The sequence below is a fragment of the Gymnoscopelus braueri genome (genome assembly GCF_963280865.1).
Source record: "Gymnoscopelus braueri genome assembly, chromosome: 12".
Classification (NCBI taxonomy): Eukaryota; Metazoa; Chordata; class Actinopteri; order Myctophiformes; family Myctophidae; genus Gymnoscopelus; species Gymnoscopelus braueri.
The window spans coordinates 31,969,081-32,113,259 of record NC_137614.1 but is presented as its reverse complement, the minus strand read 5'-3'; the positions used below and the strand labels follow the sequence as shown (position 1 = coordinate 32,113,259).

At 41.9% G+C, this 144,179-nt stretch overlaps 1 protein-coding gene across 1 annotated transcript; it reads right to left on the bottom strand.

The window, feature by feature from the left end:
* Nucleotides 1–32,272: 32,272 nt before the first annotated feature.
* ajap1 (adherens junctions associated protein 1) lies at nucleotides 32,273–98,564 on the bottom strand. Its single transcript, XM_080443704.1, has 6 exons — nucleotides 98,477–98,564; nucleotides 56,050–56,813; nucleotides 35,130–35,217; nucleotides 34,446–34,688; nucleotides 33,822–33,955; nucleotides 32,273–32,342 (listed from the first exon to the last, which is right to left on the bottom strand). Exons 1-5 carry the CDS (start codon nucleotides 98,503–98,505, stop codon nucleotides 33,883–33,885), a joined length of 1,197 nt encoding a protein of 398 aa, XP_080299830.1. The 5' UTR covers nucleotides 98,506–98,564; the 3' UTR covers nucleotides 32,273–32,342; nucleotides 33,822–33,882.
* Between the last annotated feature and the right edge of the window lie 45,615 nt (nucleotides 98,565–144,179).

Here is a 144,179-nt window from a genome sequence, read left to right as displayed (position 1 = left end):
GCAGATGTCCTGGAGACGAGCCCAGGTGATGCCAGGATCAGTTAATGGCTCAACCAGTGGAACAGCCTTGGCAGCCAGTCACTCCAATGAATGGAGAGAGACATCATCCCAAATTAATGCCTCGCTACCAGCCTTGGTCCACCTGGAATACTCTGAACCGCCTTCAGGCTTGGCGAAGGATACAGTGAAGTTTGGAAAATACTGAAAAGACATGATAAAGAGGATGGCCAGACACAAGGAAGATAAAAGTGTTAATTTTACTAATGTGTTAATATGTACAAATCTTAAGATTTAAATGAACACCAGGGACTTTCACTGCAATATGTTGCTGTAGCTCTCAGAGGATGGATGGATGCCAATGCCATAGTGAGGATGGATAGTTATTCTGTGGTACCTAAAGGAGAGACATATGGTGTGCCACAGTGACAATGGAGGCCTTAGGATGGATGGAACCAGTGTGTCCCTTCTCTCTCCTTATGCTTTAGGACAGACAGAAAGTAAACACAATAGACAGCATCCAAAATAGTGGTTGCAGTTGCCTTTACATGTGGAGTGACAGGTTGCAAAAGCTGTTTATGCAGAGATTCCTAATTTCCAGGGGTCACAACGTGTCTCGCACCATACTGGCAGGGCAGCCCCTTGTGTTTTTAGTAGAGCTCGGATCAGTGGGTGTCAATTAGTGGTGATGTCATAATTAAATTGGTGAGTACTCTCATTGCTGGTCTGGAAATAGTGACAACACAGCTGTCATTACTAACAGCACAATAGCCAAACCTGTTCTGTAGATGCTAATTTGACAAAACAGTGTTAAAGAAAGCAGCAACCAGAGAGGGAGACGGGGGGGGAAACAAAAGAATGAAGGCGAAACAATCAGCGAGATAAAGACAGAAAGGAGAGAGAGAGAGAGGGAGCGAGAGAGAAGGGGTTTGCAAAAAGAGAGCAACAGTGAAAAGCGGAACAAAGAAATGGCAAGCTCAACTCTCAAACTCTGTGTGCAGAGAGACATGGTGCAAAGTTTGTGAGTTGGCATACCCAGGAACAATAGGAATGTCTAGACTCACCGAAAAAGTTTTTCACGCTTTTAATATAAAGGGGCGGTCAGGGTGAATGAATGTCAGTGGTATAAGAACTCCTTTCAGTGACTGCCGACATTCCTTTTCATTCCGGAGTTAGAGTGTGTGTGTGTGTGTGTGTGTGTGTGTGTGTGTGTGTGTGTGTGTGTGTGTGTGTGTGTGTGTGTGTGTGTGTGTGTGTGTGTGTGTGTGTGTGTGTGTGTGTGTGTGTGTGTGTGTGTGTGTGTGTGTGTGTGTGAGAGAGAATGATTTATGGTTGAGTCGCTGGCCTCTGGGCATTTGCGTTGGGTGAGTGGGCAGAGGTGACGTAGGGAGGTGGTGGGTGGTGGTGCTGGTGTGGGGGGACTGATGTATGGCCTTTCCAGGTTATTAGACGGCAGGCCTGATAGGCAGTAAAAATGAGCCTTTAGTGAGATGAAAGCTGCCTTTAGCTACCGTGCGGATTGGGAGCACAACTCTCTCCCACAGCATTGACTTACTCTCCACTGGCTTTCAGACGCCTTTAATAATCCACAGCTTTCAATTTTCCACTTAAGCTGGCGGAAAAGCGTTTGGGGAGAGGAGGGGGGGGGGGGGGGTCAGGAGAATAAAATGAAGAATAAACTAATAAATACATAAATAAATAAAAAATGGATGCATCTGTTGTCAATTGGGCTACAACTATTGATTTTCTTAGCGATTTATTCTATTGATTACTTTTTCGATTAGTCGAATTATCGAGAAGCGTATTTGAAAAGATATGTATTCATATTTTTTAAATACTGTATTAACGAATCGTGAAATAGTGAAAAACGCAGATCAACAGCACACAACACGTTTCGTATATCGATTATATATATAATCGATAAAATTGATATTTTGATTATCTGCTGTCAGCACAGCGGGTCACGGTGGCATCCTTGACAGTCATTTGTTCGATGATCCATAAAGCCTCCAACGGGCGTATTCAATCTGGTGATATGGCACCTCTGGGGGAATCATGGCCTAGTGCAGGTACATGTACAAGGCTTCACAGCATTACGAGCTCTGTCGACTGAGAGGAAGCTGAAGCAAATAAACAGCTTACAAGTGTTTCTTAAGCTCATTACAGACAGACACATTGCTCTGAATCAATATTGGTCAGTTTGTCTACGAGTTTGGGGGTTGCAGGTGTGGCTTCGATCCTGTTATGAGCTCAGGCGGGGCTGTACAGAGACCACTGGAGGGGCAGGTGGTCAAAGTTCACAGAGGGCACATCGAACAATATATTAAAAAAAACATACATCATAACCTGTTTTTTTTATAGTTTATATATATTATAGTTATAGTGCGTCTGTGGGTTTAATCTAAACACAACCTAAACCTACGTAATCATAGAAAACGTCAAAGAACTAATAATAATATAGTGAACTGTTGATGGCACAAAAATCTAGCTTAAGTAGCTTTGATTTCGGATTCTAGCTTCAGCAAAAACTACGATATTCCATGCTTTTAGATTTCTGTCAAATATAAGGCTGGCCTTTATAAAGACGCCAATTTTAACATTAAAAGGGAACAGATAGAGCAATGCCATTGAATCTCAGAATAAACAAAATAATTGAAAACTAGAAAAAGTGCTCCTCGGAGCACAGGTCTCCGCCAGGTCAGGTACGTTATTCTGGCCTCCTAGTGGCGCTATAATAGGCCAATGTGAAAAGGATGCCATTTATTCTTGGGTCTTTCACGGCAATCAGACACTGCATTCATGATTTGAGGCATTTTGTTCCAAAAATTTGTTTTGCTAAATTAGACCTGCTGGTGGCGCTATAACAGGCCAATGTGAAAACGGTGGCATTTCTTCCTCGGCCTAGTGGGAATGTGCGTGTGAAAATTCACGGAAATCGCAAGCTGCGTGCATAGTTTGAGGCTTTTTGTTCAAAACGGACCAATCCTGCAAACTTTGGAAGCCAATGAGGATGGAATATGGGAAATCGGACAGATTCTTGTTGATCACATGACTATAGAGATACTGTGTACCGATTTGCATGACGTTTGGATGAAATCTGTAGGAGTAATGTTAAAAAATGGGTTTTGCACAAATCGGCCTCCTGGTGGCGCTATAACAGGCCCATGTGAAAAAATGGTTTGAAGAGGTTCTGAATTGGCATCCAGGGAGTGTGTGTGCAAAGTTTCGGAGCGACCGGGCCAACGGTGCCGGAGATTAGCTGCTAACACACAGACAGGACGGACGGACACACAGACGGACGGACGGACGGACGGAGGGTAAAACATATTCTCTCGCCATGCCTTTCGGCCTGGCGGAGACAATAAATGTAAGTAACAAAGCAGAGATATTGCATACCTTCAAAATGTAGTAAGTGCAACCAGGCCCAGTATACTTAAAGCTATACAATTTTATAGAGGAATTTTCGGACCTACTATCTTTTATGGCTTCCCGCTCTGATAGACTGTTGATTTTAGGTGACACAAATATCCATGTCTGCTGCCCCGAAAAACCCATGGTTAAAGAGTTTCTCCAGATTGTGGATTCTTTTAATCTCACACAGTCAGTTTCAGGTCCAACACACAAGTACGGCCACACTCTAGACCTTGTGCTCTCGGCTGGCCTTTCCATATCCGTCACTGATATAAACAGCACTGGCGTCTCTGATCACTTACTCATACATTTTGAAGCTATGCTGTCCTGCACTACCTCTGCTCCCCCTCAAGCCCTTTCCCTCACTCGTTGTATTAACTCATCGACAGCTACTAATTTCTCAAATTCATTCACGCTCACCCACTCACCTCTCATATCTGATGCCATCACCTCTTGCACGGATGCTGAAACCTTAGTTACACTCTTCAACTCCACCTGCACTGACACTCTGGACTGTGTAGCTCCTCAAAAACTCACTAGAAAAAAGTCTGACACTGCTGGCACCCCCTGGCTAAACGACACCAACCGCACTCTCAGAAAAGCCTGTAGGAGTGCGGAAAGAAGATGGAAGAAGGACAAATTACAGGTCTCCTATGACATTCTCAGAAATTGCCTTAAGGCCTACCAAGCATCCGTAAAGTCAGCTAAATCTCAATATTATGCAGATCTAATAAATAAAAATGCCCACAGACCACAAATATTATTCAATACAATCAACTCCATCTTAAACCCTGTTTCATCTGCCACCACTACCCCAGCCCCAAGCGCAGCGTCCTGTGAGTCCTTTCTGAAGTTTTTCCTGGACAAAATAAACAACATCAGATCATCCATATCACCCCCAGTCTCAACTCTCTCAACAATAAGCCACTCAGTCAACCATCTCCACCATTTTCAGCCAGTGTCATCCGCCCTTCTGTCTGAAGTGGTCTCCCACCTGAAATCCACTTTCAGTCCTTCTGACATCATCCCCTCCCGCCTCTTTAAGGAGGTTTTTGACACCATCTGCCCCCTCACCCTGGCAATCATAAATAGCTGTCTTGGAACTGGAGTTGTCCCCTCCAGTTTTAAACATGCTACCGTTCAACCTCTCCTAAAAAAACCAAGTCTAGACCCTAGTGACCACAATAATTTCAGACCCATCTCCAAGCTGCCTTTTATTTCCAAGGTTTTAGAAAAAGTAGTTTTTATCCAAGTCTCCTCATTTTTAAATTCATTTAACATTATTGACAAATTTCAATCCGGTTTTAGAACTTTGCATAGCACAGAATCCGCACTGCTCAAAGTACAAAATGACATCCTTTTAACCGTCGACTCTGGCTCTTGCGCCATTTTAATTCTGCTTGACCTCACCGCAGCCTTTGACACGATCGACCACAAGATTCTTTTAAAACGCCTGGAAAATGAGGTTGGTTTTAAGAGCACTGTTTTAAACTGGTTTACTTCCTATCTACAAAACAGAACTTTTAATGTTACACTTGGTACCTACACATCTTCCTCAGCCCCTATCACTTGCGGTGTCCCCCAAGGGTCAATACTAGGGCCCCTTCTTTTCTCCTTATACATGCTCCCACTTGGCTCCATTTTTAAGAAACATGACATCCCCTACCACTGCTACGCCGACGATACACAATTTTATCTCCCAGTCACACCAAACGACACGTCCTCCTTAAATAGAATTCATAATTGCCTTGATGACATCAAAGACTGGATGGCTACAAATTTTCTCCAGCTGAACCAAAGCAAAACTGAGATCATTATCTTTGGCCCGAAACAGTCCATCACTGGCCTAAAATGCGCTCTTGGCCCCCTCTCTGCGAATTTGCACAACACTATAAAAAACTTGGGTGTTTATTTGGACTCCTCCTTGAATTTTAACAAACAAATTTCAAGTGTAGTGAGCAGCAGTTTTTATCAGTTACGAACCATAGCCAAATTGAAGCCCATTTTAACTCACAGGGACCTGGAAACAGTCATCCACGCTTTTATTACCTCTCGATTGGACTATTGTAACTCGCTATACCATGGGCTGGCTCAGTCTACTCTCTCCCGTCTGCAGATGGTCCAAAATTCTGCTGCTAGACTCCTGACTGGAACCAGGATGCGAGAGCACATTACCCCGGTTCTGGCCCAATTGCACTGGTTACCAGTGAAATATCGCATTGATTTTAAAATTTTACTTTTTGTTTTTAAAGCCTTAAATGGCCTTGCGCCACAGTACATTTCTGACTTACTTTCTGCACCTCCTACCCTCAGAGTTCTTAGGTCATCTTCCCAAATGCCCCTCGACATTCCCCCAACAAACCTTAGAACAAAAGGTGACCGGGCTTTCTCCGCTATTGCGCCCACACTCTGGAACAATTTACCACTGCACATTAAATCCAGCTCCACCATTGAAAGTTTTAAATCCACCCTAAAAACCCACCTCTTCTCCATTGCCTTCAGCTCAGTCTGAGGGCATTCTTAATTTATGGCCACTGAATGTACTTTTCCTCTTTTTTTGTATTTCTTTTATGTTCTCCTATCTTTGGTGTTTTTGTTTAGGTATTGCTTTATGTTTCTTTAACTATGCTGTATTTTTATTAGGTTATACTATTGTGATTGTAAAGCACTTTGGGTCAACTTCTGTTGTTTTTAAATGTGCTATATAAATAAAGGTGACTTGACTTGACTTGACTATACTAGGTAACTTTTTCAAAAAAACTAAAGTTAAATTGTACATCTTTTGTGAATGACAAATGTTTCACAACACCCACTCCATGAATTTCACCCCCGAAAGCCTTTTATAAACTATTTTCTATTGAAACGGTGGCGGGCCGTCCTTCCCGCGAAAATGACGTCATCCAACCGGGAAACGGAAACGGAAATGCACCGGTTTCCTGTTTGGCCATGAACTACCGCGCTAATAACAAAAAGGAATCTCACGCTGTTTTTAAGACATTATAGGATTTGAAGATGGAAAAGCAACAGCAAAAGAAAACACAGCTCACGGTAATAAAGCTAAACTGGCTAAGAGAAACGATCCACAGATAATATAAAACAATTAAAAGAACGCTTTTTGAAAAGCTTCCGTCTTCCGGTGAAAACAAATGGAATTCTGGGTAATGCAGGACTGCGCTAAATAATTTCAATGACGGTAGTGACCAGCAGAGGTTGCTAAAAATCGTTATTTTTGGACCTGCCTTGTATTGCTTTAATTATCACATGATTGGAAATCAATTAGCTTGACATATGTCTGATTTGTGTAATCTGCGTAAAAGCAACACTGTATAGATGGGGGAGGGAGTGTCAATCAGTGAGTCCCAAGAGGTGGGAGGGCACATGACATCACTACATCATGTGAAAACTGAAACTGTTTGATACCAGCTTTATAATGATAAATAATTATTATCATAGCAACATCATTATTATTTGCCAAATTTCCTTGATGTGGGCACATTGGACACAAGGAGCAAAGGGACAGGTGCTTTAGCTCCCAAACCTTTCAGGCCGTGACCCCCAAAATATTAACATTTGAACTTGGGACCCCCCACCCTGACAAGCACTTGAAATTGTAGGAGTTGAGGCAATATATTTAGTTTGACTCATGCATGTTCCAAAGAAAGAACAGCCGAACTACAAGCTCACAACGCCTATTTGACGATTTTGGCCAATGTTTTCTTTTATATATTTGTGGTTACCTTTGATGTAGTAATGGTCTTATCATTAGTTTAAGTAAGGCTATCATTTTAGGGGTATTACAAAGGTCAGATACACATATACTGTATGTTGGTTTGTTTACTTTTGAAGGAGAAAACAATGTTGCACATTAAGCCAATCTTCTGGGGACCCCCCCCCCCCAAATTATTTGGGGACTCCCCTGGGGGTCCCGACCCCCAGTTTGGGAACCATTGTTCTAGCTCTAACTCAGCACATGCCTGAGTTCAGGAATGTAGGAACCGGATTTATCAAGCTGCCTGTGGCCGTTTGTGTGACGGATCACTGAATTCTATAACTATTAGAGGGGAAAGTGCCAAATCATTAAGTTATTTAATAGTTCATTGAGTCTCTACAGTTGGCTGCTAATTAAACAACATTGGATCGATGGAAGGAGGGAGCAGGCAGGCTCACATAAAGAAAATGAGATGGTCCCTGTAAACTGCTACGATCAATTGATTGGCAATTAATGATTTCACTGGATGTGATGAAATCTACAAGAATCACTATCAAAGCACTAACTTTCCAGCAATGCTAAGCACTTTTAGTATGTTTTAAGGTGATACACTATGCATTGCAAGGCACTGCAGGGCTTCAGGATTCTGGGCTCCCCTGGCTATAAGGTAATACTGTAGCTAATTGACTGAAAGTGTCTGATTTGTAAGTTTTATGTGTCTGCACCGGTTTTGCTATAGGCATGCTATACTCATGTCATGGAGACCAAATGTCTCTGCAAGCATTGTGGAATTTGGCAAATTGAGATCCCCACAAGATAAAAGTATCATTACAAATGTATATATATATATTTACGAAGACATTATTTAGGTTGGGGTTTGGGTAAATATTTGACATTTTAGGAGTTGATTTAGGCTTAGGTTTTAGGTTTATGTTTCAGGATTCTTACAGTAGATTGAGGTTAGAGTTGAGGCTGAGTTAGGTTGCTGTGGTTAGGTTTAGGTAAATTAGGCCAGTAGGTTAAACCTACCATCTGTAGACATGTTGTGCATGGCTCAGAGACAAACAAACAAACAAACTAGAAAAAGTGCTCCTTGGAGCACAGGTCTCCGCCAGGTCAGGTAGGCTATTGTGGCCTCCTGGTGGCGCTATAATAGACCAATGTGAAAAGGGTGCCATTTCTTCTTAGGCCTTGCACGACAATCGGACACTGATTGCATTCATGATTTGAGGCATTTTGTTCAAAACACAACGCTATAACAGGCCAATGTTAAAAGGGTGGCATTTGTTCCTGCGTGCAAAGTTTGACCGCAATCGGACGGTGCGTTCATGATTTGCGGAATTTTGTTCAAAACAAGCCAATAATGCAAACCTTTGATGTCAATCTTAGCCAATCAGGATGGAATATAAAAAATCAAACACATCCGTCTTGATCACATGACTATAGAGATCATGTGTACCGATTTGCGTGAAATTTTGATAAAATTGGAAGTAGTAGTATAAAATAATGTGTTTTACATAAGTCGGCCTCCTGGTGGCGCTATAAAAGGCAGATGTGAAAAATGCAGGGCAAAGGTTTTTTCTTGGCCTCTAGGGAGTGCGCTTACAAAGTTTTACACAGATCGGTGCAGTTATAGGTAAAAACACGAATCGGCCTGTTATAGCGCCACCATGAGGCTGATTTGAGAAATTTCAAATGGCATTTCTTCCTCTGCCTAATGGGAATGTGCATGCAAAATTTAATGCAGTGTTCATGATTTGAGGCATTTTGTTCAAAACGGAGCACTCCTGCAAACTTTGGAAGACATTTTTAGCCAATCACGGTGGAATATGAAAAATCTGAAAGACTTGTTTCGTTTAATGACTATAGAGATACTGTGTACCGATTTGCGTGATTTTTGGACAAAATCTGTAGGAGTACTGTCAAAAAATGAGTTTTACACAAATCGGCCTCCTGGTGGCGCTATAATAGGCCCATGAGAAAAATTTGGGGCAGAGGTTCTGAATTGGTATCCAGGGAGTGTGTGTGCACAGTTTCAAGCCAACGGTGCCGGAGATTAGCTGGTCACAGACGGACAGACGGACAGACACACGGACACACGGACACACGGACGGACGGACGGACAGACAGACAGGGGAAAAAACATACTCTCTCGCCATGCCGAGACAATAAACATCTTTTGGTGAAGCCTCAACACTCCAAAATATGTGTGTGTGATGATGAGAGGTTGGCAGAGCTGGGAGTTGAATTGCCACGATGGCTGTAAAGTTTTGTTCAGACTGCAGGCAAATACGATTGATCAAATACGATCATTACGTACTGTAGGCTTGGGTAATGCTTTAACTTATACAGCAGTCTCGCACACCGAGAATAGCCGATCTAGAAGAACACATTGTAAGATTGTAGATAAGTTATTTCCGTGCACTGTCGTATGATAAAGTTTAAACCAGGCTTCAATGCGAGTGTCCAACTGAGACACATCTTTCAGAAATCACATTTCAACCCACCAAGGAATGTGGTTCAAATCTGATTCGTAAAAATCATTTTTTTTTATCTAATCTGGACAGGTCAAAAAGCGGATTTGGGATGGCAGTCTGAACATAGCCTATACAGATTATCCACGTAGGCACACAATCCAGAGCAGGTTCCATCGTCGTATTGATCATAAACGGCAGGAAAACAGCAGAAAGGTCACCGTGGCGGGCTGCTGTCTTTAAAACGTGAAAAGCTCCTTTCTGTGATTACAATCACAATGTGGCACTCTTCATCTTGTCACCTGCAGGCAATTAGCCTCTGGATGTGGAATGTGTCAGCAGGGTGAGCAAATGGAGGAACGGCGGGTGGAACTGTCGATTATTAGAGACAGATCGCATTTGCATCTTTATTTGTGAGCCTCAAATGGATAGGATTTCAGGCAGAACGATGCAGCTCATTTGACCTGTTTAAATCTTGTTGTGAATGTCCTGTCTTTGATGAGCCGTGTGCAGATGTCAATCTTGTAGTAGGCCCGACACTGATACAGTTCCCATGTTGAAATGTGATGTACAGTATTGGCCACGTTATGAGCCTGTACATCATCTATTTTCGTCAACTGACACCGTTGTGCAACAAAATATAGGCTATCACATTCTCTCTCTCTCTTTGTCTCTCTTGTACGCTGTCAGGGATTTGTGTTCTGCTGGTCAAACGACATTTAAAGGTCCGACAAATCCTCCCACAAAATGCCTCGACACTACCATTGTTATGCTTTCTGTACATGAAAGTACACAAAAAGCATGTCTACTGTAATTCTCAGAACTCCTGTCAGCTCTACTGTTTCTAAGGAGCACACATTTAATGATAACAAACCAGATAGAATAGTCTTTGACCCGTAGTAGTTAAGTGTTTCTTCACCCTGCCGATCTTCCTAAGATATTTACAATTGAACTTTTATCTAATTTCAGCTCCAGGTTGAAACTGGGGTCATTATTATATGATCTAACCTAGTTACCCCGCCCGCTAATGGTGAGCTGGTCAGGGATATTTGATACCCATAAAAGCCAATTCGCACCGCCCAACCACAAAAACATGCGTTAACCACTTAAAGGAGTAGTTCACCCAAAACAATTACTTATTTTCTATCAATTACACAACCCATGAAGCATTGAATTCATGGAGATTTTTTTAGTTTTTGTTGCATTCCTAAGCCACTAATTTGATGATTGGCGGTCTTCTCTCCGGTAGTCTCCTACAGGATACATTAGCATCTCTCAGCCGGTTATCCAATTATTGGCTTACTAAACAAAAAAATCTAATGCTTCATGGGGTGTGAAATTGATAGAAAACTAGAAAAAGTGCTCCTCGGAGCACAGGTCTCCGCCAGGTCAGGTAGGTTATTGTGGGCCAGCAATGTTCGGAATTCGCCAATCAGGATGGAATATGAAAAATCGGACGGAACAATCTTGATAACTTGACTATAGAGATAATATGTACCGATTTGCATGATGTTTGGACAATTTGTAGGAGTAATATAAAAAAGAAAAGTGTTGCAAAAATCTGCCTCCTGGTGGCGCTATAATAGGGCAATGTTAAAAGGGTGTCATTTTTTCGTCAACGTAGTGCGAATGTGTGTGCAAAGTTTCACCGCAATCGGACGCTGTGTTCATGATTTGCGGCATTTTGTTCAAAACGGGCCACTCCTGCGAACTATAATGTCAATCTTAGCCAATCAGGATGGAATATGAAAAATCTAACAGATCCGTCTTGATCACATGACTATAGAGATCATGTGCACCGATTTGCGTGAAATTTGGATAAAATCTGAAGGTTTAATATTTAAAAAAATGTTTTGCATAAGTTGTCCTCCTGGTGGAGCTATAAAAGGCAGATGTGAAAAAAAAAGATTTTCCTTGGCCTCTAGAGAGTGTGCATAAGAGAGTGTGCATAAAAAGTTTTACACAGATCGGTGTAAAAACACGAATCGGCCTGTTATAGCGCTACCATGAGGCTGATTTGAAAAATGTCAAGTGGCATTTCTTCCTCGCCCTAGTGGAAATGTGCGTGCGAGATTTCACGGAAATTGCACACTGTGTTCATGATTTGAGGCATTTTGTTCAAAACGGAGTACTCCTGCAAACTTTGGAAGCCAATTTTAGCCAATCAGAATGGAATCAGAAAAATCTGAAAGAGGCGTTTCGTTTAATGAGTATAGAAATACTTTGTACATATTTGCGGGATTTTTGGACAAAATCTGTAGGAGTACTGTCAAAAATTGTACTGGTTCTTTAGCCTGTGCAGGCTCTTTAGATTATGCAGGCTGTGCAGGCTCTGCAGGCTCTTTAGTTGTCTTTGTTTCAGACATCTTTAAAATAGCCCACACATTTAACCATTAAACCATATTCAAGCACTCAAATGAGGTTTCAGAATTAAGCCAATATATTTCAATGAATCCCATAAAGATCAAATACAAATTTGAGCAGCATTTCAAAGAGGTCACAAAAATATTAAACCATGATAACAAGGCGTCGTTAGTTCCATGTCAAAGAAATCCTCTTCGGTGAATTAATACAAGTCCAATAGTTAATTGGTGAAATGCACCTTTAAGGTTGCATCAACAATGTTCTTTGATACACACAATAGTCCCATGTAGCATTCACTCGCTCTTTGCGTCATTTCAAACTCATTTCGAGACTAACCTTTTAGACGTCTTCAGAATGATGCTGTGAACCTGTCTGTGTGTCCTTAAACAAACAAACGGTGGCTGGCTTCAGTGGCTTGTGTTCGTTGGGCACGTTATAGTTGTCGGTCAAGAAGGGGTTAAAAGCAACGCAGCTCCGCTCCGTGTTGAACAGCGGGTGGTGAGTCGATCCAGTCCGTCGGGCCCGGCGGAGGTTCGGCTCCTTCCCCGCAGTTCCGAAGTGGCTGCTGTTTCATAGACTCCACGCAGGTTGAGATGATTGCAGTGGATTGCAGGTTAAGTTCGACTATTACTCCCTTCAGCCAAAAACGAGTCAGTTTAGTTCTTTCGCACTGGTGGATTTATTGAGCACTCTTACGGCACAAAGTCATCCAACGTTGAACTGGGAACATAATGAAATTAAGCTAAATAAACGTTCAGCATAAACATAACAAAACCATAGCGTAAATATTAAACAATAAATAAAAAGTCACAAAGAAAATAAATTAAACACAACTTACTTGCTGCTGCACGTAACCAAAGGGAATAAGTTCCTTGAATGCGCATGAACTTGACCAGAAGCACAGCGACGCACAGACTATGAAATACAATTCATTCAAATCAATAAGATGTTCAAACCGTCCAATATTGTCTTAGAAGTTAGATTATAAAACACACAAACCTGTTGATCTCGCGGCATGCTGCCAACAAACACCAAACCACCGGATGTGTAACCACATAATGCGTTGATTTCAGGAACCATATATAGCGTTCCGGCATACGTGAACCAATTGACACTTCCGGCACAAAGTGATCTCAAAACAACCAAGTTCCATTGGGCAAATAAACAGAAATAAAGAAACCAAAATAAAATATAATAAACAAAATAATTACAGAAAATAATGTTATAGCTGCAGTTACAAAGCCCTAAATACTTTGTTGTACGACAAATGGTGAAACTAGCTGACCATCATATTTGTCTGTTACACTGTTACCTGCTACTGCAAGTGCCTATCCGGAAGTATCGGAAGTACATCCCAAGGAAGCTACGTTGACACTTTGATGAGCTATTTATATTCCCACAGGCCAAGGTCACAATGGGCCGCAGAACAAGATATTTTAGTGTGGTACTGTATGGTTTTCATCCCAATGTGCATACATTTGTTTAATTATGGAGTGAGCTAGTGTGGAATATACTGTAACTGGTTTGTGTGCATGCATGTACAACACTGCAAAATGATGAGTGTAATGTTTCATACAAAATAAAAGATTTTCAAATAAATGTGTTCAGGCCAACCTATCACAATGGATCAATCAAGCAGTTTACTTAATGAACTATTCTTATTGTTAGGGAAAACTGACGTTTAATGTATTAATAATGTTAATATGTGTTTGACCATTTAGGCCTGCATACAGGCTAAGTGATGTGATTTCAACATTTGAGTGTTGTGCAATAAAGATTGCCTCAGTGGATAAATAGCCAGACTTATCTTTAGTCGTTTGGGATCATGTTTAGAGAACAGAATGCTACAGGTCGGAGTGGCCCATTCTTGTGACATGTCAGAAAGGGCAGTGGTGGAAAGTAATTAAGTACATTTACTGTTTAAGTGCTGTACAAGTACAAATTTGAGGTATTTTTACTTTACTGGAGTATTTCCAATTTTCAATAATTTTTCATCTACTCCACTACATCTTAAAGGCAAATAGTGTACTTTTACTCCACTATAATTATTTGAAAACTTTAGTTAATAGTTACTTTGTAGATTGTTATTATTATTATTACGAAACCACTTCAGACCTTTTTGATAATAGTCGATCTACTGTACATACAAGCTCACAACGTGTCGCTTTGCGTTGTGCTTGAAGGTCCGCTTCCTGTTTGAAGGAATCCAAGCAGAAGAAGTTGTCACTACCTATGTCACTGAACGCAGGAAATTCACAGGCAGAGGATGGGGGAGTCTATCGGTGTCCTTCTCAGTTTGCCTTATCCATCCCTGGTCTTAAGTGCTAATACTGGAACTCCGGACCCGCTGATCTGGCTATTCAGAGCCAGTGGGGTGAAAGAAGGTAATCAAACAGTCTCTGTGTCGATGGGGGGAAAAGGGTATATAAGGGAAGGACTCGTAAAGCAGGCCATGCCCCGCCGATAAGCACAAACAGGCGAATCTCAGCAGCTCCAAAGTCAATCTGGGTTCGCTCAAGGGGAGAGACGAAGGGGGCTGGGAGGGGAGAAGGCGAGAGAGAGACTTCACAGTACGAGTGGAGCGCACAGGCCCAGGGCATTCCACCTCTGCTGCAGCTTTCTGATAACTGTTTTAATAAACATTTAACAGGCACGGCCCATGGGGGGCCAGAAAAGAGAAAGAAATCAATACCCACCGGAGGTGACTTCCCTCACTAGAATGCACTGTGTTTAACGGTGAAAGGAAAGGTAGACAAAAGTTTGACTGCGTGAAAAGAGAGCTGGAGGGTTGGGGGAGCTGTGCAATTTTCTTCCAGCGACAAAATCACCTCCGAATGGCACACAAACCCCCATGTGACCTTGTGTCTTTGTGAACAGCAGCCTCATGTTGCTGAATGAGAACACACCAGCGACTGAGTTTATAGTGTATACATACCTTCAATCAACCACCAATTAACTGCAAAGAATCAAACAGAAAACACAAGGGTTCCCTTAATTGTGCCCATCACTGCCCCATGGGATGGGGTTTCCGCTGGAGATTTCTCTAGTGTATTTTTGTTGTTGTTTCTGTTTCCCTTGCACCGTCCTTCTCTCGGCCTTGTAAACTAACTAATTAAGAGAAGATACACAAGACAGGGTCACCTGTTCTGTAAAATCCTTAAACTCAGACTACAGGACCTTTAAAATCTTATATGATTTGGAAATCTGGTAGCATCACACACTGACACTACAGTATAATCTTATAAGATTCTCTTAAATATGCACACAATATTTTGTTATAATAGTGCATCACATACTACAGGATTTTATTAAGATTATTGGGCTTGCAGGAGCAATCCAAACACAGCAGCTCCTCATGTGATCACATGGCATGTAGAAGCAGCAGCAGCAGATTAGCAGATGTACAGAAAATAATAAACTTGCAGTGGGGATGGACAAACGGTTGTGATATGTCTGTGAAGACACGTTGTAGACAGTCGTGTTCTTGCGACATATCAACAAGTCTCATCTGTCTGTCTCAGGTTTGTTTGGATGGGTTGTCGTGCCAAAGGTCCACTCATTCACTGTGTCGGGGAGGTTGGATTTACACACATTGGTCATGCCATTAAGAGCTCTCCATGCGAGCGCCTTCCTCACTTTAAGGTCCTTCTCTGTGAAGTTGACCCATGACCCATGCGCCATCCAGATAAATTATCAGGAAAGCCCTGATCGTCTCTAAACAAATCGAAACGTTTAAGATTACATCATTGAACCCCTGACACCGGTAATCACTTCCGATCTAGGGTAGGGAACGCTAGCCTGGTAAAGCCCCTCCCTCCGGAAAATCTCATATCCATTTGATTTCAGGAAGGAGTCTGGCATGAAGGCTTGTATGGGCGTTTCTAGCGCATTACCAAAAAACCGAGCCTATCAGTATTGTCGCTCATCGTTCTGTGATTGACAGCGAAAGTTGGCCAATCAGGTGGCGAGTTCGAGTGAGCCCGAATGGAGCCGAGTGCAGCCTGAGTGCAGGCGCCAAAAAAAGAACGGCAGCCATTGTTGTTTGTGCGTTGTCTTTACTTCTTACTTTTGGTTTTAAAACGTTCTCAAACTTCTTTTTTGAGGCACGGAATTTACTTTTAAGATATGGTTTGGATAGAATTTAGTTGTTTAACTTCATATATGTGGTCAATTAATCATGACAGAGCCTATTTAAAAATAAAAATTCAGAGAACCGGCAGGGGCAGGCAGTGACACGCATGTATCCGAATGAGGCAACCTATTTTGGGCATGGCCGTCTCAAAAGTCCCGTTGCGTCACATTAGTCTGGAGGTGGTAAAAATGCACTGCTGATTGGCTGAAGGGGAACACTGCTGATTGGCTGAAGGGGTTGTCAGTCAACGGTATTACTCCCGCCCAACTCCAGCCCACAGCCAAAATTGCAGAATGGGCGATCATGCCAGACTCACTCCTGAAATAAATGACAAATGAGATTTCCGGAGGGAGGGTTTACCAGGCTAAGGGAACGCCCCCGATTGTCGGGAGGAACTTTTCCAACCCCAAATATCCCTAATTATCTTGTAGTGTGAGTGGGGATTCATCATTTAACGTTTGTCATTTTTACACCCACGTTGTCCTAAATACCAAATGAACTTGCTCCTATTTAGCGCTCATGGGCATGTTGGTTTTAAAGCAGGGCACACTGCTATGTTACATACAGTTTGTGTTTTACGCTAAGACCAGCTCCAAGGTGGTCTTATCAGCCGGCGCAGTGACAACACAGATATTTCCGGACTACGTAAACAGCTCAACGCATTAACAGGTCACCATCAAATACAGGGCTCCTGACGCACGGAGCGTGCAGCCATCCATCATGCTTTAGTAAGTGGTTTAAAAACAACCCAACCGAGAGTGAGCACATTAAGTTAATATGTGAAGATAACACAGATGTTGGACACACTTGGACATGAGGAGACGTGCAGCATGGCATCTGGACCGTTTCAATCTAAATCCATCTGAATTCTACACAACACTCACGTTCAACATGGTAGATGATGACATTTCTGAGGGACTCCGCATGGAGGTTAAAACAATAATTAAAGATCTTGGCCAGATTATCAATATATTGCATTGGGTAAGTGCCTGTTTTCTTTGCTCAGAAATGAGCGTGAGGAGAGGGGAAGGAAGAGGGAAGGGATAAAAATGGATTTCAATTAGACGCACATCTTTACCATGCTTTAATTTGTGATTTAAATAAAGAAGAACAAGCAAGTGATTATTACGTTGATATGTGAAGATATCATGGATGTGTCTCTGATGCTAAGGCCCCACTTCCACTTTTCCACAGCAGAAAATTGTGTCAACTCCAAGCCGTCATCTAAATAGCAATGTGCCTATGGCTTAAGCACACCATTTCTTAAAGGGAATGGGAGAAGACACTCTGAACGGTTTACTTAATGTAATGACCAAAACACACCCATTACTAATTCAGAGGCTTATACAACCCCTTAGCTCCATGCGCCGACCTCAACGCCCAGATAACGCACATTCTAACAAGATTGTCGTGGGTACACCCCCAACGCATTTTGCGCCCTGTGTTTTAGACCATGCACCGCCACCTAGATTATCTAAATAGGGCCTTGAGAGTGTACAAATGAAACCAAACGGACCCTTACAAATGTAACCATGACATTTGTACATGACATTTTTACACTCTCAGAGACAGTGCATGTGAGTGACTGTTGTATACATTATTTTCTCTGACCGTGATGTATTGTTCACAGTCAGAGAAATGATTTGCTATTTTTGACTACACTTTTTTTTGTCACCCTTACAAAAGACAATAAATACAGTATTGCGTTTTAAAACAACAAAAATACTGTCAATTCATGGCTGAGTGAGCCGTGAAGGCATATTAGTGCTATATGTTTTTCACCCATGTTTATTTTTCTCGATTGTTTTTAAATAAGTCAGAAATAATTTAATTAGTCAGAAATCACATTACTGTGCAGTTTGAAATCTTCAGGAATCATTGAGCTAGTGGTTTTTGGAGTTTGGGGAATTATTATATTCTATGTAGAACAACGTACATACGTACGTAACGCTCTATTGCCATATCAATTGCCAAATTTCTCTCTGTATTAATTCCTCCTTATGTCAGATACTGATCATCACCATTCTTTTACTCTGGGGACCTCAAATTGTTGTTGGTTTTTTCTTGGTTTCTCAACTGGAGATACCACAAAAAAAATTATCCACATGCAAACCCTGTCCACACCAACATTTCTTGTTCAACGTCTTTCTATTCCGAAGTTATGACAGATTATGTCATTTTGACTACGATTTTGATTGTGACCTTGACCTTTGACCTTTCTCACAAAATATAATCATCTCTTTGGGGCAGCCGACTGATCATTCCAACCAAGTTTCACAAAAATCCGCCCTGTTCTTAAGTTATTTTATTCACAGACATAAGGACATAGACACTGACTATTAAATAAGAACTAATTATAAAATTATGAAATAAATGTCCTTCCATTGTCAGTCTTGCACTCTCTCAGAGCTAAATTAACACTACACCATCTCTGGGCACAACGTTTTGTTTTGGCTAGCGCTATGGCTGATGACGGCTGACAATTTAATTTACCAGCAGCTGCTCAGGTGCATATCTACTACTTGATATGACGGTAGCTAATACTTCCAGACGTGGGGTACTGTACTGTTGATATGATGGTAATACCGCCAGATGTGGAGTACTTGGGTACTGTTGATATGATGGTAGCTAATACTGCCAGATGTGGAGAACTTATAATTCTGTTGATATGGCAGAACTGTAGCTAAATAATGCCAGACATGGAGTACTTACTGTAGGCAAAGGCACTTTCTTTATCATTGAGCACTATTGGCATGGTGTCGCAAAAATAGATAGCACATTCATTCTAAATATCTCTTTTTATTTTTGGGTGCTCTGCCAACAAGGAGTGCATAAAATCGAGGAGGAACAAGGAGATCGATGGACCAGGAAACTTCTAAGGACAACGTTTGAAGCCAGTACCACATTCACACCCCCAGTCAGTGCTTTCACCGGTTTTGTTTGTGGCAGACAGTGTGGGGATTGGGCTCCACAGCCAAAAGAAGACTTGCATAGCAGAGACAGGATTGTTATTGGATATGATGGGCAACCCTAACCACTTATAACCACATGAACCCTAGTGTCCCGATTCTGGGCCTGTCATAATAGGCAAATATTCTGCAAAAATGTGCGAGCATTCAGTGAAAATACCCAATCTACAGCCTTACAACGCGTTGTGATGCATTGTGAGCTTGTAAATCAGGTGTATTTTTCTCTTTTTGCGAAGAGATTAGGGACACAAGGAGGGGAATAAGTATAGACCCTTGGTGGGAGCCAGGTCGATAAAAGGTATAAAGGACGACTTAACCCATTTTCAACCTATCTTCATGTAATTGGTCCTCACTAATGCTCATGACCTACTCGGGCCTGTGTCTCAGGAGGACTGTGGACACTTCAGAAACCCGCCTTCCAGTGACATCATCGTTAGGCAGGTTTTTGTTTTTATTAACGGAAGAAAGCCTGCAGTTTCTTTTAGCTTGGATTCCCCATTGATGATGTCACTAGTAGGCGGGTTTCTGAACTGTCCACAGCCTTCCTCTGAGACACAAACGGATTAGACAAAAATGCTACCATAATATGGTAGCATTTTATTATAATGAGCATTGTGAGGACCAATTATATGAAGATAAGGTTGAAAATGGGTGAAGTCTTCCTTTAAGCAAAGTGTGTGTGTGTGTGTGTGTGTGTGTGTGTGTGTGTGTGTGTGTGTGTGTGTGTGTGTGTGTGTGTGTGTGTGTGTGTGTGTGTGTGTGTGTGTGTGTGTGTGTGTGTGTGTGTGTCGCTTGCAGTAGAAGAATGCTGGCGTGATGGAATCCTGTAGTTCTAACAGTGCATTTCCTGCAAGTACTGTGTGATAAAGCTATCCTATCAGCCAGCAGGTCAGGGGTTTATTGCATCCGTTCCACATCAGTGAACCCCTCAAAACCCCCCCTCCGTTAAATTCGGCGAAGACACTCTTGGAGAACCCCATTTGCAAGAGATTGAATCAGTCTTTGGAACACAGAGTGGCTTAGCACTCATAGATAAAAGAGAAAAATTTGAAGTTGTTCAACTTCAGATGGGAAGTTGGGCATGCACTGCTTTGCGTTGCTGTGTCACGTGCAGGTAGTGATTGCTCGGCTGCCACAGAGACAGAGAGGCGGTGAAGCACGGGAGTGCTCATGCAAGTTTAATCAGCAATTTTAATGCGCAGTCACAACAACAATTTATATTCCTCGAGCTGATATCCATATGCTGATATGGGGCCTGATCTAAGTTTAGCCATGTAAATGTGGGGATTAAAACTTTAATCTGCACTGGAGTGCTGGAGCTGCCAAAAGGCACGAGTAGTACTAGTCGCACAGTTGCGCACGCACACACATAGACACACAAACGTGCACGTAGGTTTTTGTTTTTGTTTTTTTGCTGATCTCAGGATGTGATGTAATAGGCCTAAGAGAGACTTCTCCTGATTCAGAACGGCCCCACCACATCTCACTGACAAATGAGCAAACATATGGTGAAGCAAGGCCCTCCTGACTTGATGAGCTTCCACTGTCCCAGAAAGACCCATGCCAGCTTCTAAATCAATCAGCCTGCGGAGCAAAATACACTGTCTAGAATAGTCCATTTAGCCCTCCATTGATGTGGTTCCGTCAAAAATGAGTCATTTCTTCCCCCATCCAGACGTTTTCTAATTGGGTTGTTAATGTTCAACCATGAATCATATGACTCCCTTCAAAGGTGCTAATAAGGAGCTATTTTCACTCTGTGTCGTCACCACAGTTCACTCTAGGCAAATATCAGCTCTGAGTTTTATTCCATCCTTTTGTCTTGCACTATTTTTTTCCACTTTGTTAGGTGAATGTAAATAATAAAGCTGCAATCCGTCAGTTTGAAGTCCTCTCTCCCAGCATAGAGAGGTAATTGTCTCCGCCAGGCCGAAAGGCATGGCGAGAGAGTATGTTTTACCCCCTGTCCGTCCGTGTGTGTGTGTGTCCGTGTGTGTGTCATTCTGTCATTTTGTGGACAGCTAATCTCTGACACCGTTGGCTTGATCGCAGCGAAACTGTGCACACACACTCCCTGGATGCCAGAGCAGAACCTCTGCTCCAATTTTTTCACATGGGCCTTTTATAGTGCCACCAGGAGGCCGATTTGTGCAAAACACATTTTTGAACAGTACTCCTACAGATTTTGGCCAAAAATCCCCCAAATCGGTACACAATATCTCTATAGTCATTAAAAGAAACGGCTCATTTCAGATTTTTCATATTCCATCCTGATTGGCAAAAATTGTCTCTCAAAGTTTGCAGGAGTACTCCGTTTCGAACAAAATGCCTCAAATCATGAACACAGCATGCAATTTCCATGAAATTTTGCACACACATTCCCATTAGGCCGGGGAAGAAATGCCATTTGAAAATGTTCAAATCAGCCTCATGGTGGCGCTGTAACAGGCAGATTCGTGTTTTTACCTATAACTGCACCGATCAGTGTAAAACTTTGCATGCACACACTCTAGAGGCCAAGGAAAAACCTTTGCCCTGCATTTTCCACATTTGCCTTTTATAGCGCCACCAGGAGGCAGACTTATGTAAAACACATTTTTTGATATTAAGCCTTCAGATTTGATAAATATTTCACGCAAATCGGTACACATGATCTCTATAGTCATGTGATCAAGACGGATCTGTTTGAATTTTCATATTCCATCCTGATTGGCTAACATTGACATGTAATGTTTGCAGGAGTGGCCCGTTTTGAACAAAATGCAGCAAATCATGAACGCAGCGTCCGATTGCGGTGAAACTTTGAATGCACATTTGCACTACGTTGAGGAACAAATGCCACCCTTTTAACATTGGCCTGTTATAGCGCCACCAGCAGGTCAAATTTAGCAAAACCCATTTTTAGAACAAAATGCCTCAAATCATGCATGCAGTGTCCGATTGCCGTGCACGGCCTAGGAATAAATGGCACCCTTTTCACATTGGCCTATTATAGCGCCACCAGGAGGCCATAATAACCTACCTGACCTGGCGGAGACTTGTGCTCCGAGGAGCACTTTTTCTAGTTGAAAACTGTAATACCTGGGATTCAAACCTAGGTCTCCCATGTTAAATATAATGTTTTAATCGTGAAAACAAGTTTACAGCTTTAACCGTCATTCTTTTTTAAAATGATGCTGCTCAGAAATTAGAATGCAATTAGAAATTGAATTTGAAACATCTTGGTGCTCGCACCACCCTGAAGAGCATGTGCATAACTGCCTGTGGGGTGAAGTTATGGAATGGTTTACCGGAGGATGTCCAACAGTGTAAAAATATAATACAATTTAAAAAACAGTTCAAACAGATTATTTTGGATACATATAGAAATGATAATTGAGGGATTTATGGAAAACACAGATATTGTACAGTATAGAATTTTACAAATTGTATGGGGTGAAACAGATTCTAATTATATGGGTGTGTATGTATGTACGTATATATATATATATATATATATATATATATATATATATATATATATATATATATATATATATATGTATATATATATATATATATGTATATATAAATTATATAGTGTATAATATATTAGGATTAGGGAGTGTCGCTTGCTCGGTTTGACATGTTAATATGCATGTATGTGTATATAAATATATGTAATAACTAGTTAATTGATGGCTTGAGGATGTGGCAGTATTGACGTCTGTATATACGGAATGTATATTTGAATGTGCGTATATGGGTATATGCGCGCATTCGGGTGTATATCTTACACACACGTTCACATATATGTGATGGTGTGGTAGGAAGTCATGAATGTAAATATTGAAATATTTTTTGTGTTTGATTAATACAAACTAATTGAGTAGTTTTGAATGTAATTGCGGATCATTTTTGAGTGTTCATACAATATGAACTTTGTAACTACGAATAACTTAAAACAATATGTATGAAGGATAGGCATAAATAAGCTTTGAGCTTCAGCCTATGCCTTTTCGATCTAACAGTATGAAATATTGAATTAGAGTGTGTTATGTTTTGTGATAACGTTGATGCGGATCGAAATAAACTAAACTAAACTAAACTAAAACTAAACTGCTCAAAGAACGCTTTAAACTTATGTCTAAAGAGAGGGAAAAGTATTCACTTGTGCACAATGGCTGTCTCAGCGTCTCACAGACACCCTCAGTGCCAGACATATAGATATGTCTATCGCCTCAATGTGTTTTGTCACTTGGAGGGTGAGCGGCACACGAAGGCACAAAGGTTTTTCACAGCAGGTTGGCAGCATCTCTCGTCATACTGCTGGTGTTCCTCATCTTGTTGTCAGGTCTGCGTGAAATCCGTTCTCATCGGTGTGTGGTGGCATGGCTGAACCACATTAACCCCGGCGTGCCTATTTTCGGCATGTGTAGGCAAAGAAAATTCCCAAAACATTGAAAAGATTCCCCCCAAATTTCCCAAATCTTAAAAAATTACGAAAATAGCACAATCACAGTGAATGTCCTCATTTCAATACCTAGCCCTGACTGGAGCAAACGGAACATGAACAGAGTTTTATCCCTGAGGTAGCCATTGTGAGGTATTGGGGTGTCTCTGCCAAGAAGACGGGATTGTTTCCAGGCCCCTGCGCTACTGAATTTGGACAGGGTACTGCAATACCCACTTCCATACTAATCCAGGACAGCTCAAGCTGTCTTAGGCATTCTGTTACCACTCCCTTGGTATCTGTCTGCATGCGTGTGCGTGTGTGTGTGCGTGTGCGTGTGCGTGTGCGTGTGCGTGTGCGTGTGCGTGTGCGTGTGTGTGTGTGTGTGTGTGTGTGTGTGTGTGTGTGTGTGTGTACATGTGAGAGAGAAGCTTAGGTAAGTTCTCTATGCGCACTTCCAAGTTAATTCCCCCATCCCCTTGGAACCCCCCGTCCCGTCTGACAGTCACAAGTGGGACGGGTGTTCCCCCTCACCACGGCAGCCAGCGAGCTAATCAACTTCGACTGTGCTGTCCTGCCTTGGCAGTGGCATTGCATTTGATGGGCGCGGGTTGCAGCGGTTACTTTATCTCGATCGCCACTCTAAAGCGTCTCCCTGGCAGCTGTTGGCATGGACCGTCCGCCCCCATTGATCGGGCCTGTCTGTGCGGGGCTGCATAATTCTGTTTAATGTATGAGGAGCGAGGGGGCTCATGGGTCCTGTCAGAGGCGGTGAGGTCTGATCTGTCCTGGGCGCATGCTAATGCTGCCTGGCAGCCCTCCCCGCGGACAGGCCCCATGCTACGGGGAGCAGACGAGCGGAGGACTCGCCCTGCCTGCACCGATCCGTCAAAAACAGGGGAACCGTATCTCCAGGTGATCTCCAAAATGTGAGACAGAGAAAGAGAGAGAGAGAAAGGCGCAGAGAGACACAAAAAGGAAAGGTCAAGACCTATGACAGAGACAGGGCAAACAAGAGAAGGAGGCCTTGTCAATAGACAGGGGGTGTTAAATATCAGATGAGAAGTTTTAAATTGCAATGGGATATGTAGCTTACTCCATGGAGGAATTAACCTTTTTTCCCGTGAAATATTCATCCTCCAAAGCCCAGAACTGCTTAAGAGGCCAGAAGCACGGCAGTGCTCTCGCCAACAAGACCAGTAATTAGAAGTAAGTGCTACTGATTTCTGTTGCAACCCCACCCAGCGTGATTTGAGAGGCGTGCCTTTAATCTGGTTACAACTGTTAAAATGCATAAATCACTCAACCTGAGAATTCTAAAACAAGCGTTGGCTGAGCCCACAAAGCTTTAATCAATGCCATTATTAATGCTTGACTGCTTTGGATGGCGAGTAATAGAGTGTAATACATTTCACATAATTAAGTAAATTGCCCATACCATCCAGCTCTGCAAATGACCGTGCAACTGTACATTTGGGCATTTTATCCATAGGCAGTATAGTCTGTGTACTGGAGCTACAAAATGGTCTAATGGTGTCTATGATTTGCTGCAGCCATTTGCCCTAATGATGTTCACTGGATTATAGTATGATGTATCATATATAGGTACAGTAAGCCGTGTTTGTAAGCCTGTTACAACATTTTTTCTGCTCTTCCTGAACAATAGAGAGAGGGAGAGGCGATGATGATGATGCAGCACAGGTCCTGAGGCCTTTTGGACTCAGGATGCTGTGATTACATGGTCAGTAGACTGATGATGGGTCAGAGGTAATTCAGGCATTCTCTATTCTTTCTACGGTATTGTTGTATTGTTTCAGTGTGTACGAACTGCAGTAAGAACCATGCAGAAGACATTCTCACAGACACTGTATAGCGTCTGTGACAATGTGAGAATGGATGTGTGTGTGTGAGTGAGTGGGTGAGGATCTGTGTAGGTGGAATGTGGAAATGGGAGAGTTTAGGAAGGTAAAGGAGATGTAATGTACAGAGCATACATGAACCCCATAAAAGATTGTACAATTCTCCAGGGTGTTTTGTTAATTATAGCAAAAATAACTAACCTACAATAACCAACATAATGTGTTGTGATGAAAAAATGTTGACCCCCCCCATATATGTATAAATAATACATGAATAATTCTTTACATTTAAAAAAAAAATGCAAAAATAGGTACACCATGGTAAATGTCGTTAATCCTCTACTATAGCTTTAATAAAAGGAGCATTTGCTATTTGATTTGACTCAACCTGATAAAAATGCATAAGGAGGCAAGCTTAAATTCATATTCAAAGAGTTTATTTTTGTGCTCAACCACAGTCATTATAACAAACTCCCCAGGACAAGCCTGTGTTGTTTTACATTTTATTAATAGCAACATCAGAGTACTAAATTTACAGAGGACGAATCCAATGAGAATCGCATTTACAGTGCTTGCAAATACAGAGCTTAGTACAAGAGTAACCAAATCAAAATCACCTGGAAATTGAAACGTTTACCAATACCTACAAAAGGAAGAGAGATGTGGTTCATAAGACACAAAATAAAAATTGTACAACATTTAGCCGTCACTGAGACTGACCGGGAGTCCCTTTGTGTACGTGTGTGTGTGTGTGTGTGTGCGTGTCTGTGCGCGTGTTTGTGTGTGCACTATATGCATGTGATATATAAAAGTAACAGAGGTACTCATTGATATATTAAACACAAATATAAAAAGTTAAAGAGTCACAAAGTACAAATTCTTCATTTATATGGCAACGACACTCAATTCACTTTTCTGTGGAATAGGACTGTGATTGTTTAAAGTCAATTTTGATGAAAGAACCCATTGTGTGCCCCCCTGTGTGTGATGTGACAACAAGAGTATTAATAAAAAACAAACATCCCATTTGATATTGATATTGAACAGCCTTCAAAATGACCCTAAAGGAATTTCTTACTTCTTGTACAACTTGCACACGTGACATGCCTCTTATGTCAGTCACTGACTCACCATGCATTCCTTTCCATTTTGACAACCTGTCAGGGATGGGATGGGGGGGGGGGGCTTGGGGATCATTGCTGTCCAGCGATCTGAAACATCAATATGGTGTCACTCATTCTAGGGCTGCACTCCCATCTGAGGTCCCCTGTGCAGTGGCCAATGACATGCCACATAGGCAGATTTGGGTCACACAGCTGCTCCCCTGTTACCAAAATGTGATCGTGGGGGAATTGTGATACACCGGACCAAAGAATCAACGCTTCGAGTCAATGGAACCTTATTGATAAGCACTGTCAGCGATTTAGCTCTCGTGAATTGAAAAGTAAAAACATGACCCAAAGGGAGAGGCCAAACGCTCCATTGTTTAAGCGCACAGTACTGCACATGAATTATTCTGAGACGATGTTTAGAAACAGTTTTATAACAAATGGATGGATATAGCGACATGTTATCAGTCTATACGTCCTTAAAGATGAAGAACCTCATTTCGAATCGTGTTTTTCACTGACAAATTAAATTCATGGTTCTCTCAGGTTGATCTCACTGCTGGATATTCCACAAGCACACTCGCTTCTTAGGTTTTTCAACAAACGGGGTACAATTTAAATTCCTTTTCAACTGAATCTCCTTTAGCTGTGGGTTAAGGCTACTTCCAAACTTCATTATGATAATGAAGCCGGTTGTTGGTAATGATTTGCGTCACTTTTTCCAGCGAGATGCTCAGAGGCCATGATTAACCAGAGCGCCCAGACACATTGATCCCTTGCTTCTGTTTTTGTTCTGGTTTCATTGAATGGTATGGGGGGGAGGGAAAAGGAAAAAGGTATGATGCCCTGAAACATGTATGTTTCGATCAATATTTAGACAGGCAAACAAGAACAAAAGCCCTTATTTTGATGTTGGTAGAAAAACACAAACTGGGGAGGATGAAAAAGGCATGTCACATTGTCACAGTCTTTGGTGTCTGTCTCAGATGTCTTTCTTCTCTACAGGTACCAGCCAAGATAGAAGCAGCCTTATCGCCGATTTTTACTTTATCGCATGACCGGCGTGCCGTTGCTTGACAAGAATTCATCAAAGTCAGTTATTTTCGGTGAGCAACTCATTCGTATGACGCAATATAGAAATGAGGCTTAGAGTCTTGATCTGGGGTTGTGCTCTAGAAAAAAGCCTAAAAACTGTCTGTTTGCCTTGGCATAAACTATATGGCACCATTGTGTCACAGCAATGTGCATCTTGGGGTGTGTTGTTATTAGAGGTGGAAAGAAGAGCTATTTGAAGTACAGTGCTCAATTGGGTTGAGTACAAATAGAGAGCTGATGGCATGGGGTCACCACTAATTTCCTGTACTTTATATAAAGAGGCCATGCCATTCAAAAGACCCCTTCCATCAAGACTGCTTCGACCACATTAACCCTGGCTTTGGGCAAACTTTTTTCAAAAATTGTAGCTTGAGCTTGTAGATCAGCTATTTTCCCTATTTGCTGTACACCAAAGTACTGGATATAGGGCTTAAGTGGTTAATTTAGGATGAGGGTGGCCATCACTTAGAATGCTTTCGTATTTGCCAGCAGGTCAAACCATGCCAGGAAAAATGCTCATCACACTTTGAAAAAATGGCAAGAAATCTACTGTCTTTTCCCAACACCAACCGTTCACCATGGTGTTTACCACTTCTATTTCGGCAGTTACCTGTAGTCCCCCTTTTTAAAATGTTCTTTAGGAATCCCAAATGAGCTAGCTTGCCAGTAGCTGTGTCCCTTCAAAAGGCAAGCCGTTTTTAGAGAAACTGAAGGATAATCCATCAGAATTTATTTTCAAAAGGAAAGCCATTTGACAGAAACTGATTACAAATACTCTTTTTTTCCCTGCACATTGTCTACAGTGTGTGGTGAAGAGAAATAACTGGCTAAAACTCAAATATCAATGTATTCTATGCTTCAACAATCCCATCAGAATCCTTTTGGAACCACTTATGGGCAACGAGTGTTCAGACTGTTTAAGAGTTCAGGAGTTCTGTAAGATTAAGATATCAGTCTCATTATATCTTTTTTGTCTTGGTATAAAATCTGAAAGGATTTGGAGTAGGGTCACAGTTATATTACACAGTCGTAAAGTAGACCATGAGCTGTCAAGTACCGAAAATTGGCAACTGACCCAATACTTCCTCTGGTAAAACAGTGCGTATCATGAAATCAAGTCGGTTATTATGTGTGGAACTATGGACCATGTCTCACATGTCTTGCACAAGCCGACAATGTCACATTTTGGAAACGTTTGTGTTGAAAAGAAGTACTTGATGACATACTGTATCATTACATTGACTCATTAATAAGCACATATGAATAACAATTTACTTCCACAGACATTCTTTCCTTTTTTAATTGGACAAAATCTAAATATTTGTCCATTTCTTTCCAAATTCTCGTGTGTAACTTTGATACTGGTGTGTTGCCAAGCATTTTGATTTGATTGACGTGTGTGTAATAGATGCATCAACTGATGCCATCAAAAGGGGGTATAGGAGTTACTCTTCTTCAACAAGTTTAGCTCCCGGTACGCCTTACCTGACCTTTTAGATGTTGTTAAGTCTCCCTGTCATTAAAGAAGAAAATGACGTGATACATGATGACGAAAGCAAATCAGTCATGTAAATCAGACTTATTTTGTCAGCAGCTACTTTTGTATTTACTTTTTTATATATTAATGTGACAAATTAAGGGGATAATTTGTGTGAAAATCCTGTTAATCTTTTAGAACAGCATGTCATCATCCCCCTACAACCCTGAACTCAGCAGCACTCAAATGTCAACCTTGGATACGACGGAAATGTCATATCCCACCGTTATGCTTAATTTACAGTCCGTTGTACGACGGTGTTGCTCACCGAAAATAGCAGATCTACAAGCTCTACGTGCTTGTGGATTGGTTATTTTCGGGGAGCGACACGGTCATGCGACAAAGTATAAATCAGGCTTCACCTGCATTACATTCCAACAAGAAATCACCCAGTGTGTGAGCTATTGCAGCGTCTACTAAAGTATTGTAATGATTTTGCTAAAAATATAATACACAAGTACTGCTTCAAAGTGCAGGTAGGAAGCTTGGAACAATAAGGTTTAGTTTTGTGTTATGAAGGAAATATCATAGTTACACATGTAAACAGAGACACTATCCCCGACCTAGCCAAAACCTTTCCCAAAAACGGGGGAAGGCCTTGAAAAATAGAACACACCTGTACACAAATAGAAGTAAATATATAGAAAATACATTTACACGTGTATCATTTACAGTTGTTTTCATAACCCTCTATTAAGATAACACTATTCATTCAAAAAATATATGTTATGTTGAATAAGTAGATTCCAATACCCAAAACGCGCTTTAGGCTGAATTGGCATTGTCATTCATGAGAGTTGCACAGTGAAATCCTGAGTGTTAATTTAACAATAAAAGTGACCTGTAAGGGTCCATTCTTCACACTTTCAGGGTTAAATTAATACTCAGGATGTTGCTGTGTTCTTGTTGTGTGTGAGGGGGCAAAAGCCGTCATTTTGCACCACAGTGTTGACGCCAGGCCAGCTTATCTACTCATGAATGGCTAACAAACAGTATACTGTTCTCAGAACTGCACAAACTGGACAATTTCTTATCCACCTTTTGTAAACCCAACGGCACAGAGGAGCACAAGCCTGAAACCACTTAAGTGAATTATTGGAGTCCTGTCCGCCCACAAAAGGCTATAAAACCCATCATTCATTTGATCTGTACATATTGCTGTCTGCACCCAGAAAATAAAAACATTTACAACGAGAGTCGCGTTTGTGCTTTGAAACAAACTCGGCACAACCAGAAGGTAGATTTATAACTGGCTCTCCCAAAAGCGTCACACTGTAGCACAAAGGGAATCTTTCTTTCCTGCGCTTTCAGCAAGGATGATCTTAAAAATGACTTTTGGCGCTAGAGCGCTCTCAGGAGTCGTCTTCTGCGCTTGGCGAGGTTAATTCCTTCACCTGGAGGTCAGAGATACTGTCGTTTTTGCCCAATTTGTCTGCTGCATTATTGGCTTGCTCTTAATCCCCTTCCCTCAGTGTTGCACTGATTACATTTCTTGGCTTTTTTTATGGGAGAGAGAAAATGGAGAGAAAAAAACGATGTCTCATACTGTAGTAGAAGGTCTGTCGGGAAAAAGGCATGCCAACATCTCACAATGTGCCTCTCTCCACATAAAGGACAGAACCTAATTTGTATCCAACCTCTAACAGCTCGGCGTTACTGTAGCTGCATTTGCTTGATACACTATAAATCTGGTGACTGCAGTGTCTCATGGAACTGAACATTGAAATGTCCTTTGAGTTGGCCACAGATCTGATGAGAGAAGGTGTAAATGATTGCAATTCTTGCCTGTATTCATAGAACTTGGTGCAGATAGCTTTGGACCTGAGCGACACCTTTTAGACTCTTCCATCACAGGTTTTTGTTCATTACCATTTAATAAGTGAGAGGGTGTCTATTTCCTGTCTGTGACTAATAGCCTCACTTTCTTCCAGCCTGTTAAATATACTTTCTTTTGTAACTATAATTCTAAGTTAGAAAACTAATTTACCGGGAGTACAGCGATCTATGAGCTGGGTGGAGATAGACATTTGCAGTCTGTGAATTGGGTGGAGAAATTAATTTCTCACCCTCTTTCCCATTTACGCAAAGCATGAATAATTTGAATCCAAACTTCTAATTTGAATCTATTCATACCCTTGTAGCGATGCAGCTAAATCATAACTAATCACTGTAACTTATAACAAAGTGTTGCTGAATCTTAATAAAAAATAAAGTGAGAGACCTTGATCGACCTGAAATATCGGTGCCATCCTCGCACAACAAAGCGAGGAATTTACTGCCAACATGTATAGCCTAATGAGACTAACATTGTTTTTTTCTCTACTGAGGCAAATCAATCACACCTCAGATCAATCATGATAGGTACTCTCCTTGGAATTGGGGCGGTAACTGTTTCCAAATAGTTTTCGTAAGTCAAACACTGCAAAAATGTTGCAGTTTTTTTAAAGATTGGCTTAGACAGGAGAAGTTAATTAACAGTTCTGAAAGGCAGCTACTCGGGATCCACACTGTTTGAGCTGTGATCAACTTTTAAACATATTTTCTGTATAAAAAAAATAGACAGTATACTCTGCTCTTTTAAAACCGGGGTGGGGTAAGAGGAAAAGATTTCTTCAAATGAACATGTTCAATAAAGCATATACCGTTCCTTCCCTTCACTTCTCCCCTCTTGTATAATAGTGCTCTGTATAGAATAAATACATTTTTGGGATTTTTTTTTGCAACACAATTCTTAAAACTATGTTAAAACATTGTCAAATACTTTTGTAGCAGTTTTTTTTCCCGTTTTCATTTGTTTGTTCACTTTTCATTTAAAAACACAATGGAGTTGATACAGGGTTAATATAGCACTCTGTCTTTTGTCCAGGGGCTGTTTCTCAAAAGTCCCTTCTGTACATGTTGTGGCACATAGCGGCATTATTGGCACATTGTTCTGGAAATACAGTTCCTCCCCGACAGACAGTAGCTCCTCGGATCTCTTCCATCAAATGTCAAATGTCCCAATGTTTTCCTCTTGAGGACATCAGTGGCATCCACAGTCTTGCCCCAACACACCCCGTAAATATAAGTATATAGTATACTCTATATCTAAATAACTACATGTCCCTGGAAACATGGAGTGGCAACGCTGTGGCTGCTCTGCTTTGTGAACATTTCTAAAAAAATAAATATCTTCACCGATGTCCAAAGAGTGATCCCGCTATTTTACAAAATTGGCTGTTTTTTGTTGTTGTTTCTTGCTATCTGACGGGATCCTGTGGAGAACAGAAATCACCATTAGTCCTCATTATGATGGGCTGATTGAAATAAATCAATTGATCACTGTTGCAAAGGATGCATGAAGCTGGCTCACATAATTTAACCACTTAACCCCTCTAGTCTTAGTGAAACAGACCTGAGTTGCAACTGTACTTGGGCCGCTGTTTTCCGTCGACACCAAATCTATTCGCTAAAAATAGCCCATCTACAAGCTCTCAATGCATCCCGTTGTAACTCATTGTGAACTAGATCTGCTATTGTCAGTGAATGTGCTCCCCAGAATAGGGATGCAGTGGCTCAAGTGGTTAACCACTTAAAGAATCTTCAAGCTCTCAACGCATCCCACCACGATGCGTTGTGAGCTTGATAATCTGAAAAGATTCTTCTGTAGTGTGATGCAATCAGATTTCAAAATTGTAAAAACCCCTGTAGTGTGAGTCTAGCTTTAGGAACATTTATTGGGGGAGAAACATTTACATGTACATTTATTGAACAGAGCAATTAATTAAACCACACCATGGGACATGTGAACAGGGGTTTTAAATTACACCTATAATAACATGGCCGATATAGGGATGCCAGGGGTAAAAGTGGTTAAATGGTACATATCAACGAGAACAATGCTTTACCAAAAGCCATATTGTCATGCAATGTGCAATGCTTTCCGCCACCCTAACTAACATACAGTGTATTACACAGCAAAATCCTGTAACTCAGAGTGTAAGAATGGACCCGCAAGGATCCATTTTCACAAACTGAGTTAAAGTAACCTTCAGGGTTTTACTGTGCAGGTATGCCGTTCATAATAATTGTGTCTCTTTGTCTATTAAGAGCACAGCAGACTGTGGAGTGCTGGGCTGACTTGAGACTAATGTGTGTCCAGACGATGGTTTGGCGCTGTCCTCTCAGCATGCTACCTCGCAGCCATTCTATTCCTTTAAAAATCTGGGTCAATAGCAGACTTTGCTTCCCTCTGGGCTTCCAGCCACACTGTGGGGCCGGAGCATGTGTTTAACTTTCACGCTTTGAATTTCAAATGGGGCCCTCTCTAGCATAGTATATCAACCGTGCATAAAAATACAGTGAAAGTCAAGTGAAAGTGTCCCTTTACCTATCGAAATGCTCAGAGCGATATTACATTGCTGCGCGAATGGTGGTGGCAATTTAAGTATCCATGATATTATTTCCTATAACGTGCACTGCCTGTAGACATCTTAGACACAGGAATTCAGAATTGCCTTATCACTTGGGTAATGAACCTTAGTGGTATTGCACGGAATTGGGCCTAAATGCTCTCCATCATATTGCAACACAGCACGGAAGATGCAATAATACATAATCATGGCAGAAATAACAAACATATGCCAAGCTCCCTTCTATTCCCAAACTGGGGCAGCATCACTGCAGGGATTTAGGTGGCTATGGCTCACACACACATGATGATTTGCAGAGGGAGAAAGTGGCACACTACCCACCAGAGCATGAATTCAGGAAGTCTTTTCCGCCCACAGCATAGTGAGCGAAGCCTTCAGCCGGTCAGCAGGAGATCTCGAACCATTTCTCCGACACAAAGGCCACAGGGATCAGTTGCCTTTCAGTGGGAGAAGGTCTGTGGAATAAAGAGCAGTGTGTTAGACATGCTAAAAGCCTAGATCATAATCGAGGATATCGACACTGTCAGGCACACATCTTGTATCTCCATATTTCTTTTTTTTTAAAGATTTTTTTTTTTAATATATGCCCTGTACTTTCATGACAATGTTATGCGAAAGTAGTGAAAATAGATAATCCACAAGCTCGCAAGCATTGCATTGCTTGTAGATATGCTATTTTAACTACAGACCGTCTATAATGACATGCCCCCCCAAAAAAGTCTGCATGTGGTTATCAAACCAATGAAAAGTATTAACATTGCTTGTGACTAATAGGTACATTTGATCCATTGGGCTCTTTTTTCCATTTCCTGACAAATGCAATGCATTTTTTTTGCTGAATTTTCGCCCCAAAATAGGGACGCTAGGGTTCATGTGGATAAAAGTCTTGGGGCAGTGTGCATCCCCATATTAACCCTCATGCATATTAACCCTCATGCAGTTTACCTATTTCCGTTATAAGCTGATTTGTAGACAGGTGTCTGCTGGATCATCTCATCCGTGTAGATGGGGACGGCGGTCCGCACGCACTCGTGCGAGCACTGCAGGCTGTCATTGTAGGCAGTGAAGATGTCCACCTTGCTGGGAACCCGAGCCGGCGTGAAGTCTGTCAGGTTCTGGCAGCTCTCCTCCTGCTGGTGGATCTTGCGCTGATGGCTATTGTGACGGCCACTCGCCGACTGTGCACAGCTACAAAAGCACGCACCAAAGACAAGAAACAAACATAAAATCATACCTGGCACCTCAGGGCATGTCGCCCTGGCACCATGTAAGCACAAGGTTTAAAGGGGGTCTAAACCCTAGGCCACCTTTGTGCCCATTGTGTGAGTTTGCTGTCATTAAAACATAATAAAAAATGTATTGACAATATCAATCCGTTTTATTTATATAGTGCCAAATCATCATCGTCACACAAGTTATCTCAAGACACTTAGAGCAGGTCGACGTTGACAAATTGGCATGCTGGCATTTGACATAATCACATTGGCACACACATCTATCACACCTAATTGTTTTCTGGGTATTTTTCTTTTTCTTTTTTGCTTCCTGCAATCTACAAAACGTAACTAGGGTTTCGTTACCCTTTAATTACTGTACATAATTGATAGTAAGGTAAGGAATCTTTCCTACCAGTTTTTAAGGACTAGAGTTGTGATCAAGGCTGCGATAACCATGATGAGAGACACAGTGATTGTGATTATCTGGTGAATTGCCAAACCTGCAAAGAGAGAGAAAGGGAGAGAGAAAGAGCAAATGAAGGATGTGACATCATGTCATAGAATTGTGCAAGGATCACGGGCAGCTGGGTTGAACTGTGCCCACATAGAGGAAGACAAGAACATTCTCGAAGATCACACCCACTGCTATTCATAATTTAAAACGCAACATGAATTATTCTATTACAGCATAGCCAAGTGTCGGCATAATGGATTTCCATGGTCCAAGTTTCCTCTTAACTACTTTAACTCCATCTAAAACTTACTTTCACCCGTTGAAAAGGGGAAATAAACCCCAAATCGGATTTGAATTCATAGTTGTGCAGATGTAAATTATGACCATACTGTCCAATATGTACTACTGCAGTAATTATTTTGCACCATTTGTTGATTTTATTAGTAGGAAAGGATATTGTAAAGAGACCGGAGAGCTAAAGCACGGAGGAGGTATGGATAGTGATTATGTGATTAATGCTCTGGCTGAGTCATGCAGTGCACCTCAATGTACTGTAGGATCTTTTTAGCTTTTATACAATTCAAAAAGAGATCGACACCGGCAAAGCTATTTGACTGTGAAAGTGAAATGAGGTCATTCACAGGATTTGAAAGCCTATTTTATCTGACTTGGCATTCCAAAATGAAAGGTATCTGAATTAGATGAATCTTTCAACCGTGCCACATTTTAGTCACAGACGTTTTTTGATGTAGCTGGCCGGTTAAAAGCAAAGTAGTTGAGTAATGTTATAGCTCTGGAGTGACAGGAGTGTGAGCAGCCAGTCACCACTTACGTGCTGTCACTCTCTACCTGGGGACATTTCTACTGCAACGCACTGCTCTCCCTTTGTTCTGAGGAGACAGCCAGCGACTGCATGGCCTTCTGCTATTAGCCAGCGTCAATACAGGAACAGCTGAGGGTTCAAAAACTTGCTCAATGGCACCTTGTGGGGGGAAGAGTGTCACGTAGTAAATTTTTTCGGCCAGGACATTCCCCATCAGTATAATGTTTTGAATAGAAATATTTAGGATGCAAGCAAAACACAAATTAATTGCAAATAATATTTAGTGCTAAATGTTTTATGTATATGAATCCTTAAAATACACCTGTATTTGGCGTTATCAGATCAGATCTCACCTCGCAGGTGGGAGTTTGGTAGCCTGGAATTCACACTGATTCACTGCGTTCAGCAGACCTTTTTTTCCCCCACTTCGCTTGTCAAGTCCGCTGAACGGAGCGAATCAGTCTGGATTCCAGTCTGGGAGTTTGGTCCTAGACTGATCAAAAATATAATTTATGCATAGCAATAGAACAAGCCAATACCCAAAAGTTATACTGATTTTACAGTCAAAGCAAGGCCAAGTAGAGCCATGCAAGCACTTGTTTATAGATTTTATTGGAGTAGTTGATGGTCCCAAATAGCAGTTGCACTTACGCCTTCATGATAATACAAATTCTTCAAGTGAGCTTCCACTTGAGGGATCTTGCTTTTGCAACAGATGTGGACAAGCAGATGTTTATGCACTTGCTTGCATTATTCCGTCTGACTAATCTACAGTGCAAAACACGGCATTGTTTTTTAGTTTAAACCCCCATGAGAGCTGATCCCTCACTTTTGCCGGAGGAGTGTAATCCTCAAACAGCCGTTCAGTACAGCACACGTCTGTCGCACAGGATTACTTCAACATTGTAAGGGTATGTGTGTGGGTGAGAGAAGTGATACATGCGCTGGGGGATGAAGGTACGCACTGCAGCAGCAGGTGACATGTGGCGGGAAGGAAAAACCGTCACGATGAAAGGGCTCTCGCGGGCCCCATACATCTCACTTCTCCATCAGCCAGCTGCCTAGCCGCTGATCCGGGCCAATTTATCTTTGGGATGACACAAAATGAGCTGTGGCGGCTGTTATAAAAAAATAAATAAAAAGGACACAGACAAACCCTGACTGACTCCCTGCGCATGCACTGGGATAATGAACCCAAGTCAGGCAGGGGTTTCACCAGAGGTGAGCCAGGTCAGCGTTGGATTAATGATATCTTTGGTGGGCCACGCCTCTTCCTCCCAATTTAAGTCCCTTGCCGCCGCAAAAGCAAATTAACTTATCAGGAGAGTCATTTGACATCCCCACCCTTCCTCTAGCTCGCACATAAAGGCTGCAAGTTGAAAGCGTGGATTTATAAATTAACATCTCTCCAAGTTCAGGGATGATACAGCCCGCCCTTGACCTTGATCAATAGCTGACGTCTCCGCTGAGAATACGTTTCATTTCATGTCTATGTCAGTGTGAAAGGCGGGCAATTCTCGGGGCAAGGATTTTACATTTTTTTGGGGGTGGGAGGAGGGGGGCTGTGGAATAAATGAAGCTCACAAAGAGAGGTGTAGTCGTGCAAACCTCCAACTTTTTGTCCATTATAACCTCATTTCTTGGGGCAGTGCATCGGAGGGGTGGGAGAGATAATATGTCAGTTAATGACATGGGCTGACACATCTGCGAGAGGAGGCGAGGCAGGGCCCGTTTCACATCTACAAGTGCCAGGTGGATGGAGCAACATTTGGCCCGGTCGCCTCAGACTCATTGTGCTCTGGCAGCCGGGCTGAAAAATCACCTCTGGCAGTCACCTTGCTTTAGAGGAGCTTGGGTAGGTTCTGTTTGGTTGGGTCAGTGGCATACCACAGGAGGGACCGGAAATATAGTAAAGCTTTTAATGTACACTTTGCTGTGAAACCGCATTGCTCTGAAAAAATACAGAATAAAATGGTTTATTTTCGTAAGTTTAACAACTAAATTAGCCATAAGGATGTGAGAGTGCGAGAGGGATGAAGAAGAAACTGACAGAGAGGGGAGGAGAAGGACAGAGAGCTTCTGGCCACTGTGCCAGCATGAATTTTAGCCCCAGCAAAACTCCCAGAGAGAAATAAATGAGTTTTTCCACCTCCATGGCTATGACACTGATGAATATGTCACAGGAAACATGGCGGACTAATGAAATCTCTTTGCGCTATCTACTTTTCATAAGACCTCCATAGAGCTGCCCTGCATTTGACACAAAAAGTCAAAAGGGGTCAATAAACTTAGCTTATATGAAAATGGTCATTTGACCCGATCACACCTTAGTGACCAAATGTTAATGGTGGTAGATTTCTGAACTAAGCCAGGTAAAATATTAAGCCAGGGCACATGCACTGAAGCTCGATGCTATACCAATTAAGGCCATACATAATGCATCCTGGAGCTGTATGAAAATTAGCGTAGCGTGAGTAAATGTCCTTTCATATCACAGCTCCTGTTGCTCGCTTCTAAATTGCCTTCCACCATTATTAATACCATTAGAGCCTGAACTGCAATTAAGTTGTTTTTCCTCCTGCCAAAATGAGCTTTGTAACAGAAGCCAGCTCAAGGCAGTGGTGAACAAATGAGGAATGTGTAAAAAAGCATTGCGGGGAATGGAGACTATAGCTCTGGTTTGTGTACGTACAAGCGACTTGGCTATTAGACGTTTGTTGGAAATACTTAGTTGTGAATATGCCATTTTTTATAATGGCTACTTCTTGCACCGAAAATAGCTGATCTATAAGCACACAACATCTCACAGGGTAAAGTGCATTGAACCTGTCCATTTGTAATGCATTACACATCTCTGGGAAGTGTGAGGACTGCCTGCCAAGCAGTAAGACCATCCCGGCTCTCTCACACTCACACACACACACGCACACACACGCACACAGAGAGAGAGAGACAGACATGAGACAGACATGACTGTGTGTGTGTGTGTGTGTGTGTGAGAGAGAGAGAGAGAGAGAGAAAAGGCAGCACTTCTGTCAAAGGTGGCCCGCTGATGGCTAGTGATTGCCAATTAACGTTAGTGTCAAAGTGTCAATCTAGGCTGATTTCCACTGAGTCCCTGGGCAATCTGAACACTTCCAGAAGAAGTGGGTGCTGAGAGAGAGAGGCAGAGAGACCGAGTGAAGGGGAATGTAAGAGAGAGAGAGAGAGAGAGAGATCACAGCCAAATATTCTACAGTATATGACTTTTTAACTGGTGTCAAAAAGTCATCGCTAGCTGCATAATCCAGTCAGTCAAGGTGGCAAACTCATGACAGTGCAGTAGAGGTTAGACTATTGGTTCCATGATATCATCTCTTACCAGAGGATACACTTGTACTCTTGTAGCCCGTCTCTATTGGTGGCCAAGACTCTCAGGCAAAAAAAAAAGAAAGAAAAAAAGTGAAAATGAGCAACTAAATTCAAATCATGTTGATGACGGTGGCTATTTTTATATACGTACTGTCACAAATTTGCACTATTGAGGATTTGAGACAGGCCCACAATGTATTCTCCAAGTCATTGATTCTCTCTTTCTTTCTCTACCGGCATTACTGTCACTCACCACTGCTAATTGAATAATAAAAAAAGGCTCCAAAAAAGCCTCAAACTTCACTTAAAAAAGTGATGAAAGCAAAACAGTGGGCTACGTAGTCCTTTGATCGACAAATAATAGATATTCTCAGCCAGCATCTGCACAGTTCTTCCTCTAGGCGGATGTGTCAAGCCATGACGAAAGAGAGCTGAGAGCAGAGAATAAAGTGAGGCAGCATCTGCTCTTCTCTGCCAGGCCCCTCCGTCTCTACTTGGCTGAGTTTCCTGTAAATCAGGCAAACTGATTGACTTGACTCTGCATGGCTGTCACCAGGCATCAGCATTTAAGTCCAGATTTAACGGTGGAGGAAAGGAGATTCATTTTTTTTCACCCACTTTATTGAGAGTCAATATAGAGAGGAACGGCGAGATTATTGGATTGCCATGGTAACCGCTGGGAAAAGTGGTTCTCTCTGTCTCTCTTTCTCGCTCTCCATCTCTCCCTCTCCACTGAGAATGCTCCATTCTACGCCCTCTACAAGTACATCTCCCACGTACAGCAGGTCACAATGTATAGCATTTGGGTGTTCGCTGAAATTTTATTCACTTGCTTGTTTAAAAATAGATCCCATACACACTTGAGCACTTAGCATACATTTTACATGTGCTCGTTTTGCTCTGGAGTGGTTGTCGGTCTTACTTATTTACTCAGCTGTTCGTTTAACCCCTTGTGATGATGCTTCCTTTGCCTCTGCATCGTGCCAATTATCACTGCCGCCGTAACCTTTGGCCAGAGATTATCACCTTTCACTACCCCCCCCCCCCCCCTTTGGATATTAATTTACCCCTCTTGACTTTGAGGAGGACATCTGATGGGTTTTTCAAGTCTGCATTATATATTCACTATTGGTCGGCATGGCCGTGGGGGCTACTTTCTACTTATTACTCCTGACCACGGCTGGTGTTTAACCCTGTGACTCGCAGATCATCTAACCAGTGCTGAGTTATGAGCGGCAGCTCTTCCCATCATGGGTTTAGTCATCTTCATCTAATATCCATAATGGGGATGACAGCTCCATCTGCCCTGGTGACGAGACAGGTGGAGGGGGCTACTAGCACTACAATCACCAGGAACAATCGGTAAGCATCTGGAGGACATGCACATGCACACACACACACACACACACGCACACACACACACACACACACACACACACACACACACACACACACACACACACACACACACACACACACACACACACACACACACACACACACACACACACACACACACACACCACACGATGGTGAAAGGAACACCTAGAGACCATGTTCAACAGGATCTACAATCAATGAATCCCACTTGATGGTGAAAGGAGCACTGCAAGATCATGTTCAACAGGAGCTATGTTCAGAAAACAAACAAATAACGCACATCCTCCGTTCTTTGGTGCTGAGCTTTAACTGTAAGAACAGTGATAATGAGACAAAGATAGGGCTCGCAACTCACTTTTGTGCTCCAGGTTTTATTTAAACAAAACAGCTGATGATACGTTTCGACCCTTTCGGTCTTTTTCAAGTATAAACAAGAAAGCAGGAAATGACCTTTTTATACAGAAATGAATGATTTTGGTTATCAGCCTCACCTGGTGATCAGGGGCGGTACCAAGACTTAATAAACATTTTCAACAGGAGCTATGTACCATCACAAACAAATCCCACTTTACAGTATAGCCTATGGACATCAATACCTCATAAAGACACTGAAATGGAATATATGCACACACACACGCACACACACATTATAATGATGTACAATCATTCATGACAGCTTGCTACAGCGTGCGTGTGTGAAATGTGAATCACAGTGAGTTACAGCCATGAGGTGCGTTTAGTGCGGTCCAGAATGTCCACAACTTTGGAACCACCTGAGACCCTGGACTCTAATGAGACTTAACACATATGTGGAGCTGCACGGTCACAGCGTCCATGGGAGGTATTCACCTCCACAACAGTGTCTGCTGTGTTCAGTGGTGGAAGAAGTACTCAGATTTGTTGCTTAAGTAAAAGTAACAATACCACAGCGTAGAAATACTCTTCTGTATTCAAAATTGTACTCGAGTAAAAGTACAAAAGTATTGGCATCAAAATGTATTTCAATATTGCAAAATGTGTCAATTTGTTATCGCGTTGTGAGCTTATGTACTGTAGTTCGGATATTTTTTAATATCTTAAGTATAGAATGGGGGTTTATAATACTGCAAAGTAACTAATAAAGTTTTCAAATAATTGTAGTGGATTAAAAATATAAGTAGAAGTATAAAGTATCGAAGAATGGAAATACTCAAGTGATTGATTGATTGAATACTTTATTAGCAGTTTGCAAAGAAAAGTACAGGAAAGTACAGTTCAATATAATGTCTACTAAGAGGATTATACCCAAGAAAGCGCTATGGCTTCACCCTGTGACTTCCACTTCTCAAGTAAAAGTACCTCAACGTTGTACTTAAGTACAGTACTTGGGTAAATGTACACCACTGGCTGTGTTCCTGCGCTGAGAAGGTACATTTTACTTCCCCAAGAAACTTTCCCAACAATAGCAGCCACATAGAAAAATTGGATTAACACCTTCAACTGAAAACCAAGACCCTGAATAAAGCCTGTTTCAGTGGCAGCACACATGAAACTATCTGTTTCCAGGAGTAAAAAAAGCTGCCCAGTGCCCACTGTTTTGTAATGCACACACTGAGCTCTCCTCTTAAGAATGCTCTGGCTGCCATAAAGCACCATTTTGGCTGTCATCACTAGGAGAAAAAAATAAACTGGTATTAGCAAAAACACGTGCTTGCCAACAAGGACATTTTTGGGCATGACGTTAGGCTATGTCTATTTTTGAAATACTGGGCAAAGTTCAGCGAGCAAGCAGGTAAGCATTCAACATCTTGCTCAAGGACACTTGACACTGAAGTTGTCTTAAGCACCAGGCCATCCCACGACTGCAATTTTCTCAATGCCTATTCGGGTTGCCAACTCCCAGAGATTAAAATAAGGGACACCTATTCCGTCCGCGCGGCAAAGCCAAAACCCCCAAAATGCATAGAAAACTATGCATTTTGGCACAGTTATACCTATAACACAGTACAAACACAACAGGTCTTACACCTGCATTAGGCTACTACATCACACTTACTGTAACATGGTTGTAACTTAGGCCTTAAATGTGAAATGTTCTACAATCATAAATCGGATACAGGATAGGTGGGCACCAGGGACATCTGGGCACCTCGATGTACAATTGGCTATTTTGTCCAAAATGTTACAAAATAAAATATTTGAAAAATGGTATTAAGTATTGTTAAAGTATACATGAGGTGAACATGCACGGTACATCATTATCAGACTTAATTTTATCCCTCAACTTCTTGTTTATGACCCAAAATGACTGGATATACAGGTTTTGTAGCAAATTGTAGCAATTGTAGAAATATTAGACCTTAATTGTCGAATGTTTAAGCATGTTCTAATCATGTATACTTTACTTTTGTATGTTCTTTTTTTAACATTTTGGAAAAAAATGCCAATTTAACACCGCCCACTCTTTCTTGGTGCCCACCTATCCTGTTACTGTACCTTCATTGATTGATTGAAATTGTTATTAGGCAAAAGAATGTAAAACAACGCAGTTACATTTATAATACTTTTGTCTAAAAGGTCCGACCAAAAAAGTCCTTGCGAACTTGTTTCCGTTGGGGTCCTTGAATTAATTTCATAGACATATATAGTAGCAACCAAACAGTTCAGAAATCTACATAAAAATACAGAGAAAAAATACCACTATATACAAAAAAAAGGGGAGGGGGGTCGTCTGTCTACCGGGAAACTGGTACTACCTCCTCTTATGGCCTCCAGAAAGATGAGTTTTTAGGGCTGTTTTAAATGAGCCCAGCGAACTGCATTTTTTGAGGGATGGGGTTAGACTATTCCATACCTTGGTGGCCATTAGAATCATGTATATTTTACCTTATTTCTCACCATTTTCCAAAGTTTGCCTACTCTTCCGTCACCCAGTACTAGTTTAGTCATATTGGCATACTACTACCAACAATCATTAGGTTTTAAAAACAAAATCAACATGCTTATTTCACATACCATGTTAGCCAGTCTGTGGTCACTTGGCAGACAAGGAACTGTGTCAGTACTCCCTGGCTTCTATGCAGCTTGCCTGCTTTTCCCTTTATGTTATTTAGGGTACATCATGGATTCTACAATGGCTAACTGAAAACAATTGCCTGGTTTGTACATAATCTTTTGTCACTTTATAGCCACCCTCATTTTTTCCCCCTCTCAGTTCTATACTTCTGACATCTCAGTCTTTAGTTTTTTCTTTAGACATTCAACTTATGTTCTGAGCCGGGAAGTACTGTCGCATAGACGGATTTCTTGTTTACAGACATTGAGACTGCACATGCAGGTGTCTGCTTCATGTAATCAATTCCCAAAAGATCCCCAAACCTTTTGTTTTGGGGAGCGTTGGTTTCAGTTAATTCAACCTCCTCTTGTGTGTTGGCTGGTGAGACGCTCCTAGCGAGACATACAGTATATACTTCACCCCGCAACGGTATTGCGCACCGAGAACAGCTGACATACAATCTCACATTGCGTCGCGGATGTGACTGTTTTGAGCTTGGAGGTCTGCAGTTCTCGGCCGTTCTCTGCGCGCAACACCTTCGCACGGCAGAGCATAAATTAGGTTTGAGGGAATACAGCTGCGCGATCAAGCAAGATGGAGGGAGGGTGTGTGGGGCAGAGACCGTATCTTAGAAACACTGAAAGTGCTAACTCTCATTGGTTGTGTAAATGTAAATGAGCCAACGAGCTGAGGGCATTTCCAGACACCAGATTCCCGACACCCAGACTCTCACAGCTCACTGACAATTACACACAACGAGAGGGGGAGAGCAGAGTGGGAGCAGGACAGCAGAATTACCGTAATTTCTCAAATAAATCGCCCTGTCATTCATATTGATTCCCCGACCTCAAAATACGGAACAAAGTGCGTTCCGTATCAGCTCAATACAGGACGTATCTTTTAGTTTCCAAATATGGAACGATTCCATATTTTACGGGATGGTTGGTAACCCTAATGCCTATACTGTACCATACCATAATATCCCAACCCAAACTCGACATACTGTACATAAATTGTCGGTGTTGAGTGTGTTAAAGGTAGCATAATTGATTTTATTTGGTTAAAAATAAGTGTTAAATAGCTCTATTTTCTGATAGCACTCATTGCAATAGAATGTTTGTTCAGTAACAGGAGTCTCCATGTCTCTCCAGCTCTTTATTAAGCAGAAAATGCATTTTCAGGATACCAATTTGATCCAATCAGGATAGAGAGCTCAGACAGGGTACAGATTAAACAACTGAAATTGGAAGTGACGACACAAAGACATGAGCAGACAAAATTGGAACTGGAACACTATTAAAATGAAACTGATACTGTAAATGGGTACTCTCTCCTGATTGGCTGAAAGTTTGTCACCTACCTGAATTTTTGTTTCTGTTTATAAAAGAGCTGGAGAGACAGGGAGACTCCTGTTACTGAACAAAAACTCTATAGCAATGATTACTATCAGAATATAGTGCTTTAACCCTTTAACAAAAAAACATTTTGTTTTAACCAAAGAATATCCCTCAACCCCCTGTGTAGGGGTTGAGGGACGTGTTGAAATGGATCAACAGGTGTCTGGGGTCAGATCCTGTGTGGCTCACACAGTACAACATGATATAGACATGTCGGCATTTCCATAATGGCTGCCTTTTAGATTACAGCTGGCTGCTGCAGGCGTCTGGGGATGTTCAGGGTGGCTGGCTCTTCTTTCCCAGGGGGATATACTGTACACTGACCCCATGTGCCTCATGTTGCAGGGGGGCCGATTACAGAAAGAGGGCGACACATACACATACAGGCAGACACACAGAGAGAGAGAGAGAAACAGAGAGAGAGAGGCCGAGAGCAATGAGGCAGACTGTCGGAGAGAGAAAGTAAGACAAAGGGAAGGACAGAGCACACAGAGCATCGTCTCCCCCGGCAGAGATTTTATTTCATTAACAATACAGTCTTTGTGTATGGTAATTATAGTCTACCTAGGGGCTAATGTGAAAGAGACATGGGTTAATGTGTTGTGAAGGCAAAAGCAAAGTTCACTGCCAACCGCTGAACGCCTGAACGGAGCTCTACACACTATCGTATGCCGTCAGCGTACAATAGTGTTGCACGGGGAAAATGGCAGATCTACAAGCTCACAACAGGTCGTTGATGGTGGGGTCTTAAATTCATCTCTGTCAGCGTGCTCGTACAGTATCATAACACACACAAAGTCTAAGTCATATTCCTTTTCTCAACGGCATTAGTATAGCATGACCATCTAAATTATACAATTTCCTATAGTATGCAATAACAAAACAATCATTTTTGCAGATGGCATCACAGTCAACTCCTGGTCAAATAAAAATGATAACCGTAGCAAGACTATTAAATCACAGTCAACTCCTGGTCAAATACAAATGATAACCGTAGCAAGACTATTAAATCACAGTCAACTCCTGGTCAAATACAAATGATAACCGTAGCAAGACTATTAAAGATGCAGCCATTCCACAACCAGTATCTACTATATAAAGAAAAAAATATTTTAAAATAAATATATTCAAGTTGTCTGTGGTTTGGTCTGGTTGTATGTGGTGTCAGACCAGAGCTCACAGAGAGAGAGAGAGAGAGAGAGAGACTATTCCACCTACGCAAGAACCCAGCCAATGCTGGGTACCGAAACCTGAACATGCATTGTCAGCGCAATTCTGCTTGTAGTTTATATTTTCTTGACTCACAGACGGTTGACATGTTTCTAGACACTGGCTTCAAGACAGAATGAAAACATTTAATGTTCTCATTGCTTAGACAATTTCCAGCAGTATTTCTAATTTGGATTAATAGTTGTATGATATATTTAATCTGATATTTTGATATATGATTTAATTTTTTTGGGCTGGGAAATTATAATAATAAATATAGCTGCAAGCAGCGATACAGGGGCCAAGGAAAACAAGCCATATAAACAGAATGGATTGAACTTGAGAGAAAAGAGCCTGTACATTTAACAAATGATTATTCTAAACAGCTGAGCAGAGTGCTGAGGGATTGTGGATATTGTATCTCTGTATTGTGTTGCTTATAATGTAATTATAATTTGGAATGACCCTCTACCATTCTGCAAAGTTTAATAAAAATGTGACTCTGCATTTATGTAGTTAGGGAAAGAAGAAGAATTTTCGTAAAACTGCAATATTCATATGGCTCATAAAAGCATAAAAAAATGTCAGTACGATTTTTTGTCGGTATAGGTTCAAAGTTCATGTGTAGAAAGTTTCGTGCACATTGATCAAAAATCCCAGGAGATTTGAACTGTTGTTCCTATAATTCAAAATGGTCGGAGATCTAAAGGTCAGAGGTCATCGGTCAAAGTGACACATTTGTTCCACATGAGGAGCCCACATATGTGTATTGATGTTTCATTGCTGTCCGTCAAATGGTTCATGAGCTATGCCTGTTCAAAGTTTGCATTTTCAATTGATTGCTATAGCGCCACCCTTTTGGCCAATGGTTGTGCGTTTTGTGTCTTTGCCGTACGGCATAGCCCTCTACCATATTGCAGTTTTGTAAAAAAAAAAACGACTGCACGGTTAAGCCAGAACTGCAAGAAGTGGCGGAAGAATAAAAGGTATGAGAATCAAGAAGGGACCATTAGCAGTACGTGCTTGGCCCCTTAATACGATCATATATCTTTATACCAGTGGTTCTCAAACTTTTTTAATTTCAAGGACCCCCATAACTGAGAGTTACAGACCTGTAAGGGTCCATTTAGAATCCCCTCAAGGAAACCTGAGAGTCCCTGGACTGCACTATGAGAACGCTTTGAGCAATCTCCTCCAGTACCAGGAACAGGTTGTTGATGGATGGAACTGAATAGTGGGAAAACTAGAACTGATGGTCCGTATTCTGATATTAGGCGGATATTCTGATAATGCAGTGTCTTGAGGTGTTGGGCACTGTAAAGTTTGACTCAAAGTAACCCTCTGGGCCTCTGATGTGCCCTCTGTGCTCGATGGCAAAACAGTGACATTTATGGTAATGCTCCCAGCGGTAGAGGGTCAATTAGCATAGTGCTTGCTCACATATCGTTAAACATGGCTATCGTTTTATGGCCACCTACATGGTCCATTAAGAAGCGTTGACTCATTGACTTAATGAAATGATAAATCACACGTGACTGTTTGGTAGCCTTGTGTGCCCATAAAAATGACACATGCTATAACAATGTATTTCACAGAACATGCCACTGGCGGAGATAGCACTGCCTATGGTCAAGGACATAGTGTTGCTTAAATCAGAGCATTAAGTTCAAAACAGTCTGGCAGTGGCACTGAAATGCACTCTTTTAAAATAATGTAGACGTTAACATACCCAGTTGAGCTACATTGTGTAAATGTGAAATTTATCTGCACTCGACCTATTGACACACACATGAAATTACCAAACTGGTAATTAGTTGGACATGACTGCCTTTATTTTACTGCAAATGCAACCCATTATTTTCATGGAAATAATATTTAATACACAACAGACATATGACTGGAGCTGTAAAGTAAAGTGATGTTGAACTTTGGTAGAACCTTGGGTTGAATGGCTACAGTACCTGGTTATGATATAAATCCAAGATCCAGATTATGCTGAAACCTTGCCCAAATATGGACATGACTCCATAGTTCTGATGTCGTAGTACTACTGACATCAGATGACTGACTCCAGGATGGTCATATCCAGGGGTGCACATAAGTGGTGCGCAGGTGCGCATGCGCACCCAAAATAAATAATGCGTGGCACATCAGACGACGCAAGGCGCTTTTGCGTACCAACAGCTGGGACAGGAATTTCCAAGCTTTTATTTTTTAGCAAAACTAAAAAATAAAAGCCTGGAGATCGAGGCTAGGAATTTACTTCCTGAAGCCACTCGCATCTCAGCCACTCGTGTCTCGCATCGCCTCGCATTGCCTCGCTGCGTGCACGCAGCCAGCAGCGGCTGTTAGAGGCACTCGTCACCGATGATGAACGCACCGTAATGGTGCCAATCTGACGGATAAAAACAGCGCAGCACAGGGCACCAACCTTGGGGGCTTCACCAAACGGCGTGAGGAAAAAAGAAACGGCGAAAATCGGCGGAATTTGGAAGCAGAGCGTCCTTTGCTCTCGTGCATCACAACCCCCCCCCCCCCCCCGTTGACAAAACTGTCCGGTGGGCACCGTGCTGAATTCCCCCCCACCCCCGACAAAATGGCACGGGACCATTTATTGCGCACCAAGTCACATCTCCAGGTGCTCTTCTGAGTACTAGACCTAAAAAGTTATGTGCACCCCTGGTCATATCCTAGGCCTAGAACCAACATTTGGACCGAGTCTTATTTTTGCCTACTGGCAGCGTCAGAGTCACTTGCTATTGGTGCACTGTTATTGGTAACTTTAATGATTGATATTGGTCTAGAGAATTTCCTTCCAAGATAATATAACATGAATATAGTCATTTCATTTTCCTTAGAATACTGGTGAAATTGAGGTGAAGCTAAACAAATGATTGCAAAGTGACTTTCTAATGACTTTTCTAGTGAGTGCACCTGCTTTTGATTCAAATGATATAGGTCAGCGCATTGTCATTGTCATTAGACAACATAAACATTCTAAATGGGTCCACATTTATTTCCTGTGGCAGTGTGTGTGAATACCAATAGCTGACAGGAAATACACTTGGACCTAAGCTGTTCCCTAGCAACGCAACTCCACTGACAAGGTCTGAAGTGAAATCACGAGATGAAGGAATTCTATTGTGATTGTTGAATAAAACGGATATCAAAGTTGTTTTAAGTCTTCGTGTGACCCACTGTGCTGGAATGAATGTTCTAGAATCTAATAATAACCCACCGGTGGATCATGTGCATAAAGTATGTCAACCTCCTGTATTGATATTATTCTGTCCTTATCACACAACTCACACAGCCGTCCGTGCACACCCCACATTTCAATTTGTACTACATGGCCCAGGAAGATTTGGTGCACTTTATGTTGTGGGGAGGATTGAATCATATCCTTTATGCCCAGGGTGACCTCTTATGCTGTACTCTGCATGTATATTATATCTGGTTACACAGATTGAAGAGTCTGACCTACATTTGGAAAATAAACCGTAAATCAGCGTACCGGTGTGATTTACTGTATTTCACCGTTGACAAAATATTAAAGTGGCACAAGGGCAGATGGTTCATCGTGAATATGGTCACAGCTAGAGGATGTTGCTAGCATTGTGCCTAACAACATACCCTAGCCTTGACAACATTTGTGATTTGTAGCAGTTTGGGTGGTTGTATTCAAGATTAAGGGTGATTTATTTGTATAGAAACCCTGAATACATAGCAAGGCTATACGTTTTATCATTAATTAAAAAATTACTGAAATGATTAGGCTTATATATATTATAACATGCCAATCACATAATGTTTTCATTAGAGATATGTCTCTAATATCACTGCCGCTGCTCTCCTGCACTCCTGCAGCCTGAAGTCGTAACTGTGTCAAACTGTACTGATTTGATTGGTGTGTAATGCAGAGCATGCACATAATAGAATGAATATGAGTAATGCACAGTTTATGTTTTTGCAGACCTCTCAAGAGTCCCGGAACTTCTGTGAGAGATGATTAACTAATTATCATTAAACCCATCACTATTTTATTCACGGTTTAATGACACACACACGCATGCACACACGCACGCACACACACGCACACTTTGATTGGATAAGGCTTGATTTAGTTTTATTATTGCACATTTTGCGGCCAATTTCATATAGATTGAAAGAAAAAAAAAAAAAAAGCAAGTCCTATCGTAGCAGCAGGACCACGCACGCACGCACGCATGCACACGCACACACACACTATATCTGTAGTGTGTTGTGCAGATAGCTGCCAGGACATCGATTTTGATCTGTCAATATTTACCAATCCAATAATGGTGTTGGTGCTATCATTAACGTAGCATGTGCATACAGAGATAAATATAGGGGGGAAAAATCACTACATTCAAAATAAACAGCCTTTACACCTGATTATTCAGAAAGATATCTGTGTTTTAAAAGAGTTCAAGAAAAGTGGTTTCATTGAACAGTGTTGGGCTGCCACCAGCTTCAAAATGCTAATACCTTTTTGTTGTAGGCCTACTGTTAGTTTGTCTACTCTAGGCAACTCTCCTACCGGATCAATACCGTCAGGAGAAGGCCTGCTCTACTCAAGGGGAGTCTTGAGGAATAGTCTCTTAGTTTAACTGGGTGCAGATTCTTGAGAATATGTACAATGAAAGGATTATCCGCACTCTCTTCAGTTGTTTCTTATGTTCAGTTTTAATAGGTTCCCATTCACAGCAGCAGCAATCTACCTAGAGAAACGGAAGCGTTTCGGCACGTCGGCCTTCCTCAGTGTTTCAAACTCAGTTTGTCTACTCTACCAGCACTTAGCGGTAGGCTATTTCCTAGCTGTAAATAGCGAGTGTAAATTCTTGCTGGTCCACAGGTGGGGCTGAGAGCAGGGAGAGCTGTCAGGGCTCACATTATTTGAAAGGATGTCAATCCTTTGACACTGGCAACGTACACATGCAAGATAAAGAAATGGAAGGATGCTGTACAAAAGACAAGACGAAGACTAGACAGAGATGGTATGAATATGTCAAAAGATTTAAAGACAGGGGGAGCGGATGGCCTAGTGGTTAAGGCACGTGCAGCCTGACAGCCTGACAGCGAGGTGCAGGTTCGATTCCTGACCCTGACGACCTTTGCTGTGTGTCACTCCTCGTCTCTCTCTCCCTGTTTCCTGTCAGTCTAAAACTCTACTATCCAATAAAGGCAGAAAAGCCCCCAAAAAATTAATCTTTAAAAAAATGAAAGAAAAATATTTAAAGACAGGATGCAACGATGAGCACCATAATGCAGATAGAGTGTAGGTCTACGTGAAGAAGAGTGAGGGAGAAGAAATGGAAACAGAAGACTAGATTTCTTTGAAGTTGACTATTATTTGTTGGGGGTATTTGTATAGCCTATTCATTCTAATGGCTAAATCAAATTGAAGCTACCGACAAAACAGATTTTAGTGTCAGATTGATATCAGCATGGACAAATTACTTAAGAAAATTGTATCAGCTTCAGTTTTATAGTGTTCCAGTTCCAATTTTATCTGCCCTTCTTTTGTATCATCACTTCCAATTTCAATGAAATTGTTATCACAACCTGAACATGTATTCTCTGTTTACTAAAGAGCTGGAGAGACAGGGAGACCCATGTTACTAAACAAACACTTTATAGCAATGATTACTATCAGAATATAGACATTTACAGTATTTCAACAAAACACAAATCTATGTGAACGGTATACCCTTAAAGGAGAAAACATTTGAGAATCACTGATTTAGAAGGCATTTGTAGAATCGGCCTCAGGCCTAAATGGGTTAAGGGGATGGCAGGTAAGAGATAGATCCGTGGACCACCGGTGGTCCTTGAAGGGGTTCCAGGTGGTCCCCAGCTAAATGATGGAGAGTTGGTAACCAAATGGACCCTTAGATCTTTAACTCTTGAGAGAGGTTTTGAAACCAAATGGACCCGCTACGCTCTGGAGAGTTCAATTATTGTTAAACATCTGCATTACTTAATTAAAGAATTGTTATTTTGATCAACGTTTGCCTGTTATCTCTCCTATGGTACCAACATTAATACAGCATGGAATTGCGGACAAAATCGTATCCAACTATAACAAAATATTCTACGTTTTTTGGTCCGAGAGTCTAAATCTCATCACATGGTGGTCCGTAGCGCAAATGCCGAATAAATAATGGACCTTGGTATGAAAAGGGTTGAAAACCACTGGTCTAGCGAGCTCCTTGGGCTATCGTTTGTTCTCTTTTCCTCATGCCGCGGTGATGGAATTGCTCTCTCTGTTGGTTGTCTTGTGGCTGCTTATCGGGGACACAGCTTTTGTGGTCTGATGCTGTTGTAGCAGCGTAACATAAACCTAGTACACAACTTTGCCTTTGCAGTTCTCTGCTCTAAGGGCTTCGGTCCGCAACAAAGAGGTGCGTTCGACACTGGCCATCAGCGTGTGTCCTTTGCAACCGGTGGGCCCCCCTCCTACCGTTTAAGCTACAGTCTCATTCATTCTAGTACCTAGGGGACGACTGCCAAAGTGACTAGGCCCTTGGCTTGAGGTCATGTTAAGTCATAAAGGACACTGTTGCCTGCTGTTGCTGTTGCAGTGCAGCGTAACGTTAGTAATAACACAATACTACACACATTTATACAGGTAAGAGCTTTCAAACATATGCAGGAACATGGCACGCTCACACAAACACACACACACCCTTTCACAGTTATGATTAGGATTTTATTTATTTGTTTGTTTGTTTTACTTTCATAGAATTGAAATAATATTTTTTTGTTCTCTTTCCAAGGAAATGGGGAATCAGAAAATAATTTCTATATGATGGACGATTGTTCGAAGGAAAATGTACTTTTTATATCATTGTCCTGTAATGTTTTTATGTAATGTGTGGACCCCAGGAAGATTAGCTGTTGTTATACACCAGCTAATGGGGATCCTAATAAACTCAAACTCAATAAACTGCTGTTTTTCCTACTCGTGTTATTTATTCAAACGGTATATAATAATTTTATTGAACACTAAAGTCTGGTCAAAGTGCTTTACTGGGTAGACCTAAACTGAGCTTAGAGGGTGAGCATTCAATGTCTTGGGATTTGTTGTTTTAGTTTTTCTTGTATCCATTTTAGATTGGTTTCATAATTTTTGTTGCCAGTTTGCTTATTTATGTACGTATGTCCCTAACCTGAAGCTCTTAGAGTGTTTGTCTATCCCTGTATCTAGCCAACTGACTAGAAAGGCTCTAATAATCTGAGATATTGTGCTCCAGCCTTGTGTCCATCTATCTATAAATCCAGAAATCTCTATGTGTCAGGGGTCTTCTAGCCTTCAAAATGGAGTGGCATAACTATTGCTCCCAGTGCTGGACAAAGTGTCTACTCAAGTAAATAGTATCATAGTCTAGTATTCAACTTAAATTTAAATTTAGAACATAAAAAGGTCAAAAAGAAAGTCAGAAATGTTCAGACATTAAAAAGAAATAGTCAATCTACAAGCTTTAAGCTTTCAGATCGGCTATTTTCACTATATTTGAAATAGGGCTAAAGTGGTTAATTCATAATACATTTTTGTAAGTTTGGGTCCTTAGAGTCCCTTTGTAGAAATGTAGTGGAATTAAAATTATAAATTTAAATGTAGTGGAGTGAAAGTAATGAACTTGACTTGAAACAAATACTCAACAAAATGCATTTAAGTACTTAAATAAATGTACTTAGTTACTGCTCCTTCATGCCACATGTCAGTCGGCAGGATCCGTTTGAAACTTTTGAGGCTGGATTACAAAATCGTATTTTAAAGCACCCTAGTCTAGTTGGAAAAACAGCGGTTACTGAATGCATTTTAACATGTGGCCTCCCCAGACTCCATGACAGCAACAGCAAGGATCTGTGAGACGTCATCCACTCCCAGTGGTATAGGCTACTCACCTGATTATCTGAGTTATTTTGGACTGATAGATATCCCACATGGAGGAACAGCTTTGGGCATCGACTGAACTGGTGCAAAAGCTACAAGCTGATAACAGGCAGGTACAGGGAAGAGGACAATGGTGGGTCTGTCAATACTATGACCCACCTGCAGCTGGTTCTTCTGTGCCATCTGTCAATAGTCCTGCTACTGAATGCTATGTTTGTGTACCAATAGAACGGAAATGTTCCAGGTGAAATGTCACAAGACTTAAGAGTTTTTCTGTCAAAGATTGGGTGGGTAAAAAAATGAAAAAAGTATGGGACATATTCAGGGCCGGATTAGCACTATGTGGTCGCCCCAGGGCGACCTCAAGTTGAAGTGCCCCCCGCGCGCGAAGCCCTAACCCGAAATCGTGCACTCGCGCGAAAGATTGGCGGATTTTCTTTTCTGTTTTTGGTTACTTTATTTCGGTTTTAGGGTTAGGGTTGTGTTAAGGTTATGTTATGTTTTTTTTTTTTTTTTTTTTTTTTTTGTGCCCCCATTGGCTGGTGCCCCAGGGCACTCGCCCCCTACGGCCTATGGGTAATCCGGCCCTGGACATATTTGAAAGTACTGACAGCCTGAGGTGGATCCAGAGCACAGTAACATGCCTCTCTACCCTTCACATTGGAGTGGTGTACTCTTTTATACATAGCCTATGGCTCCTTCATGCCATAATTATTACTAAAAATCTAATTTTCATTTTCTCTAAAACGTTAAACCACAGGGGCAGAGAGCTGATAACTCGACACATGAAGAAGTTTCTTATGCCTAATAATCAAGACTAGAATAATAGTTATAGTCTTAATTAAAGATGAGAGTGGTGGTGGCTTATGGTATCTGCTTACGGTTTCAACAGTGCACATCCCCCTGAATCGTCAATCAAAACTCCCTGAAATCAACTTGAGATGTCTGTTCTTGTACCTTATATACAGTACATTGTTATTACATCTGTGTGTGTTGTTATAAGGCTTTCACTGACTCTATTTCCTGTATCAATGGAAACCGTTTATTTTGAAAAGAAACCTTTGTTGAAAGTTCTTGTGAGGTAAGTGGTAATGTGGGAAATTGAAAAATTGTATAAATGTATTGACCACAGCACACTATTGAACAGAGCGGAGAGGCAAAGAACATTGGGCAACTGCGAGTTCCATCGCCAATAACCGTGCCACAATTTCATACTGACTGTCGCGCTCTCAGTAAAATGTTACACACAGTACAGTAGATTGCTATGCAGCTATAAGGAGCAGATTTACAGTTTCACTTCACACACAAACACACAAGATCATCAACACGAAAAGTAATGCACTATGCGGGAGAAAACCATTGAGGGGTAATTAGCCTGGGTATCATGCATTATTTCTTGATAACTGCATGGCTCACTGTTGATTATCCTGTAAATAATGTGGTTACTTGCAGCCAGATTCACACACAATTTAACCAGACGTTACATGGCTAACCAATACTTAGCATACAATAGCAGTGGGTTTTATATAATGGAAAACGTCAATGTGTCTGTAATAATAGATTTACTTTAGCTTATGATTGCTTAATGTAGCTGTCCCAAGGTGTCAGCTTTTGTATCAAAAGATTCCAATTCTGATCCTGACTCTCAAATTGGGACAACAGGAACTTTGTGTTGTTCAATCAAGTCACCTGCAAAGTTCACCTACCAAATGGAAAGAAAAAGCTGCTCGCTTGGGATCGCAGATCGCCGGACTTTGCCTTACCTGGTGTGTCCCCGTATGGCTTTGGTGGTTTGACAGTCTCTCCCAAACTGATAGTGGGCTTGGTGGTGCTTTGCCTCTTGGGCTGAGGCGTGGTCACCACGGCAAACGTCCTTTGGAGGACCTTGGTGCTCGTACTGGTGGTTGTGGCCACTGTGGTTGTCAAGGCCCTCGTGGACAGCGTGGCATTGGGGCGCGGTTTGCCGACCTCATCAATACTCTCATCCGTCCCTGTGGGTCCCCAGTCGATAAATCCGGACACTGTGGTAGTACGGCCCTCCTGAGACTTGTCAATGCTGTCCCACTTGAGCTGCCTCCTCGCCCGCAGCAACAACCGCACCGCCTCCGCCTTGCTCCGGCTCAAGACGGGCGCTGGAGGCAGCACCGCTACCGAGTCCCCGGCCTCCGTGTGAGAATGTCCCAACTGGCACTCTTTACACACTGTCTGACCTTTATGTGCTGGCTTCCTATGCTTTGGACCCCTGACCTTCGCCCCCAGCCCTGTTCTGCTGTCTGGGGGCAGAGAGATGGGATTAAGTAGCCGTCGTGCCAGTGGGCTCACAGTCCTCCAGTGGAGGATGTTGGGGGTGTCCCAGAGGGGCTGCCAGCGTGGCCGGGAACGAGGCGCTGACTTAGGCGTGAGCTTGATCCCCAGTCCCTGGCTGAGGGGGCTGCAGAGGGAGAAGTCCAGGGTCAGGTGCGTCATAGCGAGGAGAATCCACACCCGGGGACCCACGGGGCTTCCTGACCTCAGAGCAGACATCGGACTGGAGAGAAGGAAGGGGGGGGGGGGGATTGGGTTGAGAGAGTAATATATTATTTTAGTTTCTGTTCGTCACATATCAAAACCATACAAGCAATGGGCCTCATTCACCAATACATTCGGAAGTTTTCTTCTTAAATTTCTTCCTAAGCGAATTCCTAAGAGAAGTCGAGTCAGATTCATGAAACATTCTGAAAATTATGATGAAGAATCCCAATCCTCGTAACTTGAAGAGGTGTGCCAGTTAATCCCAATTATCATAGGTAGACGCCCCACCTTCCGAGTTATTTTGCGCAAAAAGAACAAATCCCAGCTAAGAAAACATTGGTGTATGCCAACATCTTGAAAACTGCGTAAGTGGGTCCTAAGAACAAATTTCCTCTTAAGAACGGTTGGTGAATGAGGCCAATTGTTTTCTCTTACTTTCTATCTACCTGTGCAGACTCACATCTCATCATCGTTCTATATGCTGCGGCTTCACCAGTCAAGTGAACTTGAATAATAACTAGTTTGGTAGAGAGCCTCTTGAATAATAAAGGTCAGACGCAAAGTAAACCGTGTAAAACATTGGAAAGATAATGACTCTGCCCTCTCTTGCTCCCTGCCATCAAAAGCAATGAGAATTTATCCTCGATTTTACAGATTCAAATCAATCCAGGGATGATTAATAGAGAGTCAAGGTCAGGCCTGGTTTAACTGATCATCATATTCAACGTTATCTGTCATAGATACAGTCACGATTCCTAAAGGTCTATTAAATTATGCAGTGCCGGTATTTGGAGGGTACAATATCACGTAATGCCGGCACTAGGCGGAGCATGAGACAAATTATGATGCTGCAAAGCTCTACATCCACAATGCTATATTTGATGAATGCATTCATGAACCAAACACCTTCCAAAATGACTTGCTCGTCAAATGGACGGCAAGGTGATATCCAGGCTGGGTCTCGACGGCAGATTGATTTTGTTTTACGGACAACCTTCATTGGCCCCTAGGACAAAGCTGTGCTATTGATTCCTGAGGGAGCAACCTCATCATTGTGGTATCTCTCATCTTTATTGTCCTTCGCCAATTCAAGCCCACACTGAGGACTCATTTGGAAGGCATTGCTGGTAGAAAAAAAGCTGTTGGAGGATGTGTCTGATGTAATGGTTCACTGACCTAATGGGCAGTCACAACAGTTTCATAACTTTAACTTAATAACTTATCAAGGGGGGCAGCAGAGGCTCAGGAGGTAGAGCAGCTGTCTTGGAATCAAAATGTTAGTTCCCGTTTAGCCCATTCAATCCGGGAAAGCATTTTTAAAGTCATTTTAAGATTTCTTCGACTATTCAAAAATAGCAGATCTTGTAGATTGTACATTTGTGGAAAAATCTTGGAATATTTGAGCAAATCTTTGAATATGTATATATGTTTTGAAGCGAACATTTTTAATACCTATCTGTGCTTCTGGGGGTCCCTGGAACAACATATTTTGAGATGGGGGTCTGCGACCAAATACATATCATTTTGGGGGTCCTTGACACGGAAAGGTTCCACTGATATAGCAACATACTGTTAGGATTTAGAAAACATTTTTAAATATGTATTTGGCCGTGGAACCCCATCTCAAAATATTTGTTCCAGGGACCCCCAGAAGCAAAGATACTAGATTCTGACAAGTCCTGGCAAAGATGCGCTGTGATTGGCCAGTAGTCAAGGCGCTGTGATTGGCCAGTAGTCACTTTGAGTGGCAGCGTTCCCCCTCTAATATGGCGGCCGCGATACAGGTCGCTCCAATGAACTGCAGAGGCCAATTAGGTATCTAGGTTTCTATATCTATGCTGATGATGACGGCAGACCCGGAAATGATGTCATAAAAAAAAAAAGCTTGTTTACTTCCTGTTTATTTCCTGCAGTGAAATGGCCATATCTCTGCTAGATCTCCGTTCCTCCTGCTTTACGGAAAAACAAGCCTCTTTGAAACGGCCATAGCTCTTGAATGGAGGATCGCGAGGATTGTGTCCTCTACTACGACAACCCTGTGCGTGTAATCACCAATCTCTGTGAGGACGGAGGAGGATAATATTCCATAATTTTTACATTTTTTTTTAAATCGCTGTTTTTGCTGGCAGCAGTCACTATTACACTATCGATCTGGCAGTCAAAGAGTTAATGGGTTAACAACTTTCCAAGGGGGGCAGCAGTGGCTCAGGATGTAGAGCAGCTGTCTTGGAATCAGAATGTTCCCGTTAGTTTCCCGTTTAGAATCCCAGGCTCCCAGGTGTTATTATGCAACTCCCGATGAGCAGGTTGGTGTCTCGCATGGATTCCTCTGCCGTAGATGTGTGTGAATGGATGAATGTAATGCACATGGTAAAGCACTTTGGAGTCGCTACTGCAGTGGTTCTCAACCTTTTCAGGCCGCGACCCCTCAAAATAATACATACAAATATTTGAACTGGGGACCCCCCATTTTGTTTGACTCTTTTACAGATAATGCAGTAGTTGCGAGGCGTTGTGAGCTTGTAGATTGGCCATTTTCAAAATGTTTGCCTCTTTCTTATATTATTTGACAATGTGGCCAATGTTTTATAGTACAGTTTGTTGATTACCAGTAATGGTCTTTTTATTTAATTTTCTCTTTTTTTTTGTTGAGGTATCCAAAAGGCCTGAAAAGTCCTTAAATTGTCACTTCACTGTCATCTGGGGACCCCCCCAAAATCATGTGGGGACTCCCCCTGGGGGTCTCGACCCACAGGTTGAGAACCACTACGCTACAGGAATGCACCATTTGCAATTTTCCTGACTACAGCAGTATTTTATGTTTCCTGGCATCGGTCCTATTAATTGTTAAATAAATAAATGAATCTATATCACCATGTCCATCACATTAAAATAAAAATATCAAGCAGGAGAACAGTACTTTTTTTCTTCTTGCTTTTTTTTTGCCAAAGACAGAGGCCCATCAATTATACTAAAGTCCCATGGAAATGACTTGTAGCAGAGTAGTAGTACTGGCTGATGCCCAGTAGCCTATCTCCTTTGGCCAGAGGGATTCCCCTTTGCATGAGTGGTACATGTTTGGTTTCCCTGGATTGAATCGAGGTGGTTACACACAAGCAGACCACACAAGGAATTTGCACGTACTGTACAGTACTTGCTGAAAGTTGGTTCCTATTATCATTGTGATTAAACTTTCCTGTTTTTTTCCTGTAAAAAATGTTTTAGTGGCCAACTGTTAATCTACTGTAGCTTGGTTTTTGGTAGTGTCATGAATTGTGTGAAATGTGTCCCTCGATTAGTGACACGTGGTCAAGACAAAATTCAGCTTTCAATCTTTGATCAAGTGTTTAGAAAAACATAAATGTTATTCTCAATCCTATGAATTCCACACATACTGTACAGCCACAGAGCCAGTCAAGTAGGACTTTAGATCAGCATCTATGTCAATCTGTTCAGTCAGCATTTTAGTTCAGCCAACCACCACTCCAATGCACTTGGAACCTCTTTTGACTCACATTTGATGATAGTCAGGCGGGACCGATAAACCAGTAAATAATGCTAATTTAAAATGGCACTTTAATTGAGCTATAAATGGTGATTGATGGAGTCATAATGGAGAACTGACAAGGTCAGAGACTTATTGACAGTTAAAAGTGTAGGTAATAATGTGTCCTATAAGTGTCTTTGGTCCTGTTTCAAACTGAGTTGTGGGAACTTTCCCAGTGCAGTAGGCTACACTAGAGGTGATTCGAGTTTCACTCTCAACACCAAATTAATGCAATTTTCGATAAGGATAAAGTGGTTGTTACCCATCATGAATATTATGGACAAGGGCACAGCGATAAGGGGGGTGACACCTTGGCCCTAGCTGGCAGAAAAGTGCAGTGGAATGTCTAATGACTGTTAATTCGCCTCAACACTGCTGGAGTGATGTGTGGCCACAGCAAAGACAGGGACAGCAATCAAAAAACGTCAAAGTCATTTTCTATCCGTCAATAAGGAGTTCTCCAATTGGAATACAATCTTACAGTAAACTCGGCGCGCGTGCATTCTTAATTGTCTCCGCCAGGCCGAAAGGCATGGCGAGAGAGTATGTTTTACCCCCTGTCCGTCCGTCCGTCTGTCTGTCCGTCTGTCCGTCTGTCCGTCTGTGGACAGCTAATCTCCCGCACCGTTGGCTTGATCGCAGTGAAACTGTGCACACACACTCCCTGGATGCCAATTCAGAACCTCTGCCCCAATTTCAGTGATCAAGACGGATCTGTTTCATTTTTCATATTCCATCCCGATTGGCTAAGATTCACATCTAAAGTTTGCAGGAGTGGCCCGTTTTGAACAAAATGCTGTCAATCATGAACGCAGCGTCCGATTGCGGTCAAACTTTGCACGCACATTCACACTATGTTGAGGAACAAATGCTACCCTTTTAAAATGTGCCTGTTATAGCGCCACCAGCAGGTCTAATTTAGCAAAACACATTTTTGAACAAAATGCCTAAAATCATGAATGCAGTGTCCAATTGCTGTGCAAGGCCTAAGAAGAAATGGCACCCTTTTCACATTGCCCTATTATAGCGCCAACAGGAGGCCACAATAACCTACCTGACCTGGCGGAGACCTGTGCTCCGAGGAGCACTTTTTCTAGTTTGCAATGTTTTCGACTTGCATCGTTCCCGAGTAGGCCGGTGCACCGGTCTAGTTATATACAAATTTAAACTAACCTGTTGCAGATCAGATCTAGTTAACGCGATGCAGTCTTAACTTGTATATCTGTTCTTCTCAGCAAGTGACAACATCATGCAATGGCGTATGAATTGAGATTGTCTCTTTCCACACTTATTTTGGGGTGAAAGCTTAAGACAATATTTGAGAACATGCCCATTATCCTCCCATCATGGCAGAGAGTTACTCATGTTCACAAGGTCTGTCTGATAATGGCAATATAAGTGATAATTGGAAAAACCTCTCTGTTGAAGGGTTGATTTTCCAGTTAATTACCAAACAGTGTACTTGTTAGAAGCATGTAAGAGATTACAAGCAAAGCGTAAGATGTAACCCCGCTGAGAACAGAAGGGGCTGGGGCACTTTGGTTGCAGTGAGTACAGTATGCATACCACAGCTACAGACAACATTGTGGGCTCAAATAATAAAATAAAAAAAAGGAATCTATATAGTATAGGCCTATACAGTAAGCACTATTAGACAATGGCTCTGAACTGCCGCAGTGCAGAGTTCAAACAGCACTTTAAAGCTGCAATCCTGAACTTATTTTAATGAGTAAAATGTTATTTTATTCAATCTATGTTAGTGCATCTGCAAGAGGTTGGAGGTTGTCTTCCACTGAGAACTTTAGACCCTGCTGTTGGGGGTACTACGATTAGTACCGCCTGAAGCTCACAGATGCAAGATTTTGTCTTGGAAGTGCGGTATACAGTAATTATGGTTTCCCAATCGGAAGACCTGGATTCAAATTGAAACGTACGTATTGCAGCGCCCACTGCTCCTGATACTTTGGGTTAAATGCAGATAATATATTACACTGTATATGCAAATATATAGTGACAAATACCAGGAGTGTGGATTATGTTGTTATTATTATTATTATCATTATCCTGATATTACAAATATTGAAATATATTTTTATAGATTGCACTGATGGGACATAAAATTATGCTTTCATTCTATCCTTTGAATGTAGTATATTGCGACATGCCGCCATCCCCATAGACATACGTCTGTAGGTTAACAGCATAGGTGGCTAAAAATAACACATGGAGGGAAACCCTCTTGTCATAATGTGCCGTGTCCTGACGCTGAGCCAGCACTGACCTTCAAGGCTGACGTTAAACCCTACCACGTTCCTCCATCCCCATTTGAAATTACCATAAAACATTGTGATGGTAGATTGAAGGCCTGTGGGGAGACAATCTTATATTTTTGGGTGCAGTGAAGTCGCATTGATCTTAATACAAGGAAGAGAAGGGAGAAATGCAATTACCAAAAAGCGGAGCTGGAGTGAATCGCAGCCATATGCACATCTTTACCAGAGCGCTGGAAAAAGCATAAGTTAATTGTAAACTATATGCATTATTCAGGCAGTTTGCAAAGTTGCGGCAGGCGACTGTCTAGTCTACATCTTAATATGCCAGGCCCATTCCACAGCTGAAGTCACACAGGGAATGAAATTACTTTGTGAGGCTATGGAGTGACCCATTAATTAGTGTGTCCGTTGCCCTGGAGTACTTGGGTTTGAAGGTCAGGTAAAGACCTCCATGAATGGTAAATTTAATAGGGGTTTGACGGATTAGAGATGTAGGCTACCTGCTCTATTGCCATTTACACACATACATAACGTACACAATACAATCCTCAACAAAAAGAAACCGTTTAATTCTCAAAGCGCCCGCAAAAGGTGCAATGTAATGCACCTCTAACTGTGTCGCCAAGCAAATAAGATCTCAGTGCTTCGACGTGCTATTTGCACCTATTTAAATTATGCAATATATGCATGCATACGTTTGGCGCCAAATCTACCCCTTTCTATGTAAAGGAGCCTTATTGAAAAAAATTATATTAAAATTCATAAACACCTGCACTAATAGCTACATGTAGTTACAGTCAACGTTATTAGTGTCTTGACTGTCTTCAGAGAGTTAGTGCATCACCCAGACTCTAGTGAACATGGCAGCAGTGATTGTAGCCAGGTGAAGGAAAAAACATGATCGGTAACATTAGGCTACTGATTTTAGTTCTAGGGTTAAACAGGAAATGGAAAAAAGAACATGCGTTTCAATGGATCCAATGTTGTTATTTTTTGTCACAAGCTCCTTATAATACTTTTCATTGGTTAAATATTATGAAACCCACAGACAGATTTGACCACTTTCACTTTCAAAATGTTTCATAGTGAAATAGCAGATCAGCAAGCGCACAATGCATCGCGATGCGACGCGTTGTGAGCTTTTAATTGGCCATATCCGCTACTTTTGCATAACACTCTTGTACAACGAAGTAGGGAATTAATTCAGGGGGGGGGGTGAATGAAATGTGGAGATATAAGGTGTCTGTCTGACAGTGACACACGGCGGACTACAAATTCACGGCCACTATTTAGACAGCGCCCCCACTCGAGGTCCGGGAGAATGATGTACTGCAGCTGTCAATGCAATCCATATGAAAGGATATGAGATTTAGCCTACTTTTAAAACAATCCTACATGAACTGGAGACGATATAGATTTGAATAACAATATGTTTCCAAATGTATGGAGTGTGTTTGTCAACATATTTTCTTGTTTTCTCAATAGTTGATGTGTTTCACATTTAGTTTGCCACTTGAATGGGTTACTCATAATGTTAACTCAGCAGAGGGGAGACGGCAGACAGACGAGTAGTTGCATTTCAGTGACGTCACTGTCTTTACGAGTGCCGAGCGCCGACTTTGAAGGGGGAATTATCATCCCAATCCCAAACATGTCATATAGGCTTATATCAATGTTCTACCTACTGCGGAGCTCTGACGGTACATGAACAATTTTAACGTGTGTGTCTACCGTTGTTGTAGACCACCTTTTGTCATGGAAAGACCAGATTGAATCAGTGGGTAAGAAGACAAAACAAAGAGTCTATTTCCTTCGCCGTCTGAGATCTTTTGGTGCTAGTAGACAGATTCTTCTTTTGTTTTTCACTTCTGTTATTATGAGTGTTCTGCAGTACTGTAGTACCACCTGGTATGGATGTCTGTCTGTAGCTTTAAAGTCACAACTGCTGCAGCAAGTGAACATTTGTTCAAAGATTGTTGGACAACCACTTCAGAGGCTCTATACATCTACGTATAATAACAGTATGATAAGGTTGGCAAGGAATATCACTTCAAACACTAGCCATGATTTGTATGGAGAATATAGGTTGCTGCCTTCAGGAAGGAGATACGGTGTTCCTACATACAATAAGGTCAAACTGAAGAGGTCCTTTGTCCATCAGACGACATTGAGGCTTAATCAGGAGTTATAGGCCAGGGGTAGGCTGAGTGGTGGACATTGCTCTTGTCTTTGCATGTCTTTATGTATGTATTTTGTTGTTTTCTTGTGTCATGTCAAATGTGTGTTATATGTTGCATACATGGCTGTTGGGTCGCAAGACAAATTTCAGTGCAAACTGACAATAAAGTATTATCGTATCGTATCGTATCGTATCGTATTAACTTGCCTGAATGTAGTTGGGGAAATAACCCAACTAAATGGAAGAGTGACATATCCCGACATTTTCAACTACTTAGTGAATTCTCCAGGTTAGTGTTAATATACAATTAGTCTTGCAAGATGCTGTTTGGATAATTGTCCAAAATAAATAGCCTAAAAACATTATACATGAGAGACACAAACGTATCTGGGTATTGAAAACCTCAAGGGATGCATCCGTGACATATATACCATGCGACCACTTAAACTTTAGATTTCAGATGCTAGCACTTTTGACACACTGATGGAGTATATTATTTTTTATTATTGTGGGTTGTATATTGAGATGGCAGGTATGTCACATTAAAAAGGACAAATCAAACAAATGGGACACTTTATTAGAACACAAAAAAAATCTCTTTATTACCACACTGGCATTGTCCATTTCAGGCTTTTGCTAGGCCGAGATAACAACTTGGCTGCACAATGTTATGGGCATGTTTACGCCGGCAAGGCGGCGTATGAATTGGACCTTGGGATGGAGCCAATACCGGGTACAAGTGATGCACAATGCATATGGCTATCAGCGGCCGCAATCCAGTCTTTGGGAAATACCCCAGAGTGTCTAAGAAATGAACGCTCCCAATTTTACTGCACAACCATTCTTTCCATAGCGTGTTTACTGTTCTCCCATCTTGTATTCTTGGGTTCCTTATACCTATTGATCCAGCCACTATGATTCCTGCCAAGTTCAGTGATACTGGATACCAAGACATTGAGACATACTGTATAGTACAATAGGAGTATGTGGTGTATACTGTGACAGTTCTCAAACGCCATTACGTAAACGAAAGCAGTGTTACTTTTCAGTTTGCCTTTAACAGCACTAACGATTTTAACTACTTTCAACCTGGCGTCTCTATCTAGGGCAAGTCATAAGAGGTGAAATCTAAAATCTACAACATCACAATGCGTTGCAATGTGACATGTTGTGATAGTCTATTTTCGCAATTCGTCATAGGATGAAGTACATAGGGGTTAAGTGATTAAATGTGTTACAGTAGTAGTGATATATTTGGATTACACTTAGGGATACAGACCACCATGATACAAAAACATCGAGGAATGTTCATCAAGCTTGATTTTCATCCCTCTGGTGCCAGTCGACCAGCGCTATATTCAGCAAATCTACTTCCAACTTATGTTGCAGCTTGCTGCAAATGCCAGTGTCAGGGGGGGTTAGGATTAGGACTCGACAGGCTTTCTAAATTAAGAACATGATCTTCAGGCTTCACAGTGACAGTCTGCACCACACTAAAAAGGGATTCCTGTTTCATACAAATATTACGGGCTTTGATTTATACAACTTGTAAGCCATGTTCTGCATAACACAGTCTTAGTCGAAAAAAGGGCTGTCCAAGAAAAGCATGTGTTCACAGCAGCATGCGTTCACAGCAGCATGTCTTCCCGGCCAGTGTTGCAGCTTAAAGTGTGCATATTTATTTTGTGTTATTTCTTTACCAAACCCGCCGAGTCAGGACGCTTCTGAAACGAGTCTGGTGGAATCACAAGCACTAGGCTAGTGGCTAGACTCTAGAGTGGCCACATTCAGGTGCAGCTGCCACGCCATGGCCTGAACACGACACTACTGCACCCCGTGGAATCCGAAGTTTTAATCGATCTCGTACAGTGGAAAGTGGGGAAAGCTGTCAATCTGGGTGGGCCCAGATTCAATCTGGCTAGACTGAATAGATAGATCCGCCCCTGATAGCCGCTGTGTCAGACTGTTGACATGTGAAGAGCTACAGTATGCTGTGCCTGGCTTTGCTGTGTGATTGCTGGCCTTTGAAGCCTGTGATGTTTCTCCTTCACTATGATGCATGAAAACAACCAGAGAACAAAAGGGTTGGAGGGTGCTTATGCCCGCCGACATGATGACTCAGACACTTGACAAAGTGAGGACATTTCACTCTCTCTGTGTCCCTCGGATGTGTGGCAGAGGACAGCTTCTCTTGACATCATTCATGTCACCTAAAGGTTCGTCAGTGTGCTCTGTCGACTGCAGGCATGCAGCTGGTTGACCTTACAAGGGTTGTCTCTGTGCACAAGGGTGACTGGGTCTGTGTTTACGCTGTCATGGTTTTGTGAAGAGGATCATGCTCTGATCTGTCAAAATGTTTTGCATGTGAATAGAGAGGGGACACAAAACAAGAGGTCAGAGGTCTATGTTGCCTGGAACCTACCTCCAGTTTAACCACTTAAGCCCCATTTCATCATGATGCAACCAAACCCCCAGGACCCGGAGGGATTTTTTAAGCAAATGTCGACCAGTGGACTCAAAGCACGAGCACCCTCATTGGAGGTACTTGCTTTCGTTGAAATGAGTGGGCAGGGATGTTTTTGTTCACTATCCAAATATAATGTAGCTCTTTGGATGCAACGCATAGTAAGCTTTTAGATTGGCTATATTTTTTTAATTATTTAATTATTTGTAAATTGATTAAAAAATATATATATTATACGTAGCCTGCGAGTTAGTTCTGGCAGCATACACTCGAGAGGTTACATGCATTGCTCATTCTATATGGCTGTTTACAGCGTCATGCAAGATCCTTACGTCATACACAGACGTGGCAATCAGCTGTCCAATTGGGCGGGTATTTAAGTTCTCTTGAATCGGGCATTCCATCCGGTTGTGTCTTCTAGCTTGTTGTCATGCAGCGTTGCTGTTCCTGGCTGGTTGTTTGGTTGTTTGCTGGAGCTACTGCTACTTGCTATCATGCTTCCCAGAAGCTGCTGTTGTTTGCTGGTGTTACTGTTTCATGCTACTTGAATCATGCTTTCTGCTCATAAGCTGCTGTCTATTATAGGCTACTGTGAAGGCCAGGTGGTATGGCGTCGCGTTTGTTTATCTACTAAGGCTGCTGTGTTCTTCTCTATGCTGCTGAAAAAAGCTAATATGCTGTTGATGCTAATGTCATTGTTGAGGTTTCAGTGGTGGTCTGGTGCCGCTGGTTGTTATATGATACTTGTTCTATTACTAAAAGCAAAGCATCTTAAATTGTAGTGAAACTGCTCCTTGCTAATGTTTTCAAAGTTAAGCTGAAAAACAGCTGTGTTTTAGCTCAGCCAGCAGAGCTTTCTGTTGTGTCCCTCCGGGCTATGGGGCCTCATCTCATTATTAGCAACATTGGCTGGTTTTCTGTCAAATCGCTTATTGGTGGTTTGGCTTATTTCTGGGGAAAAGTTATTTTGGGATCGCTTTCTTATGTGGTTCTGTCATGGTCCCCAGATTAATGTGTAGTTAAAAATATACATATTCCAAATATTCCACTTTTATCACAAGATTTCGAAATAGCAGATCATCTACAAGCTCACTTTAGGCTTTTTCAATGGCAATGCATACATTAGGATAATGCAGGTTAAATACAAGTATTTTCGTGGTCTAGGTTGGCTGATTTCTCTCTCAAACCGGCATCACTGCACGTATCAGTGATCAGCTGTTCAGAGCAGAGAGGGAGAGAGAGGTCCAATAGTTAGTGTCACTTATGCAGTGCATTGCTCAAATCTTATGTTTCATATAATGTACTGGTTAAAAACGATTAATGCACAGTCTGGCCGTCATCTTGAGTGGGATAAGAAAGTACACTTGTGGATGAAGAAGAGCTAGTGTGTGTTCTTGCGCTTCCAAACATGTTGTGGTTCACTCACTGATCAACGTCGAGTGCGTTCCCTCCGGGCTATGGGACTGCAAGCATAGACGCAACACAGTGCTGGGTTGCCATGTCCGCTTATTATAAGCACAAGTTATAACTAATAGTCATTTTTCTTGATCTCGTTTTAGTGTTGCAGACAGTAGTCTGCGGATTTACTTGAGTAAAGCAGCATAGCACCAGGTATCTCAGTGTAGGAATTAATAATGTTTCAAGTTAATCTACAGTTGGTTAAAATATATATAGGCTATTTATATTAGTGATGCATTCTTTCAGCAGTTTTTCAAATCTAGGAGACTGCGTTCAAATATGATGTAAAGAGAACTTATGGTGCATAATTTTATACTATAGTAGACTATAGTGTGCAGTATGGCCATTATATTGTGGTAATATATGTTATGTTGCAGCTAGTATGTGCTAATTGGTGGCTATAGCTATTTCCATCTGATGTAGCCTACATTTTCTGGTAATAATTTGCCTCTAAGATATAGTGGAGGCTGGTAAATATAATAATGAAGTAAATTGTGCAAATCAAGTAAGTTATGGGCTATTATACTGTGTTGGCTGCAGTGCTTGGTTAGATGTAAGCTTTTGGTTACATTCTAAAGTACCCCCTGTGCTATTGTATTGCAAAGCTAATTAAGCTATTCTTGCTGTCAAGGTGATATACATTTTGCTGCTTACACCTTGGATAAGAGACTGGTAGGTTACAGGGATTTTCTTAAGTAAACCTTGAAACACTTGAAGGAAAACAACTTATTTTCTTTATTTTTAGCAATAGCAGCCCATCTAAATGGTCTTTGTTATATTAAAGATGGTTTAACACTGCTAATTGCGAAATGCAGTCAGTCCAGCAGAGGGCATTCATGCTCTCAGGGCATAAAGGAGGGGAGCAATTTATTAGGGCACTCATGTCTTATCTTGGGATCAACATATGTTCAGATCACCGGATGTAATGCATTCTTATAAAAGCGGTTGACAATTGATGTCATGTTGTGTGACAAGCTACAGGAGTAAAGTTATTGCTACCAGATAAATGGTGGGGCTCTTCAGTAGAGTCATGGTTGATGGGCATTTCAAAGGTTTTTGGAATCCAAACTTAGTTCCGTTATTATTGTTATGAAGTTATTGGATAATGAATGTTATGGTCATTAATTAAAATCTGCTCAGGAGGCAAATATTTAATGTTCTGTTCTTTAAATGGTGGCTTATCATTCTTGGTATTATGTTGGCGTGGTTCTTCTTGCAGTCTTGTAAGCAAGGTTGCAATTTTACAAGCATGTAATATAAAGGGAGTACTGGATTCAGATTAAATATTGTTGGTACTACTAACTACTATAAGTCGATAACCATTGCTTTCATCTACGTGGAGTCTAATCTAAGTGTATATCAAGAGTTAGTCATGCATCCATGATTTCTGATGTTTCATTTCTATGGAGGGACATTTTATGAATATATCTTAAATCTCTCATTGGAAGCTGCTTCAGTATTCTTTGTTAATTAGAAGTCAATCTATGGTTAGATGGGGCAGTCATAGATCTTAGCTGTTAAAACACAGATCTTAGTCTGTTCTCACACAAGCAGCATTATGTTTTATCTGTGGCTCATTTGTTCAAACAGGTCATGTCCCATCTTCAGTTTAAGCTTTAATTCAACAGAACAAATCTTAACCATCTGCATATTTTCAGTTGGTGCACAGATCAACCGTTCTGAATAAAATGGTCCTTAGTGCCATGTTCGTCATGTGCGCTAAAATGGGGAGTTCTTTGTTGGCTCAGGATGTAATGAATACAAGTGTTGTAATAGCTAAATGTAAATGGTAGTTCTGTTATTACCATGCATATCTGGTGGTTGCTGGGTGAAGGTAAGGTGTAGCTTGACTTCAAAGTCATGTTAAGTTTTAAATGTTTCTTTAGTTGGCACTAAAGAGTTCAGCTGGTTTCTCAAACTCAAAAAAAAAAAAGTGGCATCATGGTTGATGCGGTTGGTTTGCATCATGGCTGATGCGGTTGGGTATAGCATCACGGTGATGCAGTTGGCTTGCATAAGAGTTGATGCGGTTGGGGGCATCAGTAGGATGCGGTTGGGGGCATCAACTCTTAACACTTAGGCATGTTAAGTTTATGTAGTATATTCCTCTATGTGGCTATTAGAGGAATGGTCTGCTGGTGCCTGTACATGGCAGCTAAGGCCTTTTAGTTCACATAAAGTTAGTATGTCCTCGCTGATCCCAGACGCTGGTCTGTGGTGGATGGGATATCAGCTTGGTCAATTGGTATGGGTTTGAGAATTCGCCCCACACATAGTTTTCCTATCATATAGAATAAGGCTTACGGCAAGCGTAGCCATGGCTTCACATTCAAGTTCACATAGATAAGGCTTACGGCAAGCGTAGCCATGGCTTCACATTCAAGTTCACATAATGTTAGAATATCCTAGCATGATCCAGAATTGCTAGCTGCATATTCGTCACTGTCTCCTGAAGGAGTCTAGTGGGATATCTGCTAGGATGAATCGGTGAGCGTTCACCGTAGGGCGTTCTTGGTTCCGCGTGTTGGGGGTTATGTTAGAATATCCTAGCATGATCCAGAATTGCTAGCTGCATATTCGTCACTGTCTCCTGAAGGAGTTTAGTGGGATATCTGTTTGGATGAATCGGTGAGCGTTCACCGTAGGTCACGCGTGTTGGGGGTTGTTATGTTATGGTATATCTATCTCCCTGCTCTTAATGGTTAATGATGGCCGTATGATTGTGCTGAGCAGGGAGAAAAAATATAGCAGAGCCTGAACGCCAAGATAAAATATTACTTCCACACTTGTATTCTCATTCTATTATATTGCTTAAATATATTCGGTCTATAATATTGGTTCAATCTATTCGTGAGTTATCTGACAGAAATAATAGTTTTGTTATTTGCCTATAATGACATGACTGTTGAGATTCACAAGATATGCTAATACATGACGTTTATTTTTGTAACATGGTTATGTTGTATTATCATTGAGGGCATCCTACTAATCCTTCTCAACACTCAGGAAAAGACAGCTTCAAGACCCAGCTGATGTTCATCAGGTTGTAAGCCTGGCAATTTCCTTGTCAAGCGACAAGGTAATTGCCAGTGTGAATTACCAAGGGGCCAGAGAAAAGAGAGGGGTGTGGTTGGGGGGTTGTTGTTGATTTGGGTCGTTGTTTGGTATTTCTTTAGTTGATTAGATGTTTTGACCTGTATTGACATTGTATTAGTAATGGGTATGGAGTGTCTGTCGATCTTGTTGTTGAAGGGTGTATTCGAGTTAGAGGGGGAAAGGTGACAGTGCATCGTGGAGGTTATGTTATAGTCGGGCGCTATATTTACCAGCTGGGGAAGAGGGTTTGGGTCTGTTTTTTTTTGTACCAGTGTACCAATGTTTGTAAAAGGTGTTGGTATATAATGGCACAACTCTGCAACTATCTCTGCCTGGCTCATCATTCTGCGCCTCGCTGTACACCTCAGTCCTGCAGTGCTTACCATCGATCCTGTTTGTAGGGTCCTCTACCATCTCCAAATCTTACAATCTGACATCATAACAGATGCTTGAGACAACAGCCAAAGTACAGTACATGCACATGTTAGGTCACATCCAGGGCTGGCCTTAGGCTTTTGGTGGCCCTAAACAAAATGTTGTTTGTGGCCCCAAAACAAGCTTTTGCAACCACCAAATCACAAACACAGCTCATAACTGAATGAACACACACACGCACACACACGCACGCACGTGCACGCGCGCGCACACACACACACACACACACACACACACACACACACACACACACACACACACACACACACACACACACACACACACACACACACACACACACACACACACACACACACACACACACACACACACACACACACACACACACGAGATGTAAAACATTTAATAAAGTAAATATATGAAAACATAAATAATGAAAACAGCAAACAAAAATATGTTTACAAATAAATAGCAATGAGCCAACAATAGAAAAATGCTAAAATATTCCAAATAAATAAAGTGAACATTTCAAAGTGTTAACTATTGTACAAAACAACAGCTAGACTACTGTAGAAACTATAGCTATAAGAGATGAGGTGGGTACATAGTTAACCACGTACTGCACATGAAAATAATTCACATTACTTTTAGGACTGATTATCCAAAGTATAATGTAATGTAATGTCCCTAATGAGGTTTCTGCCGGACAGCGACGATAATAAGAATATACATTATTATTCCTCCAGTACTGTGCTGCTCTGGCAGTGCTGCATGCTCGTATGGTTTTTAACCCATTCAATCCGAGAATGCATCTATGTCATTTTAGATTTCTTTGGCTATTCAAAAATAGCAGATATTCAAGTTCATAGTGCCATGCTATGAGCTTGTAGATCTGCTATTTTTGAAAAATACGTGAAAATATGTGCAAATCTTTGAAATATATATATATATAAATTTTTAACTCAAATCTTTGCTTCTGGTGAGGGTCCCTGGAACAAAATATTTTGAGACGGGGGTCCGCGGCCAAATACATTTTGGGTGGTCCTTGACATGAAAAAGTTTAAGTCTGAGAACCACTGATAGTATAGCAACATGAGTAAAAGAAATACATATATTCAAAGATAAAAATGAATAAATAGTAGATCTACGAGCACGTAGCCGTACAGCTTGTACTGTATATCTGCTATTTCTGAATAGCCCAAAGTATAAAATAATGGTTATAGCTAAAACAAATATGTAAAATGACACAATATGCGTTCCCGGATTTAATGGGTTAAAGTGACATCAGTTCTCAGACTGAAGACTAACACGTTACATAGTTGTTTCTGATAATACATAAGGCACAAACCGCCTTTTCCACAAAGGTGAGGTAATGATAACGTGTGCAAATAGCGACGGGCGTGTATCCGCAAGTCGATGCGCCAGACTTCTGATGGGGTATGAACAAACCTATACTTTGTCATCTAAATCCCGCTCCCAGTTACATTTCCCTTTCATTCCATTTCACTTTAATTTCAAGGGCTTGACGAAAAGCTTCGCTCTGAAACTGTAAATTGACAACTAGGAAACCACAAGGCAGTGGGAAACATTTACAGAAAAGACAGGTGGCAGATGACTGGCTTGATATGAATGCTGTTCATCCTGTAGGCTCTGTCTGCTCACTGCGTTCAAGGACTTCAGTTGCTTCAATTATGCAGTCGGTGTGTCAAGGCTTGTGATGTGTATATTGCGTTCAACTACATGTTTATGGTGTATGTTTATAAAACCATTCTTCCATGTTATGAAATATCCTCTTTTCATTCATATAAAATGTATAATACTAGTATTGGGATAGGGGATACATAGCATAATTGAAATATATAAACGACATTATTTAGGTCAAAACAAAACTGGATCATGTGTCGTGTGGGTAATGTTATAGGCAATGTTAACACTTTGATAGGTACATAAAGTGCATTAAGTGCCACTGCTATAGACACACTAATCTCTTGCGATGCTATTGGTAACACATTTCACTGGTGTGTGCAATGGTGACACAAATTCTGATCGATAATCCACATGCTTGCTGATTCGTGTTTTAAGTTGTTGGTATATCATTGAACTTGAATGACCTCAACACTCATGTGTTTTCCCCACAAAGTGTAATCTCAGCCATTTTTCCAAGATGACCTTAGGAGTTAGCCTGGTAAACCCTCCCTCCGGAAATCTCAATTCCATTTCATTTCAGGAGTGAGTCTGGCCTGATCCGCCTGTCTGCAATATTGGCTGTGCTGGAGTTGGGCGGGAGTAATACCGTTGACTGACAACCCCTTCAGCCAATGATAATTTTTCCCCTTCAGCCAATCAGCAGTTCACCAGTCTTAATGTGACGCGACGGGACTTTTGAGACAGCCATACCCAAAATGGGTTGCCTTTTTCGGGTACAATGGTGTCACTGCCCGCCCCTACCGGTTCTCTAATTATTATTTTTTAAATAGGCTTTGTCATGATTAATTGACCACATATATGAAGTTAAACAACTAAATTCTATCCAAACGATATCTTATAAGTAAATTCCGTGCCTCAAAATAGAAGTTAGAGAGCTTTTTGAAGTAAAAAAATAGCGGAGAATTGGCCGCACAAGAAAAAGATGGCTGCCGTTCGTGTTTTGGGCTCACTCGAACTCGCCACCTGATTGGCCAACGTAAGCTGTCCATCACAGAACAATGAGCGACGACGCTGATAGGCGCGGCCGTTTGGCATACAGAGCCAATATTGCAGAGAGGCGGTTCATGCCAGACTCACTCCAGGAATCAAATGGAAATGAGATTTCTGGAGGGAGGGTTTACCAGGCTACTTAGGAGTATCCAACTGAACAATATTGTAAAAGTATGTTTTTATTGAAGCATATTCATGCTATTCCCCCCCACCCCCACCCCTGGTACAATAATCTTATGAATTGAATTTGAATTTATGTTCATTTTCCTCTCCTTTCCAATTGGCCCCTCTGGTGCCCCCTAGGGGACGGAGCCCCTGCTTTGAAAACCTGTCATTAGGTGGTCAGGTCCATTTGCCTACCATTGATCTGTTTTCAACTTAGAATCATTAACATGCTGATCAACTAACCATACCAAACGTCTAATCATTGTGCTTTCCAGTGGATCAAAGAGGATGAGCATTGTTATGGCTACCATGTGCAGCATGTCTGTGAACCATCCATATGCTAACAGGGCAGAGACAGCAAAGAATAAGGTCTCTGTGGATGAGCAAAACTATAAAGCCTCATCTGAAGCCTTTGTGAAAACCTTCACATGGCTTAGAAGTTGTAATAATCATAAGGGAAGTCAAGCTTCATAAAAAGCGGCAAGGGGGTTAAGACAACATAAAAGAATTGCTTCATGTAGGGACAGCCAAAGAGGTCTAAACATAGAATGAAACGCCTTTCTTCTTGCATTATGCTAATTATTTTCGACGGATTAAAAGGGACTAATGTGACTCTTTAAACCCTATCATTCACCTCTTGTTAAGCCATCACCTCAGAACTATTATCTGTGCAGTTAATCAGATATTCCAGCTAATTATTGTCTTCTGCCTATCTGGCCCAGTTGCTATGTCGACGCACTGTGATCACTTGTTCCTCCGAGGTCTTAATTAGAACTTCCTGAGAGCGTGCTGAAACAGGGCCTTGGCAGATGGTCTCTCCACCACGGGGAGGTGAAAAGGGCACACTTCATAATCCAGATCACCCCGCGGCCCTCTATATCCCCGAGCCGCCATCAATAGAATTTTAATGTGTTATTATTTTTTATCAGCACGACCAGTACAATCCCACCACTCAGCAAACGTGACTTTCCCACCAGACAAAGCCATTGAAAGGGGGCTTTCTGACGGTGACTCCATCAGCATGGTGCGGTGATGGAGGGATACAGACAGAATCGTGAGTCGCAGTAACACATTTGGAACACAGCAGCACCCCGGTTATCTGAGCCTCGCCCATCTGAACTTATTGGTCAACCCAATGGCACCTACAAGTAGGGAATGAGCTGTATAGAAGAGTATTGTCTGTCTGTCTGTCTGTCTGTCTGTCTGTCTGTCTGTCTGTCTGTCTGTCTGTCTGTCTGTGGCTAATCTCACAAACCACTGGACTGATCAGCACCAACTTTCTTGTGCACGCTGCCAGTGGGCGAAGGAAGTAAAAACCAGAATACTGAAATAATTTTGCTAATATGTTTCATATTTTGTGAATAATTATCTCATTGCCACTATACTGCAGATGCGCTAATCAGTCTTGCCCATATGGAGTTGCACACTGATGGCAAACAAAAAAGAGATGATCCCAACCATGTTCTGGGCTTCAAGTAGTTACTAATAAGGTTAAACTGAGGCACTCTTTTTTTTTAGACCAGTCAATCATGAAATTAAATATGGAGGGTAATCACTGACCAAATGTACATTGAAGGGCCTCCTTGTGTATTGTGTCATTGTGATGTTATGATATGTACAATGTGTATATTGTTTTGTCTTTGGTGTTGATACACAACACATTTCTGATAAATAATTTTTTAGCAATCAATCATTTGATGAACATTGATACCACTTAATTACGTCACATATGATTACAAACTTATCATCTGTGAAGTTTATATTTCAGTGTTTATATTTCTGCAATAACTGCAGAAATACATTATTTGTATTGATTTGATAACCAGTTCAAATTATTTGTATGCATATTTTGGTCATCGATTTCACTTTACTGAACGACCTTCATTCCCATGGGGTTCATACAAAAGAGGTTCTATGTACTGTATACAATAACTTCTGGGGCTGTATCCTTCTATTAATTCACAACCAAAACCATTGACTTCTGCAGCACGTCATGTTTGTGCCTCTTAGACAGTAGAAGTTCCTGAATGGCCAACCCGATCCGTCGGCTTAACTGATTGGCCAAGTTTTGCGTAACGTTTGTGCCGCATAGCCAATATAAGTGACAGTGTATGCAATGGAACAGAAAGTAGCCGAAAATCATAATATTGAAGAATGTGATAGAAGAATGTCAGTAATGTTGGGATGGAGGAGGAGAAATTCAAAGAAAAGTGGATGAGAACACAAGTTACAGTATGAGAAGTAGGAGAGAGGAGGTCATCATAACATGTATGATGACCATGCATTCCCGACATGCAAATTATTCCAAAGCTGTACAGTCTTTGGTGAAACTGCGTTTAATGTTTGCATCTTCATCTTGGTGTGAGCTACAGAGTCACCTCAAACTGAACTCCATTATCAGCATGGAGGACTTTAAAAGACTATTTTACCACAGTCTGCACGTGTCCTGTTATTGACCGCCGCTAATCTGTACTGCTTTGTTTTTTAAATGGTTTATTTTATGTGAAACTTTATGTGTCGCTGTCTTGGCCAGGACTCCCTTGTAAAAGAGATTTTGAATATCAATGGGACTACTCCTGGTAAAATTAAGGAGAAAAAAAGGAAAGATAATGCAAAACAATTACTGTAGCTAAAAGAAAGAAATGTTTTACAAGAAACTCTTGGCATCCTGGGCCTGCATGGATTATGGCAGAACCTTGCTATTTATAGCCAAGTTGTTTAAAAGCTTCTCCTTTTTTATCCTGCAAAGACCTTGCCTTCTCTCCCCCAAAGGCTTGAGGCAATGTGTGCATCACTTACTAAAATCATACACTTTGAGAAATGCACTGAACCACTTTCACCATGGCATCCCTGTTTGGCTCCATATTTTGGGCATGAAGATTTCTAAAATGTAGTAGTACAAAAAAAAAACATAAATATACTTTTTAAATAGTAGATCTATAAGCTCACAACACATCGCTTGTACAGAAGATTGGCTAATACAGGGCTAAGAGTGCCAGCTCCACTGCAAGATCAACAGAGAGCACTAACAAATTATGGACAAAGTGCATGCGCAACGCGTGTGTGTGTGCATGTGTGCGTGCCTATGTGTTTGTGCTTGGACAATGTGTGGCTCCTCCATTCATTCCACCTCTCTGCTTTCCCATTCCTGATTCTGCCAGAGCCCCGGAGCACACAACAGCCCACACGTGGGGTTGGGGGGGGTGTACTCAAAATAGATGTGGGGGGTTTTAATGGGAGCGTGCATTTGCATTACCTTGAGAGAACGACAGGGATGGAGAAAAGAGAGAGAGATGAACAAGGCTGCTCCCTCTGGGTGGGTGAGGGGTGGGGGGGGGGGGGCTGTGATCCCAACCAGGCCACAGAACAAGGACACACACCCCTTTCATCTAACTCCTCATATGCGGGCCCGGCACCACCGCCAGGAGTTGCAGATCGGGCCCACTGGCAAAGCCGGGCCCGATTTGACTGCTTCATCAAATTACAACAATGGTCCCATGAGTGTAGTTAAGAGGAAAGCAGAGAGAAAGAGTGAAGGACCGAGGATTCTATTCATAGCTCCATGCGGGGGGGGGGGGGGGGGTTGAAAGGTTGCTACTATTGTTTAGGTGCAGCAGAGGTTCAATGAGGTATTACAAGCTGACACTGTGTTACCGCTGTGGCCCTGGATATAAATAAATAACCAAATATAAATGAAAAAACACCTATATGTCAGAGCACCTCCACGGTGAGGCCGTCCAGGAAAGGCATAAATCATCTACCCCTGTGACTCCTTCATCATAGAAGGCTCAGTCGACTGCAACTGATGAGCTTACAGTTCAAGGATTACATCATATGCCTCTGTACAGTAACACGAGAATGAATATGGACTTTATTGTCTCCGCCAGGCCGAAAGGCATGGCAAGAGAGTATGTTTTGCACCCTGTCCGTCCGTCCGTCCGTGTGTGTGTGTGTGTCCGTCCGTGAACAGCTAATCTCCGACACCGTTGGCTTGATCGCAGCGAACCTGTGCACACACACTCCCTCGATGCCAATTCAGAACCTTTGCCGCACATTTTTCACATGGGCCTGTTATAGAGCCACCGGGAGGCCACAATAACCTACCTGACCTGGCGGAGACCTGTGCTCCGAGGAGCACTTTTTCTAGTTCATCACTGTGTTGTTGACAATGGGTCATGTTAGCATCATGGTACACAGTAAAATCCTCTGTGTTAAAGCTGCAATCCTTAGCTGTAACTTTCACAGTACATCCTACCTTTTTTTTCTAGATGTAGAATAGCCAATAATTTTTTATCCCCTTTTCTCAATTTTGTCATTTATGCCAATTAATTCATCCTACTGTTTGCCACTGCTGTTGTACCCTACTGGCTCACTTGCCAGTGAGGAACCCCCACCGGGAGGATGTAGAGCTTTCTCTCTACTCCTCCTGCTCTACGTTCCCCACTGACAGGCACCGCCCCCAGGCTGTAGGATTACGTGCAGTGACAAGTGTCGCCCTCCCTGCCTGGCTTCCCTTCCCTGAAGAGACGCTCGAGCCGGACGCACCACGGTGAATTCGAACCCTTGGTGGTGGGCAGGTACTTTACCACTGCGCCACCCAATCGGGTGGCGCAGTGGTACACACTCTGAACACATTTCTACCGCTCAAGCAAGAGGCAATCCCCGCTTGGTCATGGGATATATTGCACTTATGAGCTTCGGGCAGCACTACTTGTCAACCAGTATCCTACACAACACCAGGGACTACATTTCTCAATGGAAGAGTAGGGAGACCTGGCTCCAACCGCTGCAGATGTGCCAATTAACATACTCCACCATACAGATTCTTTTTTAATTAAGCCAAATTTAACCACATTTATGTTACATTTATGTACTGTCTGAGTTACAATTAGGTAAATTAACACTGGATTTTACTGTGTAGCGTCACCTGTGTGCGTCACTATAGGGACTACACACACACACACACACACACACACACACACACACACACACACACACACACACACACACACACACACACACACACACACACACACACATGCACACACATAAGCAACACCGCCCTGCATTTGATTACACCTGAAGAGTAAATTAGCTAAACAGAGAAACAAGTGGCTGGCATCGCTGTCATTTCCAGTATCGCAATGGAAATGAGTTTGAACCAGAGGACATAAGAAGAAGAGGAGCAGGTCATGCGGACTTGTTTTCTGCCTCAAAAAATAGGGGTATTACGAAAATGAGGGCATGAGAACAGTCCTTCCCTGCCCTTCCCAGCTCCCTTAATGTGAGCATATGGCTTTAAGGGAGTCTGACCCAGAATAATGACTGTTTTCATGAGGAGGTCAGCAGAGATGTACTGTAAAGCAGAGATCACCTTAAGTGCAAAAGATTGAACTTAACGACTGGTCTCTTAACCACTTGAACCCCAGCCTCCATTATTCTGGGGGGAACATTAGCCAAAGATAGCCGATCTTCAAGCTCAACGTGTCGTGCAACACGTTGTGAGCTTGTAGATCCGCTATTTTTGGTGAAGGGATTTGGTGTAGAGGGGGAAAAGTACAGAGCCAACTCAAGTCCAATTAACTAAGTCTTGAGGGTTGAACTCATTGACTGCCACTGACGAGTACACTCGTCAAAAAAAACAAAACACTTCTGTGTTTTACTATGCATTTTTGGCGAGACATGTAATTTTCAACGGCCTTTAACAAGCGAACGGGGGGTCGCGATGACATTTTTTTTTTCACGGAAGCACAGTGAAACCCGCCATGATTAGCAACAATCGGGGGATCGATCATACTGAAGATAAATATTCTGTGACTAGTTGAAAAGTTCAAGTAAAACGAAAAATCGCTGGCAGTGGGTGATTTATTTATTTATATCTGGCAGTGAATGAGTTAAGTGGTAAAACACACTGGGTGCTTTGCAGACGTCAAGCTGACTTGTTTGGCAGTGTGTTAAAGTTAAGCTGCATTAAAGAGGCTTTCTGCAGTACCAGTCCCTCTCCCCTCCCTTCCATCTTGAAAGCGAGCGACGGGTTCACATAACAGGACTAGCGGCTGCTGTAGCTATCGATCATTGTATTAGTGATTGTTCTATTGATTCGTTTTTGGATGAATCCAAAACATTTGAGAAGCATGTTTTTTCATAGCTTTTATTTTTTAACAAATTGGCACAAAGAATATTTTAATCATTAATATGGTTAACTGTTGCAGGCCCTACAGTATACTTCACGGTCTATTTATGCTTCTGTATTTGTCTGTAGGCCTTTCTTTCTTTTTTAGGGACACAAAATGAAAAGTCCCTGGCCTCAACATTACGCACAAAGGTGAAGTGACAAGCAACTGAAACCTTTACTGAAGCTATTGAACATAGGATGGTGACAATAATGTAAGACTCTGGTTTAACCAATTGAGACCTGAAGCCGATTCTACATGTCTTCTAAAAACAGTTTTCTATATCAGTGGTGCTCAATCTTTTTCATGTCAAGGACCCCCAAAATTATATGTATTTGGCCGCGGACCCCCATCAAAATATTTTGTTCCAGGGACCCCCAGAAGCAAAGATTTGAGTTAAAAATGTTCGCTTTAAGAATATATATATTCAAAGATTTGCACACATTTTCACGAATAAAAAAAAATAGCAGATCTACAAGCTCGTAGCGCGGCACTCGGTACATTTTTTAGCTCAAATCTAAAAATGACACAGTCAGGTCTTAACACTTGCATGACTAAGCTATCAATATGACCGATTTTGAGAATTTAAAGTGGATTATCTTCTCTCATGAAGCTCTGAGAAAGTTCCCCTTTCATGACTTTTCCTAAATATTTGTTTCAAATCATCTCCGTTTTTTTTTTCTTCTGAAACGTATTATAAATATGAAATATATACCATATATACCATCCCAACCGTTATATTTCGGCTAAATTGACCGCTCTCCCCCTCTCTCCCCCAGGCAAGAGCAGTTGACACCTCTAGACCCCCCGCAGAGCGGCCCGTAGACGAGCTGCGAAGCGAGTCTATGCAAGTCTATGTTGCCATGTCTGCTTATTATAAGCGACTTTGGGCTTGTTTTTCACGTCTTTCTATTATTATTAATATTATAATTATATATATAATTACATTATAATGGTAATACTTTTCTACTCCACTACAGCTCAGAGGCAAATCTTGTACTTTTACTTCACTACAATTATTTGAAAACTTTAGTTACTAGTTACTTTGCAGATATAAATATCTTTTCATACTTGTTTAGATTAGAGCTTCATGCATTTTTATTAGGTATATATTTATATAGAAAGGTCTAACCAGGGACTGGTGTTGCAAATTAGCCTCGGCATGCAGTATGCAGTAACATTTTCATAGACCTGCTTATTTCTCTCGCAAAATTTGGCGACCCATTTTCCACTTTCCCTTTCACTGCAAAGCGGTGGAAAAAGATAGGATCTACAAGCATACAGCTTGTCACGCAGCAACTGTTTTATGCTTGAAGATCAGATATTTTGCGCAGGATTGAGCACATTTGTGGAACATAGCATTGTGTTCACTTGTTGCACTGAGGGAGGAGGAGAGGAGACGCGTTTGTCAGCGACGTGGACAGCTGATAGAATGAGAGCTTTACGCTCAGACAATAATGTGAATATTATTATTATGAATAATAATAATATAGGTTTGTCACTGGGTTGTTTACAAGTTACTATAGTTCGCTTGCTGCTACTAAATTTAAAGCAGCATCACATGACGGTCATTTTATGACAGTCATGACGAAACTTCAACCAGTTTTTTGCACTTTCTCCATTTACAGCCCGTACATCTACATAAACGTTCGGATTTCAAATATAAAGTTTTTATTCCGTGGCCACGGATGTTACAATTGACTTCGGGTGGGTATAAGTAACCGTAACTTCTGTATTGTTCAATAAAAAGCATTTTAATCCGATTGGCGGTCATTTTCTCATAGAGTTATAGTGTATCAGGGTGCAATTACACCTACCAACAGATAGGGTCACGTAGTTGAAAGCATGGAGAAAATACGGAGAAAATGGCCACCGATCGGATTAAAATGTTTTTTATTGGACAATACGGAAAATATGGGTACTTATGGGTTACCCGAATATAATTGTAACATCCCTGGCCATGAGGTAAGCACTTTATATTTGAAATCTGAACGTTTGTGTAGATGTACGGGCTGTAAATGGAGAAAGTGCAAACACCAGGTGCAAGTTTATCGCTACATGCTAAGAAGCTAATATAAGTTCGTCAGCATTAGTTTGGGCACTTTGGGGTCGGATTAGTGTTTTTGTTGGAACATTAAGCCGACACGCAACACCACGTTTAATGTTACGTTGTAAACAACCACCACCAAACCTTTTGTTAACTTATAACTCGATCTCTTTGTGGTGAACGCTTGTGTCTCTTCAAGTTGTTGTGTTTTTCCCACATTGCTTGCCTTAGGATAAAATCAAGCATTGTGTTTTGTTCTCCACATCGATGTAGCGAAAATGTGTCCATATCACCTCTTCTCTTTCTCCCGAGCCCCGTGCAAAGCATTTTACCGTTTTATTTTGTAAAGTTTCGCTCTGAAATCTGAATCCTCCTGCCATTCATTTGACGGTGGTGTGACTGTGTGTGTGCGTGCGCGGCTGCAACTTTAAAAGGGGGTGTGTGTGAGTGTGCACAACGCATGCAGTAACACTTTCATAGACCTGCCTGCTTATTTCTCTCTCAAAATTTGGCAACCCATTTTCAACTCTCAGCTTTTTAGAAGACAATGGAACCCCCCACTGTTTGGGGGAGAAAGTGTGAACTAGTCTGGAGCAGAGAGGGGAGACAGTGGCCAATAGGATAGCCTGATTTGGGGATCAAAATGATCTTTTTTCAGGCTTGGTGGAGGAGAATGAAACTTCAGTCATGCGAGTGTTAATGGGTTAATGGGGGGGGGGACACTGCTTCAAGTCAACCTGGGCTACGTAACATTTTGTGTTTAGTGAAGGGCCACATCATCTTCTGACTCAAGAACACAGATTACATGAGGCTTGCTGGAGGGATGGAGGGTGATCCGACATGACATTTGGCATTTTTTTCTGCTGAGGAGCATTTATATGAGCTTTTATTTCACAGGGTTACGCCTAATGCGCATGCTGACCCATACAAAGTACTGTGACCTTTGAACTTTTTGATACCTATCACACCCCACAGGGGAACTCAGCCTAACCTTAATTTACACCTTTAACCTCAAGCTGACACTGATTTCTGCCTATACCGATGTTCGATCTATAATGCAATCAGCACTAGGCTTATATCTTGATGGAATGCTATTATTTACTATATCTTGATGGAATGCTATTATTTATCTTCAGTGTTGAATGGGGTTAAGGAAGAAGAGTTAACATTCGAGCATTCAAGCTCACAATGCGACACGTTGTGAGCTTGTAGATCGGTTATGTCTGGCAAAGAGATTTGGTGTAGAGGGTAAAAAGGAGTATTGACCACTGGGGTACCCCAGTCAACGTTGTGACACCGTGTGCTTGTAGATCGGCTATTTTCAAGTGGTTTAAGTGGTTTAAGTGGTTATGTGGTTGTCTTTGTGAAGCTTACCTGTGAAAACACTTTCTGTGATGGTCAACATACAAATTAACTATTTGACTGACAGAAATCCTCCTATAATTTGACAAGCCTCTGTGGCCATCGTGTCTTCGTGTCAGCAAAACTGTGTGCCCGTTTCTCCTCAGTGACTGGAGCAATTGCTCTGAATTTGCACAGCCATTGACCATTACCATCTGAACTTAACTGCGAAGCCCATTTATCAATTTCATCAAATCTCAGCGTATTATTAGCGTTTATGTGTCAAACAATGGAAGATAACGTTGCCAGGTTTTGCGCGAGAAACAAGCGGCAAGGTCTATGAAAACAACGTCAAACGAAGCGAGCCCTACAAGCAACAAGGTCTATGAAAAGAAGGCCAAACGAAGCGCCTTCACACATATACATTGCCTCTTGGAAAACAGCCGATCTACAAGCTCACAACGCGTCCCCACACCCACCTGCACTTTCACAAACAACGCCAAAAACTCACTACCACCAATATTGCCCCTTAACCGCTTACAATAAGCGAACATGGCAACACCGGGACACATTCCATTCACTGCGTTCCGTTCACAGCAGCACACCAACTGCACAACAGAACCACTTCAGAGACACGACGACATCATTTACGCGCGTTCACACAGAAAACATTCTTACGGATCTCTCTCTCTCTGTGTGTGTGTGTGTGTGTGTGTGTGTGTGTGTGTGTGTGTGTGTGTGTGTGTGTGTGTGTGTGTGTGTGTGTGTGTGTGTGTGTGTGTGTGTGTGTGTGTGTGTGTGTGTGTGTGTGTGTGTGTGTGTGTGCGTGCGTGCGTGCGTGCGTGCGTGCGTGCGTGCGTGCGTGCGTGTTTGCGACGGGACCCGGGGGTTCCGCGGCGGGGGTTGCCCGTGGGGGGGGGGGTGACCGTGGGGGGGGGGTGACCGTGAGGGTGCCGCGACGGGACCCGCGGTGGGGAGGAGGGGGGGGGGCACGACGGGACGCGCGACAGGACATGCAATAACCCCCAGTTTGCAACTACTTTCGCCTGCGCCCTTCACCGGGTATGGTCTAGTAAAACATAATTTGCCACGCCACTGCCAGCGATTTTCGAGTGTTTTCACTAACCTCATACAATAAAAAATATCAATCATACAATATTCATCTCCAGTATGATCGATCCCCCGATCGCTTTAAAAGACGTGTCAGAATCGGGGAAAATGTAGGCTGTTTTCCCCCAAAAGCTTTATTTATTTTTTGGTCACATGACCCGCTGCTCCTTTGCTTCACTGGGAGCCAAGCGGTGACCCATAGGCGAGGGAACAGCGTCATCTAGTGGAAAACCACTGAAATCACAATCTCGGTACCGTAGCAAAATATGACGAGAAATCTCGTCATTGCCAGTCAAAGAGTTAATACCAAATGTATTTATTTTTTTAATCAAGTAACTGTTATACAGTAAAAAAAAAACACAGTATTAATTTACCCATTTGTACAGTAACTAGTACAGGATTATAGTAGCCTACGTGTACAAATGTATCCAAAATAGTTATGGGTCCATTTGGTTAAATTGAGGATTTTACTGTACAGTTCTCTACAGCACATTGAAAAAAAGATCTCTTCGTATAGGTCAACATATTGATTGATTGAATAAAGACAATTATGACAATTATCAAGTAACTGCTACAGTGAGGTGTACAGTTTAAGTGCTGTTGCAAATCTACTGTTGTTCTCTCTATAGGACCAATAATAAATGATAACGCTCTGTTTTATGGGATACTATGCTGATTCAGCAAAATAGTCTCCACATGCAGCCTTCACTGCCCTGCTGGATCGATCCTTCACTTACTGATACACAATCAAATCCTCAGAGTTTTTAGTGTACACAATAATGGAACCAAATGGACTCGTAAGGGTTCCGTTTATATACTCTCAGAGTTAAATAAAAGGTGTTATACATCGTTCGTCACATCACAACACCTCTGTGGCATAAGGTTCCTTATTTCCCTGAGTTATGTCTACAAGGCAGCACTCATGGAATTTGCTCCATTGTAATGTGCGACACCCTTTAGTATCTGTAAAGGGAAAGAAAAATTAACTATCTCAAAGAAAACGTAAGCAAGTGGATCATCTTTTCTTTATTTTTTATTCGGTGACCACGTGGTTATTTAATTCGGTGAGCGCGCGTGTATATACGTGTCCATGTGCGCGTGCATATACGTGTCCATGTGCGCGTGCCATGCGTGTGGTATACCCTCCGAAAAAACCTAGAACACACCACTGGACACCAGTGATTCTCAAGCCCTAAGGCCTGGATGTACTGAACTAATCTCCCCTTTACTAATCATATGCGCTGTTTGAAAGAAACAGCAAACCATTATTTACCAGTGAAATATACATCCATTTACAAATGCAGGACTACTTCTCAGAAAAACCTTTTTATTCATCTGAAAAATATGGCAGCATTGCCTTTCCAGTCCAATAAGCTCAGTAACTGGCTAATGATAAAGTAAATTGAAAATGTCACAATGTATACGAAATTCTGAAAGGAATTTGGCACACGTACGGCTGATGAATGCGGCTGTGCTGGATGTTTATGAATGATGAGGTAGGTAGCTGCTTCCATTACTCCATTTAAATTCAGCAGCGTATCTGGCACCTGGCCTCCACGTCAAGAGAGTTTGTAACAGCACAACATCCCGTCTGAACACCCGCTGTATAAAGCACAGCCCTCCTCCTCTCCAGACCATTAAAAGGCCCCATGAAACGGCTAGCAGAATGCCATTTCATGAAACCTATAAAAAACAGAGAGATAGGCAGGGACTAGTCACAGATATTGATTGGCATTTATGGTAGCCGATGGGAAAAAAAGTTTTTGGTCGCCAGAGGAATGCAAAATGCGAGAAATATTTCTGCAAACCAGAGATATGTTGAACGTTGACATTTCTGAACCAAAAAATTCGTCTCATATCAATATTCAAGTGCTATATGCAATTTTTAAAAGGATTATAACAGATTGTGAATTATAGCCAACTAAAGAAGGGAAAAGATAGTGAGAGTTTGTGACCCGTAACTGCTGGGTAGCTCTTACATCCTGTGTGGTTGGCAACTGGAATGTATAGAAATGGGGGTGGTGGGATATAAAAATTATATAATAGCATTTATTTAATTGGACACTAAATAAGTATAAACGCTCAAGCTCAGGATGAGTCATCTTTTTTTCTTTTCTTTTTTTCAGGAAAAGAGAAACTCATTACGACTACCTACAAAGCAGCTTTTTTTTGCCATTGTTGGGGCAGATACTGGTGTATTGGTGACGTTCAGTACAATACACTACTGTTAAACATTGATTGGGGCCTTTAACCACATGAACCATACTGTCCCTATTCTGCGGGCAAACATTTGGTGAAAATAGCAGATTTACAAGCTCACAACACGTTGCATTTTGGCGAAGATATTTAGTGTATAGAGAAAAAAGCATGGACCCGTGGGGGACTCCGGTCAACTAAGTATAGTGTTTAACTGGTTACGGGCAACCATGGACAATGAATTCACAACGTGCTTCCTGTACTGTAGTTTTAGGAGACACAATCTCATCAGAGGACACATGACTATGTCGGCTAGGATCATTCATAACACTCTATCAAATGCTAACAATGACAGTGGTCTGATTAAAAAAGCCAGAAAGAAATATTAGGACTTCTCCAGAGACATCAATGCCTGTCTTATCTCCCATAATCCCCAGTGAGTGTCACATTGTGGCACTGATTCAAAATGGGCCATTAGCGAAACGGTCTATTGGTATTTTAATCCTCTTGTGCTGGTTTTGTTTCTCTACGGCACACTCTTTGACTCATTATATTTCTCCTAGTGTGTGCTATTTAAATGATCGACATTTTAGCAACGGGCTCCAACAGACTCTATCATCTCTGCAGGAATAACAAGATGATGGGACACTGTGTGGGTTTAGATCTCACAGCTGTCTGCCATTCTAGACTTGGAAGGGCTCTGGTATTTTGTCTTGCTTGAATGTGAACATTAATATTCTCAGGGAAAAAAACATGGTAACATGGAATATGAATATAGTGCGGTTTTGCCACCAGACATTTAATAATGTTCATTAAAGGTGGTACTGTAGTGGTATTGTTTTGGTAAAATAAAAGGAAAGAATGTAAAGCTCTATATTCTGAATATAGAGCTTTTTAACACCACCTTATACTCCTCACATAAAAATGAAATAAATCATCTGGCACGAAATATGCATAAAATAATTTGAGAACGGTCTGCACTTGCTCAAAGGAAATCAGAACATGCCCTGTAGTGATTATGCGTGCTGTTGAAATTCAATTGTGCAAGTATTTGCTTTTCATGGGGTAAAGCAGGGTTCCGAAGTCCAGTCAAACGAAGGACTGTGAGCCCTTTGAGTCTCCATTTGGGGACTGTTGAATCTGCAATCAGGCCTTTGTTGGAACAGAGGAGGGCTCTATGTGTGCTCAAGCTCTTAGAATAAGTGAGAAGGCAAATATAACCCAACGCATGTCCTCACACACAGCTTGAACCTGCCACTATCAGCCATATAGGCTATATATTCCCACAGCATCATTTCTAATTTGTTGTCTATGGAAATTTGTGCTGGATGCTGCTCCAGCCAAGCAACACGTCAATGATGAAGTCCACTCATCACTACTGAAACTGAGCTGTTATTGAGTATTCCAGACATACACACTTAAGAAGTCTAAGGCCATTTAATCCATACAAGGATGTACGACACTTAATGTTTGAGGGGGGCACAGGTGCATAACATCCCCCAATACCTGCGGTACTGGCAGGTTAACATGTTCATAATGTAAGTCACACTGCAGACTGGAGAACGAAAGGGACAACGGCACTCAACAAAGTATAAATCAGGCTTAAAATATCAATGCCAAGGTTCTGACTCAGTTATCTACTGTAACTGAAGTAATAAAAGGCGATGAACCGTGCAGCTCAGCTATGCACACCTCTAGGCATATTATAATGTACAATAAGAAGTATTGTGACTAAATAATTCAGTGCTTCCAAGTTACAATTTCTCCCACTGACAGAAATAAAACAGAATAAGTCAGGGTTTACATTTGTTTCCTGAGCTGGCTTATCTTATCATATCATATCATATAATATCATATCATATCATATCATAATTAATACAGACCAAAAATTGCCAAGCAGATTTAAAGTGGTTAAGCCAGTCTGTGGGTTCTATAAATACCAATGAAAAGCCAATGAATAACTACAACTGGATCCATTGGAACACAGGCTACCCCACACATAGACCTTATCTGAACCACAAATTCTCATCCACAACATATCATTTGATACACAGGTAGCCTACACATAAGACTTATTTGAGGTCATAATAGAGGACACAGAAGAATTGCAATCATAGTCCAGATATGGAATCTTCTCTCTGACCTTTTCTTGTGAAGGAGAAAAGCTGACACACTGGACGTACCTGTGTTCCACTGCATTTCTACAATAAACTGTATCGCCCAAACATCTTTTCATTGTAAATCAAACCATGCTATTTCGATTTATCGCTGTCTAGACAGTGTTTTCAAATCCCAGCAACACCTTGTTGTGTGGCTGTGAAAAGTGTGAGCTGTAGGTTTGTTGCTGTGGAGAGGACAGTATGGCGCTCCTCCCTAGATATCAGCTTTATGGATTGCCTCGGTGGAGTCCTCTGGGAAGGTAAATATTGTATGAGATGTTCCAAGTGCTTTAGTTGTGTACAAAAGGTTCCAAAAGTAAGCCCTGCCACATGGCCACATGCGCACACAAACACTCCATGCCTGTAAGGCGGAGGAGGTGGCAGCTGCTACTACGAGCGTTGTTGTGTTTCTGTGACGGGAGCAGAATTTGTTGGAAAACACAAAGAGAGGGAGAGAGAGAGTGTGTGTGTGTGTGTGTGTGTGTGTGTGTGTGTGTGTGTGTGTGTGTGTGTGTGTGTGTGTGTGTGTGTGTGTGTGTCGGGGTGGAGGGGGGGATATTCACGATGCAATAGCCGAGGGTGTTGCATCATCCTATTAATTACTCCCGTTGCACAATGTCCTCCATTACGTGACCCACATGCACACAAAGATAAGCTGGGCTCTGAGGGGCTGGGGAACAGCACAAGGAAGAAGGCCCACTGATGGGACTGCACTCCGAATCAACTCTGAGTCAGACTTGTTACTTAGGTGTCGGCCTCAAACCATTTCAATTACCATAGAGGAGCTGACAACAAAACTAAATCAAGAGTGAGGGGTAACTCTACGCAGCCAATTCTGTTTTTCAATTATGAAGTGTGTTTTGGGCCACTGAGACGTGGCCTTCATGCCTGGAGCCGGCCTGTTAGTGGAAAGGGTCGTGACTGATAAATCTGATCCTTTGTAGAGGCAGTATTGATCCTACAAAAGCTCACTACATGAATCAAATATGAGTTCTACGCCACTCGCTGCTTCTCCCAGGCTAGGGTCCATGGATGGATGTGCCCAGGTGAAATAATGACACACACTCTCTTCTCATGTTAGCCATCGGCAGAGCTCAAGCTCTGGTCATTAAACCACACACCCGCTGGGTCTATATTAGGGCATTCACGAATAGTGATTTTTAGCATTCGACTTATTCGACCTAACCGTAGTCGAATATTCGAATATTTCTCCCACGGAACACTAACAACATTTCTCCCACGGAACATGGATCGTTTTGCTTATAAGCCCACTTGTTTCTATAATGGAAGAACAAGTTAAAATGTTACTAACTTTCCGTGGTGTTGTCGGCTCCGAGGACGCTATTGTTGAATGAGTTTGGGTTTGTTTACAGTGGGAACACATTAGAAAGCGAACACACAGATGTAAATCCCGCCCACTACATTTGATTGGGTAAAGCGCGGCTTGCTTCCTGGTCTAAGGCCCGTCCACTTGTAGGCCAACAGTATAACACCCTTCTATGACGGAGCATAGCATAACTTCACATACTTCACATAATAAAGTTGTTTATTGTCTCCGCCAGGCCGAAAGGCATGGCGAGAGAGTATGTTTTCGCCCCTGTCCGTCCGTCCGTCCGTGTGTCCTGTCTGTGTGTTAGCAGCTAATCTCTGGCACCGTTGGCCCGGTCGCTCCGAAACTGTGCACACACACTCCCTGGATGCCAATTCAGAACCTCTGCCCCAATTTTTTCACATGGGCCTGTTATAGCGCCACCAGGAGGCCGATTTGTGCAAAACCCTTTCTTTTTACATTACTCCTACAGATTTTATCCAAACGTCATGCAAATCGGTACACAGTATCTCTATAGTCATGTGATCAACACAAATCTGTCCGATTTCCCATATTCCATCCTCATTGCCTACGGTTGGCTTCCAAAGTTTGCAGGATTGGTCCGTTTTGAACAAAAAGCCTCAAACTATGCACGCAGCTTGCGATTTCCGTGAATTTTCACACGCACATTCCCACTAGGCCGAGGAAGAAATGCCACCCTTTTCACATTGGCCTGTTATAGCGCCACCAGCAGGTCTAATTTAGCAAAACACATTTTTGGAACAAAATGCCTCAAATCATGAATGCAGTGTCTGATTGCCGTGAAAGACCTAAGAATAAATGGCACCCTTTTCACATTGGCCTATTATAGCGCCACCAGGAGGCCACAATAACGTACCTGACCTGGCGGAGACCTGTGCTCCGAGGAGCACTTTTTCTAGTTTTGTTTAGTTTTGTTGTAAAGCGACTTTGGGTACTAAGAAAAGTGCTGTATACATTTTATGTATTATTATTATTATCCCCAGCACTCCGTGTCATGTAAAGCCTGATTTATGCAAAAAAAATCAAATGATGGCATCACGTGCCAAAAATTCAACACATCCAGGGATTGACACTAACACCTGCCCGCCTGCCCGGGGCAGGTAAATAAAATGGTAGGGCAGGTGAAGTTTGCTATCTGGTTGCCCCACGGGCAGGTGCACATGTTGTCTCTCCAGCTCTTTTTATTAAACAGAAAATGCCTTTTCTAGTCAGGATACCAATTTTATCGAATCAGGACAGAGAACTCAGACAGGATACAGATTAAGTGAAATAGGAAGTGGTGACACAAAGAAATGAGCATGTAAAATTGGAACTGGAACATTATAAAAATGAAGCTGATAAATGGGTACTCTCTCCTGATTGGCTGAAATGGTGTCACCTAACTGGAAATTGATTTTCTGTCTATCAAAGAGCTGGAGAGACCGAGAGACCCCTGCTACTGAACAAACGCTCTATAGCAATGAGTACTATCAGAATATAGAGCTTTAACCCATAACAAAATCCTTTTTGTTTTAACCAAAAAATATCACGTACCCTACCTTCAACCCATAGTCATATTCATAGCTATTTAGATACTTGGCATACGACAATACGTATGACATTTTTTATCGTGCAGCCCCATAATTCGCAAGTAGAAAGTACAAAAATACGTGTTTAATTGAATGGTAATTCAAATTTAACCTATCATTTTATAAAGGACGATTTACTTTTCGGGCAAGTGGGCAAGACCTGTGGGCAAGTAGAAAATGACCTGTACTTGCCCGACGGGCAAGCGCCTCTGAGACCTTAGTGTCAACCCCTGACATCTACACAAGCTCACATTGCGACACGTTGTGACGTGAGCTTGTATATTGGCTATTCTTTCTTTTTTTTACTTTACATTTTTTATCCCGCGATTTTTGTAACCCATTTTTTTCACCCGGTGCCAATTTCCTAAGTGATCCTGGGCGCTACACCAGCCCTACACCAGCACTACACTAGTCCCCCACAGTAGGGAGGCCAGGGCCGAGCTCATGCTTCCTTCAATTCATGAGAGCCAACTGACCTTCTTGTCACCTGACAGGGGGGAGTTTTCCCTGGTTGGACGTAGCGCGTGGAAGGAACACGTTATTCCAACCAGTTCCCTTCCCCTCCATCAGGCGCCCCGGCTGTCATGGGGGAGGCGGTATAGCGACCAGGATTACTACATGTTTTTGTGAGGGTATTAACTACCCTAGGAGACACGGGGAGAACATGCAAACTCCACACAGAGTAGGCCCTTTCGCCAACCCCACCTAGGGTATGTTGTATATTGGCTATTCTTGGTGTGCAACATCATCGTATGACAGAGCATAATTAAGCATTAGTCTATGGAGTTCTAACAGACAGGTCCAGCACACCATTCCATAAGTGATAGACTCTATGCATAACTGCCACAGCTCTGATTGAAAAGAAACGTAGCGAACTTATTCATTCAGTTCATTTAACTTGGAATAAGTCAGAAAATGATTGTTCAAGCCTATCCTATCTATGTTCAACAACAACCACAGTTAAAGGGATACTTCACTTTAGGGCCGGGGACACATTTAAAAAAAATATTAAAAATAAATGAAAAAAGTTATGGAAAATTCATGGCCCCCTCACGCATTAGAGTGTCCTACTAATGTGTGAGGGGGCCATGAATTTTCCATAACTTTTTTCATTTATTTTTAATATTTTTTTTAAATGTGTCCCCGGCCCGAGAGTGAAGTATCCCTTTAAGTCCATTCTGAGGTATTTTTTTACTTTACTGGAGTATTTCCAATTTTAAATAATCATGGCGTCCAACACATGTTTTTTTTTTCAAAACATGAAGAAGATAGCAACTGCACAAAAGATACAGTAAGATGAATCAACTGGGAGTATAATTGCACTATATTTGTGTATTGTTGTACTCCCTCAGCATGTTCCACTACCACTACACTTCAAAAGCAGTGTGCTTCGTGGTCTATTAATATATAACAATATAAAAATCTGTCTATCAGATGAATTCTTATGTTTCATGTTTTTTAAACACCTCAGGGTGTAGGCCTCATGCTGTGGACTTCATAATCACACACCAAGCAAGTCAGCTTTTTATTTGTCTATTGTTTCTAACAACATTCAGAAAACAGCCGTTTTCAAATGAAAGGCATCAGTGAGAGTTGATGGTTCACAGTGTATTTGAATGACACTGCCTGTTCTGGAGTAGCGACTTAACCGGGTTGGACAATTCATTGGTGCAGATGAAATGGGTGTTTGCACTGTGCTAAGGGCATGACACACCTGCAACAGTGTTGTCTGTTGCAGTGTGGCCCAGGGAATAATCTCCCCTGTTCCTTCCGGATACAACAGACTGCTGAGTATGTAGGCTGAGGGTGTTCACCAGCACACGCACGCACACGCACGCACACACACGCACACACACACACACACACGCTTGTGCACGTGTACACACACTACAGTCACACCTCTCCAGAGGATCGGCACACTCAGAAATGCAACACAGCCTATTTCACTGCAAATTAGGTTAATGATGCTCCAGAGAGGCCCAGTTAATAACCCTCGCAGAAGATATTAAGATGGCACCTAAATCACAGGAATATTGGAGTAGGCTATCGGATGGACCCTCTCTCCAGTAACACCCCATGCACTTAAGATCATAGTAAAGCCCTAGTAATACAAAATGCACAGCAGTTCAGGACATACAGCAATTGCAGCCATACGGTTCACGCGGAGGCCATTTAGCAATTATGTCATAATACGTTCATATTCAAAACTTTTACATATATACCAAGAGCACAAACTGGTATGTGACACACAACATAAAACTGCACTTATAGCCAAAGATCCAGTTAAGCCACCTTATCTTGCTTCATGAATCAAAACACCTGCCATTATAACTAGCATTCCAGCCATTTGTATGATAACCCACCATGTAAGTGCTAGTACTGTAGATGTGCACACAAACAATAAGCTGAAAAGTAAAATGAATGCTGTATGTTCAGCAGGAGGCTGTGGACATCTGTCTGACACCTAAGCCCCTTCTCTCAAAAGGCTACAGCGTCTCAGACTTTTTCTTCTTCTTTTTTTTCCGGTAGCAGTCTCAGCCAAAGTGCGATAAGATCACCAGTGTGCCTCAGCATCGGGGAAGCTCACCGCGGGGGGGGGAACTGAAAACTGTATGACATCCATGAAAGATGGAGCTCAGAGATGCCAGACCCAGGAGAAATGAATCCCCATAGGTTAACCCTCAACCAGTCATCTCGCTTGCTCTCTAAGCTCGCTGCCTCTTCCTGATAATATGCTGTACTCTCCCCTCCACCAGATGTAGAACCAGGGCAGTGGTAGAGTACAGCATGCTAGAGCGCACCACTTTAGGAAATATCAATATCTCTGGGCACTCCTCCTGCACATCCTATGCATTAGTCTCAACTGAGCCCTTGGGTCTACTTAGAACTATATATAGAGTACCTGGTACAACGTCTGAGGATCCCAAACAGTATCATATTTAACCAACTGTTTATTGCATTTGATTGTAACATGTCACAATTTACTGACTATCTGTAATTCCAGCCAGGCTATCTATATTATAACCACATACTTAAGTTTAATTACTTACTTATATGAATTGTTGGTCTTAAGAAATGTGTTGCTCTATCTCCCTATAGGCACGCTTCCCATTTGCATAATGAACATTGTTTTTGTGCTTGAGTAGTCAGTACTGTGTCTGAACCAATTATCCCCAGACGTTTTCTAGCGAATGACCAAGCTTCTCAGGCATGTAAAGTCTTTCTATACCGAGTCTTTTATTTATAACCAATGCCCTTTCCAGTGTTACTGACACTAAAACATCATAAAATAACACTACAGTATTCACACTTATTTTTGGCTATGATCCAAGAAGCTCCATTAGTGTTTCACAAGCAGTGTTCCACACGTACACTGAACACAGTGCTTTCTGTATACTGAATGATGAACACACAGACACTGCTTTGTCTTCACACACTTTCTTCATAAAAAGTATGGACATTTCTTTCGACAAGCGCTTTTCAAGATAATTATCTGGAATATCACATTTCGTTGAGACCAAATTATGGATTATGTCAATGTTATCACAATGAATAACAATACCATTTTATTCGATAGCAGATGTGAATTAGCTAGACTATCAGTAAAGACGCCTCCAAATCCTTGACAGCGGTTGCCTTTCAGGCCAACGACATTCCGCATCATGTCAAACAATGACAGTTGAATTCTGCATGTGGAAATTGTTTTTCCTCTTTTGCCCTCAACGATCCATCTGGAGTTATGGAGACTAAATGCTCTTGAGCGTCTGCACAGCTGTTCTGTCACACACATCACTATTACCCTGTGAGGTCAGTCTTGGATATACAGCGTGAGTGTGTGTACACATATATCATGCTTTATAAATGTTAGGTTAAATGATCTCATGTGTGGAGTGGTGTGGAGTTTTGTTATAAAAATAAAATTAAAATAATCATCATATAGGCCTAGTAAACATAATCAAGGCTACTCACAACACATTGTGCCATTAGTCTTTATCTATATCAACTTGGCTACTGTGGGTCTGTTGTCTCAGTTGAGGGGGTTTCATTTCAAAGTGCCATTAGGGAAATAATGAACCATAACACATATACTCTCATGAATGTCAAGATCACAAGCACAGGTGTTATGGTAGCCAAAAATAAAGTAGTCTAAAATGCGTAGTGAGTTTAGGCCTAATGCCAAAAAGAAAGAAAAGAAAATATCTCCATTATTTTGGAACTGGATACTTTATCTATTATATTGTCATTAAACATTTCGATCCATGTCAATTTTGGTACTGCACAATTGCACAAGAGCAACCCTCAATTCAATGAATTTATTGAATTCATTGAATTTCACTTTGCCTTTATCTCCTTTTATAACCAGTGGTAGGCTGTTCAGACTACTCCATGTGGCCTGACAGGGTCACTTACAGACCAAATCCCCAGTTTAGGTCAAGTTATGAACATTAATTCACCTAAAATGCAGTAATGCCTATTATGATCCAATTGTCCACCTGTAGAGACAAGGTGCACCAAGTCCACCAACCAATTGCATAACAAATCGTGCGTATGCGCGTGGGAAGGGAGGGAGAGAGAACACAAGGGGAAAGGACATCTCCCTCGTTCTCTGGGTGTGTGAGTGAGAGTGTGTGGCTGCGTGTGCGTGCGTGTTGTCTGTGCCGTACATTTGGCGACCCCCAGCGTGCAGAACGCGAAAGTTTTGTTCGGCATTTTTCTTTATTAAAATGAATCTTTATAACCTCATTTATTCCCCAACATTAACCAAGTCAAACAAAATATTGAATATATCCTAGGACAACGCAGTTTTGACCGTATGCAAGGAATCCACATTTGCATTTCATTCCCACGCCACCCCCACAATAATCAGTTTCAACAGACGCTTAACTCGCCATGGCGCAGCCTATTATATATATATATTGTTTTAATAAAAAAAACATAATTTGTTTTGGGATCGTTGTTCTATTTAAAATGGACCAAAACAGATTGCCCTTAACTACAGTTTATTGCATAAAGCAGTGGTTCTCAACCGGTGGTCGGGGGACCACCAGTGGTCCTTGAGGGGGTTCCAGGTGGTCCCCAGCTAAGTGATGGAGAGTTGGTAACCAAATGGACCCTTAGAGATCTTTAACTCTTGAGAGTGTAAAATGAAACCAAATGGACCCTTACGGGTCCATTTGGTTTCATTTTAAGCGCCCAAGAGTTAAATTATTGTTAAACATCAGCATTACTTAATTTACAAGAAGTCTTCACAATTAGAGAACGTAGAATAATTATTTTGATCAACGTTTGCCTGATATCTCTCTGGTAGGCTACAACATCAATACAGCATGGAATTGTGGACAAAAACGTAGTTACTAAATCTCATCAAATGGTGGTCCGTGGCTGAAATGCCAAATAAATAATGGACCTTGATATGAAAAGGGTTGAAAACCACTGGCATAAAGGCAATGTGTTCTTACCTGCGTGCTATACACCGTTTTATCCACATTATCCTCGACACCAGATCCGAGTCAGTCCTCCAGGTATCCTCCCATTTAGACGGGTTTCTTCCACACGAGTCGATATATAGCGGCTGAAACACTCAAGTGATCGGATCCCACTCCAAGAAATGTCAACGCAAACATTCTAAAGCTATAACATCCTTCGGCATTGCGCACATGAAATTACTCCAAGAACGGCTGCGCCGCGATCCCGCTATTATAGTAGGAGAGAGAGAGGCTGCAAAATGTTCAGATCTCTGTGAAGTTGTCTGTCAAACTGTACTGAAAACAATCTTCTCCCCCCCTTTAATGACGGAAACGATGTGCGCGTGCAGACTGTGTTAGCCGAGCCGTAGACAGGTGGTCCGCCAAGGAACGACCGAACGGCGCCCTCTTGGACACTTGCGTCGGTCAAACTTTGCCTTCACATAAATCATTGAATTCTCTCCTGTAGAAAAGTGTCAGAGAGATGTGGAGGAACGACGACGTTGCGGAGGCAAGGCGGTGATTCGTCGGCATCCTTCAGTGGAGTTCGGTGTTGTTGTGAAATTACATTCTTGCAAGACGGGCAGAGACGAGAGAGAGAGAGCTTGTGAGAGAGAGAGAGAGCTAGTGAGAGAGAGAGAGAGAGAGAGAGAGAGAGAGAGAGAGAGAGAGAGAGAGAGAGAGAGAGAGAGAGAGAGAGAGAGAGAGCGTCAAAACCACCGGAGGGTATATACCATAGAGTTGGTATGTACTAGGGATGCACGAGCGCTGTCCGAAAAGACAGGTGTGTGACACGAGTCACCGCTGGCCAAGACGCCCTGTTACGCACATCTCTGAGGCCAAACAAAGGTACGCAATAGTTTGAACTAGAAAGGGGAGAGGGAGAGAGAGAGAGAGAGACTACGAGGTGAGATGAAGACGAGTTGTGGCGAGCGCGTGAGACACGGGCGGTAGGGGGAAAATGAGCACTTGTCATTTGAGACAAGAGAGAGAGAGAGCGCAGTGGGTATCACCTCCCCCCCTCCAGCTCCGTATCCTCTCTGCCCTCCTCCTGATGCCTCTCCTCCTCTCCTCCTCCTCTCTGGCAGACTGACTAACGACCTGCCAGTCCCGCTTCGGCTGACACCAGTGGCTGACACCACCATGACGTCATTTTCAAGTTTTCAAAAATAAAAAAAAGAAAGAAAGAAAGAAAATAAATGGTGTTGTGCATGGTATTTATTGTATTGTTGACATTCGGTCTTATTTCATTCTCTGCTTTGTCTCGATTCGTTGCGTCTTCGTGATGCACTTATGTTAAATGGAATTATGTAAATATGTGTTGTCAGCCACACAACCCAAAACATCCCGCCACCACACACACCCACACGCACGCACGCACGCATGCACACACACACACACATGCACGCACGCACGAACGCACGCACGCACGCACGCACACACGCACGCACACACACACACACACACACACACACACACACACACACACACACACACACACACACACACACACACACACACACAGACACACACACCAGCCCTGTGGCTATTTGCACACACCTGTATGACAAGATGTATAGGGGCAGCCAAAAAGATATCCCATGGCATTAGGCTCAAAGACACACAAATGGGTCAAGCTTCCCCTTTGCGCCCCAGGGTTGGTGTCAAACGAGTGTCACACCCCAGATTCGAACCTTGGTCTCCCACATCGTAAACAAACCAAACATCTACCAAACACCCCCCCCCCCCCTCCAGGGGTGATAATAATAATAACTCAGATTTATACTGCGCTTTTCTAAGTATCCAAAGTCGCTTTACATTATTTACTGTATTAATAAAAAACAATAAAAAGATTCAAATTGATAAAAAGGTTAAGCATCGGTTGGAGAGACAGCTTACCTCGACCTCAGCTGGGAAAGGCTATCCTGAAGAGGTAGGTTTTTGAGTGTGGTCTTTGTTTGACAGGAAGCCAGTGTAGGTCATGGAGGACGGGTGTAATATGGTCTCTGGAGCGGGTACTGGTGAGCAGGCGGGCAGCTGAGTTTTGAATGTATTGGAGTTTATTGAGGACTTTGGAGGTTGTGCCCTTGAGGATACTGTTGCAGTAATCAAGCCGGGATGTGATGAATGCGTAAATGAGCTGAAAATGTCATTATTATAGCTTATGAGCTGAATGAGAGTGCAAGAGTGTACAAATGAGAGTGTAACCCCAACCCTGACCCTTAGGGGTCCATTTGGTTACATATGTACACGCAGTTAAATGAACAGTATGCTTCCCTTTGCACCCGCAGAGTTTAGAGAGTCAAACAGGTCAGCTCAGCTGTTGAAACTGCGCCGCTATGACTGCTCCCTCCTGGCCTCCTACAGTCAAAACACTCACAAATGCAGCATTTGAACTCCCAATTCTGAATGTACACACACACACAATGGGAAGAGTAATACATCGAGGCTTCTGAAGACTGCTTACCTACTACTGTATATGCCTCAAATTTAGTTATGTAGCAGCTCTGTTGGGCTTTGTTTTGCTGACTCCCCCAAAGGAACGCCTCGTTCAGCATTTGGTAATGAATGCACTCTCTGTCCCCAATCAACAGTGAGTCAGATGAATTGCAGCTGTAAACATTATGACAGTAGCCTACTTGCCTCCCACCACTGATCACTTCCATAGAACACATTCTGTGCTGTAAATCCTTCATTTTTACAGATGCTATGATCAAAGTGGATACCTCCTGTCTGAGTGAACTGTTGGTGTCTGCCTGGCAGATGGAGACAGTCATTCCCTCCTTACTCCCACGTACTAAGCCTCTCTGCCCACTATATATGCTACGCCTTGGCTAGGAAGCCGATTTGAGCAAGAAACTCACATAAAGGTGTCATCTGTGTTTCCTGTTCAAATTTGCTGCAAGTCAATCAAACAAATCTATATGGGACACTGAACCGGAAAAGGAAACGGATATGCCACTTTCTGGAGACAGCAGTTATGCACAAAGCCGATTTATCCAGGTGTCACAGGGGTGAAGTTCTTGCCGACCACCATGGAGACTATGGATTTGAATCCTCTGTGGTGCATCCAGTTTGGTCGGGCGCTCCAACTAGGCCTAACAAAATTGGCTGTGTTCACAGGTGGGAAGCCAGGCGGAGAGGGCGATCTCTGTTGCTTTTTACACTTTAAGTCTGCAAGCGTAAAAATGTACCCTCACTGGTCCATTGATCTACACTTTCACAGTGGATTTAGCTGTGAATCAGCATCTAGCTACATAGTTTTTCTGTTGTTCCTGTTTTTGTCTGGGAATGTGTGCATGCAACATGTGCACTTGTGTTACAGTGTGTGTTGAGGAAGGAAGCTCAGCCATTTTCCCCCGAAGATACAATAATACTCACAGATTCTAAGACTGCAGGTGGTTCCGGTTCATGAGGACGTCCACACAGCGTACTAAACATCTGTTGTGTAAGCCATTAACACCCACCACGAGAGCTGCAATTAAAAAGGAAGAGGGTTTTGAGCACAACTATGTATACGCTTACTTGGATTCAATATCTCCAAATAGTAGTTCCTGAGCACAAGTCAAATCCGCTTGGTAAAAAATGTGGTTATGTAGTAGACCATGATTTTGTTTAGGCTTTAGACTAATAACTTATGAGCTTTGTTGCTCATAGTACATGCAGTAAGCATGTGAGTTGAGACATGTACATGTATGTGTGTAATAGTAGAGACTGTGAGCTCCTCTAGTACAAACGATTTATGGTGAGCATTTACAGAAAGCTTGAATTTCTTCCTTTATAGTGTTAGTTTCAAAAGAAGGCTTTAGTTTCTATCTTTTGCAACGTAGGTTGTACAGAAACCTTTGTACCCTACTGGCTCAAATGTGCATGCGTGAGGAGCCCCCTGGGGCGATGTAGTGCCTCCATCCTGCTCTTCCCATTCAACACCCCCACTGACAGCCATAGGATTCACTTCGCAGCGACAATGACTGCCCACTCTGTCCGGTTTCCCTCCCCTGAACATGGCCAATTATGTTCGCATAGATGCTCAGCCAAGCTGGCTACACTGCAGTGGAATCGAACCCCTAGGCCCCTGGATGTTGTGGAAAGGTACTTTACGCCTGCACCACTTGAGCGCCCTGCATTAAAACATTGTGTTTGTTTTGCTATAGAAACCTTTGGTTTCTATGTAAATGCTAAGTTGTAGTAGTTCATTCTTTCTTTCTTTTCCAAGAGTTGATTGGTTAGTACTATCAAGCAGGCCCCTCCCATCACAGATTTGCTGTGCAGCCAACTCTAACTCCATAAGTTACTTAGTTGAACAAAGTATCAGGTTCAAGTCCTTTTCTTGTAAAATTGGATAAACACGCAATGTTAACTGACATGCCAAAGAATGAAATATTCCATAACTCTCTGGTGTAACTTGTCGGTCCTTAGCTGTTCGCCAAAGTAATTCCAAAACATTCAAACTAGCCAAGAGCAATTTGGCAACAACTGCAAGTATTTTCAGCCAGTAATAGTCAAGGCTTTGAAAAGTGGTTCACCCTATCAGAAACATCATCACTTTAGTGAGGTCTCCAGTGGCCCATTCATTCTGTTAAAGCCACAATCCGTACGTTTTGTGTCCTCTCCCAATGGAGAGGGTTAATTGCAACTGTAACACCTGGGATTCAAATATGGGTCTCCTGTGTGGGGAACCAAACATCTGCTGTTCATCAAGGGCCTTGCTGCTCCCTGCTAGGGGATATTATGAGAATATGAGCTTCAGGCAGGGTTACTTGTCAACCACTAGGTGTCCTACTCCTACCCTAGTGGTTGACAAGGGTCTACATTTCTCAATGTAAAAGTATGAAGTCCACCTCCAACCACCGCAGATGTGCTTTATTGTATTAACATATAGATTAGTTAAAATAATGTTTTATTCAATAAAATAAGTCCCGGATTACAGCTTTACAGCACATCTAGTTACGATGCATAATACAATGAATATAAAGCACCTGCAATAAAGAAACATTGACGTGCCCATTTTTTATTTGTCATTCTTGATTGCTCCATTGAAAGTAGCGTACTCATTAAACAAGTTTAACTCAGCATCAACTAATGGGCTACCTAATTGTGTTTTAATTTTTGACGGCAGCCATATGTCTATAATATTGTATTTGGAGGATTGAAGGATTGTGAGAGAGCAAAAATGTGTAATAAATGAAAGTAGAAAATGGGGAAAATTTCTATAAGTAAGTTAACCAATTGAGCCCTATACTTTGTCATACAAAGAATAGCGACAATAGCTAATCTACAAGCTCACAATGTGTCGTACTGCGACGCGTTGTGAGCTTGTAGACTGGCTATTTTCGGTGCATGACATGGCAATTGGCAAGCAAGTATAATCAGGGGATGACATTTTGGATTATGGGCCTTTGTGTTCTTTACTTGGCTATACCCGCATCTGATGTTCTTACAGTAGCATGAATTGGTTCAAGTTCAAGGTCTTTATTAATGTCCCAAGAGGGCAATTAGGTTTACAGCAAAGAGGTAGTGGTTAGCAATTGAGAGGCATTTTGTCTGATTCTCTGATACAAAATAATAACTATTTATAATACCATTAACAACAACTGTACTTCATATAAATATAACGTAAAAAATATAACCTTCTTATTATTCATTCATAGTTGTGCCCAGAGCTTACATCACCCTGGCTATCATTTAGGAGACAAATATCTTTCTGTTTTATGTTTTTATTCTTTCTATCCCTTATTTGTTTTTAAATGCTTATTCATACCTTTAAATTCCTTTAAGGTGCAGAGCATTTTGAGCAGCCTTTAGGCATGACACATAGGCTACAACAGTCTTGCCTTGTGCATTTCATCTGTTATGTTCACAGCTGTTTTCAAGATACAGTGTGACTTCCACAGTCCACTGGTTTTGTTGATACGCCGCTCCTCATGGTAAAACAACAAGATCAATGTCTTGGCTATAAATCATCATAACACTTCCACACCCTATCTATAATAACAGAGACAAAATGCAATTTTCTCATTAAATTTCTGCCCTTATGTGCTTGTTAAAATATAGAGAGGAGCAGACTGCTTCTTTCCCTTAATAAAAAATGTATTCATTAATGTGTTGTTTATGTTCAGGCACAGTGTAGGAATGTGCACCTTTGATTAGCTGTGGTGGAAAGTAACTGAATGTTGAGTTACTTTTACTTTCACGTCACTTGAGTATTGAGTATTACTTGAGTATGTTTCAATACTTTATACTCCACTACATAAATATTGTACTTTTTACTCCACTACAGTTATTTGACAGCTTTACTTACTACCCGTAGTTAATTTGCAGGTTTAAATTATTATTACAAAACACGCATTAACCGCTTCAGCTCTATTTTATTCTTCAGCTATTCGAAAATAGCCGATCTAATGAAAATAACGTTTGTACTGCCTATAAGTATATTTTGATGCCAATACTTATATACTTTTACTCAAGTAAAATGTTTAATACAGGCCTTTGTAGTGTAGCCAGCTGTAGTACACCTGCATCAGATGGATTCCAGTCTCTTTCTCCAAGGCAAGGCTCTAATTCATGCTTATGTGTCCTCGATGTGCTGTGAGCTTGTAGGTCGGCTATTTTTGGTGCGTGATACCATCGTACGATGAAGTACTGTATAAATCAGACTTTAGACAATGATGGACATTGTACAGTATCTGCTGTGAGCATTTGATTGACTGAATACAAGTTAATTAACAGTACATGTGGTACAGTCAAAAGTTATGCTAAAAGGATAACACAAAATGCCCCAGGGGGCTTGTTTTTGGGTGGCCTCCCATTACCGCTATGGTCTCTAATGCACAACTTTACTGTTAAGCTGCTTTGAAACAGCTCGCTTCCTCATCTGCTGTTCACTCCACCCAAACAAAGTTGTACAACACCGCACAGTTCAACCTTTAAAACTATCCAAATATTAGATTGAAAATCCACCCTAAAACCTTTAACTATATCTTGAACATATGATTACCACCCAGAGTTAGGCAATTAAATTACTAAATAAATGTAGCTTTCTTAAAGGAGAATTTTGGACTAAGGTTTTCTTACCTTTTCTATGACGCTATGATATCTTAGGATGAATGGTACAGTAGAAAAATGTCATAACTCCATCCCGGGTCCGCCACAGCTTAAAACGTGCGCCAATAGGCCTTGTGCTAGATTGCGTATTTTAATAGCTTTTTAGTAGTTTTTTTTAAACATTTTTCTACTGTACCATTCATCCTAAGATATCATAACGTCATAGAAAAGGTAAGAAAACCTTAGTCCAAAATTCTCCTTTAAGTTTAAAATTTTAATATTACAAAAAAGTGGTAAATAAACGTATAAACCACCATGTCACCTCCGATACACATGGAATCGCCAGCCTTCTTTTCAATCGACAGTGAGGAGTTTCGTCACTGAACACGTGCTCACAACCTGTAGGAGTCAATAATACAGCGACAGAGAATGGCCTCCCCTGACCGCTTCCTGTGAACGAAGCCATGTTCTTTGGAATGCCCGTCCATTCGCCCAAGCCAGAGGCACCATGGAGGAATTTCCATGGTGGAGTACTTTAGCCACATGCCACTCGTACTGACCTACGCTCTTGTCCTTCCTGGCTCCCAAGCTGTGGAATGACCTCTCCACCTCTGCCAGGACTGCAGACTCCCCATGTTCCACCGCAGTATGAAAAGTCACCTCTTCAGACTTTACCTCATGGTGAGGTCCTCACTCCCCAGCACTCTCTCATTCCTTTTTTAACAGATGCTACTGATAGCCCTATGCAGCTGTATATTAGTTACTTTCTAACGTACCGTATAGATAGACATTTATTGTTTGCTTGACCACAAAAGCTAAGAATGGGCATCATGCACCAATATCTTTGTATGTGTCTTCTTAAAATTCTCTGCCAGAAAATTCCTAAGAAAAGTTTAGTAACATTCATGACATATTCTTAAACCGCATGATTGTTCGTAACTGTATTCTTAAAATGATAGATCCCATATCAAAGGTGTGCCAGTTGATTCTAATTAGCACAGGCCATAGCTGAGTGGTTAGTGAGCCCGTCTAGGGAGCCAGAGGCCCTGGTTGCCCCGGGTACGATTCCAGGCCAGGCCAGCAAATGTGTCGATGAAATGAAATATGTCCCTGAGCAAGACTCTTAACCCCTAATTGCTCACAGGCCCTTATTGGAAACAAGACCGCAAGGACTTTCATGAACGGACCTGTTAAAAGAATTATCCTTATCCTAGATGCCCCACCAATCCTATTTAGCATCCTAATTAGAGGTAGACGCAGAGGTAGACGCCCCACCAATCCCCATAAAAGGGCAGAAGTAATGTTGTGAGAATGGAGTCAAGCAGCATAAACTAGCCTAAACTAAAGTCAAAAGAGGGTGCAACACCGGACTCCAAATATTAAAAAAAAAACTCAATTCTTCTGTGGAGGTATTTCTGCAGGAAGTGAACAGCAAATTAAATAATTTCCTTGATATCTTAGTTACTTTGTTGCAATTGTTTTTATTTGCACTCTATTATTACTGACTGTGTTGTTTGTTGACAAGGGTTTATGCCATTTACTGTAATTGTGCACTTTGTAAGTTGCCCTGGATAAAATAGACACAGATTAACCCTAACCCAGAATAGGGACGCTAGGGTTCATGTGAACATTCAAGTGAACATTTAATTTAATTTCATTACTGGACTGTAATTGCATTGCCATTCCAATTCTTTCACCTTTATATATTCAGGTATAGGTCAATTGAGAGCCAGCTCTCTTTTCCAATGATGCCCTGATTACAGTAAACATAGCATACATTTTAAACACAAATAAATTACAAGATAATAGACATTTCAGAATGTACATGTACAGCCAGATCTCAGAGTATTCCTCACAATTTTTTGAGTGAAATCAAGTTCTCCAGTTTTGAAACTGATTGTAGACAGTTCCACATGTGCGGGGCATAGTAACGAAAAGCTGTCTTACCCAGTTCGGAACTAACAGTGGGAATGTCTAAAACAAAGTAATCTTGAGAACGGGTGTGGTGATGGCCAACTTTAGGTTCTAATAGGCTGTTAAGATAATTAGGCAATTTCTTAAGTAAGGCTTTGTAGATAAAAACAGTGCAGTGATGTTCTCGTCTCATAGCCAATGATGGCCAACCGACCTTTTCATAAAGCCTACAGTGATGGGTAAGAAACCCATCTCCAGTTATACACCGGAGGGCAGAGTGGTAGACTGCATTGAGTGGCTTTAGTGAGGAGGGAGCAGAATGCATGTAAATAATATTGCCATAATCTAGAACTGATAAAATTGTGGCTTGAATCAATTGTTTTCTACTGTTGGAATCAAAGCAGGCTTTGTTTCTATAGAGAAATGCTAATTTTGGTTTTAGTTTTGTGATGAGTTCTGAGATATGGGTTTTAAAGGATAGTTTGTCGTCTATCAATATGCCCAGGTACTTGTAGCTGGAGACTCTTTCAAAAGGAGTCCCCTCTATTGGTTAATGTTACCGATTGTTGGAGTAGCATTATGTTTTCTTGAGTTTCTTGAGTTTTCCAATGATGCTGTATAAACAAATTTGCGACCCAATGGGTATTCCTAGTGACAAAAATGTTGGTCCCGGCCCACAGTTTGTGCACAAGTGCTCAAATTTCTGCATCTTGCTGGCAAAGGTCAGAGGAAAGCACATAGCCTACAGGCAGCAAAGACTTCATGGCAGGTAGCTGTAATTGTGTTTATTTGATACTTGGTTTAATATCAAATATGACATCCTTCATTGATGTTATACTGAAGAACTTTAATAAAACATTCTTGACAGCGAACAACTTTGAGTGCTCCTTGTCATGTGTTCTTCTATGACATTCCCTGTTTGTATGGGGTGCATACAGTAGGCTATACACACTATCGATTAAAGTAAGTAAAGTAATCAAATTTAATCAGGTTCCATTACTTTCGATTACTTCTTACAGCTTTAGGAAGGTAGGTCATCTGAGATGGATTCAAAAGTAACCCTCCCAACCTTGTATACAAATGTTCTCTGCGTTACTGACTGCATTGAGTTTGAAGTGAGATGCGTGACGTTTTGGCAATACAATTCAAATCCTATGTTCAACCAGGTACAATCTGACATAAATTCCATATGGACCCATAATAAAGGACCCATAAGGCTCAGTGTTAAATTAACACTGAGGATTTTACTGTGAATATTTTAATTTCTGTTCCAGGGTGCATTTCTAATTTACACAGAAACATGGACAAGCGCTAAGATGTTTTTGGAGGAAACATACTGTATTTGATTATGTACAATTATGCTCCAAGCTGAATGCATTTGTGTAATCCTTTGCAGTTTATGCTTACCCCTCCATTTCCTCAAAGCAAAGTGCTGATACAAATAAATACATCAAGAAAAATAAGTCGGTGCAAATGGAACAGATGACCTTTCTGTGTTTCCCCTCAATTTGATTTACTATATTGTTTTCTGTGAGATGTCAGGCTGAATAATGACCACTTATTGATTGCTGCTAAGTCCCACACCTTGGCCATTTAAAGGGGGGGACAGCACAAGTTTGGACCATTGGTGATGTATTGGTATCTTCAGTTGCTTATGCAGTATGAAGAACCATTCTTATAGTAAACAGTGGCAACACACACTTTACTGATCAACGTACGGTAGGCTACTGTATGTGCAGTGCTACTGAATACATGATTAATACAGTGTTTGACACACAGCTAATGACAACACCAAACTAAAATTAGCAGTCTACGTGGGTGTGTTGATTTATTTGATTTCTGTTGACTGATACTTGACTTACTTGACTTAATCCTCTTTACCCCGTTGGGGGGTATAGTAGGGCGTTCACCAGAGCTTCTGGTTTTATATTCTGTAATCGTTGTTTACGGCTGGGTGGGTGATTGGCCCAATCAGTCATCAGCTGTTGGCTGATAGCTTGTGATTAAAATCTACAAAGATTGCTTTTTTAACTGGCCGGTGCAAAGTTATTAACATTTACAGTATGTTTTTCTGTAAGTGAAAAAGCTCTATCAGCACTGAGACTATAGTGCAATTGTCTTGGGATTGTTATTGATTTACTATACTAATTACTATACTAATTAAACGTATGTATTATTTAATCAGGGGGGGGGGACTTCAGATCTGGTGAATTTACATTTTGTAGTTGCTTTATAATGGCTAATCATAGGTCGTGATATGGATTATCAAGCTGCAGGCATACTTTGAAGGCAGTCTGTCTATGCTTTTGTATGCATGTGCACACGCGCGGGTGCACTGTCACAATTCAGTCCTATCTAATTATGTACTCTAGCAATGGGACAAATTCTCTGAACTGAAATGTGACTCACCATCTTGTTGCTTGCCAGCTCTACTGTGACCCTTCTATCTCTTTTTCCTTCCCTTCAGTCTTAAGTTGAATATAAATGTATGTTTAATAAGGCTTAAGCTATGGAATTTAATAAATTCTGCCTCGGTTTGATCAGTCACAACTTGGTGTCAACTCGCCCAGATTAGTGTCAACCCACCTACTTGTGACATGCCCATTTGTGTTGACATGCTCATACCTCGCGCCATGTTTGACTGCAGCTACAGTACCTATAGCTTTTTGCTGCTCTCAGAGTAGAGAAGCCTAGCTCTGGCCTAATGCCTTAGTTGTGGCTCTGCCATTAACACCCAGTCAAGAACTGTGATCAAAATAAGAAAATAGCCAATCAACAAGCTCACAAGTGTCACATCTTGATGCATTGTGAGCTTGTAGAGCTGATATTTTTGCTATAAAATAAAGAAAAGTAAGTGAAAAGTATTTTTTTGTTGTTGAACATATTCACTTATAAAGACATGCCCAGAATTGGACATGCCCAGAAGTGTTTAAGTATTGTAAGTGTTGTCAATGCTTTTTCCTACAGTTGGAAAAAGAAGGCTTTGGAGAAGGCACAACAAGAGTGAACTTGCCACAACACAAGATGAAAACCACATGGAGATCAGTGAAAATAATAACTGTATGGAGTTAGCCCCTGCATCCTCAGATTGTACTACAACAGCTCCATTGAAAGCGTCCTGTCAGGCTGTGTTACAGCCTGGTATGGAAACTGCACTGCCGGAGAAAAGAAAAACCTACAGCGGGTGGTGCGGTCAGCTGAACGCATAATGGGAGGCAAGCTCCCCTCACTCCAGGAACTGTACAAGAAGAAGTGTGTAGTCAAAGCTCAGTGCATCATCAAGGACAGGCACCACCCCAGCCACAAACTGTTCAAACCCCTACAACGACCAAGGCCAGGCAAGGCGGCCTACCATAGTATCGAGGGCCAGACCACCCGTTTTATGAACATCTTCCACCCAGCTACCACCTGACTGTTGAACAAAGCATGACCACCGCCTGTCATCAGGCTGACCTTGGACTTCCTCATGGACCTACCTGTGGATTTCCTGTTATGACCAAATAAATTACTAGGCTACTACTAACTTGACACTTGCCGATACTCTGCACCTTAATGTACAATGCACTCTTCTTGCACTATAATGTCTATGTCATGAGCGTGAACGGCGCTTTCCCACCTGATCGTTGTATTTTGGCAACGGCCCCTTCTGTGACGCACACGGAACTGCCTCTCGTTTGAGCAGGCCGCGTTAAGTAACTCCAGAAGCCCTGTAGTACCAGGTGACTCCGTTACAGTTACAACAAAGAAGGCGCGCCATGCACGCACGCACGCACGCACGCACGCACGCACGCACGCACGCACGCACGCACGCACGCACGCACGCACCCACCCACCCACCCACACACACACACACACACACACACACACACACACACACACACACACACACACACACACACACACACACACACACACACACACACACACACACACACACACACACACACACACACACACACACACACACACACACACACACACTAGTACTGCTATGGAAACTAGAAAAGTGCAGATGCAGTGCAGATGCCTACCCAGGGCTTTGTCAGTCATCCCATGATCAAGGGGAAAACTAACCTTTGGGATAACGGGATAAGATGAGAGGATAAGTTGATCTTACCCCCTTGTGTCACTTGTGGTACCATCACAAAAAAACACTTCACCCTTTACCCCAGCAAATGTCTGGTTTGATTGTATTTATCTTAGCATTTTGGTCTGTCTTCTATGATCTGTAAAGGATTTAAAAATGTAACGCTACCAAGACACCCGCTCTGCAATATTCAGTTATAGTGTGAGGCATTAAACCATTAAAGGAGCTTTCTCTGCACTGCCGAAGTGTCATAGGGGTTGAGAGGGAATGTCCATGATGGCCAGGAGTTTGGTCTTCATCCTCCTTTTGACCACCTCCTCCACAGGATGTGTCCAGGGTAGCGTAGCACAGAGGACAGAACCAGCTTTCCTGATGAGCTTCTTCAGCCTCCTGGTGACATAATGCTGCCCCCCTAACACACCACCGTATACAGCACTGAGCGGGGCAGGCCACCACTGACTGGTAGAACATGTTCAGCAGTGTCCTGCACACACCGAAGGCCCTCAGCCTCCTCAGGATATAAAGTAGACTCTGGCCCCTCTTGTACAAGAGATCTGTCCAGAACAATTCATTGTCTAAGTGTACCCCTAGGTACCTCCACGCCCTCTCCCTGGATGGGAACAGGAGACCTACTAAAATTCACTTTGTTTTGTACTCCATCTCTAGGCCTCTAATGACACATCCCACAATAGCAGAATCGTCTGCATACTTCTTTAAATGGGAAGTATCTGTGTTGTGCCTGAAGTTTATGGCAAGTTTGAAGAGGAAGGGAGCCCCCTGGGGGGGTGCCAGGGTTACTCACCACCCAGGCTGACACACATGCCTGCAACAAACTACCTGACCTGTTGGTCACTTAGTTTGTAATCCAGGAAACAATGGAGAGTCTACCTGCATCCTCAGCACTTTATCCACTAGTAGTAATTGGGCTGTATGGTGCATGGCGAAATCTTCCTTTGAAATGTATTTTTTGTTGTAATAGGAAATGGAGGAATACAGTATAGAGTCTTATAATGGAGTTGTTTCCCTGAACAAAGCAGCACAAATCATAATGTGGTATTAAGTGCACAAAGCTGCACTACAGTATACGGGAAAAACTGGGACGTCATCATCCCCACACTGACAAACTCTCTGCTTGTCTGCATGTCCTAGTGTGGTCTTCTTTGGCCAAATGGAAATAGTGATCTTATAAATACTTCATCTCTACACTGTACTATATTTCTTTTACATGCATAGATTATGAATTGCAGCCCAAATGGCATGCCCTTCATAGGTTTCAGTTTGACTTTAACTGCACCAGGCATTTCTTGTTTGTGCTCTCTAATCATATTCAACCTGGCGTCCCTATGACTCCCTGGTGGGAGTCTGTGGCGAGCTTGTGCCCAGGGCCCATGGTCATGTTAATCCGTCCATGTTGTAAATGTTTACATAGTGCTTTAAAGTGCTTTTATCCAAAGCGCTTTACAATGTGTGCACACACACACACACACACACACACACACACACACACACACACACACACACACACACACACACACACACACACACACACACACACACACACACACACACACACACACACACACACACACACACACACACACACACACACACACACACACACACACACACCGACGGCAGAGGAAGCCATGCAAGGCACCAACCTGCTCATCGGGAGTAATTAGGGGTGCAGTACTGTATGTTGCTCAAGGACACTTGACACTAAATATGGGGGAGCCCAGGATAAAACTGGGATGTAAATGGGAACTTTCTCAATCGGCCGCTTTACCTCCTGAGGCACTGCCGCCGCGTCATGTGACATGATGTAAGACTCAAAATGTGGGCAGATTTTCAGCGCAATCACAGCCCTATTAACTTCCTTTATAAAGTTAAAGTTAAATATTTCAAAAAAGTATAAAACATATGGAAAAATAAATAATGGATGTAGTTTTGTGTCCTGCTGGTGGCGTGCATACAAAGTTTGGCGCTGATCTGTTACAGTGCGTAGCGAAATTAGCTTAGACAGATACACTTCGGTATTTTTGCTATTTTTGAAATAGGACTTAAAGGGGAATACCACTCATTTTCAACATTGAACTACTGTATGTCTACACCTTAGTAATACACCTTAGAGCAGTTGTGTCTTTTGGCTCCACCCCCTCAGCCAAAAATACACCTTGCGTATGTCACTGATTACATGACCTCAATCAATTATCCAGTTCTAGGCAACATAGAGGGGGAGGGGGGGTTCTTATTTCCACATAACAGTTCTAAGGTGTATTAAAGACATAGTTCAATGTAGAAAATTAGTGGTATTCCCCTTTAAATAGGCCTCTCCTTCTCATCGACACTTAACTTTGCTTCCAGACATTGCGTAAGGAGTAGCTTCATACCAGCGATCATGTAACCTATCAGGAAGACCTTAAAACTAGAGTTAGATATTTTAGGACGTGCCAAGTATGAATTATGTAGGATATCGGTCTTTCGGGATTTCTGAAACACACGATGCGAGACAGACTGCCTTCCTAACCCTGGCTGGGATATAGTCGGTCTATTTTGGCTAATGTAATTTCTCAATGAGTTATGAATATCACCCTGTTCACTTGTGCTACTTGAGTCTACAACGTAATCAGTCCAACAGCACTGAGACCTGCCGCTCCCCTGGCAGCAACCTCAGCCATGCACACACACATGCACACACCCGCTATCCTCTCTCTTCCTTCTCTTTGTTTTGTCAGTTTGGAATCAGAAAATGCATTCATGCAAACGACAATGTGCAATAACCAATACTGTACTTCAGTAACTTTTTTGAGTATAGGGATTGTAATGCTTTCAATCCACTCCATTTCAAAGACAAATATTGTGCTTTTGACTCCACTACATTTCTAGGAAGGGAAAATGTACAGTATGAATTAACCACTTAAGCCCTATTTCAAATGTGAAAATAGCAGATCTACAAGATCGTATCGCGATGCAACTCGTTGTGAGCTTGTAGATCTGCTATTTTCACTAATATTGATATGTTTTGAAAATGTCTGTGTACTGTAATTTGTACATTTGAATACTTATACATATCTTTAAAAGCTATTACTCCAGTACTTTAACTCCAGTGCAACTTTCACTTGTTTTGGAATAATATTTTGGAATAATGTATCTACATTGACTCTGGGGTTGAGTTCTTGGTCCACCACTGGCAATAATGAAATATATCATATTTGTTCTACTATTTGGAAGCATTTGCAGTTGTTTTGAAATTACTATTTGTGTTTCTGATTAGGGTGCGAGGCTTCAGGCACGCCCCATCTATTATAGGGTGTGTGGACAAATTACGCTCCATTGATCTTCTGCCATGCCTCTCAGTGACACTAGACACATAGAGGCTCTGACACAAAGCTGGACATCTACTGCATACACTTATTCTCTCCTCGCGCAGGCTCTGTCATACAGATGGACACGCACACGCGCACGCACACGCACACACATGCACATGCACACATGCGCACACGCACACGCACACTCACACACCTGCACAAAGCCAGGGTTTTACAGCATACTGCTGGACCTACGCCCAGCAGTATGCTGCTTTGGATGGAACAGTTGGACATCTACTATCTATCTATGGATTAGTACATTTATCTATGGATATTCTGTTACTGAAATAAATGCAGACGAATGCCCACATTTAAATCATTGTAAATTCTTACATTGAAAAGCCATTCAAAATCTGTTGAAATGGTTATAGACATCTACGCTAAAAATAGACTTCATTAAAGTGAAGGTTTAGTATTGCTGTAATACTATGAGCCTCGTTTATATGCAATAAGGTGTTCACTGCCTAGTGTAAAACTGGGCTATTTAGCATAAACATCCTATTAGGCCTATATACAGTATATAAGCGCTTGAGCACTAAAGCATATACTGTAGGCACAAAGTTTAAATACTTTTTCACATTAGTCATGAGTTAATCAATTAAAGTTCACCAAATGTATGCCATCTGCAACATTGAGAACCTGCTAAAATAAGCATAAATAGAACATTTGCTTCCTTGCTCTATTATCACAGTCACAAACTGTGATCAATTCACTTTGCAGGTTGCTGATCCAGTCTGGGTCTACAGCGGACACAGCGGACAAGGTAATGGTGCGTGAGTGTGTGCGTGCATGTATGTGTGCGCTAATGAACCAGATAAGGAAGTGGGGCCAAGTTAGACCAGATCACACTGGTTAACTTGGAAAACCAGGCTTAGAGTACCACAATGGAAATAAGCCTCAGGGCTTTATTGCCTTTTTATCCTATATTTTGTCTGCTATATGTCGTGGAAGTGCTGATGTGCTCTTTCCTTACCAAATAAATTCATTCATTCAGCATAGGTACTGCGGAAAGCCTGGTAATGCAAGGTCATAACCAGATAAACCGCAGTTACCATGTAGGCTACTGATTGATTACGGTAATGTATGGGGAATGTACTGTTTATCCCCAGTAAGTGTACTCTCTAATGGCCATGGAAAGCATGGCCGCCTATGGTGTTCTCACACCTTCACACCCCTGCACAAAGGTGAAGGTGTAAGTTTCCTGGCAGAAACCCACAGAGGGACATGCTCTCCATGGCCACTGGAGAGTACATTTACTGAGGAAATACATTCCTCATATATACAGTAATTCATCATTTTCTTCCAGTATGTCCCTGCAGCCATTATGCGTTCTTATTGGCCGGTGGTAGCCTACCAGCTCACTAGGCCTTGTGTTAGAGTGTCCATCCTGAGAATCTGAGGCCAGGGTTCAATTCCTGGCCAAGCCATATCATAGACTATAAAAATGGTACTCAATGCCTCCCTGCTTGGCACTTGGCATCAAGGGTTGGGGATAAGTCCCTGTGACATATATAGTGTCATGTCCAGGGGGGGGGGTACTTGCACATAAAGCTGCTTCATACTACAGAAACAGGATATTGGCTACTGACCTACAGTATGGGCCCCATAACTCGGGAACCATAGCTTACTTAAATTCTTGCTGGTGGTAGCCATTGCTTTCAACCCAGAAGGTCTTCCTATTGGCTAAGGGTTAAGGCAAAAAGCCTGCAAGGACCATAAATTATGTGTTGTATATGCGCCCCTATTCTGGCCATGTCATAATAATATGTGAACATTTGGCGAAAACGGGCAAACATTCTTTGTAGATCTGAGATTTGGTGTAGAGGGCAAAAAGGAGGGGAACAAGTATAGACCCCTGGGGGTCTATGTTCGGTTAACAAAGAATATAGGGTTTAAGTGGTTAACAGTTTTGCACAGGTTCATTCATTGTTGAGAGGCTATTTGTGGTGCAGCTGAAAGGCGGTGAGGTGGGGTCAAAACTGTACATTTATCCTAAGGCAACACATTTTTTCAATGAAATCTCAAGGCCAAATACGTTTGGCCTGAATAGAAAAAAAGTTTTTATTGTGCTCTAAGGCAGTGATTAACTTTTTTTGCTCAAGGTACACCAAAGGGTAAGTCAAAATCTCAAACTATGTACACACTACACGCTTGTGTAGTACTAGAGGTTCGGATAGAGTTCGGGCCGCTATGGCTGCGCGGCCCTCACACCTACGTCACACCACCAATCCGACCAATATGTCTCATAGTTGTATAGTGTCGGGGGCTTTGTCAGAGTAGTTTGATTGATTGATTGATTGAAAAAGGTATTAGGCAAAAGAATGTAAAACAACATAGTTACATTTATAATACTTTTGTCTAAAAGGTCCGACCAAAAAAGTCCTTGCGGACTTGTTTCCGTTGGGGTCCTTGTACCCGTTGTACCCGTCTGTAAGTGTCCCTTTTTCTGTTTCATTCAGCATTTTGTTCCACAAATGTTCTAAACTACAAACAGCGTGTGTCAACTTGTGTTTTCATTGAGAATACATGGAGTCTTAAGTTGAATGGGCTTATACAGTGGGAGGGAGCATGTGTTTAGTCAAATGCACATCAAATATCAAAATATTGAATCAAGCAATTTACAAACTGTTGTTGCACACACAAGTCAGAGCAGAGTAGATTTGAAAATTCCCCCAGAAGTGTTTTGCTATACGGAGAGATATTGGCAGCAGTCTGCTGATCTATGGCACTTGGCCTTTGGCCTTGCAGCATGCTAACGGCAATATCTTCTGCTATAGCACAACCTCTCATACATTATATTGTTTCATTAATATATTTAGAAAGCAAAGAAAACAAAAAACGCGGCGTTACTGACAGAGTTTGGTGGCCGTTGCTAGGTTACAGGTAAGATAAAAGGATGATGCGATCAAAGGGTCATATTGGCACTCATTAAAATGCCCCTCACCCAATCACAATTCAAGATCAGAACTACATAGCGTACAGTAATGCATATAGATTTTTTAAACTGTGGTACAGTCTTATTTTTTATAGTGCGTGATAATGTGGCTGTTTCTAATGATGGAACTGTTACTCCATAGCAAGGTTGCACTGAAATGCATTGGTAAAGGCTTTTGCTTCCACAGTCATCTTTAACCTCTTAGCTACTTGCTGTACGGCGACTTCATGACGAGGCAGGTTGGTTATTTTGAAACATGTCAAACATGTCACAGCGCGTTCTTCCACTTCTGGTTCTCCACCACCCCTCGTATTTTTTTGTTGAGTCACAGAAGGGTGGCCAGATAATTCACTTAGAGCTGGAGCAACGTCAGCAGAAAAAGGGAGGGGGTGGGGGTTAGAGGATGTAAGAAATGAAGGAGCCGACCTTGAGGAAGTTTTCTTTTTTTTTACACCAGGGAGTAAATCCACTTCAAATTGTGCATTTTTAGATGTGTGAGAAATGGGAATGCCACGTTATCACACAGCACAAGTATGCACGCTAGCTTGTACGGCGGTCCGTTCAGAGAAAGGTCCTTGGTGAAGTTTTCAAGATTTAAATCATGTGATATCGTAGACCAACAGCATTATACGGACATCTGTTGTTGATGTCTTGGCTGCGGTCCAATAAACTCTTGTCCTCTATTTATTTTTCACATACAGCATATCCAAATCCAATTTCAAGTTTCTCTTATGTTGACCTTTTAGAAACAGCTTAAAGCTGCTTTGTGTGCGTTTTATGTACTCTTTCCAACTTAGCCTACTACTCTGTGGAGAGGGAATTCCCGCTTGCAGGGGAGAAATGGTGCTTATATACAGCTTTCATACAGTTCTACCCGACAACAGGGTCTAAATTCATCAATGGAAGAGTAGGGAGACCACGTCTAACCACTGGTGTAGCCAGTGGCGTAACGCAGAATCGCGGGGCCTCCCCGTGGGAGTTTCACGTGAGGCCCACGTACATGCACGTTCGCTGTGCGTGCACAAAATTTCGGGTCTAATTCGGTCTAATTCGGGTCTAATTCGGTTCTATTTGACCAATATAAATCAACTTTTTTCTTTTTTTTGCTGTAAAAATATTTGTATCAGCGCAGGCGGGGCCCCCCCCTGCTGGTGGCCCCCCCGCACCGCATCACTTGCTACCCCTCCGTTATGCCACTGGGTGTAGCCAAAGGTGTGCCAGGATGTGCCTGCCACCCAAACGAGGCAGCTGGGGCTGAAAACTCTGACAGACACTTCTTGATCACATGACCACATAGATAATGTGTACCAAATTGCGTGAGTTTTGGACATAATCTAGGAGTAGTAGCAAAAAGTGTGTTTTGCAAAGATCAGCCAGGTGGCGCTATAACAGGACAATGTGAAACTTTTGGGGCAGAGGTTCTGCTCTGACCTCCATGCCTTCGGCCTCAAGGAGACAAAAAAATGCGGAAAATAGCCGGCTTATTGTGTAAAAGAATTGTATTTTGACCAAATTACCTGAATACCCCCACCCCCCAGTTAAAAATTGCCGAAATGAATACATTTTAACACTCATCTTTATCTCACTCATTATTATCATTACAAACTAATAAAAGAACCCTTGTTGTAAAAAGCCAAAGTTGTCCTTTAAACCAATTTAAAGTCATGACGTCACTCCCACTACCCCTGGATCACAGCGTTATTTTTTGCTTTGGAATTCTCATGGCAAATCTTAGATCGCGTCATATAAGAACTGTGTTCCAAAAATAAACAAACCACCCTGGCGATGTTGTCAGGTATGTGACTCTGTGTCGTTTATGATATGAGTTACACTTGATAACCTCTGTGTTTGGAGAAGGAAAAAAAGTTGTCTTACTCTTTGGATAAATTAGTACTTTTTCGTCAGTTGATGCATCATTATCCATATGAGTAAAATCGGCAGGGTGGTTTGTTTATTTTTGGAACACAGTTCTTATATGATGCGATCTAAGATTCCCCTATGGGAATTCCAATACAAAGTATAACGCTGTGACCCAGGGGGATAGCGCAGTCTAGCTGCAGTGATGTCAGACTTCGGTGCTCTATATAGGATTATTGAAGATTTTGAATAATTTAGGCTATAATAATTTAACCCCAAAAAAGGGGTTAATGGTTAAACCCCACACTGAATGCCCATTAGAGAGTGTTATCAGAGCCCACTCAAGGACACTTCACTTACGCTCTGGAGTACGGTATGTTACTTAAGTCTAATGGAGGGGCTCTAATGAGGAGAAATTCTTCAGTAAAAGTGATGTCAGACTGGCAATGCCTACCTGGCAGTGGCGCATGCGAGAGCGCAGGAAAAGTCATCGCTATGGAAACAAGGAATAACACTCACAGGAAAAGAGGTAGGACTGTATCACACAGGAGCAGAGGAAAGAAAGATGCTTCTAATTCAGTGATTCTCAACCTGTGGACCACGCGGCCCACCCAGTGGTCAGATCGGTGGGCTGCGAATACTTTAACGATTTTCAAGTGGGCCCGGATCCACAAAAGGTTGGGAACCACTGTCTTAGATCACTGTTTCTCAATGTTGGGTGTGGGGACCAGAAGGGATCCAAATGGACAATTACGGCTCCGCAACTCCGAGAGTGTACGAATGGAACCAAATGGACCCTTGTTAAATCAGCACTGGGGATTTTACAGTGTGGATTGGGGTTCAGTGATTTCAAACGGTATTTCATTTCAAGGACCCCCAGTTTGACATGCATTTGGCCACGGACCCCAATTTGATACAATGTTTTATCTCTGGGACTCCGTCAAATCCTCAGTATTAATTCAGCTCTGAGAGTGTACAAATGGAACGTGCACATTTGGTTCCTTTTGCACACTCTCAGAGTTATAGAACTGTAAGGTCCCCAGACCCGACGTTAAGAAACAATTACCTTAGTTAATTTTCCCCAGTCACTCCGGTCCCCCCTTCCTGCCCCCTCCTGCCCCCTCCCACCGTAAGGCAACAATAAATACAGAAAAGTCATCGTAACTAATGGCAACAGGAGCAGACTGCAGATCATGTGGAAGACCCCCGGAGGTAATGGCACCATATTGTTGCTGTGGGGTGGAAACCTTGTATGTCCAAAACCGTTCCTTTTATGTTATTATTAAAAAAATATTTTAAGTAGACGATCTATAAGCTCAATCAAAAATCGATAGTTTAATAAAATAATCAATAAATAATTTATCTCTATTTTGAGCATGTCATTATACGGACCAATCCTGCAAACTTTGGAAGCCAACCTTAGCCAATCAGGATGGAATATGGAAAATTAGACGGATCCGTGTTGATCACATGACTATAGAGATACTGTGTACTGATTTGCGTGATGTTTGGATAAAATCTGTAGGAGTACTGTCAAAAAATATGTTTTGCACAAATCGGCCGCCTGGTGACGCTATAACAGGCCCATGTGAAAAATGTGGGGCAAAGGTTCTGAATTGGCATCCAGGGAGTGTGTGTGTTAAATTAGCATTGATGATTTTCCTGTGTTATGTAAATTGGAGACATATGAAAGCATATAATGTGGGAGTTAACCACATTTAAAAGAAAGAAAATTATTTTAAATAGAAAATATAGCACCTCTATAAGATCTGATATTTCTGCTATTTTTGAAATCTTTTGAAGTGGAAGTGGTTAAAGCTGCAATTAAATAGCCTATGTAGCTTTCCTCTTCTACCCCGGATATGAACCTGGGTCTCCTGTGCAAGTGCTGACATTTTTACCATTGAGCTAATAGAGCCTGCTTGCTCAGGGCGCAGGGATCAGTTTGTGTCAAACCAGAAACACCAGATGTCCGTCAAAGGTCATGTCTCACCTAGACACAGGATCTAGATGTCTCAATAGAAGAGCAGGGAGACAAAATACAACCACCCCAATTGTATAAGTTATATTGTATTAACATTAAATTACATTTTATTCATGAAAAAAGTTACATAGTGCCGCTTTAAGACTGTCTGTGAGTTTTATAAATATTGAACAAAATGTGTTTATTTAGTCAAGCTCTTTATATGTAATATAAACAAGAGCTTGAACAAATAATAACACCGGATCCATTGGATCAATCTTTCATTTTCTGAAAAGTAACAGTTTTACAGTACATACTGTACAAGGTTTCCACCCGACAGTGACAATATACAGTAAGTGGATTAATTAGTTCCTAGACATACCTGTCCCATCTATTTTATTCATAATATTGTTACTTTTAGATTATTGTTATTGTTACCACTGACGATGATGGGACTCTTGGAGATGAACATTTTTGTCAGGGATTTCATTTTAGCACCACCCACCTGATCCAGTCCCTCCACCTCCTCCTATATGACCACCCACCTGTCCTAGTCCCCCCTCTTCCTCATGAAAGTACTGCCCATGGCTCTTCCTAGTTGTTTACTAAATGGTCTAGCTCTGACAGCTGGTGCCCACAGTCTTTACAGATTGTTTGATATGGCACTGGACATCTACAACAGCAAAGCTTGGAAATAAATGGTCCATTTGGTTCCATTTGTACACTCTCAGACTTACAGATAAGCAATGTAAGGGTACATTTGGTTCCTTTCTATCAATCATTTTGCTCTGCGTTGCGCAAATGCATTTATTTGCCTACTGCAAGTAAGAGAAAGAAAGGAACTTGCCAGTATGAACTTCAAATGAAAACCTGTATTGAGTAAACATAGTACACTGCTTTCTCGTCTGATACGATTCAGTGAGTCTTATTTTGAAAAGCCAATACAGGAAGTCTGATAGTTATTTACTACCTACTTGTGGTGCCAGGGGAAATGAAAGCTGTGCTGAATGAATGGATTATGTTTTTTGGATTGCTCAGATTAACCTTTTTACCAACATGAACACCATGCAATATGGAAGTACAGATTTTTCAATCATCCGTTGCAGTAGTGGTGAGTCTCATGGATTGTTTTGCTACTTGTTCTCTCTCTCTCTCTCTCTCTCTCTCTCTCTCTCTCTCTCTCTCTCTCTCTCTCTCTCTCTCTCTCTCTCCCCCTCTCTGTGTGTTTACTTTGCTCCTCCACACCTGTTGTGGTATGATAATGAGGGGGAGGGTATGATTTTGGAAAGTCAGAAAATCGCTGTTATTTGATTGGCACTCAAAAGATTTCAGCTTACAGGAAGAAACCCAAAATAACCAGGGAAGACATCATTGCACATAACACCACAAGGGGGTCTAATTAAGTACTGTCAACCTCATAGACACATAAAAAACAGAAAAAGTACAAAACCATGGCACCCCGTCTTTAAATTAGTTACTTTTTACTTACTTAAATTACTTTTAAGTAATTTTACTCCAAATGGGTAATTTTAAGTATTTGTACTCAGTTTAGTAACTTTTAACTCATTCAGTGCCAATGACGTCTTTGACGTGGGTTTTCCCAAAGGCCCAGAGTGCCAATTGTTGTTTTCAGTGTTTTTCCACTAGATGGCGCTGTTCGCTGACACATGAATGATGCATGATGATCTCATGCTCAGACACACAGATCCAGGAGATCATGTGATCCCAAGATTTCCTCTTCCATTCACTTCCTTGTTAATCGATTTAGAAAAAAACCTGTATCTCGCCTCCCTGGTTTCACTCTGCATTTTTGACGAGACATGGTATATTCAACGGCCTATAACAAGCGAACGGGGGGTGCGGATTGGATTTGGATTACTTTTTACCCACTGCAGTTACTTTTTTGTCACTTTAGTTACTTTTAAGTACTTAGAGCCTGTGTGTCTGTGTGCATGTCTTTAAGTGGCGCATGTGTTGCACTGTCCTGTTTGTGTTTAATTAGCTGCAGCTGTTGTTGGAGTGGCTGGCACCGCTCAAAAATATTCCAAATATTTCACTTTTTTTTCCAAGATTTGTTTTAAAAATAGCAGATCTACAAGCTCACAATGCATGGCTCACATGGTGTTGTGAGCTTGTAGATCTGCTATTTTCAAATTCCAAATGATTTCTCTTGCAAAATCTGTCAACACTGGTTACAGTTACAGGGCAAGAAAAGTCCTGTAGGTACAGCAGTGTATAAGACATCAAAAGAAACAATCAATAATGAACAAAACATACAACACTATACTCCCTCCACAGTGCATGCATAATGCAGGAGAAAAAGAAACAGTACACACACACACACACACACACACACACACACACACACACACACACACACACACACACACACACACACACAGTAACCATGTCAGATAGTGTCCCGACTGTAATGAACTGTTGCTACTTCCGAGATAATTGGTCTATTGAACCAGCAGAGCAGCCATATGGTGTGCATCATTATACATCTAATTCTACTGTGTCCCCTTGGGGAAGATGAAACTATATCATTTCCCCTCCTGCTAAAACTCCCCACAATCTCCATGTGGAGGGGGTGTGAGTGATTGTCCATGATAGTGTCCACTCCAGCTTCCTTGCTATAAGCACCTTCACCACCTCCTCCACCATAGGCGATTTTTGCCTCTGCCACCAGGGGGGGCAAAGAAAATATATGAACAAATATGTTTTTATATATGCATCATATATGTGACATATGTAAAATTGGACATAGAAGAGACATATATTTTGTATATATTCACATATATGCACATACATGAACCTGAATATGGCATATATGCAGCATATATTCTGCATATACTTGCCATATATTGAAAAGGAAAAAAAAGACAAAAAGCAAGTGCCCCCAATGCCCCCCTAAAAATCGCCTATGTCCTCCACCCCGTCCAGGGGAGCCCCAACGAGGGAGCCAGCTTTCCTCACGAGCCTGTTCAGGTTGCTCGTGTCCCTCCCCGACCCCACAGCAGGCAATCGCAAAGAAAAGATGCAAAAACCCATGGGGCTTTGTTTCAACCCCGGTTCTCAAAATTGTGCTACCCCGTCACCTGCGCAATCTATCACCACTTGCTGGGGAAATTGGAGCAATGAAATGCCAGAATAGCCACCACTCATGACCACTACACGGCCAAGCAAAAAAAATGTGAGTGGATAGCTGAGGGTGGACAGTAGACACAGCAAGCTAGCACAGCCAATATCACACATGGTTGGCCAGGGGATTAAGTGGGATGAGATATCTACAGAGGAGAGAGGCTAAAGAGAGAGGACAAGCTGTGAAGCAACATAAGACAGCTAACAGTTTGCATGCAGAGGAGCGAAAGTGATAAAGGTTTGGCCTTTATGTACCAAGGCACAGAGTGATGCAAGGCTATAGAGGGAATTAATGTACATGGGAATAAATAGATATACTATGTCACATTTCAGGATGTATGAAGAGAATAATTTACATTAATCATGTAGTTTTTTCATTCAGCAGTTTCTCTAGCTGCTACCAGTGGTGGACGGTAACAAAGTAAATGTACTTGAGTACTGTACTTATTACTTCTGGTATTTTCACTATATCTGGAAAATCTTAGATTTAGTTTTATGTCTAAATCTTAATACAGCAATGCATTGATATGAAAGAAAATATAGCACACATTTGACAGAGCAACTTTCACTTGTAGTTGAGTAATATTTGACCAGGAGTATCTATAGTGCGTGCCAACGTGTCGTCACTACGGGGGGCGTGGCATAGTAGCTGCAGACATACTTGTGGGGGGCAATGTTAAGTCAACCTGTTTATACCCCACAAAGATGTCCGCCGCTACCAAATTACACTTGTTGACGCCCCCTTCAGGATTTTTGGCACACACTATACTTTTGACTAGTACTGGGGTTAAGTACTTTGTCCACCACTGAATTTACATCAGACTTTATGTTTTTTTTCCAGTCATCAGTATCTCTGTTACTAAAAGTATAGGCGTTTGTTTCTATATTACTGTTCATACAGTTAAAGCTCAGCACCAAAAAACATTGGAGCATAAAGTGAGTTGTGAGCCCCACTTTTGTTTCTATATTACTGTTCATACAGTTAAAGCTCAGCACCAAAGAACGGAGGATGTGCGTTATTAGTTTTTCTGACCAAAAGTAGGCTACTCACTCGTGTCACTGCTTTTCTATGACATCGCGATTAATACCAGTTTGGCCGATAGATGTCCACTGTTTTTCCTGAACACTTGCAGGCGAGTTGATCACTGGTAGCAGGTGTACCTTAGGGTCGCATTGCTTCGTCACTGAAACTGAATTAGCGCAAATTTATGGCATTACTCTCCAGGCTGTTCTACTGGGACAGCTTAAATCACTTTGGCGCTGACCAATAAAAAATGTCAGCGAACAGATTTAAGACACTCCAGCGATGAACTTTTCTTTTCTCTCACAAGCCGCACAAGGTTGACATTTGAAAAGAACGAGGCCCTTGAAGGAGAAGCAGTAATCATCTTTGTACTGTCACATATCTAGCCATGCCATAGCAGAACCACTGTCTGCCACGGGTTGAAGGATAGTAGTCTGATAACAGCCACCGGTGTATTATGAGGCAGTTAAAATGTTATACTGTACTTGTTTTCATCTGCAATTCACCGGATTTTATGAACATGACAAGTTGCCCTTCAGGGTTAATGCAGATCTTGTGCATTCTTGTTTTATTGTGGATCTCAGGTGCATTTAACAACATGAACCCTAGCAACCCTATTCTGGGCATGTCATAATAGGCGAAATATTCACAGAAAATAGCTGATCTACAAGCTCACAACGCATTATAAAATGTGCTATTTTCAGTGAATAGATTTGTAAAAGAGGAGGGGAGTATAGACCCCTGGGGGATCCCGGTCAATGCAGTATAGTGTTAAAGTGGTTATAGTTGCATTATTTGTTATGATTTTCCGGCTTTTTTTCTCCTGCCCTCTCTCACTCCCCTGCCTCAGTGAGATATGCCACCCTAATGAAAGGGGGGCTCATAAACCCAGTAAGATTCATCACAGGTCCAAATCTGATTAGATTAATCCAATGCAAGACAGGAGTTTACTGTAAAGCTGCAATCTGTAAGATGTACTGTATGACCTACCCGGGATTCAAACCCGGGTCTGCCACACAGGAGACAACATTTCATTTTGTGGAGCATGGCTGCAACTATTGATTATTTTCTTAGCAATTATTCTATTGATTACTTTTTCGATTATTCAAATAATCAAGAAGCACGTTTTTTAATATATATATATATTTAAAAAAAAAATATATATATATATATATATAATATACATATATATTTTTTTACATGATTATCATTATTGTTGTTGTTGTTGTTGTTGTTATTGTTATTGATAATAATAATATTATTATTATTACGACTAACCACTTAAGCGTTACAGCTTCTAGCGTTTTACTTTTCACCTGATGACATGCCCAAAATAGGGATCAATTATTAACAGGTTATTCTTCTAAATGATAGATTACTTTTTATAATCAATTAAATCGATTAGCTTGTTGATCAATTGACTGTTGTACCTCTAATTTTGAGTTTAATAAACTTGTCACCGGGGCCCCTATATTCAAACAGATTTCTGACGAGAAGCGGCACTTTGCCTAGAGCGGCACTTTGGAAGGGCAGCAAAATGTGGGACAACTATTAAAAAATGTCAGCCACATCAGTAATGTGTCAATCATGCCGCACCTGAAGCCGCTTCCCCCGCCTGCCGCCCCCAGCCCTGCCCACGGTGCGCAAGTAATGAGTCCGACCCATATGACGATAAGGAAATAGGCAGTTGATTTGATTTAATCTGGCTGTGAATATAAAAAGAAAGAAGTGACTATTGAGGAAGTTAACTGCTTTGAGTAGACCCCAGGGGTCTATACTTGGTCCCCTAATTTTTTCCCCTCTATGCCAAATCCCTTCGCCAAAAACAGCTGATCTACAAGCTTGTCAATCTGGGAACCCCCTCTGGGGGCACCACATCCTTTTTTGTGTAGAAACAGACACTCAGTGTGGCTCCTCCCCTTTATTAGTCCACTGCTGTTAGCAAAATCTGTCTTGAGCAATTACAAGCTTGTAGATGGGCTAGTTTCGCCAAATGTTCACCTATTATGACATGCCAGAATAAGGACTCTAGGGCTGTGCATGGTTTTCAAAAAAGTTCATGTGAAGGACATACGTTCAGAATCATTCCAAAATGTTATTACAAGCTCACAACACGTCATGGTGCGATGCTTTGTAAGCCTGTAGATCAGATATTTTCAAATAGCATGAAGTATAATAAAATAGGTTTAAAAAGTAAAAGTACTAATGTAGAATGGGGACCCCTTGGAACCTCCTCAAAAACCCCTGGGGGTCCCCGGACCCTAGTTTGAGAACCACTGCACTAGTGTTCATGGGTTGTTTGGGGTAAAGTTAGGTAATATAAAGTACTCTGTTCTGTTTTGAAAAAAGTTAAACTTTTGGCAGTGATGCTCACTTCACTTAATGGTGGCAAGCTGCTGTCTAACCTCTGCATTGTGTTTCTCATGGGGGTAGAGAATACAGTACTGTATTCGGGTAAACACAATCTGTTATCATGTTCAAAAGAACCAATTCGCTCTGTGATTATGCTGACGTCCACCTGGCTACGTGCAGAACAGAGTCTTTATCAGGTCCTTTCGAATGCTAAAACACGAAAGCTGAAATCTGCACAGTCCACGAAAACCTGCTTCCTCGACAATTCCAGGCAAAAAGATAGGCTCTCTCCTTTTTTCTCCTGCATCCTTGTTCCTCCTGGTGCAGCAGTTTCCAGGGGTGTACAGTAACTTTGTAAGTAAATTTACTTACAAACTTAAACTGTACTTAAGTAGTTTTTTTGAGTATCTGTAGCTTGATTAGGATATACATTTTTTCTTTTTTATACTTGTGACTTTCACTCCACTTACATTTCAGAGACAAATGTACTTTTGACTCTACATTTCTCGGAAGGGAAAAAAGGACATTATGAATGAACCATTTAATCCCCATTTCAAATATAGTGAAAATAGCCGATCTACAAGCTCATAGTCATAACTCGTCGCATCACAACTGTGATTGTAGACTGCTCTATGCGCTATTATTTTTAATTCAATTAAAATAATATAAATACATTTTTAAAAGCAATGAAGTATACTTTGACTTACATTCAGTACAAATTTTACTGAGCTACTTTCACCAGTTGAGTAATATTTGGCCATGAGTATCTTATATTTTGACTGAAGTACTGGGGTTGAGTACTCTGTCCACCACTGGCAGTTTCCCAGTGCAGTTTCCCCCCCCCCCCCACTCTTTGTGGGTTCTAATTTATCATCGATGCATCGATTTAAGATCAGAGTGCGGACTGGCCTTAACGACTTTCTCAAAATTATTCATATGTTTATTGAGAGGCTTGTAAAGCCTTCTCGGACCTCCCTGCACCCAGCTCTGTGATAAATCCCTTCCAGGGCTTCTGGACAGGTGATTGGAATGATTTATCTCCTTCCTTATACATTGCTTTAGTTTCCTTGTTAAAGTAATATCCTGCTCAGTATCCTGGCACTTTGCTGATTGGACACCCACTTCCCCTGAATACTTTTGTTGTCACAGGGTGTGTGCTAGCATGTACCCTTTTATTTTACCATTTGCTAATTGCAAACAGAATATTTATTTATTGCTCTTTTCAAAACTAAGGAGGCTGCCTCTGCGAGTGTACAGTAGGTGAGCAGGCATGCTGTGTGCGTGTGCATGGCAATGACATTTGATTGACTATATTCAGAGGAAACAAGGGCCTGGAATTTAGCCTTTGGTTATGACATTAGCACTGGGCAACCTTGAATGTCATTTATATGAAGTGCTATTGCTCTTACAAGCTCTAGCAGTCAATGTCTGGCAGATAGTAGTATCAGTAATGTCCTTTCCCCCTGCCGCTACTCCCACTTCTGGAAGACCTCGGGGCTTGTCGGATGGACAGTGAACATACAGTACAGTAATGATGCCTAGACAGGGTTTAGCTGGCATGTGGTCAGACAGCTGCGGACTGGAAGCAGATGGAATGAGGTACCCTTTGCTGAGCTGAATGTCATTGGCTGGCATTTCCCTCATGCCTCTTGGATAAGACAGCTCCGAAAGGCCTAAAGGAGGAAGGCGAGGCCGGTCTCTAAAGCCATGGACAAAAAGCCTGCAATGCCCAGGCTGTGATCAGGTGTCTCAAAGAGAAGCGTTTGAATATTAGAGTGGTTCCATCAAACATCCCTGGTGTGTTATGTTTGCTCTAATATGGAGCAAAGCTGATGGATATGTAAAGCTGTATTTAGTCGTAGTGTGAGATGACCGCTTTGTCTTGGTTCAAATCTATACTTAGTTCCCACTGCACTTACCATATTGATGATATCCTATTGAGTATTGCCTAAATATGGTGGTTGTGGGATTATGAATTCACAAAACTAGAGGTTTGGGCCGCTTTGCAGCCCTCTCCTCCCCTCCCCTCCCCCTCCTCTCCTCTCCTCCCCTCTCTCCTCACCCCTCCCCTCTCCTCTTCTCCTCCCTCCCCTCTCCTCCTCTCCTCTCCTCTCCTCTCCTCTCCTCTCCTCTCCTCTCCTCTCCTCTCCTCTCCTCTCCTCTCCTCTCCTCTCCTCCTCCCTCCCCCACCTCTCCACCCCTCCTCACCCCTCCCCTCTCTCCCCTCTTCGCGGCCCTCTCCTCTCTCCTCCCCTCTCCTCCCCCTCATTTCCTCTCCCCCCACCCCCTCCTCTCCTCTCCTCCCCTCTCTCCTCACCCCTCCCCTCTCCTCTTCTCCTCCCTCCCCCTCCTCTCCTCTCCTCACCCCTCCCCTCTCTCCCCTCTTCGCGGCCCTCTCCTCCCCTCTCCTCCCCCTCATTTCCTCTCCTCCCTCCTCTCCTCTCCTCCCCCCTCTCCTCACCCCTCCTCCCCTCTTTTCCTCACCCCTCCCCTCTCTTCCCTCTCCCCCCTTCCCCCTCCCCTTTCTCACCCCTCTCCTCTCCTCTCCTCTCCTCTCCTCTCCTCTCCTCTCCTCTCCTCTCCTCTCCTCTCCTCTCCTCTCCTCTCCTCTCCTCTCCTCCTCTTTTTCTGGTACTGTGGCTACGTTATGTAAGAGATGTAGATGTACAATAGCTCTGCACACACGTCATGCGAAGTCCGGCATAAACGTTATGCGAAGCCCTGCCAATCAATCAGTCAAGCTGAGGGTCTGATTGGCCTATCAGGAAAGCCTTCTCTGCACATACGTCATGCGAAGTCCGGCATTAACGTCATGCGTCAAGGGTCTGATAGGCAAATCAGAGAATCAATCAAACCGAGATCACTGATCGAGGCGAAGTCCGGCATAAATGTCATGCGATGACCCTGCCAGATCAGGCTGAGGGTCTGGGCAAATCGGAAAATCAATCAAGCCGAGAGTCTGATCACTGATCGAGGTGGGGTAAGAAGCCTTAATAATAGCCAGAGCTCTGATCAACAATCTGTGGCAAGTTTGGAGGCAAGTGGAGTGATCCTGTGCTTGGGAACCCCGGACGAACTTTGGAGGCTTTGTCAATTATAGTAGTAGGATAGGATAGGATAGGATAGGATAGGATAGGATGTGAAAAATATTTGGGGATTTACTTCCTTGGTCATCCACACTCACACTCACACACGCGCACGCACGCACGCACGCACGCACACACACACATTATCGTTATTTCCAATCTTCACGTTCCAAAAAAGAGTAATGTTAAAGTGTTAAGTTAGAGTAAAGTGTTTACAACGACAACTTCCGACAAAGTAGAGATGGGAATAGGAAAAACGATAAGGTCTAAGTGTTTTCTTACCCCACTCCCTTCTTTAATTTGGAGACTGCCATCGGCAGTAGCAATAACTGTAGATTAGCAGTAGAGGGAAGTCTCTGGGGAGAAGGGACGGCGGAAAGCGTTCTGGGCCGTTCCTCTGCAAATGTTTTTCTTTCCAAAGGCCAGGTCTCTCTGCTTCATTGTCCTTTGAAGACCCCGTATTTTCCCTCAGTTTTACGGCTCTTCTGAGGGACAATTTGTGTGTTGGGCTCCAGTTTTATTTGTTGGTGCTCGGCGAAGGGTAGGAGGGGACACCAAATGAAACCCATTAATCACCTCACAGGCTGTAATAGATAATTGTGGAGAGAGAGAGAGAGAGAGAGAGAGAGAGAGAGAGGAGCAAGGGAGCAAGGGAAGAGTTGCCCTGGATGAAAAAACAAAATAAATCAGAAAGTGCGGTGTGGGGACTCTTACAAGTGCCATATACAGCCTTCGTCTTCAATTTCATCCGTGGCCTTTTCCCCCATGCACTGCAATGAGAGAGAGTTGATCGATTGCGGCAGCGAAGTGGAATACCCAGCAAATGCAGGACTTTTTCAACCCCCACGATACCCTCTCAATGCCCTATGTACCATCTGTTTTACAGAGTGGCGCTGAACATTATATTTGATGATCCCCTGATATCTCCCAGGGGCCTGATTACTGGAATGACTTGTGAAGCTTCCGACTCATCGTGAAATGAAGGCCAGGGAAGTTACCACTGAGTGGAAATCCCAGATTGGGCCTTAAAGTCCTCAGGGTTAATTTATCCAATTGTAACTCAGAGTGTGTACAAATTTACCCTTACGGGTCTCTGAGTTAAACTAACACTCATTGTGCGAGGGAAATCAGCAGAGCAGTTTAACCATAATCTTTTTGTGAGCGCAAAACGTTACATCTTACTTAAACATACGTTTCTTGTTTCTTGTTAACAATTTTTTAAACATGGTCTGTTTCCTAAACGCTACATGTTTCTTAATGTTACTTGATGGAATCCGCTTCAATGAACTTGTGAAGTCTAGAATATATAAAAAGAGGCAGGAGACAGCCCATAGTTTGTGGCAGCTCAGTATAGATTTGCATATTGCTGGTACACAAATCTGGCTCAATTGGCTCTCTGTTTGTTTCTTCTCTGTGAAGTTACCCTGAAACTAACTCAACATCGCACTGATAGCGGTTTCAGATCAGCATCGTGTTCTGAGAGGCTTTCAACCAAGATCAAATGCAAAAAGTTTGATGAGATGACTGATGTGTCAAATTCTGCCAACTCCCCCAGAGTCTGCCCCCACCCACACAAGCTGAACTTTTGATGAAGTAAAAAAATGTACAGTACAGTAGTTTTCAGAGTATGGTGCCCTGTGCAAATGCAGTTCAAAGGCAGTCTCAGTAGAAAAACTAAAAACACACTGCGATATCATTCGGATACTCAGGGCCCTATTTAGACGATATATGGTGCAGGGAACTAAATGTGTTTGGGTTGTGTCTACAGTAGCTTCAATTTTTTTGGTTTTCCAGGCTACCTCCCATCATGGCAAATTAGCTGGTGACACTTGGCCGATGCAATCCTAGTATAAATATGCAAAATCTGTGTATGTGTGTGCGTGGGTATCTGTAATTCAGGTATCTCAAGAACCATCTGACCGATCAACTTCAAACTTGGCTCGCGCATCGCAGAGGACCAAGATGGTCGGATATGTTGTTGTCCAGTATCGCCGATCCGATGGATATGCCCATATATAAGTATGGTATATGGGGAATTTTACAGAAATCTTTAGAATAAAAAAAAGAAATAATGAAATAAAATATTATAGCCAATCTATTCAACACGCCGCGATGTGACACGTTGCAAACTTGTAGATTTGTTATTTTCACAATTAATCATTTTGGCGAAGTATACTGTATAGGGCTTAAGTGGTTCATTTGAAATACAGCATACAATTTATCTATTGTTCGTAACTTGCCAGAAGTCATTATCCTACACTATGTAGCAGAGATAATCAATACCAATTTGATTCCATTTGTCCAGCAATTAATTTAGCGTTAGTAGTGTTTGGTGATCAGAGGTAATTTTTTTAGCTAGTCAATGCTGATGGTACAGCATCATTGTCCAATGCCATTCGCTAAATGAAATCGAAGGGGTCTATTGATACTGCACACCACTCACATACACAAAGTACTTGCGACAATGTTACATTTATCTTTAGGGCACTTGAATGATATTGATTATTCTGGATATGGTTGACTGGCAAAGTGTGCCATTATAGACTGATGTAAGACTCAATCTCTCACTTAGCATGCACTGACAATGCTTGGCGCAGCTTTATTTTAGTGAAATATGCCTGGCAATGGAATTAAAGTGCTGTCACTGGGCAGGGAACTTTTTACAAAATGATACACAAATCTGCCGATGACTTGAAGGGGAAGATGCAACTGAAGTGAATAAAAGCCCTTAAGGAAAAATAAGTGCCTATGGTAATAGGGGCTGCTAGAGTCCCTTTGATCTCCTGTCATTGCCATCATTCTAATGTGTTTATTTTGGACCTGTTTTATGCCATTTTTATGGCCTCCATTTAGTGTTTACTCTCCCTTGGCTGTTGAATTGCTTTACACCAAAGATAGGCCTGTGCAGTGTTAAATTCAATGCTAGGCATTTGATTTAAAGACTAATTAAACAAAAAGCATTAAAGCTACAATCGGTAAGTTTTATGTCTTGTCCCAATAGAGAGGGATAATTGCAATTTTAACACCTGGGATTTGAACTCGGGTCTACCGTGTGCGAAACCAAAACATCTACCACTCATCTGAGAGAGAAACCAGAGGAGATATTCGGCTTATGAACTTCAGGCAGTGGAACAATAACATCTCTCACGTGAGTCGCCATGGCGGAGTGATCGTGCATCGAAAATGACTCGTTTTCCCCACTGTAAAAAGTTAAGGAAATGTGGAGTTTTTTTGCAAGGAGATAGAATGGGAGCGGACGGGAGCCAGTTTTTTTGGCACGGTGATCCATTTGTCCCTTCCTTCTCAGAGGCACCGTGGGTGGATCCAAAGTTGCGCTAGCCCCCCCCTTGTGGAAAAAAACAGGAAAAAACAAAAACTTGATTTCACGATTATTCCCGGTTTTGGCACCTAAGCGCAAAACAATTTAAAACAGAGATTCCAGGTTTTGGCACCTAATGTGTTAAAAACAGTGTGCAGATGTACAGGCATTAGGGGCCCCATTCTGTGGCAAAAAAAATCCCCGTTAAATCGGGATAATGGACCTGCGCCGCCCCAATTCTAGCACCTGCTCTACCCGTCACCATTATGCCGACACCGTTATTTGCGCATGGAGGTGTGCCCGTGGGCGTGTTGTTGCTATATCCCCCACATTGCAATTCTACAGACACACATGGGTACGGCTTGGGGAGGGGGGATAGTGGATTCTAGAAGCACCCGCTGGTTTATAAAATCACCCGTCAAGTGCACACAGACACTACAATGGCTTTGTGCATTGGACCATGAGCCGTGTTGCCAGCCTTGGAGAGAAATAAGCAACCGCAGTCTGCAGGTCTATGAAAACAAAAAGAAGCAACTATAAGGCCACATGAGCACTTCAAACGACTAACTAGAGCTTTCATATCCCCTAAATATTTCAGCCTGGCTCGACTAATAATTGACAAATTAGACCCAGCCCAGCCCGTCAGTCATTTTTCTAAAGAAGCCTTATTTCTCATTAAATCTTGGTAATTCGTTAAGAACAGGAGTCATTCTACCCTAACAGTCTATATTTTATTTAAAAAACAGCTTGGAGCAAATAGGGCTATATAAATATATACACTTCCCCATAACCATTTTAAAAATGATTATGGTTATTCTATGAAATATATGTTTCATAGAATAACCGTAATCATTTTTGCAATGGAGAAATCACATCCAATGTTACCTTAGCTGGCCGCTGCCTGTGCTTTCATTTGAAGAAATAATCCAACATTTACTTTGAGGTGAAAAAGACATGAAGAAAGCTCTGAAGATCCATTATTTATGTCATGTTATGGTTTAAACTTTAAAGGGAGCTCTCTACTGCTGCGTCATGACAAGACAGTGATTGATTTGACCTAGGCTACTTTAGCGTTGCGCTGCCCTGTTGATTAATTATTTGGCATCAGCTGTGCAAGAATATATAACTATTTTAAATGGCTTTCATATACTCTTGGGGATCTGACTAATATGACAAGTTGCTTATTGTAAACACAATAGCCTACGCTACAAATTAATTAATATGTGAATTTATTTGGATGTAAAAAAAACGTAGACCCGGTGCCACGGTGCCGACGGGCCGGGTCGGGTCCCGTTGGGTTTGGGCTAAAATCTTAAGCACTTACATTTTTTATAAGATGATCGGATCATAGTGTGATTTTCATTTTGGCTGCTGTCTCATTAAACCCATGCTGCGGGACGTGCGGGTGAATATTATATTATAGCCTATATTATATATATTAGCCTATAATATTATTATATTCCCCGCGTAAACGCTACGTTCATGACCCCCCAAAATAACCATATTTGAACTGGGGACCCCCCCATTTTGTTTGACTCGGTTCCACAGATAAATATTGTGAAAATAGCAGATCTACAAGCTCGCCAGGCGTTGGGTGCTCCATTGTGGTCTCGACCCACAGGTTGAGAACCACTGCATTAAAAGCTCCAAGCAAGTTACATGTCTAGTAGGCTATGTTGTTGACCACGTAATGTAATGTTTTTGGTTTAGTGATAGGCTACTCCGTGGCGCGCGCGCCTCATTGTATGCTGTCCAAAATAACAGATCTGTAAGCTGTCGACACGACATGACGCAGCGCCGTTGATAGCTTGTATGTCTGTTATTTTGGGTATGTAGGCGACGCACATACGCATCGCAGCAATGTGTCTGGGTTTGAGAGGCTTTGATTGATGTAAACTTAAAGTTTAGCTCTGTTCGGGATTACTGAACAAAGGTGGATGATGAAAGATAACGGGGACAATATGGATGTAAGTTAACTTTAACTGCGTCACTTCAGAGGAAACTATGGAGCAACTTCAGAGATGTTTACACACCCCTGGAATCCATTAGAACGGTGGAAATAGAACGATAACAGCCAACGTGAGTACATAGGCTATAGACCTTTCCTAAAACTGTCCAATTTATTATACCCATGTGCTACTGTTTGTCTGTGTACCACGTAGGAGCGTTGTCGCAACATGATGTAATTAATTATTTGGGAGCAGCCAGTGTGTACCAATAGTATACATATTTTAAATGGCTTTCATATACTATTCCGGATCTGACTAATATGACAAGCTTATTGTGAACACAATAGGCTACAAATTAATATAATATATATTAATATATATTTGGATAAAATAAAAAAAAGAAGGAAAACAAGCCCAATGTGGCTTATAATAATCAGACCAGGCAACAGTGCAGACAGGTAGATAGGCTAGAGCATATATTGGATCGGGATGACGGCTAGCGCAGTCTTCTCTTAAAGGCAATGGCTTCTGGCACGTGATTGGTTTTATCATTGTAACGCCCAAACCACACCTATGCATAATGTAACGGGTAGCTCAGGTGTTTGGCGGGTCACGGGGGTGCCATAGAATACCGAATTTTGCGGTGAAACGCCTCTTGCCTAGTCCGAAATCCCTAATTAGTGGTTTGTTCAAATTTCCCTTGGAATAGGGCCCTAGATGTGCACACGATCTTCTCTGTCCACAGATTAACACAGTTTACATAAGTCTGCATTTCTGCAGTTTTGCCCGAGGGAATGACCCACAGTGCATAGCATTGTGCATAGCATTGTGATCAAATTCGAGCTACCAGGGGAAGCATGGAAGCATAAAATAGTAGCAACAACAAAGGCCAAAAAATGGAAGGAGTAACTACAAGAATCTTTTTCTTTTTTTTTATACATAAACATTATTTAAACAAACACATACTGTAGCTCACTGGTGACTTATAGCCAGAACAACAGTATGTGTTGTTGTTGTTGTTGTTGTTGTTGTTGTTGTTGTTGTTGTTGTTGTTGTTGTTGTTGTTGTTTGTCCAATGATGATGATTTCCATGTATGCTTTCCTCAGATCTGATCCACAAAGTGCAGTCCCATTTCCATGTATGCTTTTTTTTAGCCCTAGCCTCTCACACTCAAGCACATACCAGGTGATACAGGGCTTAGGCATCAGGGGAAATATTGGGGCTATTGTAATGTATATGTTACAGGGAAATTGCCATACCAGGGAAATTGAAAAAGGAACGCTTGTTTTCACCCCCCCCCAGGCAATTCTGTAGAACCAACACTAGAGGGCAATGCAAGCCACACTAGACTAGAACGTCTATACAACGTGCATAGACGTGCACACACACGCACGCGCATGCGCACACACGCTCATGCTTCCAATTTGGTTTGGTAGGCTCGGGCGCGCCTCCTCGGCCTCAAGCTCTGCTAAGTCGGCGCGCCTCCGTCATGGACAATAACTATTATCACGTGTGCGTGTGAACGCGGGTTCAGCGTTCCCCTAGCGTAGCTTCCTGGTTGCTATGTGGGGGGAACAACAAAAGCCAGGTCCGCCTCGCATCAAAGCTCCGCCTCGCGCCTCCTCCTCCTCCTCCTCCTCTCGCCGCCTCGCATCAAAGCCCCGCCTCGCGCCTCCTCCTCCTCGTGAGGAGGAGAGCCTCGCGTAAAAAACCCTGTCTCGAAAAACCTCGCCTCACGCCGAAGCCCCGCGCCTAAAAACGAGCGCTCCTTTTTCAATTTCCCTGGAATGCCAATTTCCATGTGACATATATATATCACCATTAAGATAAGGCTTTAAGATTTTCAGAGTGTAGTTTGTGTATTAATCAATGAATACTGATTGGTAATTCACTGGTCATGAGGCCGACGGCTTAAAATTCATTGCATACCATTTTACTCCAAGACGTTATGCCCCCAAACCTGAGATGACTTTCATCATGTGTTTTATTTGATTGTGTGTTTTCTAAAAGGTCCACAACTGTGATTTAAATTCATTATTGCTATTCTATGCCTCAGTGAGACTACATTATTTTGTACAGGTCAGAATGCCCAAGGCAAGATTAATAAGAGAAAAAGATTCTGTATTGTGCTCATTAAGAAAAGGACATACAAAACCATTTCTCTAGTTTAGACTTGAGGGGTCCTGGATCAAAAGCTTATTAAAAGAACACTCTGCTAATGCCAGACTTTAAATAAATGACCATAATGGGCTTGGGCTAAACTGTAACTGGATATTAATGTGTTTGTGAATGGAATGGTTAGCCTGATTGTGCCAAGACATAATGAATATTGAGGAAGTCAGCAATGTTCCTCCTTGGAAAGGCTTTATTATTGAGGTTTAATTGATATGGAGAGATACAGAGTATGAAGACAAATTGAAAAGTTATTCTATCCATGCAAGTATTATAGTGCTTTGAATGCTAATTTGCGACACCCATCCCCAGGGGCTTTTGTGAAAATAAGTATTTTAAAAGAGTGAGGTTAAAGAAGGTAACTACTGTATAGCCAGATACAATAAAAGGCGAGGTCAAGTAAGGTAAAACTAGAAAAAGTTCTCCTCGGAGCACAGGTCTCCTCCAGGTCAGGTAGGTTGTTGTGGGCCAGCAATGTTCGGAATTCAGTCTCTGTAGGAGTGATGTAAAAGAAAAATGTATTTTGCAGAAATCGGCCTGCTGGTGGCGCTATAATAGGCCAATGTGAAAAGGGTGGTATTTCTTCCTCGGCCTAGTGGGAATGTGCGTGCAAAGTTTCACGGCCATCGCACATTATTTGAGGCATTTTGTTCAAAACGGACCACTCCTGCAAACTTTGGAAGCCAATCTTAGGATGGAATATGTAAAATCTGACCGATCCGGATTGATCACATGACTATATACTGTACGTGTGTCCCGATTTGCGTAATGTTTGGACAAAATCTGCAGGAGTAATATAAAAAATCTGGCCTCCTGGTGGTGCTACTGTATAACAGGCTGATATTAAAAAATTAAAGGTTCTGCTCTGGCATCCAGGGAGTGTGTGTGCACGATTTGAGTGTGTGTGCACGATTTGTGTTGATCGGGCCAACGGTGCCGGACATTTGCTGTTCACAGATGGACGTACGTACGGACAAACGGACAGGGGGCAAAATGTAGTCTCTGCCATGCCTTCGGCCTGGCGGAGACAATAAGTACAACAAAAAAGAGATATTTCGCAGGTTGAATATTCAGTTACAGTATGTTGTGTTGCATAAAGGCTGAGGGGCAAGCCCATTTAAATATGAATCAATAAAAATCAATAAGTTCGCAAAACTTTAAATCTCATAGTTTTACCTTACTGTATGTGGTTGAATTGCATCTACCTGCTGCCTGGCTAGCTGAAGCCCAGAGGTGTCCCTGTCCTCTGTATCTAGAATTGATGAAGTCATAATAATTTATTATCCATTTTTGGGAACAGCATGTCTCTGCTACAGTATACAGCTGCATATTATAAGTGTCGCAGGCAAGATCTCCCTCATTTCTTTACTACAGGGACAAGGGAGGTGTCCTTTTTGACCCAAACGTATATCATTGCTGTCAGGTGGAAACCTTTACCTCACATGCCCAAAACTGTAACTTTTCACGATTCAAATAAAAAAATTGCAGAATTAGCCAAGCTCACGATGCGACGTGTTGTGAGCTTGTAGATTGGCTATGTTTGCTACTTTTGTGTGACACTGACTGTAGTATGACCAACTAGGGCATTAATGTTCAAAAAAGAAGAGATGTAAGGTTTCTCCCCGACGGCAACGATATCTGAAATTGTTTCATAGTTAAACTCAGGATAATGCCACGGACAGGAACTCCTAAGCAGTAAAAGTGGAAGCTGGTGGACAGATAGTATATCAACGACCTTGTGGCGCTGTAAATCAACTGTGCTGAGGCTGCGGGGGTGATGCCGAGGCATTTCGTTGTGACAGAGGTCATTCGATTTATGGCACGGCGCATCCATCCCACCTGCACCAATAGCAGAGAGGGAAGCCCCCACGTTTCAATGGAGTGATGGGATCGGATGGGTGGCGTCCATGCCTCTGCTTTTGATGATTTGTATCATCAGTGGACTGGAGACTGTACAGATATGCTTGGTATTTGTTCGATAACAATTTAATTTTAAGTACAACATGTTAACCACATTGACCCTGCTGTCCCTATTTGGAGCAAACTTTACAACAATTTTCAAAAATAGCATATCTACAAGCTTACAGCACGTTTCGATGCTATTGTAAGCTTGTGGATGGGTTATTTTCCGCTATTTGTTGTTGAAGTATACTGTAGGGATTAAGCGGTTCAGAATATAGCTCTCTCTATTTTTGCTATTTTGGTCATGGAACTATGGCCATTTTAAGTGTTAGACACTGCCGTAACACTGTGTAGTGCCCGATTTGTGTGCAATGTAGTTTTTTTTTGGTGTGACTATTCTCATGCCAAACCCCCAACTTGTGCAAAGTTTGGTACGGATTGGAAAAACGGAGCGCATGTGGCCCCGGAGTGAGCAGCTGAGGGCCCCTGGTGTGACTATTCTCATGCCAGACCCCTGAACAGTGTTTGTGTCAAATAGGGCTTATAGGTTGTCACTTTATTGCTCCCCTCTAGTTTTTCTTAAAGGACGCCTCTGCCATTATGAGGATTAATGTTTGGAACTGCAAAGTAGTGTTTGGAACTGTTGTGTTGTTCGCCTGATATAGCTCTGGTATTCAACCCTCCCCCATTTCTATTTAACCCCACGTCCCATCCCGCTTTTTCTTCCCAGAGTGACACTGAGGTGAAAGTTATTAGCTGGAAACGTGTGCCCTACTGTACAGCTAGATGTTGTATGAGCTGGTTCAATAATCAATCTTCCAATCTTATCAGAGTATAATGCCTAATTTATGGTCACCATCATATGATGAAGTATAAATCAGTCTTGAGAGGTGTGCTGGTCTTGCTTGGGATTGGTTGCAGCATATAGCTGTTTAATGTGCTGCTCTTCAGGGCTGCAACTATCCATTATTTTCTTAGCGATTATTCTGTCGATTACTTTTTCCATTAATCGAATATTCGAGAAGCACGTTTTTCAAATTATTTGATAATTTTTTCGTTTTTATGTCAACGAATCGACATGAAAAAAAATTATTGATTTTTTTGTAATCAACAAAATCAAATGGTCTGATTAACCACTTTAGACCTATACCAGTTTCACACAAGTTTTTAAAAAAATGACCGATCTACAAGCTCATAATGCAAACTGTTATACCCCTGCTGCTCTTCTGTGCCATTCTAGACTAGCCTTGCGTGGCCAGACATCACTGTGTGGATATGAGTCTGGTCCAAGAGGAAAATAGCAAGAGGCGCATTCTCCGGTTTACTTCCCGTTTCTCCTATTTTCTGCGTGACGTAGGTGGACACCTTTTTAGGAGACAGGAAGCAAGTTGGAGTCTATTGATTCCAATGGAAGAGTCAACGTGAACACAGCGTCTGAACCATTCTTTAGCTCCATGGTCACTGAACTAAATAGTGGACCCGATCGTCACAAGACACACGATATGCACGATTTTCATACTAAAATGGCTTTTTTTTTGTTGACACAAATTAGGAGAAAATCTACTTTGTTATCCACCTTTCTCTATCCTAGCAACACACTCTCGCGAGATCTGGGAAGATATCTGAAGAGTCCATCTGCAGTCTGACGGACGAGACATAGGGCTCTGTCTGTCCCTTATATTATATTGTATTATTATATTAGATTTTAACTATGCTCTGTCCCCATAAGATGTTCTAAAAACTGATAAACTGAGATTCTATATGTGAATGTGGTAGGCCTACTGAAATCATTATGGACATTTCAAAAATTAAATAAAATGTGTGTTTCAATGCTCAATAATATCATTTTCCATTATTAACTGTCTTGGTTGATGGGGTATGATTTGGTAATCATGACATTTTGCTAAACATTCATGCTAAACACATTATAGTCTATAGTGGTAAAATATATACCTTATAAATAAAAGGACCTGTTACAATGTTGAGCAGAAACAGGAGCATATCTAGCAGAAGATAAGACTGAATAATACGTGTGAGTTTGTGGTGGGATTTTTTGGGGTTTCTTTAAAATCATCTTTGCCAATAACAGTGCACTTTCAAACATGTAAAGCATTTATTTACTTTAATGAAGAAAATACACAAATACACATCCACATGATGTTGTCAGCCAGGGAGAGGGGAGGGGGAGGGTGGTGGGATGGTCGGGGGAGAAGACAACCACGCCTACTTAGGAGACCATTTGTAGGATTTGTGTACTACTTCGCCTCTAGTGGCTCCAATGGAGAATGTGTATCTTTCTATATTAACAATCTTTGGTCTGGTGCTTCTATGAGGAAGCTTTTTTTCCAAGGGGCGGGATCAAAAGAATGGCTCTGGACGCAATTGGTTAGACCTACCACCAACTACCAATTAGTCTCCCATATTTGAATACTGGGCCCTGATTGGTCACCCAAGACTTCGGGAGCAGGAAATGGATTCACAACGGAGCGGGGCCAGACCCAAATTGCAGGAGGACAATATTTTGCACTGGCAGATTCGTCTGGTCCCAGGCTAATTCTAGACTCCAAAAGCAGTGCTCAGTGTGGATCAAAAGAATGTGCTACCTGCAGAGGTTCCCAAACTTTTTAGCTCAAGACCCAAAAGAGAAATGAGACGTTGCCCGGGACCCAAACTAGTGAAAATAGCAGATTTACAAGCTCGCAACGCGTCGCTTGTGGATCTGCTATTTTCACTACTTCTTAAACAGTTTTTTATATATATATGCATTTATTTATTTATTTTAAATTAAATGTTTGTATTTTGTATTTTTTGTGGCCTATGTAATATTGACTCATGACCCAAAAATGTATCTGCGATCCAAACCCAAACAGTGGGTCGGTTTTGCAAAACGCACTAATATTGGCCAATTTTGCCGTCTGTTGTTGTTTTTTCATGGGGGTGGTCTGTTATGGATCATCATGGCCCATTGAAACCTTCATGCTGTACCCATGAAATGGCTCAATTGGTCAATGATCAGCCAGCGATAGTAAAACCTTGAGGTTATAGGCCACCATAAGCTGTATGTTGAAAGTAGAGTATATCAATGCAATAAAGCATGACCCAACTGCAGCACAGCTTGAAGTCACTTCAGTTCAAAATTGACTCATGAAACTTTATTGACAGTTGAATTCATAAATCATGTCATACAGTACACACAGACAATCGAGAACTGCTATTTTTTTTAGGCAAAAATATTATTTATATATACATATATAAATAATATTTTTGCCTACAAAAAAATAGCAGTATATATGTGTGTATATATATATATATATGTGTGTATATATATATATATATATATATATATATATATATATATATACTTTTTTGCCTATAATGTCATGCCCAAAATAAGAATAGCAGGATGAAAAGGATTTAAGAGTCTCAGACCCTGGGAATGCTGGCAAAAGTAGCACAGCAATACACATGCAGGGAAACAAAGGAGGATTCCACATACAACATCCACCTTGGATACCAATTTAGATTTTCCTTTGCACAGTAATAGTATATTCCACACTCTCCAGCTTAATATACATGACAC

Coding starts and splice junctions, on each gene's coding strand:
- ajap1 (XM_080443704.1), bottom strand. CDS start 98,505: ATGTGGATAAAACGGTGTATAGCACGCAG. Junction 34,689..35,129: donor ACTCTAGTCCTTAAAAACTG/GTAGGAAAGATT, acceptor GTGCTTTTGTAG/CTGTGCACAGTCGGCGAGTG. Junction 33,956..34,445: donor TCAGCTTATAACGGAAATAG/GTAAACTGCATG, acceptor TTTATTCCACAG/ACCTTCTCCCACTGAAAGGC.